We start from the raw sequence: 125,460 nt of genomic DNA, 5'->3' as shown, positions 1-125,460 counted from the left end.
GCCCTGCCTCCCACAGCCCAGAGCTGCCTGCCCTTCCTGGGGGTTCCCCCTCTCCCACCAGCTGCTCATGTCCATCCCCCGGGCACAGGAGGGGGGCCAGGACCGCAGCCCATCCCCACCTGGCCCCACCAGCTGCCCCAGCAGCTGGGCTCTGGCCTCTCCCCCTTGGCTACGCTTCACTCTGCCCCGGGCCCACGGCTGCAGGAATGTCATTCCCGTGGGCACAAGGGGCCTTTGTGTGAGCAGAGACGGGGAGTGGGGGCCCAGCCTAGTATCTCAAGCTGGGGCTGGGGAGAGCCACAGCTGAGGGCTCGTGGGTGGGCAGCAGCTGACTCTGACATGGCCCCACAGCTCCCACCCAGGCACGGCAGTGTCCCTACTACTGCAAAGGATGTCAGGGAGGAAAGCCCTCTCCTCATCCTCCTTGTCCCTCCAGCACCAGTAGCATCCTGCGGTCACTGCCAGCCCAGGAAGCAGTCCCAACATCAGTATAGAGCTGGCATCACACTAATAAGCCTTGGCACCCATGCCAAAGGATGCTAGAGGCTCAGCCACTCCACGAGGGGAGCGGGAGGGCTGGGACTTGGGGCAAGGGCCAGGAGCACCAGCCAGTAGCTGCTGCATTCGGCCTTTTTCAACAGCTGCCGTCTCAGTGCCAGCAGCAGGGAATGTGCATGGGCTGGGGCTTTCCAGGGCCTGGCCACAGTGCATTAAACAGCCTATTTATAGCACTTGTGTCCCTCCTCAGCCGGAATGGCCCGTGTTCCTCCTGCATGGGGCTGGGTGCTTGGGTGCCACCAGTGTCCCCACCACCAGCACCCTCTAAGATCCCTGCCAGAAGGGTGAGGTTTCCTATAACAAAAGACTCTTGGCCTTCCTGACTCTCATCTTCCTCCCCTACCATTTCTGAGAGCTTCCAGTGCTGTCCAGAACAAGATTTGCAGCAGATCTCACACATCTTGTGAAGAGGTACCCAAGGGTCATGCCCTTCCTCCCAGGATCCCTGCTAAATCCTTTGGAGATTTTATCACACAACAGCCTGTTTAAGCATCGGCTCTGTCCCCTGTGCCTCCCTCTGAGATGGCATGAGGGCCTTGCCCTCCCACGGAGCAGAGATGCTGTTCTGGGAGCAGGCTGAGTGCTGGCAGGTCACTCATGGGGTGGCTTGTGCTGGCTTTGCCTGTTGTGTGACAGGCAACAGGACTGCTCGGAAGACATTCCTTCCAGACAGGCAGCAGCAGCCAAGAGGAGTTGTACCAGGAGGTAGCACAGCCATCTCCTACCCAGATGCTGGCATGTCCCACACCCACGACCCTCCAGCTGTGCCTCCTCTGATGTGGCCTCCCAATGGTCCATCGTCTCCCAGAGGAAATGGAGGTGCCGGCTTGCTCCAAGCCCAGGAGCTGCCCAGAGGATGTGTGGGCTGTGAGCTCACCCCTGCTCAGCAGCAAGAAGGAAGGGGCTGGGCTTTGGACAAGCTGAATTCCCAGGGCTTTGGGATGGCAGGGAAGAGAAGACAAGAGGACAGCTCTGCACAGTCCTGCCACCACCCTGAGGATAGGCCCCTGTGTGAGCTGCTTCCAGCCCTTTTCCCTCACCAGCATTGCTCCATCCACAGGCTTACCAGAAGCCCACACTATCTTTGTGCTGCCCAAGGGCATCTCTTTCTCCTTGTTAGCCAATGTCCAGTTGCTAACTGATCATCTGAGAGGAGTAAGTACTATGGAGGGGTATAGAGTCCCTGTTTAGGCTCAGGAAGTGGATTTCAGCCCTTCCCATCAATTAATAGGCAATATGTGGTTATGCAATTGATACAATAAAGAAAACAGATGCCTGAAAGGAAGTGGTCTTGACACATACCCAGCAAAACACAAGCCAACCATCTGGTGAGGAATTTTGAGTCCCCTGGTGGAGAGGGATGAAACATAGACAAGTAAAAAGTGTTGAGAGACAGAGCAGTGACTGCAGGACCAGAAAGTCCTCCATGGATCAGAGAAGCTACAGCAAGGCTCTACGTACCTTGGCCTAGGAAATGCACTAAATCTTGCGTTTCGAATTAGATACTGGTGCAATTTTGTTTTCTTTCAAGGTTGCATTCTCTTCCCAGCTCTGTGCATGACTGGACAGAGGAGCAAGTTTACATCCCTTCATCTCCCTGGGCTGTACTTTTGCCCAGTTGTGAACAGAGGCTAAAGACCTTGATGTTCCAGATGGGGAAAGTGAGTCGGGAAAATCTCTGCCTTTTTGGCAAGAGACAAAAATCTGCCTTTTCTATGAGTCCCAAGAGCTTGGTAATAAAGCCCTGTCCCACCTTCTTCCCAGTGCTGGGATGTTGCAAGCATCTGGCTCTCAAAGCAGGGTGAGAGCCTCCTGTGCTCCCTCCCCGGGAAGAAACAGGTTTCTGCAGAGGCCACACACTAGAGGCCCCTTTGTTCCCAAAGAATTTTCCATCCCTGCCCGTGTGTATCTCAACATTACACTCAGATACAATGTAACACTCAGATGCAATGCTCCCAGGAATGTGCTGCCGCATCTCTTCACCTGGTCAGCACATCCCTTTCCCCGTGGGGTTGGAGGACAGGATTCCTCCAGTAGCGACAGCAGGATGATCAGTTCTCCCAGCTCAAGGCAGGGCTTTTCCTAGGAAAAGGCTCCCTGGTGAATAAGATGTCCACTCTCCTCCATTACTGTCATCACTAACACTGACCTGGGATGCTGCAATTTTCACCCCAGTGGTCCTCAGCCTGCTCAGAGGTAGGATGCTCCAAGTGCCCTCTGCACAAGGTGAGGATATTCCCAGTGGAGCTGTACTGCTGGGGAAATTGATGCACCAAGCAAGGCTTATCCAGCATCGGCTGCAGCACAGTGAGCCCAGGAGTCTCAAGAGCAGGCCAAGCACTGCACCCACTGCCTCCCTGATCAAAGGGGAGACACTCCCTCCTGGGGAAATGTAAACCCTGGCATAGCTGCAGCAAAGCTTTGGCTCCTGCTTCCTTGGTCTGAGCTCTTCCCGCTCCCCGTAGGGCGGCCAGCACGGGGCTGGCGGCAGCGCACACTGAGCCCCACGGCCTCTGACCACAGCAGACCAGAAGCCCGGGAGCCTCCAGGAGGCCAGTCCCAAGGGGCTGACGTCAACCCCGGTCCTTGAAGCTCTGGGGCCGTCGGGGAGCTGTTTCTGGTTTCAGCACATGGTGTCCCCGTGCTGAGGCACAGCCGGCCTGCTTTCCTCATTCATGGCTGGCTCCCTGGGAGGAATCCGTGGGGCTGGGAAAGGTCACCCTGGCTGAACTAACCACCCTTGGATGGGACTCACTGGGCAAGGGACAGCTTACAGCAGGCAGGCAGGGAAATGGAGCAGTAGCTTTTGGTCCCTCGTGTCTGTTCATTCTCCTAAATTCTTCTTGAGTGAGAGCCAAGAGTAGGGCCTTGGCAGGGTTTTGGAAGGGAACAAGGGGAGGAAATGAAGACAGACAGCCACCAGGAACAAACAAAGGTTCAGCACAGGAGGGAAGCGGAAGGGCACAGATGTGACCATGGACCTTCCTGCCTGCACTCTCACTCTGGCTAGCTTGCTCTCCCCTGGCTGCTTGCCCCAAGCTAACTTGGCTTGGGAACCCTGGAACAGAGCTGGGAAGTGCAGGACACTGCTTACCATCCTGCTCTTGAGCCACTCATGCAGCCAAATCAAAGCTCTTTCTTAAGGGAGTACCCAACTGCTCCTCAGTGTATGATGCCTTGGGCTATCCCTTGCCCACTCTCCTTGTTGGCTCACCTGGTCTGCATTCCTGGCTCTTATGGGAGCAGGGTGACAATTGCTGGCGCTGGCAGGGAATGACAGGCAAGCATATTTCGGACTCAGCTGCCTCCTCAGGGGCTGTGGCAAAGCGTTGTAGTGAAACAGAACCCCACCCTGCCAGCCCACATTTCTGTGGTGGGCAGATGTTGATCCAGCCTTGCCCCCCTTCTCTCCCCTGCACTGACACCCCGACAAATGGGGCCTCGGCTGCGAAGCAGTATCACTTACAGGGAGTGTGTGTCGGGCCTGGGAGGAGGGGGCATTTAAATGAACAGCTGGGGGTTTTTGTTGTCCCTTTCCCTGGAGTTGTTCCTGTCGTTTGGGCTGGTGGCAGGTCCACGCTGGGGAAGCTGAGCAGTCCAGGCTGCTCCGGGAGAAAGGGCTGAGTGGTGTCCCAGAGCAGGAAGGATCCCAAGGAGGGTAAGAGTGACCAGGGCAAGAGGTGGGAAGGAGCCCCCTCCAGTGCATCTCCCTCGAGCCTGCCCCAAGCAGCCCCCCGCTCTCAGGGGGGTGAGGACCCCTCCAACATCCCGCTCAGCTCGGACGTTCCAAAACGTGAGGAGCCGCCGAGCACCCCGCTCCTGCAGGTCAGCCGGGGTGTGACGCCGTGCTCGCAGGCTCGGGGGCAGCATGCCCGCCCCGCCGCTGGCCGCCCCGCTGCTGCGCGCCCTGCTCGCCCGCCTGCTGCCGCTGGCCCGCCGGCGCCTGCTGCCGCCGCTCCGCCGCCTGGGGCGCCGGCTGCGCTCCCGGGAGAGCCGCCAGGCCCTGCTCACCTGCCTGCTCTGCCTCCTCAACCTGCGCAAGAAGGCGGACGACTGAAGCCGGCCGGCCACGGGCAGGGACGGGACGGGACGGACCCGGCAAGGCAGAACAGGGCGCGGCGACTCCTCCTGCCTGCCCGGCCCGCCGCGGGAGGAGGGACCGGGCAGGGGAGGGGACGCGCCCCGGCGGGGGCGGAGGGCCCGCCCAGGCAGCCGAGGCCGGACGGCCGCCCGCGTCTCGCCGCTCCGGCCATGGTTGCTGGGCCGCCCCCCGCCCCGCTGCCTCCCGCCGCGGGGCCGCCCCGCCGCTGAGCGCCCCCGCCCGCCCCGGGGAAGGAGCCGGCGCTGCCCGGGCGATCTCCATCACCCGCTCTCCCGGGCGGCGGGGGCCCCGCACCGCCGCCTCAGCCCACGGTGCCCGGGCCGGGACCGCCACTGCCCGCAACGGGCAGCGGGGAGGGCGAGGATGTCGGGCAGCACGGCGAGGAAGGTGCAGCCCTTCACCATCAGCACCAGGCTCTCGCTGCCCAAATGTGCCGCGGACTTTCCCGGAGACGCCTGCCCCGGCATCGCCCTCGCCTCCGCGCTGGACAGCCACCGCGGCCTCCGTCGCAGCATCAACGAGCGCATCTCCCTCTACCTGGCCCACGCCCGGGCCGGCCCCGCCGCCCCCGCGGGGCAGCCCCGCAGCCCCAGCCCCGGTGAGGACGGGGGCACCGACGAGGACCGGCTGAACCGCAACTCCCTAGCCCGTTCCATTAAGAAGATCACGTTGTCCAACTGGTACGGGGACGCTGGCACGGGAGAGACAGGGGGACCCGGGAACCCTGCCCGCGCCGGCGGCGAGAGGAACCACAACAACAACAACAGCAGGACAGGGAAAGCTCAGTTCAAGGTAAGCGATCCCGGTACCCCGTGCCCTGCTCTCTCCCCGTCTTCCGTGCCGTTCCCCATTCCTCGCTGCCAAGGGATGGGTAGGTCCTGGGGAGGCTGCGCCCATCCCTGTTGCCTTGTCCCCGTGCCGTCCAGGCAACACTCGCTGCAGGGCTCCTGTGGTAGTTGTTCTTCCTCCCATGTGCCCCCCCGCACGTCTCTGTACCACCGGGCTGGAGGGCAGGAAGTCTTGGCGGGTGAGCGGAGATGAGCTTTCCCCGGGGCTAAGATGAGCCAGAAAAGCCCTGCCCCAGAGCCTGGCTATGGAGGGCTCAGCTTTCGGGGTGCCTGTGATGGTGCCGTTGTGTGCGGGGAGCTGGGAACTCACCTCCTCGTTCACCAGAGGGGAAACGGAGGCTGGGAGAAGGGAAGTGACTCATGAAGGGCCACACAGCCAGGCAAAGCTGGGACAAGGCTAGGAGCAGGACCCAGGGCTCTCGGCATCCCCCCCTTCCCCCCCCCCCACCCTGCCAAGTCTGAGCGCTAGCAGGCGCAGAGGTACGAATTCAACAGTGCCAGAGCCCGGGAGACCCCCTGTGGGGGTGGGATGGGGCGGAAGGCATCTCGGAGACGTCGCAGTTTCTGGCAAGAGCAGGCAGGAACTCCTTGGGATTTAACCCTGACCTGCAACAGCTGGTTTCCCGGCAGGATAGTGCTAGGGAGAACCGCACAGTCCACTGCCAAAACCCTCATCTTCATTGCCAATAAAGGCCAGGCACAGCCTCGCAAGAGGTGCCGCTTCCTCCGGCACGCAAGCAGCTCCTCCGCTGGGCGGCCGGAGTCTGCGCAGCCCAAAGGGCATCGGCATGAGGGCTCCCCTCTTTCATATAAGGTAGGGACACGTGCTGGGCACGGTGGTGTGCGACTCTCAGGAGGCTGCCAGGATCGGCCCCTCCTCCCTGTCCAGCATGAGCGTGTGGAGCTGAAAGAGGTGGGCAGGCTGCAAGATGGAGCTTTGGGAGGGAAAGAGGGAGCTGGGGGGCCAGGGAAAACACGTGGGATGGCATCTGGAGGAGAGAAGGGACACTGTGTCCCACACAGAGCACGGTACTACTTTCCCAAGCATGCCCCGCAGTCCTTGGATTTGCCCTTCGCTCCTGCCCCGCAGGAATGAGGGCTCCTCCGGGATGAGCACAGTGCTGCCTAGGAGGGTCTGGCCCCGCTCTTCTTGTTCGTGGGAAGTCACTGGCGCCTATTCTATGGGAATGCGGCAAGCATATGTGCCGTGTTAATTTTGCTTCTAGCGGGGGAAAGAAGTGTTTGCAGGGGCGGCAGCTGAGGCTGCTGCACTCGTTTCACATGTGGCTTTGCTCATGTCATGAAGCTTGGGGTCCTGCTGGGGGGCGTTTAGCACAGCACCTCATGGATGCCACAGCAGGCACAACTCCTTCTCCCAGACTTCGCTTGCTGAGGGAGTTTGTTGTTTTGCCGGGTCGAGGACCCAGCTCTAGCCAGAGGGACTGAGGAGGGGGGGCAGTCCCGGTGGAGCAGCTCTGCGGGAAGGATGAAGTCATCGTTGTGCTGGCAGCCCTGTTTTCCTGCGGCTGACGGATCGTGAGACAGGGACTTTAAATAAAGCTCCCGTGTCACCTGCAGGCTTGTCTCCCACGGCTGAGCCCTGGGGGCTGGCGTGAGACATTACTGCATAGAACTTTTTAGGGTCTTATGCCTCACAAGCACATCGCATTTAGCTCCCTATCATTCCCTAAATATGCATCCAAACCTCTCAGCCCCGTGGTCAGGCAAAGGGTTGCCTTCCCCTTCTAAAAGCATCCTGCTGAGTTCTCACTGTGCCTGCTGGGCTGTGATTCAGCCTTGTACCCTGCCTGTTCTTCCTGCTTGGGATGGGATGCTGTGGCATGTGGCAATGGTCTGACCTCTGCAGCCACCAGCCAGGCTTTGCAAGCCCCTGGAAAGGTCCAGTGGTGCTGTTCTCCAAGGGGCTGTTGGGCTGTTTGTAGGGCTCTGAGCCTTTTTGGTGGCAGCAGCTCTTGTGCTGGGGGCTGCCATTCATGTCAGGACTCTTCTGCAGTCCTGCAGAGATGGTGGGAAGCCATGTTCTGTGGAGGGAGGGAGTTCTGACTTGTCTAGGTTCATTTCCCTTGGACAGTGTCCTCAGTTTGGAGTGGCCTGAGCAGAGGTAGGCTGGCTCTGGCTGATCCAGCACCCCATTTGCGGTGGTCTAGGAGGAGGAGTTGTCAGGGCAGCACACATTGTCCACCACCCTGTTTCTGTTGCCCTGTGCCTGCTTAGATGGCTGTTACAGAGACAGCAAGGTGGCCCCAGAAAGGGAGTGGAATGAGGTCCCTAAATCAGGCTGTTATATCCAACAGCCCAAGAAAAGATCCATCTGTAGAGGATGAGGCTTAATGCCCTTGGGCATGATCCAAACAATCCCACGCACCTCTCCTCCTGGGGCTGTGCTGCATCAAGGATAAGGTAATGTGGAGTTCATCCTGGACATCCTCTCTGTGCCTGGCCGCAGTTCCTGGACTTCCTTCCTCCTGCCTCTCCTGCTTCCACCCTCACCCCTGACCTTTGGAAGCCCTTCTCTGCAAGCCAGCTGCCCCCTTAACTTGTCTCCCAGCTAGGCTGAGATCAGGGATCAGCAGCTGAGAAGATTCAGGTTGATGATGTTGGAGTTAATGTCATCCTGTGCCTCCCTGCCTCTGCCCTACTGTCCTGGAGGAGGGAAAGGAAGCCTCACTCTGGGCATCCTTAGATGACCAGGGACCAGTGGTGATCACTAAATGGGTTTCTGCTGGCTTTGGAGTCAATTCAAGGAGAGAAAAGGGTATGGGGGGTACTGGGAGCTAAAATGGAGAAGGTATTGAGCAAAGCTGGTGTAGGAGCTCTTGCCACTTGCTGAGCATGTGGTGGGAGCTGTGGATGCTGTTCGGAGGAGTCTAGCCTCGGTGCGTAAGGGGGGATGGCAAGAGCCCAGCCAAGCAGTGTCTGGGTGCTGCCACAGCCACCTCCATCCCTCAGCAGGGAGAGGTGAGTGAATGCTCCTCTGTCTCTTTGGCTGCTGGGACAGTTGAGCACTACCAGGCTCACAGCTGTGCCTTCCTGCCTCTAGGTCTTCCTCAGGAAGGATGTGGATGCAGAGGACAAGCAGCAGGAGCCTGGGAGTGTTCAGGCCAGTGTGCTCTGCTCTCCGGTGGACAGATGTTCTCCCTTCTATGTGGTATGTCCCCCTGCCCTCAGCATTAGGTGGGCCTGATGTGCAGCTTGGAGCTGAGCAATGAGGCTGCTCGCAGCCTCAGGTGTGGATGGAGCCTTGCCTCTTTCAGAGAGTGTGGGAACAAGCTGGGCATGATGGGGCAAGGGATCAGCCCCCTGCGCAGCACCCAGAGGTTTTATTGATTCCAAGGGAGCCAGATTATGGGCTCCTCCAGCCCTGGCTGAGTCAAGAGACTAAAGATCACAGAGTCACAGGAGGGCCTGAGAATCTGTGTTGCTATTAAAAAAAAAAAAAAGAAAAGACAGAGGATTTCTGTAGTTCTTGTGGTTAAGTAGAACAGGCACTGGAAAGTGAGTCCCATGCTGTCAGCAGGGCAGCACATGCCAGAGTGCTTAGAGAGCCTGAAATAGTTGCCTGCACCCCACTGCTCCACAGGCTCCTGGAAAATTGTTCCCTGGTGGGCTCAGGGGCAGCTAGGACTCTGTGGGTAGCTCACACCCAGTTCTCTCTAGGAGGAAGGGGTGTCCCAGGCTGGCCCCAGAGCAATTTCTGCCTGCTGAGAGGAGGCAGCAAGCCCTGCACCTTTGGGTTCCTCCTGAAAATACTCAGTTTCCTGTTTGCCACCAGTTAGTATGCAGTTAGATCCCCATCCCTGGGCAGAAGGGTGGGAAGTAACTGCCCGGGTGATGGTGCTGTCCCCTGGGCTGCATGCAGCTGGGCCCAGGGCTGAGTTTGGAGAAAGGCCAGCACTTTCATTGGCTGGCCTTTGCTGTCACCCCTGGCAGAGCTGGAACCCTGACAGAGGGTTTTGTCAGCGTCTACTGCCCACAAGGCTGAGTCCCAAGGGAGATGCTGCACTCTCCACTCCCTCCAACCACTCACTGGGGATGGGGGTCTTGGGTGCCACCAAAAGAGTGGTGGGGCTTACCAGGAACCTGCCCCATGGCCCCTCCATCCCATCCCCTGGCAGTGTCCCCCTGGGTGACACCAAATGGATGCTACAGACGTGAATGCTCCTCACAGGGATGCACATCCTCAGGCTGGAGGGGCAGCAAGCCCTCTATCCATCTCCAGTGTGGGTGCTGGGACCGGCCCAGGTGCTGGGTGCCCTCCCAACAGCCTGGAACGACCCAGGGAGTGACCCACTTGAGGGACAAGCCAGCAACCCCCTGCTGGCATTGCAAAAGTCACCAGTGTGGCCTTGGTAGAGGGAAGTGGTACCTCGGTGTGCTGGAGGAGAGCCCCAAATACATCAGTGAAGGAGTGGAATCAAGAATAAGGCATGCTGACCTACTTCATTTGGGTTTCTGAAATGCTCCTGGGAGGTGATGGGGAGGGCTCCCTGGGGCACCACACTGACACCCCCACCCCACCTCTGCTCCCCCCAGCTGGCAGGATCCCCAGTGTCATCACCCCAGAAAGAGAGCCCTAAGGGCAAGGAGTCTGCTGCAGCACCAAGATGCAGCGGGAGAAGCGGCGTGGGAGCAGGCCCTCTCCTCGACCTGAGTCCTCTGATAGCCCAGTTCAACCGGGAGATGCTGCAGGTAGGGGCAGCTGGGGCACTCACCCGAGGGGCTGCACAGGAAGTGGGCTGGAGGGCCACCAGCGGCGGCCTTTCATGGGAGCTGTGGGGTGGGGTGCGCAGCAGGGAGGGTTGAACTCCCAGCCCAGCAAAGCCATGGTTGTGGCATGAGATCATGTTTGGCTGCCTCTCCCTGGCTGTCAGCCCCAGGGAGAGGGGGTCAGCCCACACCAGGGCCCTGCTTCCTCTCCATGTGCGCATGCTCCTCCCATCCCCCACCCTCCTCCTCCTCCTCTCAGACCCTGTCCCTCCCCAGCAGCATGGGAACCGAGATGGTGGGAGGGCTGCTTCCATGTCATGGTGGGAAGAATGCGTGGATGTTTGCACTGGGAAGCAGGGTGCAGCGAGGAGAGATGCTTTGTGCAGGGATGTGCTGTGCCGACTGGCCTGCTTGGGCAGGCCCAGCTTCTCCTGCTGGGCTGAGGCAGATGCTGGAAAGGAGTGAGGTGCTGCACACCTGCACACCCCCGTTGCCACAGATGCTGTTCTGAGTGCCTGTGCTGGCCACCTGCTGATTCCCGGAGCAAATGGGTTGTCAGCTGAACGGGTGCGCTCCAGTCCCTGTCACAGCTCCGGGAACGTTTGGGCTTGGGTCCCCAAAGCCTTGAGATGCTCTGGTGGAGGCGCCCAGCCATGTGGCTCTTTGTATGTTGCAGGCAGAGGGCTGGGTGCGAGGCAAGCTGCGAGACCTGAAGGATGGCTGTGACCTCCAGGACTGGGAGGAGGTGGCTCAGACCTTGCAGCGGGACATGAAGGATTTCGAGAACACGCTGATAAAGCTCAATCAGGTGAGGCCAGGTATGGCATGGAGTGGCATGGCTCCCGTTACCCACAGCACCTGTGTCCCTGGGTTCTCTGCAGCAGAGGGTCCCTGGGAACCCCTGGTGCTGAGTGGGTCCCTTGGCCCCACAGATGGGCGAGCAGCTGATGTGGAGGGCAAGCCCCAGTGCTGAGGCAGTGCGGAGGCAGCTGCTGGCCCTGCAGGACCAGTGGCAGCTCCTGAAGCAGACGGCTGCCAGCCAGAGCAAAGCCCTGGGGGGGCTGCGGAGTCTGCAGGACTTTAACAGGAAAGCCGAGCAGCTGGAGGCGTGGATCAAGCACAAGGTTTGGGGGGTGGGAAGCATGGTCTGGGGAAGGGGACAGCCTGCCTGTCTCCCCATCTTCTCACACCCTTGCCTCGCCCAGGAGGAGAAGCCCTCTCTGGCAGCCCTCCTGCAGGAAAGCCCGGACAAGATCCAGCTCACCCGTCGCATCCTTGACTTGAAGCAGGTGAGAGGCTGCTGGGGGGCTGCTGGCGTGTCAGGGACACCAACCACCTTGAGGCTGGGGCATGGCATAGGTCCCTGAGGAAGGATGCTGATGTCTTTCCTCTCTGCTTGGGCCAGGAGGAGCAGCAGTTCCAGAATCTTCATAAGGAGCTGAACAGCCTGGCCCAGAAGCTGGAGAAACAAGGCAGAAGTGAGAGCAGAAACATCTCAGCCCGGCGCAAGCACCTCAATAAAACGTGAGTGGAGGACACATGGGCTGAGCAGGGCTGAGCTGGGCACCAGGACCTGACTGACTGGGAAGCAGGACCCTCCAGACTTCCTGGCCTAGCTCTGCACAGCTCCCCAAACAGGCACAGACTGCCATTCACCTTTCCCCTTCCACCTGCTCAGGTGGCTGCGGCTGCAGGGGACCCTGAAGGAGCACCACGAGGCTCTGCAGCTGGCCTTGGAGGTGGCCTCCTTCCTCCAGCAGGCAGATATCCTGCTCGAGGCCATCCATGCAAAGGTATTTGCACTGGAGCCAGGTTCACCATGGTATGCGGGGCTGTTGCATGGCCTGAATGAAACTTGGTGGGCAGCACCTTGCTCTTGTCCCCTGCATGGGGACAAGGTCTCCTGTGGTCCTGGAACTCTCAGCCTGGGGTTTGGGGAGAGAACCAGGGCGTGGAGAAAGAGAGCCAGGTTGGCAAGTGCAGCTTTGCACTGTTTCATTCTGCTGGAGCTGGGAGCAGGGCCTTATCCTCTTCCCACTGCTGACCGTGGCCTCTTCTTACAGCAGAGCAGCATCTGCAGTGCAGGGAAGCCTGGGGAGGGCAAGCCATGCCAGGATCGGGATGTCAGGGACATAGCCAGCCAGGTGATGGTGAGTGCAAGGCTCTTCCTTGTCCTCTGAGCCCTGGGGAGCATCCTGACAGAGGGGGAATGTGTGCCTTCCCAGGTCAGCTCTGCTGCCTGCAGGGCTGTGGGCTCTGTGGGCACCCCACAGCTGCGTGGGTGGCTGAGGCTGTGTGATGGACAGGGTAGTCTCCCCGGGGGCAGCAGAGGACTGGGATCAGCACTTGATGCCTCTTCTGCCCCCACAGGGCTGGTGATGCGTTATCATCACACAGTCGCCCCATGGCCATGGTGGTTTGTCCCTCATCAACCCTGTTTCCATCATGTCCCAGTTGCTCTCTCTTCTCCAGATGCTGGATGTGACTGTGTCCCAGCTCCTAAACCTGCAGCCCAGCCTGGCAGCCCGAGTCACCTCAAAGCACCGAGATGTAAAGGAGAGCTGGGCGCAGCTCCAGCAGGCACTGAGGTAGGGCATAGCTGGGCAGGAGCACCAGGGTCCCAGCCCTGACTTCCCAGCACTGGAGCCAGAAGCTTGGGAAAGACCTGGCTTAGCCCCTAGCAGGCTGTCTCTGGGGCACCAGCTCCACTCAAGGTCTCTCTTCATCCTCTGCTCCCTGGGCCTCCCTTGCCTTCCTTTCCCAGGGCAGAGAAGGCTCCAGCACGGGCAAGCAGTTCCCCAGGGGGCAAAGCTGCAGCTCCAAATGTTGAGCCTCGAAGAGATGATAGCAGTCATGGGGCTGTGGGGAAAGAAGCAGCCCCCAAATGGACAAGAGGACTCGGGAGCGTGGTAAGCACTGTCTTCCTCGAGGTGTCTTCAGCTCCTCTGCTTCGAGAAGACAAGGGAAAGGAGTTCAGGTGTTGGGCAAAGTCCAAGCCGAACACTCCTGGATCTGGTCCCGCCAGTTATGGGAGGTGATAAGTGCCAGGCCCGGGACAAAGCAGTGTATGCTTTGTGCTGGCCGAGGAGGAATGAGAACCTTTGTGCTGCAGGTACCAAAAGATGTGCTGGAGAAGATGGCAGAGCACAAGAAAGGAGAGGAGAGCAGCCCTGGCTCCCCAGCAGTGGGACAGCCCCCTCATGGAGGGGACAACAAAAGGTACTGGCTTGTGGAGGTAGCTGTGGGAGCGGGACAGTCAGAGGGGACAGGGATGGGGTTCCCCTGTGCAAGGGGGGAACCTTGCAGTCCTGACTGTCCCTTTCCTCTCTCTGCTGGAGGAGGAGAGAGGCAGAGGCTGAGTGGGGGATGCAGCAGCTGGAGGCCCAAGTGCAGGACGTCTGCCAGGTGATGAATGCGGTAATGTCTCCCCAGGAGTCCCCTTTGCTCCCTGCCCATCCAAGAGGAGACAGTGTTGGGGAAGGACTCACTTCCCTGACCCCCTCCTGCTGCTTGTGGGCATGTGTGCTTGTGCACACACCCCTGGTCTGGGCACTAACCCAGCATGTCTCCTGCTCCTCAGCAGACTCTGTCCCCACACAAGGAGAGTGTGAGTATGGGAGTCCCCCCATGTCCAGTGGCGAGCCTGGAGGCAGCACGGATGCAGAAAGAGCCCCTGGCCCCCAGCTCCAGTGCCAGGGCTGTGCTCCTGGTGAGCCTGCTTGGATGTGAGGTGGGGGATAGGACTCCAGGTGGGGCCCATCCTAACTGCCCTCCCTGCCTCCCAGGAGGGGCCAGCACAAGGAAGGCCTCCCGGGAGCCCTCAGGTGGAGGCCTTGCTGCGGGAACTGGGGCAGTTGTGGGAGGACCTGCAGAGGAAGCACCAGGAGAACGGTGTAGTGCTGCAAGAGATCGATAAGGTATGTGGAGGCAGGGCTGGGGTGGGCACAGGGCGTGCTCCAATGGCAGCAGCTTGCTGGGGATCACCAAGCGAAGCTGCCACCTGTGGGGCCTGGAGCTGCAACACTGGCACCGACATCTCTGGCTGGCCTTGCAGCTTGCACCCTTCTCCAACTGTGCTGCCAGTGCTGCCGGTGCCCCAGGTACCCACAGTGCGATGGCAGCATGGCTTCTGCCTCCTCTGGGTGGCTCAGAGCCAGGCTGATGGGTTCTCTGCTCTCCCTGAAGGCACTGAGGCTGGTGGGGGAGCTGGACCAGGCTGAGCGGTGGCTGCAAGCTGTGGCTGGATCGCTTGTGGAACCAGCCGCCATGAGAAGCCCAGTGGAGCTGCGCCAGGACCTGGAAGAGATGGGCCAGCTGGAGAAGCAGCTCCTGCTGTGCGGCCTCAAGCTGCAGGCACTGCGGGAGGAAGCAGCAGGCGAGTCGCCCACTGAGCACGAGGGAGCAAGGAAGATGCAGAGGAAAGTGGAGATGGTGGAGGACAAGTGAGTCCTGCGGGAAGGTGCCTCTTCTCTGGTCCCCAGGCTGGGTGGGGAGGAGGATGCTGTCCCTGAGGAGGTGCAGAGGCTGCCAGTACCTCTGATGGGCACCTCTCCCCACAGGTTGGCACACGTGCAGGCAGCCCTGCAGCGCCGGGCAGCAGATCTGCGGGACTCCTTGGTGCTGTCTGAGTTCCTGCAGGACCTGCAAGAAGAGGAAGCACGGAGCCAGCAGGGATCTGCAGCGGTGAGCAGCGCGGCCGGGCATCCCTTGGGATCACACAGCACCTGGGACTGGACCGAGGCTTGATCTGCAGTTGGCAAGGGGACCCTATTGGGTGCTCGCCTCCAGCCCAGCTGCCTGGGGTGTCACTCCCCATCTCTCTTACATCTGGTGTTTCTGCTGGCTTCAGCCAGGGAGCGGGCGTTGCGGCTCGCAGGGGTCTTTTCCCCTGCACTCAGCCCAGGCTGAGCAGCCTCCAAGCAGTGAGGACATGAGCCACCCCTTGGGAGAGCTGCAGGAGGCCGTGGAAATGCTGAATGATGCAGCGAAGGAGCGAGAGCGGGTCATGGAGGTGGCAGCGGAGACAGAGAGCCTGGAGCGTCTGGTAGGGGATGGAGGCAGGGGGCCTGGGGACGCAGCTGGGTGGTTCACCTACAGCTGGACATGCCAGCTAGTTGGGACAGGGCATGCACCTTGGCCATTCCCAGTGGGACACAGGGGCATTGGGATTCATGGGGACCAGTCTGTGAGAGGCTGGTGTCCTTGTCTCTCCTGTGGCTGGCACCTGCCCATTGCAGGTGCATGGCAGGGTGTCCCCAGGCTGGGGTGGGCTGGGGCTGTGTGGCAGGTGGTAGCACAGGGAGTTCCACCCTGGGGCTAATCTTCCTCTATGTCCCCTCCTGCCCATCCAGGTAGCAGAGGTATCCCCACAGCTGGAGGCCCTTCAGTGCAGAGCCAAGGCGCTGTCTCAAGACATTGCCCTAGCAGAGAATGGCTTCACCACAGTGAAGAGTGAGAAGGACCTCCAAGGGCTGCAGGGCTTGCTGAGCTGCCAGCAGGAAATGGAGGTGAGTCAGGGGAGCACAGCCAGGGAGGTGTCCCGACTGGCTGGGGCTGTCCCAGTGAGGCACTGGCCCCCCTCTGGGGGCCCAGGTGTTGTAAGCCTTGGCACACTGTGGCAGGCTGGGATGGAATTTTCCAGCAGAGCTGAGACCTGCCTGCTCTGCTCCCCTCTGATAGCATGGGCCAGGCAAGGGAACAGAGCTTGCATCAGCTCCCCTGTGCCACCACCCGGCTGCCAGCACCTCACTCATCTTCCCACTGGTGGGAAAGCGACTCATGCACGCAGGGCAGGGAAGCCAGGCAGTTCTGTGCTCTTCCCGTGCTCCCCATCAAGGCTAGCTCTGCCCGCTCTCTGCAGCCCATGTCCCAGCATCCTCCCCTCTGTCCCTTCGTGCCAGAATGCAGGGGAGCACAGCCTGGGTTCAGAGGGGTTGGATGCATCTCGAACCTTTCCTGCCTTCTGATCTTTAGCATGCAGTGTCGCAGACCCTGCAAGGGCAGCTGCAGGAGCTGGAGAGGGCGGCTGCCCGCTTGCAAGAGCTGTGCCCCACTCAGCAATGCCCCGTCAGCCAGGAGCTGCAGGAGACTCTGTGGGCCTGGGCAGGGCTGCGAGAGCTGCTGCAGGAGACCCGGCTCCGTGTGCAGCAGGCCAGCCGGCTGCGGCACTTCTTCAAGGATTATTTAGCCATGATGTAAGTGGCAGTGAGCTGTTGGGGTTGCTTGTGTGGTGGTTGAGGGGGAGCTGGTGAGAGCATGGCATTGGCAAGTATGTGGGCAGTGCTGGAGCTGCAACCAGGCGTGACCATGGGGAGACTGGAATGCAGGGTTGCACCACAGCTCTCTGTTGTGAGGCAGCCCCACAGCATCTTGTCCTGACCCAACAGCCTTGCTACAACCCCACTGAGCTGCTTCCAGCTATCCCTGAGCATGGGAATGGCTTCCCTGGGGCCTCCAGGGCTGAAGAAGGGTTGGGTCGTTCCTCAACCTGTCTTTCACGTGCTCACAGCTCCTGGACGGAGGACACACGAGCTCAGATTTTCTCTGAAAGCCCAAGCAGCTCCAGTGTCCCGGAGACTCCGTGTGAGGAACTGGAGAGGAGAATTGAAGAGAAGCTCAAGGAGTTTGAGGCACTAGCAGCAGCAGGGCAGCAGCTGGTGTCTGAGGAGCACTACCTGAGTGCAACAGTAAGGACAGGGAAAATAGGGTCGGGGGGAAATTCTCAGCACTCCCTGAAGTCCTCTGGGGATAGACCATGAAAGAAAGAGCAAAGGGTGGGTGCAGAGCCCCAGTAAGTGGGATAGGGACAGCTATGCCTCCCTGGGTCTGCTCAGGGCAGGAAGAAGTTTCACCCAGCAGTGGATCCTGACATCTGAGCTGCTGTGACTGTGACTGTATCCCACTCCCAAAAACCTCCTAACTTCTCTGTAGTGAGATATCCTGGTAGGGCCAGTGTCCCTGGGCCAGGGGTCCTTGCAGGCTGCCCAGCATCTCTCCTCCCCTCAGATAAAGGAGCGCTTGGAAGAGCTGCAGAGCATGCTGGGCTGGGTGCTGGTGCGCTGGCGAGCACAGAGGTATCAGCAGGATCTGGGGAGCAGACAGGAGGACAGGAGGGACCCAGAGAGCCCCTTGAGCATGTCCCCCACTGGTCAGGTGAGTACCCAGCCCTGTTGAGACTGTTGGGGAGAATGACCAGCCTTGAGGCTGAGGGTAGCAGATGCACTGGGTGGAGTGGGTGGTGCAGAAGTAGGGGAGGGATGTGTGCCAATACCTCTGGGAGTCTCTGGGGTTCAGGCAGGGCAAAGGGAAGGCTGTCCTGAGAAAATACCTGGCTCCAGCAGCCCTTCCTTCATGTTCCCTCTCTTGCCTTGCTCCCCAGGAGCAGCATGCTTCATGTGCTCCACCCCATCTGGAAAGCATCCACAGTCCAGCGAAGTTCATGCCTTGCTCTCTCCTCGAGCCTGTGCAAAGATTAGAGCCAAAGCTTCCAGGGAAAACAGCCATCTCCCCACCAGCATCAGGCCTCTCAGATGCCCCACCAGGAGTGGAGCAGAGCTGGGGGGAGCCCAGCAGCAAAACACCCCACGGTGCAGAACCCCCCAAGGAGGCTGCCACCTGGGATCCTGCCGAGACCTCCACGCTGCTGCTGCCACCGCGGGGCCCCTGTGGTCTTGGGGGGACAGTCAACCTCATCCTCAGCATTGGCAAGAAGGGCGAGAAGAAGAAGGCACAGCCGCTGGCCAGCAGCGAGCGGCCGGGGGAGGAGGCACTGCCGACGGTACGTGGGGGACGGTAGGTGGCTCTGGCAGAGCCACGGGCAAGCAGCCACACAGCCAGGGCCGCTCTCTGGAGCTGTGCCCCATGCAGACTGGGGGGCTGTGGGGTAACTCCCAAGCTGAGACCCCTCTAGGCTGTTTCTGAGTGAGCTGCTGGGACTGTGTCAGTCTGAGAGGGCCTTTGGCCGTGCTGATGCTGAGTGATGCCTTAGGGCTGAGGCTGGCTTGCGCCACCCACTTTGCCTGCGCTCTCCTGCTGCAGCTCCTTGCCCACTCTGTCCTCAACTCTCTGTGTGTCTCTCTCTCTGCCCTTGCTCAGCTCCCCGCCACTAAACCCTCAGGCTGTAAAACCTTTTGGAAGCGTTGCCAGGGGCTTTTAGGAAACACTTGGGGTAGTTTAAAGCGAAAAAGAAAGCCACCTCGCCAGCTGGTGGAAGAGGTAATGTTCCGGGGAAGGCTGCATGCTGGGCAGTGTGGCTGCATGGTGTGAACCTGCCTGCCACCAACTCTCCTGTCCATGCCACTGTTCTCTGTTGGCACTGGTCCAATGGGAGAGAGAAAACCCTTCTGGTGCTGTGGGGTCCAGAGTGTGGGTGCTGGGACAGGTGAGGAGGGGGCCTCAGGTAGGGCTTGCTGCAGTTTGGCCCTCCGTTTAAGTAGTTTCGGTAGCCATGGGAGGTATGGCTAGCTGGTGGCCAGTGGGAGAGCCTCCCTGCTCCATTGCTGGGGGACAGCAGCAGTTCCTTGTGTAGCCAGCTGAAGGGGCAAGGGTGGCTGGGGCTGTGTGAGGTGCATGTTTCGAGGGGGCGTGGGTCTCACTCCAGGTTGCTTGGCTTGTAACCCTGGGGCTGGGAGTCTGGTGATTTGTTGGGGCTTGCATCCCTTTGTTGCTCCAGAGCCTGTGCAAAAAGGTCTGTGTGTGAGGAGCCCCAGGGGCAGCCGGGCTCAGAAGCCCAAGGGAGAGGGCAGGAGGACAGAGAGGCCAGAGGGCACTGAAGCAGGGTGAGGGGCTGCTGGGCTGCCAGGAGGGTTTTGGTAAAGGGCACCATCCAGCCAAATGGATGCAGGGGGACACTGCTTCAGCTCCTGCAGACTCTTGCAGCTGTGGAAGCCCAGGAGAGGGTCTGTGAGGAAGGGACAGGGAAGAGTCTGCACTCAACCCCTGCCCTTGCATTCATTGCTTTACTGCCTGGAGCATGCAGGGCTGGCAGGGGATGGACAGCAGTGACTGCTGTCTCAGTAGCCACCCAAAAGTGATGGCTTGGAGGTCAGCAGGGCCAGGGAAGAGCTGTATGGCAGAGTCACCCCCAGCTGTACCACACCTGGGGGACTCCATCATGGGCAGATTCCCTTGTCTGCCTCCACCCTGCCTGCACCATGGTGGGAGCAGCTCTCGGGGGACTGAGGTGAAGCCATGTTGCTCCCAGCACTGCACGTGCTGCTGGTGAGCATTTTTGTCTGCCTGCCCCTGCTGCTCCCTGCTTTCCCAGATGCAACATGGAAAGGGGGCAGTTGGAACAGGGTGGTGGAAGCTCCAGCGATGGGGATCACCCCTCTCTCCTTCTCTGTTTCCTCAGGTGCATGTGGAGGCCAGGAAAACCTGCACCGCAAAGCGGCCACCCGCTGTTGTCCGCCACCCTCCAGCAGCCAGCGGTGGGATGCCGGCTGTCTCCCACACCCTGCCTAAGGCCAGGGCTGGCTGTCTCTTCAACAGCCTGCAGCGGCGGGAGCAGGCCAGGGCAGAGCAGGCCCGGCTGCTGACTCTCCAGGGCATCATGGGTGACAGCTCCCTGCGGCCCACACCTGAGGAATGCCATGGCCCCAGCAACACATGGCCTCAGAAGTATGGTCGCAGGAAGGAGGGGCCAGGGACAGCTGCTGCTGGACCCCAGCTTGGGGAGCTGCTCCTCTATGTCAGGAACCCACTGGTGCAGGACATCGATGCTGAGTGTGGGGCAGCCCCCCAGAACCCCTGCCTGCCTAACCCAAAAATCACATGCCCCCGTCTTTCCCTGGGCTCTGTGCTCAGCCTGGAGCTGCCACGGGACGCAGTGGTCCTGGGGTGCCACCGAGGGGCCGTGGCACAGCAGCAGGAGGCAGAGGGGCAGGAGCAGAGGCAGGATCAAGGGGTGAGGCTGTGGAAGCCCACAGGCACACATGGAGTTGAATGGCAGCAAAATGGGCACAGTCCCCAGGGGCCCAGCAAGAGGCTGGGGACGTCCCCCAAGAGTGAGAAAGGAACGTGGTTTGAGGAGGTGAGCTTCAACCCCAGCTACAGCCAGCAAAGGGCACACTGTGCTGGGAAGGAGCATTGGAACCCGCAGTGCCCCAGCAGCACCAGTAAAGACCTCCTGGACTCGAGACCAAGCCGGCCGTCCCGTGTCGGTATGGGGGATGAGCTGTCCACCCGCTTTGGCCACAGTGACAGCCCCAGTGCCACTGGCAGGGCCAGGCATCACAAAGCCGCTTGGCTAGAGCTTGGATCATCCCCTGCCAGCATCCCAGGCAGGGCTGGAGCCATCCCTGGCCCTGCCTGTGCACAGCAGCCAGCCAGCAGCAGCCAGCCCAGAGGGTCCCCAGCTTCCCCTGCTGCCCTGACCCAGCTCTCTGTCTTTGAGTGGGCACTGGGGTCTTCAGAGCCCCAGAGCCCTGCACTGGGCACTAAGGAAGTCTGCCACCCTGCCCACAGGCAGTTTGAGGAAGAGGAGGAGGAGCTGCAGGCCATCTGGGATGGGGCCCACGAGCGACAGGCACAAAGCCCACCAGGAGGCAGCTGTGCCAGCCACCGGACGAGCAGCAGGGCAGGCAGCTTGCCCAGCCCCAGCACCACTGCTGGTGGGCCCCTCATCCTCTCATCAGCCAACAACGTGCTAGTGGCCAAATTCACCCTTCCCACCACTGCCCAGCTGCTCCACAGCCCGTCGGGAGAGAAGAGCCCCAGAGTGGAGCGCAGTGGCAGTGGCAGCCCCAGCAGGCTCAGGGTTTCCCCCCACATGGAGGAACTGGTGTCTGCAGCCCCCTTGGATGCCTCCAGCACCTGGAATCAGCGGAGTCACGGGCAAGAGGGGAGAGAGAGCAGCAAGGTGAGATCCACAGGCCAGGGACTCTCCCTCAGGGTCAGGTAGGGGGCTGGGGAACACCCGAGGCAGCAGCTGGGTTATTCACTCCAGCAAACATAACCTGTATTTGGGGACTCCCCAACTCCTGTGGCCCCTTTTCTTCAGCTGGTGGGGAAGGGCTAGGTGGGGTATTCGGGGTCCCTGCAGCACACACATTCCCTGCCAACCCATAGCCTTAGCAAGGCAGCACTTCACCTCTGAAGCTGACACACATCCCAGCCCCTGCCCAGGTGAGGAAGTTGTTCCTGATTGTCATCCCACTCCCACTTTGGCATCACACACCAGGGATGGGTCAGATAGACCCCATGTGCATGATGGAGGCTGAGCTGGCACTGCCAGCCCCAGAGAAGTTCTTGCTCACCCTCTGTGCCCTTGCAGGTCCTTCCTGGTAAAATGGAGTTTCAGATGATGGAGGGCACGCTGGAAAGGAAGCACGTATTGCAGGCAGGAGGGAGAAAGGTACAGACATGGCTGTGGGGCTCCTTTGGGACAGGGGTGCTGGGACATGGCGGAGGATGGAGGGAAGCCAGGGATGTTCCTGGAACTACCACGGCAGTGCTGCTGGCCATTCTGGAAGGGCAGAGCCTCAGAGGGGCTGAGTTGCATTTTGAGTGGCATGAGACCATCTGTCTTCTTACAAACCTGTTGGCATCACAGCTGTCCCCTGCTTGTATCCCACAGGCCAGCTGCCGGGCCTGGGGCCTCTTCCACGCCGTGCTGATGAGGCAGACACTATGCTTCTACCAGGACCGCAGGGACAGCCTCAAGGTGCGGTGGGGGAGACTGGGGGACATGGGAGGGGGCTGGCAGCAGCGTGATGGCTCTGGGCCCCATGGCCAGGAAGGCAGAGCTGTCCAACCCCACTGTTGCTCTTGCTTTCCCTTATGCTGCAGAGCTCCGTGGTGGCCCTTCCCCTGCACCTCTCCGGGGCGGTCTGCACCCCAGATGCCGAGTACACCAAGAAGACCAACTGCTTCAGGCTTCAGTGAGTTCCCAGTCCAGGGCAGTAGCCACAGCCCTCCCCAGTGTGGGCAGACATGTACCAACACCCCCAGGCAGGACCAGCTCAGTCCAGTGCTTAGATGAGGATTTCCTTCCTTCTTTCTCATCTGCTCTTCTTTTCTGGTCTGGTGGGGGCTGTGGCATCTGCACTCCACATCACTGCTGACCTGTTTTCTCCTCCTCTCCCTGCAGGCTGCAGGATGGTTCTGAATACCTCCTGAGGGCCCCCACCCAGCCCCTCATGAATGAATGGGTCTCAAAGCTGCAGCAAAACTCAGGTGAGCAGCCCTTGCTGGCAGAGCAGGGACCCAGCTCTATGTGGTTACCATGTTTGTTCAGCCCCTGCTGAGTCCTTTGATACAGAGGGGGGTCAGAAGAGAAGCAGCACAACATTGCCCTCTGATTTATGCATCCTCCTAGCCTGCCTTGGGAACAGTAGTTCTCTGCCAGGCAGGATTTGGAGGCTTTGTTTTCACACCACATACACAGCTATAAATCAGGAATAGCACAACTGACGTCAGTGGTGCCTCAGCAGCAAAAAGCCCGTGTCAGGAAAATTATAATTGTGCCTTGGTCTTCCTCCATATCCTCTGGGCCTAGAAATGCCTTGCTTGCCCTTGAGGCAAGGACACCTGTGATACTGAGGTCTTCCTGCTGCTGTATCCATACCTGAGGAGTTCAAGCTCTGTTCTGAGATCCTAGGCTGGTTGTCAGGACCAAGAGCAGGCACTAGAGCAGGAGGTTGGAGGATGCAGCCATGCAGCATGGGCACTGGGATCAGGGACTGGGTCTATGCAACAGTCCTGTATGGGACATCCAGCAGGATGTTTGCTGTGCCCCCAGGTTTCCCTGAAGTGGATTACTTCCAGGCGGCAGCACAGCATGTCGAGGGCACTGCTGGTACTGGCAGGTGAGTAGCCAGGAGCTGGCCAGCTGGGTCTTGTTATGACTCTCTCCCACATTTGCCAGTGTGTGCTGCTCCAGCAGGACATTGGTGGCCAGTCTGGTTAGCAAAATCTCTGCTACTTTCAGTTTCAGCAAGGTCTCCAGCCCTGGGAGCTCCCACCTCCAGGGACATCACCAGGTGACGACCACCAAGAGCCAGGAGGTTGTGGTGTTACCCTGCACAAGCACACTACTGCCGCGGCCTCTGGGCAGCCAGGATGGCCAGGTCGATGGGACTGTGGAAGCAGCAGGTGACTTTTCTGTCTGGTTGGGTTGCCACTGTCCCCCAGCTTCTGTTCCTAGCCCAAAGAGGTACATGGCAGACAGCTGGGGGGGGCTGAAGGCTGTCAGTCAGCCTTGAACTTGGTGGTATCTGGGCTAGGAGTCTCAGGGCTTGGGGAAAGGAACATTTACTTCACTTCCTGGGTTACTGAGATAGTCATACATTTCCCTCTTCTCTTTGGGGCTGACACAGGGATGTCCTGTGGTGGCCTTGCCTTGTGACATGTGTCCATTCTGCTTCAGAGAATGCTCAGGGGACTGGGCACAAGGAGCAGCAGTGGTCACCCAGGGGGTCCCCCGGGCTGTGGGACAACATCTGCCCAGAAGACGACTATGGGCTCGTGGCCAACAAGAGGAGGTCCTACTCCTTCACCTCAGGTACAGTGCTGATTTTGCTGTCATCGCCAGGAGGTGGCACCACTGCCTCTGTCCCCACAGACAGCCGAGGACAGATGCGATGCTGCTCCAGCACGCACCTGGTCCTACATACCTGTGCCCTTGGCTGCAGCCCCCATTTGGGGAGGGCCCTAGAGGGTTGCCAGTGCCTGCTGGCACCCTACCCCTACCACTGACTGCTCCTTCTTGCAGCCACCTACCAGAAGATCACCCCGCTGGCCGTGCCCAAGGAGCCCGTGGAGGCTGGGAGCAGCTACTCTGTCACACTGTACATAGGGGAGCAGGTGACAGCCATGCCCCGGGCACGCTGCCACTCCTTTGTGGCCCGAACAGGGAGCCCCCGGGACACACTTGGGGAGAAGACCACCAGCCCACCTCGCACCAAGAACAAATCTGTCTTCAAGAAGTTCTTTGGGAAGAAAGAGTGAGCCCCAGACAAAGGGGGAAAATGCCCTAACCTGCCTCTTATCCTCCTCTCGGGCCATTCTGGCATAGTCTCTACTCCCAGCACCAGTTCACAGCTCGCTGCCTCCCCAGGGGCAAAAGGCTGTGCCAAATGGCTTTAGCCGGCCCCGGGGCTGCCCTGTGCCCCAGCCACTGCAGCCCCCAGCCTCAGCCTGGTGCTGAGCACCCCTCCTTCCCAGTGCTCTCCCTGGGTGCTGCTGGCTCCCCAGGCATCCTGATGACACACAGCACAAGCAGAGGGGGGTGAATGATGGTTTTTATTAAAAAATAAATAGATGTTTAGTCTGGGAGCCTTTTTGTCCAGCAGCACCCGTTGGCACAGGAGGAAAGGAGCTCTCTGCAAGGTGGTCCTTGCTAAGGAGTCAGGGAGCTTCAGATGAGGAGGGGCCTGCAGTGAGGTTCAGTCCTGCTTGGGGGGAAGCCTGAGCCGTTTGGTGCTTCTCACGAGGATGCTTTGTCCTGTGCTTCCTCTCTGCCTGCACTCAGCCCAGCTAATCCCACAGGCTATCAGGGCCCCCTTTCCCTGCCCTGGGAGCTCAGCAGGGCTGTCGCTACCTACAGAGTAAATACTCCTGCCTGCACAATGTTGCCAGGCCTGCCCAGCCGTGCTCTCTCACAGGATGGCTGCCAGCCTGGGTCACAGCAGGTGAACACTGCATGACATGGACAGGGCCAGGGCTGTGTGGCTAGACCCCCATTGCTGCAGCCCAGATATTTTTGCAGTAACTTCACCAGACCATGCCAGTTTCAACTGCCCCAGTTGCTGCCTGTACTGGGAAGGGGAGAAAGCAGCTAGTCCAACCTGCCCTGAGCCTGTACCAACCCAAGAGGGAGAAGGGGAAGTTTCTAGGGTCGTGGGTAGCAGAGCCTCTCCCTGTTGGGCTGTGAGGCTCAGCTGTGCGCACCACTCGCCTCCTCAAACACAGTGTGGGGCTTAAAATAGAAGCACTGGCTGCAGCCCAGCTCTGCAGTAAGGGCTGGGAGAGCAGAAATGCTCCCGCCACCCCGTCTCCCTCCTGCAGCGTTCCTGGGGCTGGGGACGGGCAGTGAGGTGGAGGTAGGCACACGAGGGTCACCAGCAGAGGGACTTTCTCCACGTTCCCAACAAGGGGTGGAGGAAATGCCGGTGCGAGGTGCTGCTGTGTGGGCGGGGGTGTGCTTTCTGAGCTTCCCCTGTGTTTTACCACCGTCCACTTGGCTCCATAACTCTTGGCTCTGACACCTGTTTTTCTCCAGCACCAAAGCTCAGCTGCCTCCACTTCCTTAATGGGAAGAGACGAGCAGGATGGTAGGGCTGGGAGGGGAGATGCCCTGGGCAGGGGCCAGGCCTATCCAGGCCAGCAAGGAAGCCAAGGCACAGCATTCCAGCCCCGGCAGCACATACCAAGAGAGCAGCTGGTGGGCTGGTGCCAGTTCATTCCTGAGCATCTGCGGGGCCCGGCAGAGGGGCAGTGGGTGCAGGGTGCTTTACTAAGGGCCCCCCTGCTGGCCCCAGAGGTCGATGCTGACCCATGGTGGGGTGGGAGCTCAACAAGAGTCCCACCATGGCCCAAGTCCTGCATAGCAGCATGGGGTGACATGTGCCTCTAGAGAAATACCCCATTCCAGGGACGATGCTGGCACCTGCAGCACCATTTTCAGTACCCCCCTTGTACGGGCTTCATTGTACCCCCGAGGCAACTGCCCACCCACAGCCTTCCCCTCTCCTCCCCTGTGCTGGCACCTGGCCCCACAGCAACCCGCTGACAAATCCCGCCTTTAGTTCCTATGGCAGAAGCCAATTTCCCCCCCCCACTAATCTGCCCGTGCATGCAGCCTCCACCTGCTGAGCCAGCGGAAGCCGTGCTCAGCCAGCCCCAGCCAGCGCCAGGGCTCTGAAACCCACTCCGGCTGCAGAGCCTGGAGGGTGGCAAAGCCTTTGCACCCTGGTCCTCCTGCCGTGGGAAATCCCAACCCTGATTGGCACCAGGCAGTGAGGAGTCTGCAGGCAGCATCATCTGGCATCAGGAGAGCTGAGCTATCCAGGTAAGGGCCGGGTGCAGGCAGGGAGGTGACCAGAGTAAGCACTGTCCCTGATGTGCCTTGTTCTGCCGGCTACCAAGGAGAGGGTCTAGTTCCAACCCCCTTCACTGAGCCAAGGTCTTGTCCTCCATTTCGGCTGCTCGGCAGTCCTGCTGCAAGGTCACCCTGCAGCCGGAGCCTGTGCTGAGCTCTGGAGCCATCGCACACTGAGGGACCCCAGCCAGGGTCCGGAGCTTTCTAGTCCCCAGCTGCAAGGAGGGTTCGGAGCCTGACCCCGGCGCAGAGGGGAGTGAAACGGGGGAGCAGCAGTGGAGGGGCTGGCTGCGGCACCCTGCCCTCCTTGCCTAGGCAAAAGGACAGCGCGGCTATGCCCCCCTCCCGGGGCAGTAGGGCCAGCTGTCTGTTCCAGGAAGAGGGGAGACACTGGGCAAAAGCCAGAGCACCGGGCATTCCTGTGCCGGAGCTGCGGTAGCGGGGCTACCCCAGCAGCATCCCGCTCGCAGGTGCGGCCGATGCAGCTGAGGGGGCCGGATCAAAGCGGGGTGCAGGGGTGGGGGCACCGGGCTGCAGTCCGGCGGGCCCGGAGCCGAGGGCTGTCCCAGCCCGCCCGCGCGGTGCCCTTGGCGCGGCGGGAAGCGCTAGGACCCGGCGTGCCGCGGCCGGCAGCGCTGGCACCGGGCGGTGCGGGACGGGACCGTGCCCTGCGGGCGGCGGCGCCGCGGGAAGGAGCCGGCAGCTCCCGGGGAAACGTGTAAGCGACGTGGTGGTGCCCCGGCTGCCTCGGGTGCGGGTGGGCGCTGGGGCGGAGCGGGACCCCCGGCAGCAGCGGCGGCAGCGCTCGGGGAAGCCCTGGCAGGCGTCCCGCGGCCGTGCGCGGCGGCCGGGGCTGCGGAGATGGCCGGGGCTGCGGAGGTGGCCGGCTGTCCGACCGGGGCTCCGACCCTGCCGGTGCTGGGTGCTGCTGCCTTCCCTTCCCCTCCCTCTACAGGACCCCCGCGGGGCCGGTCAGGGAGGCTGTCCCGGGAACGCAGTACCACGGGGCAAGAAACGCCTCCCCTCTCGCCATCCCCCGATACAGCCAGCTGGGGACGGTGTTTGGTTACCCTGCCCGTGGAGATGTCACCCGACCACTGGCACGGCCGCCGCTTACTGGCCCCGTCATCTTCCTGTGTCAGTCCCACCCCTCTCTGAGTGCTGGCTCCCTCCCTGCCCCGCAAGTCACATGTTCCTGTACGGCCCCAGGGCCTCCTGCACCACAGGGAACACCTTCAGGGAGCCCTCCACGTTCTTGGGGTTCTTGGGGCTGTGCCACCGCTCACCTCCCTGCCAGAGCTTCTTCTACAGCCCAAATCGCCTCTTGCAAGCCCTTTGCCCCAGTAGTAGCTGGGCACTCTCCCATGACCCTTTCTATTTGTAGATTGACCGCTGGAAGCTTGCCCTCCCCCCTTGCACCATTCCCCATGCAGGTCCTTTCTCCCCAAGCACCATTCCCTGGCTGCCCTCGGTGTGATTTGGCCCAGCGCAGAGGTCCTGGCTGCGTTGTGAGTCCAAGGCATGACCCAAGGCTTGTTTGCAGGAGCCTGACCTTGTGTGCAGGCGGAAGAGAGGTGAAGGTACAGGCAGAGCAGGGTTCGTAGCATGGCCCTTGACCCAAATGAGTGGTGCCTCTCAAGGTCAGGGCACTGCCCTGCTGCCCCAGAAAAGGTCTTAATGCAAGAGGTGAGAAAACAGGGTCCCCACTGCTGCTTTTTGTCCTTATACCTCCAGTGCCCTGATGCTGTCCTGGGAGGGAGTGGGTGCTGTAGGGGCTGGAATGGATCAGAAAATGTAGGGAGTGAGGGAAGTTGGCACAGTTGGGTGGTAGGAGATAGTGAAACTTATCTGTCATGATCCTCAGGCTTGTGCAGGGAAGGTGATGGAGGATGTGGTGGAGGAGCACCAGCTGTGCTCCACCAGCTGTTTTGTCCACAGACATATAAGAAATCCTGCCATTCACTGCCAGGAATGGTTGGAGCATCCCTGAAGGCAAGCTGGATTGCACTGGGACCAGCAGGATGGGCGGTACGGGCAGCAGTGGTAGAGAAGCCTGTCCAGAATCAGAGACAGCAGCCCTGCCCTGAGCTACTGACAGCGACAAGACCCTCCAGGGATCTCCAGAAAGTTAGGCTTTTGTGGAGCTTTTTTCCTTCTTGAGAAGCCTGGTTTTTTTCAGGGAACCCAGCACCTCCATGACTGCAAGTGCAAAGCAGGGCCAGCAGCAGCACTGCTGGGGACTGCATAGCAGCTCAGCTCTGCTGAGATCTTCCCAGCTCTGCCATACCATGATACTGCACTAGCAAAAGCCAGGTGAGACTTTCCCACCTGCTTGCATCCTCTGGAGATGGCAGATCCTGTGTGGAGAGTGGAGAAGACAGGGGGTTGGTGATGTCTGCAGCTCCTCCCCAGAAGAGGGATCTTTGTGGGAAGCCAGCCACCAGTGTTGTAAGGGCTGACTTTTGTCACCTGGCTTACCAGAAAAGAGATTTACTGGGTCTGGGTAGCGGTGTTAGAAGAGCAGGCTGTTTCCCCGGAGACTGAGTCTCTATCAGCTGAGTGTGCATGTATAGAGTAAGCCTGAGGCCATAAGTCCAGGGGAGGGTAGTGCCAGGAGGCCCTCTTGTCCCTGGGGCACTGGGTCAGTGGCACAAGAGTGCTTCTGGATGCCTCACAGCCCAGGATGAAGGGGAGAGGCACGCAAGCTGCCTTTTGGGAAGTAACCTATGCTGAGGAGGTGCACTTCATGCCTTTTCCCATCCCATCCTTGTGGAACTTGGGGTTCTCAGGGGACCAGCCAGGACTCCTTCTGTGGCCTGCAGCTGAGCAGCAAGCACAGCCCCACAGGATAGTTATCATGTTCAGGGTGACTGTCACAGTGTTGTGTCCTCATGTGATCCATCCTGACCCTGAGATCTGATTCCTATCCCTGCCCTTCTGCACAGTGTGTTACCTACAGGCAAACTCTGTTTCTTTAAACCACCTTCAAACAAAAAGCCCTTGCTTCTGCCCTGGACTTCCCTGCTTACTCCCAGATTTTCCAGCTCCCGCTCATCCCCAGTCCCCCCACAGATTAGCACAGCACACACAACAAGCCCACTCTTCGGGGTGCCTTGCCCCACTTTGTGCACTTGGCTCCCAGTGCCATTTATTCCCCCAACTCCCTGCTGCAGCTGACTGCCTCCTCATCCTCATGGTGACCCCAGTGCTCGGGCCCGTGCCTACCCTACCCTAAACCCCCCGCCCGAGGGGTGGCTTGGCATACCTCCCCACCCTGGAATGCCGGACCCTTTCCCACCAGCCACCAGCTCCCCGCTGCTGGGAGAACGCCCCAGCTACGCTCCCCGCACGCTGCTCCCCCGCCGTCGCCGCCGCATTCCGCGGGGCCGCTTAAGCCCGCGCCCGGCTAATTCCTTCCCCGTGGGCTCCCCGTGCTCCCGCTCCCGCCGGGAGAGGGCCCGCGCCCCGCGCCGCCGCCAGGGGGCAGCCGCGGCCCGCCCGCCGATGAGTTTGCGGGTGCTCAGCGCCGGGCCGGCCCCAGGGCCCCACAGAGCCCCGCAGAGCCCCCCAGGGCCCCGCGGGGTCGGGCAGCTCTGCAGAGGGGTGGGAAGGGGTCAGGGGACAGTGCCTCCCCCCCCGGCGACAGGCCAACTCTGCCGCGCTCCCCCCGCGGCATGGGCGCGGGACGCTGCAGGCTCCCAGCCACGTACTCCAGCCCATCGTGTGAGGGGTGCAGGACCCCCCCGAGGGTTTCCTCCTCCCTGGTCCGTGTTACAGCATCCTCTGCCCGCGGGTGGACACTCAGCTTTGCAGAAGGGCTGAGGAAAGGGGGGAGGGCAGTCCCAGCGGTACCCTGGCAGCTGGGCTGCTGGTCATGGGTTTGGCCTGCCCTTCTTTTGATGTCCCATGGTTGTGCTCCACTGGGTGGCCTGGGGGCCTCGTTTCAGCTTGGGAACCTGCGGAAGCATGACTGGCAAGGAGAAGAAATGATGAACGGCTGGTACTGTTGGAAGCTGTGGGAAAGGGCCCTCCTGGAGACCTCCCTGGGGGATGTTTAGGAGCATTCAGCCACAGCTCCGCTGTTGATTCGCCCAAAGGGGAAAGCATGACTGGATGGACTTAGTTTCCAGACAGGATTTAGTCAGCTTTGCCAGACATTTGCACAGAGCGGAATTCCTCCACACCAGCCAGCAAATGTCGGGCCAGGCACAGACCAGGGCTGGCACGGCTGTGAGAACTCCTGGACCTGTGTTTGGAGCTCTCATCTCTGCAGGTGGCCATGTGCCATGGTCCCCGTGGTGACCACAGAGACTGCCCGGGAGCAGGCTGGCTGGGAGAGCAGGTGGGCACCTTGGCCCTGCCCTGCCATGCAGGATGGGCAGACTCTGGCTGCAGCAGCACTCCCTGAGTGCCGGAGCATGGCTCTGCCTGCTGCCACCAAGGTGCCTCGGGAAGGCTGATGGGGAGCCATTGCTTCAGGCTATCCTCCAGAGCTGGGATTCACCCATCCTCCAGAAAGCCGCCTTCTGCCTTTTAGATGGTTCTTGGAGTCGCTGGGCACCTTGCTACACTGGGGTGTGGATGGACTTTGTCGAGGGGGGAACAGGACCACACGGCAGCTGCCACCCCTCTTCCTCTTGCCACGTTCCCTGGCTCCCAACAGTCCACAGCTCCCCCGCGGTGTTTTACGAGTGTGGCTGAGTGCCAGCCAGCTCCTTCCTTAATGGCTGTGCTCCATCGTGGGAGACTGGTGCTGCCAGCTAAGGAGCAGGATGTGCCCCCGGCACTGCTTCAATGGCCCAGATGACCTTCACTATAGTGTGGCTCCCTCTGCCAGCACCAGCTCCATCCTCTGCCAAGGAGACCTGGTGTGACACCCTGACCGGGTGCTTGGAGTGGTCTATGCCCCGGGGCTACCATTTCTGAACGCCACAGGATGTTCCTGCCTGTCGATGAGCCAGGGGTTAACCCTGTCTCCTCTGGTACAAATGGGGCCTGAACTGTGTATCTTAAGTTTATCCAGGCCTCAGCTTGGGCTCTGGCAGGCGGAGACTGCCTGCTGTGAGATAACATTTCACCCTTGGCCGGTGGCGGCACAGCTGTCACTCAGTAACTAGCACCCAGCAGCTCAGCTGGTAATTGGTGCCATTAGTCAGTATTTACTCCCCTAATGCTTGTAGGAGAAAGTACATGGGCAGCTGGAGCTTGGGAGAGGGTAGCAGCAGTGCAGGGAGGGAGGCAGAGGGTTGGGGATGGATTGCCAGGGAAGGATTGTGCGAAGGAAGATGGCGAGGATGGGAGACCCTCAGCAGTGGCTTGGGCAGAGGGGCTTGCATCCCCCCAGCCTGACAGCAGGGAGATGCCCTGTGTCCCAAAGATGCTGCTGTTCCATTGGGGCAGGCTGCCCCCACCTCCAGCAGCCTGAGAGGGGGCTGGAGTTTTACTGGACCCCACTGTCCGTGCCAGGTCCCAGGAGCCCTGTGGGCACCACGGGTCCCTTGCTGAACTGGGACCAATCAGCGGACAATGGGATTTGTTTCTGCTTGCCCAGCTGGAAAACACCCATGGCCTTGCCACTGGGCTGGGAGGCCCTTCCTTGTTGTGTCTCCAGACCATTTGCTCACCAGGGCTGTGAGTGCTTTAGGAGTAGTGGTATCACCACATTGCATCTCAGTGCTACCAGCAAAGGGGGATGCTTAGCACGGGGAGATGGTGAGGCTGATTGGGAGCAGGAGCCTCCCTCTGCCCTGCCTTTCCTTGGAGGGTTTCACCAAGGGCTGTTCTGCTGCTGGCAGTGAGCTCCTGCTGCCCTCAGCCCGCTAGTGAAGAAGTCACAGGCAGCTGCCTGACTTTATCCCTGCAGGCCGGATCGTGCAAGGAAGCAGAGGGACGACAGGATGCTGGAGGTCTGTGTGGCTCCCTGCAAGCGGTGATGTACCAGCTGGATCTCTGTGCCACAGGCAGAGTTCAGGAGAGTATTGCAGCCCACTCCTTACCCACCTCATCCCAGCAAGGCTCAGGCCATCAGGTGAGCATGACCTCTGCCTTAACCACCTCATCCCAAAATGCAGGGCACCAAGAGCCCAGGGGTTACCATCAGGAGTCCTGCAAGCAATGACTGGAGATCTCCCGCCCCAAAAGGGTCTGCCAGCAGCTCTTCAGCCAGGACCCTGCTCCAGGGTCAGCTGGGACCAGCAAGGGAAGAGGAAAACTAAAATGATCGGTCCCCGAGCCACTTGCTGATCTCAGCAGCAGGCTGAGATGCTTTGTTGACTAACAAAGCATCCATGATCATTGTAGTCTCACTATAACTGGATTCCTGGGAGCCTGCAGTGGGTTTTTTGCCCCTGTTGGCTAATAGATTAATAACCTGCTGGCACTTGACAGAGGTTCGGCACCTTCTATGTTTCCCTCCATGTGACTGATTAAAATGCCCCTTTCCCCCCTTTCCCGATAGGGCTGTCTCCTCACACATGCAGGCAATTGGATACAGCTGCTAATCTGCTTGCCACTCCACTCCTGCCTGCCTGCCTGCTCTGCCTTTCAGACATACTGGCTCTCTGTTTCTCTGCTCTGTGGCACTGAGGGCCAGTGCAGAGGCTCTTTGAGCTGACCTGCCCATGCCTTCCTCTGGAATGGGGCAGGCAGCATCCAATGGAGGGAAACACTGTCACTGTGGGTCGTGCTTGCAAAGGGAAGGGTGGCTTTGCAATGGAAAGGAGAGCTGGATGGCATGCAGCCCCCTGGCCTCAGCCCTGCTGCAGGCTGATGGCTTTGCCATGCCTCAGTTTCCCCTGTCCCTAGCACAGGCACATTACAGGGAAAGGGAAATCTCATTGCAGAGGAGGGCTGGTGGGTTAATTAATGTATGGTTGCAAAGTGCTTGGAAATCTCCAAGGAAAACGGTCGACGTGGGTGCCAAGTGTAAAGGATTCTGAAAACATTAAGTGCCTGCAAATGCTGCCTAGCTCCTCAGGCCCTAAAACTCAGATATTGCCCAAGAGGCACCAAAAATATTCCTTCAACTCATGTGATGCATTATCCACTGCTCGGAATAAATCTCCCTTTTTGCTCTTGCTTTCCAAACCAGCTGTTTATTTGTTTTCCCCTTTTGGATTTCATAGCTTTAGTTAAAGCAGGGAATTGCTACAAGGGAGGAAGGAAAAAAAAACCCCAGCTTTTGTGAAAGGTTGGCAGCAAGCATCACTGAAGGGAGAGCGCTTCGCCTGTTTGTTCTGCCTGTTACAAACTAGCTGTGAGCAGAGCGTACAAATTGGGCTCCAGGTGACGGCGTTGCAGTGCCCGCAGTGCACGTTTGAGTTTTCAGAAAGAAAACTCAAAGGGCTGGGCAGCTTCAGCCCCACCAGCATGCTCTAGGAAGCATGTCCATGGGACTCCCAGCCTTATGTAAGGGAGAGGCTTTGCTGGCTGCCTTCCTCCCTTGCCTTCTCCCTTTGCTCTGGGGAGCGCAGCAATCTGCCAACAGCAGCAGCGTGTTTTGGCACTGTGCTGCTGCTTTGGGGATGGAGAGGGTGGGAACGCAGCAAGCCCCCGGGCCACACTTGAGGCTGCCTTTTCTCCTTGCCCAAATTACACTGGGGAAAAACATCTAGATCTGTGGGTCATGCAGTGGTGGGCCCAGTACCAGTGCTGGGCAAAGCACAGCTGTTTCCAGTTTGGAGCAGAGACTGTTTTCGTAGCTGTTTGCTTTTTTTAGGAGGTTTGCTATTGTACACGCAGAGGTGAAGATGATAACATGAGAGTCACTTGGGAGCAGAGGGTTCTTCAAACACAACACCTTTGCCAAGATGAAGCAAGGCAGCTTGGCCCTGCAGCAAGTGCTCATGTTTGTGGGGCAATAAATGAGTTGTTATTGGCTGTGCAATTTGTTACCTTCCCATACACCGCAGAGGGGGTGTCACCCCTCTGAAACTGCATGCTGCCATTGACATTACACAACCCAAGGACTTGCATCACTCTTGGGAGCAGCCGTGCTCGCTGAGGGGCTGAAGTGCCTCTACGGAGAAGAGAACATTGAGTGAAATGTCTCCTGTCCTGCACCAGCCAGGGCTGGATTTTAAAGGACACTCACTCTCTCCCAGACTTAGCCGTCTTCACCCCATGGTGTCTTGCTCACTCCAGGTCTTCTACCTGCACAAGAGAAGACATCATTAGGCCCTGTCCTGCAAGTTGGTGATGGGTTGGTGCACAGGTCTGTGCAGGGAAGCAGCCAGCAGCCTGTGCTGTACTTAGGAGCTGGAAGCTGCCTTTCTCCGTGCCTCCCCTCGGGCCTGTCTGCTGGCCTCCTGTCTGCCTGCGGTCACCGGTGGCTGGGACACTGTTCAGCGCTAATGGATTTCAAACCCCCCCTCGCCAATGAGAGACGTCTCTGTTGAGAGATGTTGATTCCCCTGCTTGGGGGAGTGGCTGTGCAGACAGGACCAGAGCTGCAAATTAGAGAACATTTAATCCTGTACTTTGGTGATGGTAAGTGCTACGCGCCCTGCTGCTGAAAGCCTGGGGTGAGGCAGTGGTTACACCCACCCTGTCCTGAAGGAGAGACTTCCTGGAATATCCACTCAAAGGTAAATTTTGTGGTGTTTCTCCTCCCGATGGGATCTGAGGTTATAATGATGCTGAGAGCCTTGTTCTGGCTTCTGGAAGCACAGTGTCAGTTTGGCTGGGCAACGCCAGTCTGGACCCTGTGCTCAAGTTCTTGGGGGAGTTGGTTCTCACAGCTTTTAGTCAGTGCTAAAGTTGGAGCTTATATAGAGAAAAATAAAATTGTAGAGATGCTCATGCTGCTTAGCAGCAAGTGTGGACATCACAAGGAGAAACACGGCACCCAAGCTGCTGTGGTATCCATGTTCCAGAGACTACCAAGGGGACTTGTGGGGCTCTGTGGGTGACAGCATGGCACATCTCAAAGCTAGAGAGGAGGTGACAGGAGACATCCCAAGCAGGCGACCTTGCTTTTCTGTTTTGTTCAGATTTAGCAGAGAAGAGAGGAGATAGGAGAGGAGAGAAAAGATGAGGTGAGGCAAGGCGGGGAGAAGAGAGGTCTTGTCTGTGTTGTAGCTTAACCAGAAGACCTTCCAGATCAGAATGGCTTAGGGAAAGGGGCCTGAGGAAAGGCAGGCCCAAGGCTTGGATCTGTCATTGCCTGGGAGATGCAGCCTGGGAGCTTTAATTGGACATGAGAGCTTTTAAATTTAATTTGATCTGATATGGATCTTAAATTTAAGAGAAGAGCCTCCTGTCTTACTATCTGGCAGCATTGTCTGCCGCTCCCTTCATGTTGTTAGTGTACCCTCGTATCTGACCCCAGAAGCCCATAACCATGACAAGTATCTCTGACCAGCGCAGAGGGAGAGATCCAGCTGTGGAGGCTGCTACTGAGCAGATCAGTGAAGAGGTCTCTTCCTCAGGGTGACACTCTGCAAGTGTCATCGTTGCAGATCAGAAAGCACTGGTAGTTGTCTCAGCCCTGTAACCACTGCCTTTTTCTTGGGCTTTGAGGACTTTTTGCTTATGTGGCAATGTTTTGTAGGTCTGTCTTAAAATACAAGCTTGGTGCTTGGATTCTGCAGGAAGATGTGTGTTAGAGATCATCTTGCTGAGAGAGCGTGAGAATGAGAATCTGCCAGAGCTTTCGGGGGTGTTTAACTTCTGGTTTTAATTTCTAACCCAAACTGATCACCATCTGCAGAGAATTTTCTGAGGCTGTTTATTAATGGAACAAATGTTTTAATGGTCAAAGCTGCTGCGGGGACTTCCTGGTGCCACTGCCTGTGTCCGCACAGCACAGTGAATGGAGAGAGCCAGGAGTGCCCTGTTTTCCTTTAAACACTCAGCTACATAAAAAAAAACCCCAAACTTGTGTGACTGTTTAACTGCATTGATATGAGGTTAAAAACAGGTGCACTCCCCTTTACTGGGGGACAAAGTACCTGAGGATTCCTCCACGTTTGCAGTTCAGCTGAGCAACAGGCTTTTATCATAGTGGAGTAGATATTTATTCTGGAAAGATAGGAGCCTGGAGGCGGCAGCCTGAAAAAACTCATCTTAGAGTTTGTTCCTGCCCTTTGGATACTGCATACACACGGTACTTATATCCTCTGAATATAGGGGGATTGCTAAGGTTCACAGGGCTCTGCACATTGCCTGCCATCCTGGGTAGCACCACCACAAATACACAGAGCAAAAAGCTGCCTTTAATCCTCTCTGTGGCTTATAGAATCATAAACGGTTTGGGTTGGAAGATCATTGAGTTCCAATCCCCCTGCCATGGGCAGGGATGACACCCACTAGATCACTAACTCCAGACAGTTATTTATATATGTGTATACACATGCGTATGTATATATACGCTTGTGTATGTATATGTGTACTATATACACATCCGTATATGTATAAATAAGGATATATATTACACCCTTAGGTGGTGACTGCCAGCAGAGAGTGTTTTTGTCTGGATTAGAACGCAGCATGTGGGACAAGTGAGGAACGTAGCAAACTTAGGGGCCAGTTCACACTCCATTCAGAGCCATACTTTAATGCATAGCTCCCGTTACAGCTATAATATTTACTAACGCATGGAGATTAACGCAAACCCGGCGCTGGGTGCGGCTCCGGAGTTAGAGAGGGCTTGCTCTGCTCTCTCTTTCCAAGAAGCAGGCGGCCCGCGGCCGGGGGTTTTCCCGCCAGATGCGGGGCGTGGAGCTGCAGTCGGCGTAAAAATAGGGGCGGGCAGGGGAAGGGACAGCAGCAGAACGCGGGGCGGCGCGGACAGCGCGGCGCAGGTGGGTTCCCCCGAGGTGCGCACGGCTGCCCGCGGAGGGGTCGCGGCTCTGCTCACCCTTTCTCTCCCGGGGGCGAGGGGGAGCGGGGAAGGGGCGGGAAGCGGGGAAACCCGCCGCCTCTCCCACGCGGGAACCGCGTGGCACTGAAGGCGGCAGGAGGGGAAGGAGGAGTTTAGAGAGCGGGACGGAGGCGGCGGGTTCATCCGCACCGGCGAGAGAAGGAGCCGGAGCCGGCAGGCAGCGGTGGGCGCCTGCGTTCCAGGTATTGGCTCAAAGTCGCCGAGCTTTTGGCCACCCCGGCTCCCTCCGAGGCTCCACGAGGCGTTTCAGAGCTGCCGGGTGCGTGGGCAGCCCTCGGAGGAAGCCGGGGGATGCCCCAAGCTCAGAACCCGGCGCCACAGCGTGGGGAGAGGCGGCGTGCGAGTCGCGGGTTGGGGGGGGCCGGAGGGGTGTAAGATGCACAGATACTGCTTTTTTTTTGGGGGGGGGGGGGGGGGGGGAATTCTTCCTTGCTACCTTGCACGGCAACTACAAATCCCCTTTCACAGTTACTGCCGGGGGGAGAGCATGTGGTTTTGGGGATACGAAGTGGAGCGGCCAGCACGTGGCTCTGGGGATGCAGAGCGCACCGATGCTCTGATACTTGGGATGCAGGACTTCACCGAGGGGTTTGTGCAGCTCTCCTGCGGCCGCAGAGGTGCACATCCTTGCCGAGCAGTGGCGCGTGTGCACGGCAGGCAGTGTCTGCCACCGTGCCTCAGCCGACGGGTGTTGTGGGGAGCCGCTGGCAGGTGCGTGGGCAGGGTGTCGTGTGCTGCTGTGCGAGAAGTGGGGCAGAGCCCCCTCGGCTGACAGAAAAACTGCTGGGTCAGGGTTGCTCCAGGTCCTGCTCAAGAAAATGCTCTCAGTTGGCTGTGGGATGCTGTGGAAGATTTCAATGAGTGTTTCTTTCCATTCCTGAGCAAACCGTCAGTGTTAAGGGAGAGCCTGGTCCAAGCAGAAGCACCAAGAGCTCCTGTAGAGCCCTTTTGTGCTGTCCTCCTCACCCCTGTAGTTAAATCTAAGCCTCACACCCCTGCTAGATGCTAATACTGCCAGACCAATACAGTCCCTCCCTGTACTCACCAGCACTCCCATCTGCCTCTTGGGAATGGGCTGTGGAACTGCAGACTGTGTGGGAAGGCAACAGCGGCTAAGCCCCGGAGCTGTGGGATCGCAGACAAGTAAAGCCTGTATCCTTGATCCACAGGGCTAGGGGCTACAGGAGGAATTTGTGCAGCTGTTGGCCACAGCTGGATGCACTTCCCGGCGGCTCTGAAACAGAAAGCAGCCCAACAGCCCCTCAGTTCCCTGTTGTGAGCAGACACAGTTGAGGGACTTCTGTGAGTGCCGACATGGGAAATCCCACTCTCCTTCTGCACTGCATCCCAGCTTGGTGGCATTGTTTCCACTCACCAGCCCCTGGAAGGTGCTGGATGGCCTCAGGCTCCCTCGAGCCTACCTCCTCTGCAAAGCTATCTCAGGATGTGGCTGTGCAGGGATGCTTTTCCCTTGGGTTCACTGGTTGTCTTTGTGCAGCTCATAGGCCATTGATAGTGTCAGTCCGGTACTGACACCACATGTATGCCCTCCAAAGCACTCCTGCTCCTGCCATTGCTTTTTGCTCCTGGAAAAGACAGGTAGGCTTGCTCTTGGCTCACCAAAAAGGTTTTCACAGAGCAAAGGCACCTTCTTTTCAGCACCAAGGGCTGTAACATCAGACCCAGAAGATGCTTTGCAGGATGACTCTTCCCTCCACAACTAGCACAGACACGAGGTGGAGGCTTACACTGTATCAGATACCTGGAGTGAGGAGGTTGAAGAAATTCACTTCAGCTTGAATCAGTAGATGTAGCACCAGCACACAGGACAATATGGCACCTGCATCCTGCAGTTGTCCCTTTTCTCCAGTCCTTGCCAAGCTGCATAATTAACTACTGGCATCAATTCCCAGCATGGCATCCCTGCTCTCATTATCTTGGGCTGGGAGGTGTTAATGAGCCTCTTCCTCTTTAAAGATGAGCCATGGGCTTTGTTGTTGCCCTGGCCTGACCTGTCTTATTCCTTGTTGTGGTATGGGGGTAAGCCAGGGTGTGGATGACAAGGTGCCCATTCACCCACTCCCATGCTGCACCTTCCTCACTCTGCCCAGCTTCATTCCCAGCTCTCCTGGCAGAGGCAGGGCTTAGGGAGCAGCCCATTGGGATGGAGGGAGCCCAGGACCACCTGTGTGCCCTGTCCAAGTGGGAAGGCACCAGCCACTGGCTTTGGGAAGCCAGCAAACAGCTTCTGGTGGTTTTGACGGGACACATGTAGATCTTGGTTGTTTTTGTTCAGTGTAATGTCCAGGCCCTTGGCAAGTGCTACGGAAGCTGCAGCACCTGCTCTCATCCACAGAATTCCATTCTCTAGTGGTCCTTGCCAGCTCCGTGCTGACCCCACAATGTAAACCTCGCTTACCTCCCTGTGCCTTCCTGAGCCTTCCCAACACCAAGCTCTGTCCTTAGACACCTGCCAGCCCAGCATTGTGCTGCTTGGGACTGCAGGACTGCCAGCTCCCAGAGTCTCATCTCTGTGCTAACTCTTACTCAGCTGCCAACAAGCTGAGGCCCAGAGCACTATGTGGAGTGAGCTACAAGCATTTTCAGCCGGGCAGAAGTCAGGGTTTTACCAGCCACACAGCTGTTTTGATTTGATTAAGCAGTGCTATAAGAAGCTGTAATTGCTTCTTAGGTTAAGAGTGTGCAAGATGTGGGATGGGGAACAACTGTGCAGAGTAGGAGCAGACCCTGGGTGGGTCTGGTTACATCAGGATGCGTGGTCTGGAGGGTCTCAGTGCCCCAGCTGAGGCTGCAGCACAGTACTGCACCCCATTTTCCCACTCCAGATTCTGCAGACCTAGCTGGGGGGCTGTATATGGACTCTGGGGTCCCCGTGTTGGAGAAGAGCTGTGATGCTGCATGAGGACTGCTTCTGAGGATTGCTGTTCCCATGAGACAAGGGAAGCTGTTGTGTAAGAATAACACTGATAGTCCTTTGTAATTTCATTGCTGATGGAGGTGATATGAAAAACATCACTGTTGTGACCTTTTGGTCCTGCTCTGGCTTGGAGCAGGCTTTTTCCTGGTCTTGCCAATCCCCAAGAAAGGGGAGGCTCAAAGCTCTGTGTGTGTGGCTTTCATGCACTAACTGTGACACAAATTGGTGAGCCTGGCGTTCTGGGTGCAGTGCTCAAGGCTCTCTTTCAGCCTCTTGGTTAAGCCATCGGTGAGCACAGTCAGGTTTCATCTCCAAGAGACCGACTTTCCTTGGGGCCAAAAGGGAGCAGAGACCTATTGCCTGCCTGGCAGCTCGTACAGAAGCTGTCAGCAGGAAATCAGGCAGATTTCCGCAGGGCCTTCTTGCTGCTTCCCACCACACGACTGCCAGTGAGACTTGTTTTAGTTCATTTGCTTTAGAACTAGTCTGATAGGAAGGCACCTCGCTGTGAAATTTCCAGCTGGAAATTCATGGAGTGAGCAGACCAGGAAGCTGCAGAGGGAGGAGGCAGGCAGGGGCTGGAGGTGAAGAGCAGGGCTGGGAGAGATGTGGCTGAGTGGGCAGCAGCAGTGGGACTGGAGGGTCGTGCCATCGGCCTCCCATGTGCTGAGCAGCTTGCTCTGGCCACGTACTGAGGCTCAGTCACGGCAGCAGGACTGTGTCATCAGCTGTGCTGTGCCAAGGGCAAGCCATCAACCTGAATGTGTATCTGCGTCCCCAAACTGACACTGAAGTGGCTCCAGCCTTCTGCAAGGCTGCTGGGGAGAGGGTTGTCCTGCCTGGGTTGCCCTGCTTGGCTTCTCTGCTGCCCAAGCTGTGGCTTCAAACATGGTCCTCATCCCTGCTTGGTTCATTTTTCCTTGCACATCCAACCACTGACACTGTGCAGGGACACTGAGCCAGTTTACACCTGCAGCTGAGGGCCTGCTCACCTGGCTCAAGCCCATGAGGGCTTTGGAGTTTTGCTAGAGTTTTTGTTCATGGTCATAGTAAACCCTCATGAGAAGAACTCCCCTGTTTTAAGCTTGCGGATAACCCCTGGAGAACAGCCAGGGTGGCAGGAGGGACTGGTGACAGATCTGGCTTCTCAGTCCTGCCCAAGGCTCAGGGTTGAAGGAGATGCTAGCCTTATCTGCCTTGCCTGCTCTGCATGTGACAAGCCTTGTTATTTCCTGGCCTCAGGACCAAGTTGGAGGCAATTCCATATTTTATCCTCCTTCAGTGCTGTACGCTCAGCTCCCTGATGGTATTTGCTCTGGACTGGACTTCTGCCCCCACAGGGAGCCCAGTGCCACAGGACGCACACAGTGCTTTCATCCCATTAAGGTTTGTAGGTGTTGTGCTGTGGCTGAGGATGGCAGGGTTGGGTGGGTCTTCGTGGCATCCTGGCAAGAGCGGGAGTGTTATCCATTAACCACAGGAGGAGACAGACCAACGGCAACACAGCCAAGCTATTATGAAGTGATCCACCCTACCCTGCAGCTTCTCCTTCCCGTCTTCACACCCACTCCTTGTGGCCACACAAGGCTGGCGTGTCTGTGTAGTGAACCACATCAGGACATCGATCTGCCAGTGTGTTCCTGGACAGGGCTGTTACCCCGGAGGCAGCGGGAACGGGGTGCCCACATGATGCAGAATCCATGCCTTGCGGGGGATGAGGGAGGTGCTGAAGAGCACTGCGCTCTCCTTGCCTGCGCTCTGCAGCTGGGCTGCCTCCAAAAGGGGAGCCTTTGACCAGAAACAAAACAGCATCAGTAAATAGCCTGGCAATCGATACTCAACACACAAGTTATCTGCTACCAGCTGTCCCTCCCTTCCTTCGCTGTGGCTGTGAGGGGGATGCACTGTGTCAGAGGGGATTGCTTCAGCAGGGCTCAGCCCCTGGGCTCCCCATCCCTTGGCATCACTGTGGGAGTGCATCAGCGTCCACCCAGGCAAGCCCTGATGGACACCTTGCCAGATGGCCAGTCCACCTCAGTGAGGCTGCTGTAACCTTGGGTCTCCCAGCAGGGTGTCTAGAGCTGCCTTCATCTCCTCTGCTCCCCACATTAATCTGGGGAGGCTGAGAGGCTGGTGGAGCCTGCAAGCCAATGCTAGCGGCTGCAAAGTGCCATTTCCACATGAGCAGAGCACTTGGTGGCTCTCATCCAGAGTTTTCCATGCTTCCCTGGGATATCCTGAGGATACTTAGGGTCCCAGACAGGCTGCGATATCATGGCTGTGGCACACTGGGCGGTGGCTGTTTGCACGGATGTAGCAGCACAGGCTGGGATTTGGAAGGGATGTGACTTCTCTTTCCCAACTTGTGGCTGGGCTTATTATTATTGGTTGTGTGGGAGATTCTGTTTTGATGGGATTTGGGCAGACACAGCTGTCCCCACCTCCTGTTTTCTCTCCCTGCCTGATCCTACTTGCATAAAGATTTCCCTGTTTTGCTGCTGTTTAGCCAAGGCCAGTGCCAAGGGTGGGAGGTTTGGGCTCTGACTTATTTGCTCCGAAGGAGGTGTCTGCCTCGAGTCTTGCTTTGGCTCCTCATGTGAGACCTTAGTCCTGCCAGGCTGTTTGGGGAAGCTGACTTATTCAGGGAAGAGGGTGCCAGAGATGGTGCTTCTGCCCTGGGTGTTTGCTCCAACTCCTTTGCTTGCACCACATCTCTGACAGCATGCTGTCTCCTTGGCTTTCCACTCCTTGGTCCACGGATTGTGGGTTACCCACACAGCTCTTCTGTGTCTGCCACAGAGCAGGGATATGGCAAACCCAGCTTTCAGCAGGCAGCATCTTCCCTGCTGGGAAATGTGCAGGTGTATGTGGCTCCTCGAGTCCCTTCAGCTTCTGGGACTTGTGGGGACCCCTTTACCCCACTCTTTGGAGATGGCTGCAGCTTTGGAAGTGAGTGATTTGGCACAAGCAGACCCAGACAGGACATCCATCCCTTCCCCTTCCTTTTGTTTCTGGGGATTGTGGGGTGCCCCTTGGCTGGGACAAAGTGGGTTTTTGAGGTGAGGGGGGATAGACACTCTCTGTCTCTTGGACCAGAGCCACTGTGAAATAGCTGCATTTAGCATCTGAAGCCAGTTTGGGATTTGCAAGATGCTGTGGCTGTCCGGGCAGTGAGCAGGATCTTGGCAGGATGGGTGGCTGGCAGACAGACTGCACGGGACCCCGACAAGTCCCAAAACCTGCTTCTGTGCTCACCATCCCCTTTCTCAGCAGGGCTGCAGACATTTAATGCCAAAAGCGGCGGTCAGCCAGGGCCCCTATTCTGAGCTGGCCTACAAGTGAAAGGCCCCTTTGGTCTGTGGGGACCCAAGATAGCCCATGTATTTCTGTCCTGGCCACTGGGCACGGCTGACATGCAGAGGACAGAGCCAACCTCGACTCGCCACAGGCCAGTGGTAGTTGGCTCCTGCATGTCTGTCCCAGCTTCTGCCAAGGGGGCTGCTGCTCAGTGGGGAGGAATTGCCTCTCCAAATTTTGGAAGCTGGGGAGATGGTGACACCAAGGGAAGATTGTGTTGTTCTGGCTCTGATTTCATTTCTGTGTCCTCCACTAAATTGGAAACAGCTGTGCAGCCCAGACCAGCATCCAAAAAACTGCTGAGGGGGAGCAAAATGATCTTTGCACCCCAAACAGGGCTGGCAGCCTGCTGTAGGCCTTCTGCTGGGCTGTCCAGGTGTGACGGCAAGGCTCACTTTGTCCTGCCCTGGGGATGCTCTCCCACCTGCTCGGGGGACAACAGTTCAGCAGCTCCCACTGGGTTTGGGCAGCTCTTGCCTGCTGAGGGTCCTGCCAGCTCTGCACCTTTGAATCTGGCTCCATCAAGGAAGAAGCCAGAGCTGGAAGGACAGCCTCTCTCCTGGGAGGTGGAGGTGCCGTGGGGTGCAGGAGGTGGCCAGGTGGCAGGGGGTTGCTGCAGGCAGGTGCTCTCACTGCTGGTTGGCTGCCAGCTTTTCCTGCTCTTCTAGAAGCATCCCCATTTTGGGGACAAGTGAGTGAGGGCTCAGGCTCTCCTTGGGGAAAGGAGTTCTTGTAAAGTGCAGGATGGCATTTGGGGTGGGAGAGTGGTTGAGCTGAGCCCTCCAAGCCCCTTCTGCCTTGCCCCTCACTGCAGGACTGTCTTGAGGACCTCTCAAATAGAATGTAAGCTGTCCCCATCCTTCTCTGGACCTTCAATGCAGGTTTCTCCATGCTCAGCTCCTTTATGTTGTTCCTGGCCTGACTCCTTCTGGGGTCTGCCAGCTCTGAGCTCAGTCCTGGAGCCAGGAATATGAAGCAATGAAGGGGGAATCATCTCCACTCTACATCCCAGCACCCTGGGGGCTGCTGGGGGCAGGTGGCCTCCTGCAGTCCTGCTCTTCCTCTCTGGTGCTGCTCCCCAAGCAGTGACCTTGGAGTAACCATGTGTTATTGGCTGATATGACCCTACCAAGCCCAGGAGAAGGCAGGCTATGGAAAAATTCATCTTACCCCTCTTTCATTCCTTGGCTGTGGGATTCTATCCCCTGGGTTTCCTCCCACGCATTCAGTGAGTCCTTATCTTCAGACTTGTCTGGCTAAGAGCTGTTTTGCTCTGGTCCTGTTTTGCTGTAAGCTCCTCTTTGCTCCCCTCAGCTGCAGACATGAGGGGGAAGTGGGACATGGTCCTGTAGGCTCAGCCCACCCCTCTCGCGTGCTTCAGCTGCTGCCTAAGGTGTGGCCAACCAAGATACCATCAGTGCAGACAGACAGGGATTCCTCTTGAGCAAGCCTGAACACAGAGAGGGCAAAAGCTGCTAATGCAAAAGAGGTGCATCTGACAGCCACATCCTAAGGGGTCTTACCTAAGCGCTGTCCCAGCCCACCAGGGAGCATCCCTCTTCCCACCCGTGTGGAAATAAGCCTGTGGGATAGCCAGGCTGCAGGCAGGCAAGAGCCATAGCTGTGCTTTGTGTTGTGCATGGTTGGGATTGCCTTTGTCCTCTGTGCATGGCTGTCCTGGCATGTGCTGGCCTGTGCCACTACTGCATCAAGACCCAGGCTCCTCTGTGCAAGGAGGACCTGCTTCCAGCTCGGGGCTGCCTCTGGCTGCTCCTTGTGCTCCCAGCTGAATTTTACATTAATGATGTCCGGTTGTTCTCCCCAGGTGTCCTGTAAGGTTTTCTCCACTTGGAAGCGGAAACGTGGTTTCCTCCCATTGTGCTTCTTCCTGCTGCAGCCCCCAGATCGATTCCAGGGAAGCACCCCTTCCCGAAGCACTTCCCCTCCCCGTGGCCCCCAGGCAGCACCTCCACTGGCCATGCTGGCACCCCGGGGCTTGGACCAGCCCTGCAGACATGGGCTGTGAGGGTCTGCTGAGGATGCCAGGCAAGGATGAAGGTTTGGGGTGAGGCACCCCCAGGCTCTCCCCAAACCCATGATGGTCCCTCAGGAAGCCATGGTCAGGTGTTGTGAGCTTGGTATGAGCTGTGAATGCCCACAGTGGGTCACCCTCTGCCCCTTGCCACCTTCTTGCAGTTCCTGGAGGTGCTGAAAGCTGCCTGGAAGCACCAGCCAAGTCCTGGAGATAGTTTCTGCCTGGGCTTGGAGGCTTCTGCAGCTGCACTGAGTGAAGCCCTGAGCAAATCCCTCCCTCTGCCCTTGGGAGAAAGGGTGTTTTAGTAAATTTCCAACAAATGGAGTTTGAAGCTAGCCCTGGAAAAACATGTCTCCTTCCACAGCCTCCCAAGAAGCAGGTCAGGGTTTTGGCTTGTAGGGGATGGTCCTTTCCCTGGGCAGAGCAGCCTAAGTGGGTGCCATCAGAGAAACTAGCTTCTTGGAAGAATCCCGTCTCTGCAAACAATCTCCTGAGATCAGCTTATCTCTCTTCCTCTGACGCCTGCTCATAAATGACGTTCCCCCCCTCCCCAGCTCCTGCCCTCCCCCAGGCGCTTGTATCTCCTCCTGCATCCCCAAACCACCAGCCCTGGAGCAGGCAACGGCTCCAATATTTGTGGGGCTTTTCCTACCTCTCCCAAGGCTGCGTTGTCCCTGCATCGTCCTGTGGCCTGAAGTGACAAGGAGCAAGGGGCTGGGACCACCCTACCTTTCTGGTAAGCTTGTTGTGACATTACAATGTCCCCCTGCAGAGTCTGATGGGATGCTGGGTGGGAGCACCCATCTCTGCTCCTGGGGGGTTGTATGGGTGCCTGGAGGGGTTTTCTCTGGCCAGGGACCAGACTGCACCTGACCTTGGGCACTCATCACATGCTGAGGAGAGAGGTGTTTGGGTTCTTCATGGGGCTGCCATCGGTGGCATTTGACCAGTAATAGTCAGGGCTGGGAACCCACGCAGCTGCCCCGCTGGAGAGGTGGATGTCCAGGGCTTCCTGGGACTCAGTAATATCACCTAGGGTAGTTTTAAGACTGGCTCTGCCTTCTACCTGATGGGAAACCTTCAGCGACAGTGCTTGAGTCCCGACAGGCCCTGGGGAATTTGCTGCCCAACTGGATCACTTTACCTGCCAGGGGCAAGGGCCCCCAGGGAGCCTCTCAGGGCTCCTTGAACTCTCCAGATAAGGGACTTCGCAGCTGGTTGGTCTACGCAGTTCAAAACACAGCAGGGCTGAATGCTCCCCCTGCACCACCCGGCATCCGAGATAACAGCAAGTGCTGGGAGCGGCGTCAGTGTCCACAGCTGCTGCTCTGCGAGGAGTTTGTGGTGTCTGCTAGTGCAGCAAGCCTGGAGGCAGAGGGGGTCTAGAGATGCCTCTCCTTTTGTCCTTGGAGGAGTGGAGGGATCGAGGTGAAGCAGGTCAGAAACATTGCCCAGGGACCCTCATTCTGTGGGGTGAGGGTGTTGCACAGAGCACCTTGTAAGAGGTTTTTTCCTGCTGGCCGAGCCCAAGCAAAGCAGTGGACTTTGTCTGCAGACAGCAAGTCAAGGGAGAAGGCAGAAATACCTGCTCCCTCCTGCTCCCCTGCTAAGCTCTCTCCTCAGGATGCAGGCATGGAGTAGGGCTGGGAGAGCAGATGGCATCACAAGGCTGTTTACTGAGAAGCAGAAAGGAGAAGAAGAATATCAACTTGCTGATGGAAACCACTCACAAAGCACTCCAGGACTAGGAAAGCTGCTACAGGACGTTGGACAGATGAGGAATCAGAGAAAGAGAGACCATAGCAGAAAAGACAGATGAAGCTTTTGCCCCTCTGTGAGCTCCACAAGAGCCTGAGCAGTTTCTTCCACCTTCCTTTGGGGAGCTCCTCAGAGCATCTGCAGAGGCAAGGTTAGAAAGCAAAGGTAAACAGCAACAAGTGTCTTGGGCTGGGCAATGTTTCCCAGAAGGAAAGGGAGGATGAAGTGGCTCGCTGTGACTGTGTGGCCTCTAGTCATTCATTCACAACTGCCCCAGCCCCCAGGGACTGGGAGGAGGGAAAGATGACGTTCTTTTCTAAGAAGGGCGGAAGGAACTTCAGGGAAAAGCCGACTGCTGAATCTGCTGCGTGTCCTGGGTGTCTGTGCAGGGACAGGGCCTGTGGGCAGGTGGGGAGGCTCCTGTCGAGGGGCCCCCAGGACTGGAGCAGCACGTCCTAGGGAGTCTGGGCTCAGAGTGCCCACACTGCTTCCAAAAAAAAAAAACCTCCAGTCAGCTTTCAGCCCAGTTTTTAAGGGAACTTGCTGGTCAAGAGGGAAAGTCCTTACTTGGCTCCATAATTAGTATGAAAACAGGAAGGAGGATGTAGGAGTCAGCAGTCAGTTTTTGCAGTGAAAAGATATCTTTGCATTGGTCACATGCTTTTTCAACACATTCATGAGTGACCTGGAAAAGGGAATGAGCAAGGAGATGATAGGGCTTTGCTGAGGTGATTGGATTACTCAGGTTCATGGTGACAAGTGCCAGCTAGGAGGAGTACTGACAACCATTACAACACCAGGCAACTGAAATTCAGTTTAGATAAATATCAAGTGATAGACAAGGGGGGAAGGGAAAAAGCCCCAGATCTGCAAACAAGATTATGCACTGAGCCAGCCATGATCTGGCCACTCACAGCAAGGCCTGGGGCTATTTCAGATAGCTCAGTGTGCATAAAAACACATACTGCATCATCTTTCCCAGTTAAAAAGCAGAAACAAAGCAGGAAAGCCTTGTGCCACTCTTCAAATCGGTGTCTCACCCCCCCACAGTCCCTGTGTGCCCCCAGCATCAGCACCTCTGGAAGGATCGAGAGGAGCCAGGGAAGGTTTGGAGAAAAGCAACAAGGAGGACTGAAGGCATGGAGCCATGCCTGAATGACTAAGTGAGCTAGAATTTCTCGGTTTGGAAAATGTGCTGTTGGGTGGATACAATCCAGGTCTGTAAAGCAGCCACTCCAATGTTCATCCACCCTTTGATGTCGAAGGCAAGGGAGCCCTGGTGAGGCCCTGCATGTGGGGAGAGCTGCTGCCGTCTCTCAGAAGCTCCTGAGTTGAAGGGGTAAGCAGGATTTCACAGAAGTGAAACCCACCATGGCTACAAAACACATGAACATCGTGTCCCTTTCAGCTCAGAGGCTGGGGGAACAGTCAGGCAGTTAGTCCGTACCCGTGCCACATTTACTCTTTCCTAGCATCTGCTTTTGCCCTCTGGTGGAGACCAGCTTGGAGCCAGACCAGCCTCTGCTTTGACTCAAGGCACCTTCCTACCCTTGTTTTGGGAGGGCTTGTGTTTCTCTCAGCACTGCAGTGGTGGCACACAACTCATCTGTCTTGTGAAATACAAGCGTGTGTCCTCGCAGCCAGTGACTGATGGTGGAGGTGGGCAGGACGCTGCCCAGGGCGCTGATTCCCCGCACCCCGGCACAAGGTAGGAGGATCCGCAAGCAGCATGGTCAGAGTTCAGGCACGCATATGAAATCTCATGAAACGGGCAGTCTCATGAGTGCTTCCTATCTTCCAGCTGAGTCATGGCCACCAAGGTTTCGTGTGACTTGCATACCTGTGCTGGGCTTGTTCCATGCCTGCAGATAAACCTTGAGGGGCCCCTGGATCAGCCTTCCTGACAGGAGAACTTCGGTGTTGCCCAGTGGGCAAGCAGATGTAGGGCATGGGGTGAAAGGCTGGTGAGGCAACTGGTCCTGTCCCATCTTGGCCATGCTTGGAGGAAGTACTGACATTATCCCTGCAAAGTGATCCCCTGACAAGTAGTGTCAGGAGGACACAAGGTGCTTGTCATTGAGTCTGCTGGCAACCCCTTGGCTATGGACTGCCAGGACACTTCTACACTTGGTGTGCTGTAAACGGCTTCTCTTTAGAGCTGGTGATTCTGGGTATAATTCCATGGTGCCATAGCATGCCTACATGGCACCAGGGAATTGCTCAAGTGGGAAGCTAAGCATGCACTGCACTCGCCCTTGGCTAAGGCAGCAGAAGCAGGGGAAAAGGAGATGTGGGGAAAGGGAGAGGTAGGGAAGCGTCCAAAGCCAGGTGACAAATGGCTGCCTGCAGGTGTGGCTGTCCTGCAGTGCGGGTTTTTCTGCAGAGGTTAGGCAGCTTTGGTGACAACTGGCCCTGCCGTCAGCTCCCAGGGCTTGGCTGGCAGTGGGGCTGCACGTGGCCACTGAGGGTGTCACTTAGCATCTGTCACAGTCTTTGTGTGGCATGAAAGGACAATTAAAATTGTGCCATCTCTTGTTTGAACCTGCTCAAAGGTTCTAGCCTATGGTTTGTTAAGCCCACTCTTTGTGATCTTGCTTCTTCTGTGGGGGTAAGACAGACTACTCTATGCCCAGGAAGAAAAGGCCAAGGCCCCACATCACTCCTCCTTTTCCCTGTCCCCCAGGATGTGCAGCCACCACCAGCAGAGGCTGGTGGCTGGGCTAAACACTGGCAGACTCCTGCGGGAGGCAGTTGGGGCTGTGCCGGCTGGAAGAGGGGCATCTGTTCCCATGTCCCATCGGGTAGGGCACCTCCCCCCAAGAGGGAGCAGGGTTGCCACCTGTTGTTGGTGTTGATTCCTGTGACCTTTTCTGTTTGTTGTAGGGCTCTTTATAACAGCAGCTGGAAGTGTTTCCCACTGTAATGACTGCTGCCCTTGGCAGGCACTGTCTCTTTGTGGAAAAAATTAGGAGGCATTTAGCGAAGTGAGACAGAAAACAAACAGAGCAGGCAGGAGACTGCGGCCGGGCAGTGCCTGCCAAGAAGGCCGGGCTCCTGACGCAGGGATGTGGGCACTCTCCAGACGGAAGCAGGAGGCGGTGGGAAAGCAGCATGGCGGAGCGCCCTGCCCCAGCACCCCCAGAGTCCTACTCCCGACCCCCCCTGCCTCCTCCCCAACACCCCCGGCTCCTGCCATCCCCTCCACGGCACTCTTGCCTTCCTCCCTTCCCTGGATGCTTGGGCAGCAGGACCTGGGCTGTGTGCCAGCTGTGGTACCCGATACCTCTTCTCCTCCTCCTCCGCGGGTGCCGCTAGACCCACAGGGCTCCAGCCCCCGTGACTTGAGCCAGGGCCCGGCACTCACCCCCAAGAGCGGGGGTGTGGACGCAGGGGGACACACTGCCTTCAAATACTGTGAACACAGGGCTCACCCTGGCTCTGTCCTCTCCCCTCAGGTATGTCTGTGGGGTCAGTCCCTGCCCCTATTTCTTGGGACAGCGATATGACCTGGAGGGGGCTGGAAGGGGGATCAGGGGCTTGGCTGGCAAGGGGAAGCATGTTGAGGGCTTGCTGGGGACCCACGGGGGAAGCTGAGATTTTCTTGCCTATTTTGGGTTGAGATCTGTTTGCTTGGAGACAAGCAATGCCCTGGTGGGGTTTCTGTGTGCAAGGGGATGGCAGTTGTGTTTGCGGACCCCTCTGCTAATCCCGGGTCAGGATGTCTCCTCCCCGCCGAGGCACCGGCAGCCTGCCAGGAGGGGATTTTGGGATGTTTTGTCTGGAAGCCCAGATGGCTCAGAAGGCAAAGGCAGGAGCTGTCGTGGCCCCGAGCTCTCTGTGTGGGAAGGCAGGGGAGCGGTGCTGCAGATGGCTCCGACATAAACAGGGTGGCACCTGCCGGGTTGGCAGAGCCCTCGAGCCTTTGCAGGCATACTTTTGTCCTGCTCTGTCTTTCCCAAGCAGCCCAAGGGGCTTCCAAAATCCCTCTCCACATCCTGCCGCCTATGTTTCGGTTCCGTCACAGCTCAGGCTCCCCAGCCTGCAGGATCCTACCGGGGGAGGAGGCGAGCTGTGCCCAGAACCCCACGGGCAGCTGCGCCAGGGACGGGCTGCGCTGCCTTTAATGCATGCCGGGGCTGGAAGGGACTACAGATCCCAGCATGCTGCTGCCTGTCTCCTCCTCCTCCGCCCTACCTGGCAGGGCGCGGGCAGGGATGCTGCAGGCGGCATTGCAGCGGGCGTCCGCGGGGCATGTCCCAGGGGGGCCGGGGACACGGCGCCGGCAGCCCCGCTGCAGGTGAAGCCCTGCGAGAAGTGCCGGAGCTCCCCATGCTGCGCCGCCCGGACTGGAAAAGGACAAGGCAGGCCTGCGGTTCCTCCGGGCGGCTAATCCCCCTCTGCCTCGGGAAGAGGGGGTGACCGGGGAGGGAAGGTCCCTTCTCGGGGCTCCGGGGGCCGCATCTCTGGGGCTCTCAGAGCGGTGCAGCGCCTGGGCAGGTGGTGACGGGGAAAAAGGAGCGGTGGGCGCCCGGGAGGGGACAGCAGTGCCAGGGACGCCCTTGGCTTTTCAAGGTGACCCAGGAGAGGGCTGTGAGAGCCGCAGGGAAGTGGAATTGAAAACGGGGGATTTGCTGGTTCTGGCCGGAGAGGCTGCTGAATTAAATGTGTCTTTTGTGCCACCGAGCCCCGGGCGTTGGAGGGAGCTGGGGTGGGCAGGGGGGGCAGACACAGCCCACTGCGCACATGCTTCACTCACAGCCCCAGGATTGGGGACAGAGAGCTGCAGGCTCACAAATCCCTTAAGAGCCTGCTGCAGGCAGCTGGGCAGCCAGCATGAGCAGTCTGGGTACCTCGGGAAAGCAGTTTCCTTTCGAAGGGAAGGCTTCGTGTGCCCAGCCAGCAGAATAAGTGTGTGACTGTGTTTTCTGCGTTGGTGTTTGACTCTCAGTACTGTGGAGCACTTAGCTGGCAGCATGGGTTGGGGTTAAAACCAGTGCTGCCCCTGCCTGGCTTGTGTCTCTCACTTTCTCATAAAATCTTCTGTTTGCTTTCCAGACGGAGAGCAGCCACAAGACTTGCTGGGACCTGTGCTGACTCTTGCCACACAAGATGACAGCAAGAGATGGGCCCCAAGATAGGTAATGACGGTTTCTGATGTAGCTATCACATCCAGGATACCAGGAGGTGAGGGAGGACAGGGGGACCCAGCATCTGGGGGTCCCTCTCTCCTGCATGCTTACTGGGCTACCAAGCTGTCCCTTCTTTCTCAGCTTTTCCATAGCAAATGGGCTGAAAACAGTCTCCTGTAAGCATGCCTGGGGAGCCTAACTCCCTCCCATATCTCCTGATGGATGCTGTGTATCTGGCTGCCACATGCCAATGAGCAGTCTCTCCCTGCCTTTGTACCTTCCTGGGGAGGGCCTCCCACAGCCCCTCTGCAGTGCCACATCTATGGCAGCCCAGGCTAGTAAGGGCTGTGGGGCTGGGGCAGGGCAATAAATATTGTCTGGTGCTTCCCACCACAGGGTTAGAAGCAATACCTCTCCCTGACACTGCCCAGCTTCCTCTCTAAAGCACTCTGTCCCGTTCACAGGTACAAGGCTGTCTGGCTGATTTTCTTCATCCTTGGCCTGGGAACTCTGCTGCCATGGAATTTCTTCATGACTGCCAGGGAGGTGAGGGCTTCCCTCCTGCTGTTGTCCATGACACTCATTGTCTCCTGTCATGTCTAGGGACCATGGTGTGGATGTGGAAGCATGGCACAACATGCAGAGGACCACAAGCATGTGTGATCTGGGTGTGATGAGTGGCACTGAGGCAGCAGGAGGGATGGCCATGGGTCTGGACAAAGAATAAGGATGGCCTGGGAAGGGCTCTCAGAATCTCAGCCCCACCAGGCTCCTTCCTTTGCAGTATTTCATCAGCCGCCTTGTGGACCCGGAGGAGACAAGCCACGTCAGGAACCAGACCGGTGAGGCCACCGTCACACCCTCCTACCTGCAGTCTGTGTTTGACAACTTCATGACTCTCTGCGCCATGGTGCCCCTCCTTATCTTCACCTGCCTCAACTCCTTCATCCACCAGCGGTGAGCCCTGCTCTGTCCTTGCCCCTGCCAGCCCCCATAGGTCCACCCAGCCCTGGCCTCTTCTCCTGCCCCAGCACTGAGCCAAGCTACAGCCCATTTGGTCAAGTCTAAGACAAAACACTGGTCTCCTGTCTCAGGGTTTGGCTGGGATTCCCACAGTTAGAGCTTGGTCTCAGCCCCACAGGTTTTTGGGGGGGCTTGGGTTATCCTCACTGAGACCCTCTTTTGTAGGATTCCCCAGCAGATCCGCATCTCGGGCAGCCTGGTGGCCATTGGGCTGGTGTTTTTAGTCACCGCAATCATGGTGAAAGTCCCCATGGAGCCTCTTCCCTTCTTCGTCTTTACCATGATCAGCATTATCTTCATCAACTGTGAGTGAAGCAGTGGGGGAAGGAAAGGGACACAGCCCCATGGCTAGGGCTGATCCCTCTGGGAGAAAAGCATGGACCTCACTGTGGGAGAGCCAGGGAGGAGGGAGACTTGCCTTGCCTTGCCTTGCAGGGCGAGGGCCTTGGCTCCCTGCACAGGTGCAGTCCGTCCTTGTCTCTGGTTTCTCATGTCTGCTCATCTTTCCTGTTTGCAGCCTTTGGCGCCATTCTGCAGGGCAGCCTGTTTGGGCTGGCAGGGCTCCTGCCTGCCAGCTACACAGCCCCCATCATGAGCGGGCAGGGTCTGGCAGGCACCTTCGCTGCTTTGGCGATGATCTTCAGTATTGCCAGTGAGTAATCCCTGCCTCGCAGGTGACAGGGCCTTCCCAGAGCACTGCTGTCACAGGATCTGCTGGGGTCATGCTGTGAGGGAGATGGCAGCAGGGCCTTGCTCCTCTCAGCCCTCATCATCTTCCTTTCCTCTCCCTTCCTGTGCTCTCAGTTGGTGCCCAGCAACCCGACAGCTTCATCGGTTACTTCACCACAGCCTGTGTGACAATCGTGCTGGCAATCATCTCCTACGTAGTTCTGCCTCACATGGTGAGACTGTTGTCCTGGTGGGGAAGCGCCTGGGGACATGGGACCTTTGCACATCCCAGCAGCCCAGGCCCACTAGCAGCCCAGCCTTGGCTCCTACCAGCCTCCAACTCTTGTGTCAGGGCAGGCTCTCCTGTGTCCCAAGGGAGCACTCTGGGATACTTCCCACCACAGATACCCCAGAATACTTGGGGTATCTGAGTCCCTTGGTGAGCAGGAAACCATCAATATTGGACATAACTGGAAGGAATACTTTGCCCATATTGCCCATATCTGCTGTTGTCACATAGCCCCTGGCAGCCTTCTTTCTGCACGCATGAATGAGTCCTCCATGCTGTCTCTCTGCAGGATTTCTTCCGATACTACTCCATGAAGGACAAGACAGAGTACCGCGTGTACAATGCAGAGCTGGAGACCAAGAGAGACCTGATTAAGAAAGGTGAGGGGCTGAGAGAAGGAAGAGAAAAGGGAAAGAGAAAAAGCTTAAAGAAAGAATGAGATGGAAGGACTGAATTAGATCCCAGCTTTGTGGGGTCTGCAATGCCCTACTTGTGTCTCTCCCTGCAGACGAGAATGGGATGGAGCAGAATAACTCAAAGATCATCCCTATCCACAACCCTGATGAGCAGCCCTCTGTCATTGCTATTTTTAAGAAGGTCTGTGAGTTGCCAGCGTCCTGCCCTTCCTTTCGGGATGGGCACAGGTGTAGGAGAGCATGGGGAGAGAAGACCAGCCCTGCACTGGTCTCTTGCCCTGTGTTTGGTACCAGCATTTTTCTTTCATCTGCCTAGCTCTGGGTCATGGCCCTGTCCGTCTGCTTCGTCTTCACTGTCACCATCAGCGTCTTTCCTGCCATCACAGCTAAGGTGTCCACTGTCCTTGGAGAGGGAAACAAATGGGGTAAGTGTGCCAGGGATGGGGGTGAGGTAGGGAAAAACTGAGAACAAGGTAAAAAGAAAGTGGGGCTTGAAGGTATGTGTGGTGGGGTAACCCTGCCTGGATGCCAGGTGCCCACCAAAGCCACTCCAGCACTCCCCTCCAGAACTGGACAGGGGAGAGAAAATAGGACAAAAGGCTTTTGGGTGGAGATAAGGACAGCAAGAAATCACTCACCAATTACTGTCACAGGCAAAACAGACTCAACTTGGGGAAAATTAATTTAATTTATTACCAATCAAATCAGTAGCATAATGAGAAATAAAAACTAAATCTTAAAACACCTTCCATCCACCCCTCCCTTCTTTCCAGGCTTAAGTTTATTCATGACTTCTTTATCTCCTCCCTCTGCAGCAGTGCAGGGGGACAGGGAATGAGGGTTGCAGTCAGTTCATCACACTTTGCTCTGCTGCTGCTTCCTTCTCAGGGGGAGGACACCTCCTACTCTTCCCCTCCTCCAGCATGGGAGGCAGTCCTCCATGAAGTCCAATGTGAGTGCTTCCCACAGGCTGCAGTTCTTCATGAACTGCTTCAGCCTGGGTCCCTTCCATGGGGTGCAGTCCTTTAGGAACAGACTGTTTCAGCATGGGTCCCCTGCAGGGTCACAAGTCCTACCAGCAAACCTGCTTCAGAGTGGGGTCTTGCACAGGCAGCAGGTGGATATCTGCTCACTGTGGACTTCCTTGGGCTGCATGGGGAAAGCCTGCCTCGCCATGGTCTTCACCACAGGCTGCAGGGGAATTTTTGCTCTGACATCTGGAGCACTTTTTCCCCCTCCTTTTCCACTGGCCTTGGTGTCTGCAGAGCTGTTTCTGTCACATATTCTCACTTCTCTCTCTGGCTGCAACTGCACATGTTGAGATTTTTTTTCCCCTTCTTATTGTGTTACCCATATCACCCTACCGCTGTCACTGATGGCCTTGGCCAGTGGTGGGTCTGTCTTGGAGCCATCTGGCATTGGCTCTGTCAGACTTGGGGGAGCTTCTAGCAGCTTCTCAGAAGCCGCCCCTGTAGCTCACCCCCCTACCAAAACCTTGCCACACAAACCAAATACAGAATGCCTGAAGTGAAGAAGGAACCACTGTGCATGACGATTTGGATGCGAACACCAGCCTGGCTGGGAGACCATTCCAGGCCTTAGTGGGAAACTGCTAGGACCTAGGCCTGAAAGTCAGTCTCTGTGCAATGGGTATGAGGGGTTGGGGCACACTAAGCTCATCACTGACCTCCCCCTTCTGCAGGTCTCTACTTCATTCCTGTCTCCTGCTTCCTGCTCTTTAATGTCTTTGACTGGACGGGACGGAGTCTCACTGCCCTCTTCATGTGGGTAAGCATGGGGCAGGGAGCAAATGCCCAGGCAGTGTCCATCCCTAGGTCCCTCAGCCATGGCTCTCAGTGATGCTGCCATCCATGGCTTGGAGCAGGAAGGAGGTGCAGAGCTAACTCCTGCTTTAAGTTCTAAGTGGAGATTGATGGGTTAGAGTCAAGAACCACAGTGTTGTTCTGTCCTCCCACCCCTCTTTCAACATGGCTTGGATGAAGCTGCCTCCTCCATTTCAGCCTCTCTGTAAACAAACCTTCACTCCAGCTATGCAAACGACGAGACAGGATGGCGACAGGGAAAGAGGGTGAAAGACAGGGCAGCCCAAAATAAAACCTCTGGCCTCAGCACAGGACACAGCTGCTTCAAAGACCCTTGTCCTGAGAGCAGGGCAGGGCCATGCCATGTGGGCTACAAAACTGTCCCCTGCCACATCCCCTTGCTCTGATCTCCCCAGAATGGGCAAGGAAGGGGGCTGTCCTGTCTGGGTCTCTTCCTGCCCCTTCACCCACCCTCCAAGTGCTGTTTCCCCCTGTATTGTTCAGGCTGTTTGTTTAGAGAAGCTCCTCAGGACCACGTGCCATATGGGGTCTGCCTGGGCCTGACTTCCGCATGGCCTGGAGCTGCTTCTCCCCTGGCTATCACTGCTTGTTGCCTTTGGTCTTGGCCGTGAGCCGCCTTGCCTGGTGTCCAGGCCACAGCCTCCATGGTGGGAAGACCCAGCAGGAGACATTTCCAAAACAAGGCTGTGTGGAAAGTCTGACTGCATGTGGTTTGGGCCACATTTCCCTGGTTGGGGCCCTGCTCGCTCTTTTTCTCCTCAAGCAGGAGAGGCAACTGCTCTCTCCAGTTTGCCCCATAGACATGGCAGCTGGCCTAACCTCAGCTTCCTCCTGTGTTCATGGAGTTTCCTGTGGCCACGCCAGCCCAGCAGCTCCCAAAGCAGCTGTGGGTCTCACCTCAGACCAGTGAGCCCTGTCATCTACGAACCTGGCACCTCACTGAGGGGACCCCAGAAAGAACGAGGCTCGTTCCAGGGGCTGCCTTGGTCCCAGCTGCAGGGACAACACAGGGGGTGGTACCTCCTTCTTTGTCCCTCAGGACTGTTGCCTCAGTCGCTCAGGAACTCTGGTAGGATCCAAGGAGACTGTAATTTGGTCCGTGCCTTTCCCAGCACATTCCAAAACAACCCCAGCATAATCCCTTTCCCAGATTGCTGGATCTTGCCCTGCTTGGCTGCGGGATGGTGCAGGACGCTGAAAAGCTGGCTAAAGCCCATTTTGCAGGCGGTGAGGTGCCACAGGGGATTTACCTCAGCCACCCTTGTCCTGCACGCTGGCTCACTGCATGAGCGTGCACAAAGCTCTCTTGCCTGCCTGCCTGTTGCCAGCAAGGGCTTAACAGTTGCCCACAAGCCTAGTTCAGTATTTTGGCTCTAGTGCTGCTTCAAGTCACCTGCAACAGGGCTTTCAGACCTAGGAAAACCTACAGCAGGTGGTGATGCTGAGATTTGTTGTGGCAGAGAAAGTCTCTCAGCAGCTTTGCCATCTTTGTGGCTCCTCCACAGCCCTGGCGCAGTAGGGACAGCCTCTGTAGAGCCCCTGCCATGGGATGGGGAATGTCCAGTTCTCAGCTGCTCAGCGATCTGTGTTTTTCTCCCAGCCCGGGAAGGACAGCTGCCTCCTGCCAGTGATGGTGGTCCTCCGTGTCATCTTTGTCCCTCTGTTCATGCTGTGCAACATGCAACCCCGTTACTACCTGCCCGTTGTGTTCTCTCATGACGCCTGGTACATCATCTTCATGATCTTCTTCTCCATCTCCAATGGCTACCTGGCCAGCCTGTGCATGTGCTTCGGGCCAAAGTGAGTGTGAGCTGCGGACAAGGGAAGGGTTGGTTACTCCCCCAGATGCCAGCCCTGGCATGACTCCTGGAGTCTGCCTCTGCCCAGCTTTGGCATCTGGAGAAGAGGCCACAGGCACAGAAGGGAATTGTCACTACCCTCAGTGTCCCATCTCCTAGGCTTGTGCCTCCATATCCTCGGGATGAGGAAGCTATTTGGGCTCTCCATTTTCCCCACCTGCCACGCAGGGGAATGGGCTGGATATAGCGGGGATCTGGAGGGGAGCAAAGCGTGGCACAGCGCCCACAGCAGGGTGAGCGGCCTTGCCCAGCACAGGCAGCACGAGGAGTCCCACAGGGGTCAGAGGGGGATGTCCCTAGTGCTGGCAGCTTCAGGGTGGCCAGCCTGATGCACTTTATGAGCCCACAGCGTGGAGACTTGGAGTTCTTGTGGCTCTGGGAGCCAAGGTGGATTTCTTCTTGCCGTTCCTCTGCTGCAGACGAGCCTCCTAGCTCCACCAAACAGCAGGGCACAGGACATGCATCCTCAGGATGGATCTCTGACACCTGTTTCTCCCCTAGGAAAGTGCTTGTGCACGAAGCAGAGACAGCTGGAGCTGTCATGGCGTTTTTCCTGTCACTGGGTTTGGCCCTAGGAGCTGCCATCTCCTTTCTGGTCCGAATTCTCATCTAGCAGAGGCACACAGAGGGTGCAGGGACACCAAGAGATGGCTCCGCATCCTTCACTGAGGCCCTGGACACCTCAGCACTGTGGGGAAATAACAGCTCACACCTGTCCCTGCCAGATCACACTGCCACAGCAGACATTACACCCAGGGACGGTTCCACTCCTGCAGGGTTGGCCTGGTTCCTGCCATGCTCGGCTGTGTGATGCCTTCAGGCCTACGTGCCTTCTCCTTCCCTGTGTTGTGTGTGTTGCAAGACCCCCCGGGATCTCAGAGAGGTCCAGCTGCTTCCCATGCTGCATAATTTCCCCGGCTCAAGGCCAAAAGCCATTTTCAGCCTCTTTCTCTCTGACAGAGTGAAAGGCTGGTAACCAGTGTTAGTCCTTCTCTTGCCCTTGTCTCCAAAGCACCTAGGAGATTCTCTCCTCTCCTTCTAGGGGGCCTGGAAATACCCCACACCCCTCCTCCTGCTGGTAAGACTTGTAAATGGGGAGGAGAGCCCCAGCCAGCCTTGCCATCCCTGCTCTCTGCTAGACGCACATCCCCCTGCCCAGTGGTATCCCAAGAGTGTAGACATCTGTGTCCCAGCCACAGAAAGAGCCAATGCTGTGGCTAGGCTGAGGGAGGAGGAGGTCTCCACACCCCACCTTCTCCCTCTCTCCTTGCCTCTGTTCCCTTTTTTGTTCTGGTGATTCTGCCATTGTTTTTTTTTCAGCCTCCTGGTTGTGTGACAGGAGGTTCCACTGTGGGCTACAAGAGGAGAGGCAGCAACTCCCTTCCCAACAAAGCTGCTGTCCCTGTCCACCTGTGCTGCAAGGGAGGCCTCACCTCTCCCTTGGCTTTCCTGTCCCTTGTCATGTAAATGTGTCTATACAGTTGCCATTTTCTATAAAAAGACCAAAATGCTCCTTTGGGTATGTGTTTTTGTCTCCATCGCCACAGGGTAGAGGGGCTGTGGAGGGACAAGGGTTGAAGTGAGAAGGCACTGGCTTTTCCTTGGCATGTGGTGGTCCCCTGTAACCAGCATCAGATGTGGAAATGGTGTGGGCATGCCCTGCACAGTCGGGCCCAGCTGTGAGGACACAGCCAGTGTGGGAAGGGGACTGTAGAACCATAAAATCAGAATGGATCAGGTTGGAAGGGGCCTTGAAGATCATCCAGCTCCAAACCCCCTGCCATGGCCCGCGACAACTTCCACTACACCAGGTTACTCGGAGCCCCATCCTGCCTGGCCTTGAACACTTTGAGGTGTGGGGCATACACAGCTTCTCTGGGCAACCTATTCCAGTGCCTCACCACCCTCACAGTAATAAATAATAAATATCTAAACCTTCCCTCTGTTTGAAACCATTCCCCCTTGTCCTACATACGTTTTGTCCCTGTCCATCTTTCTTGTAGGTCCCCTTCAGGTACTGGAAGGCCACAATTAGGTTACACCAAAGCCTTCTCCAGGCTGAACAATACCAATTCTTTACTTGTAGGAGAGGTGCTCCATCCCTCTGATCATGTTGGTGTTCCTCCTCTGGACTATCTCCAGCAGGTCCAAGTCCTTCCTCTGCTGGGGACCCCGGAGCTGGATGCAGCACTGCAGTGGGGTCTCACCAGAGCACAGCAGAGGGACAGAAAACCGTCCCTTACCCTGCTGGCCACACTGCTTTGGATGCAGCCCAGGACACGATTGTCTTTCTGAGCTGTGAGTGCTCATGGTGAACTCATAGCCAGTCTCTCATCCATCAGCACCCCGGGGATGCTGCCCTCGACGTACACGAGGGAACCACCGACACCTCTGATAAAGAGCAGATGCACCTTCACATTTTGTGGTGCAGTGACCTGCAGCACAGCACCTGGGAGCTTTCCTTGTGCCTGGGAACAGCCGGAGTGCCCCCTCCTGCTCTTGGGGTGAACTACACCTGTCTGCCAGTGGGAATCCCCCTCCCTCTGTCCCACATCATTCACAGCCATCACCTCCTTGCACCACTAGGCATCAAAACCCATGTGGGGGCTCGGGTCCCCTCATCGCAATTCAGCTTCCTTTGCTGGTCAGGACTTTTGTACCCACAGCCTCAACACAAGAATCACAGAATGGGTCAGGTTGGAAGGGACCACAGTGGCTCACCTGGTCCAACCTCGCTGCTCATGCAGAGCCATCCTAGAGCACATGGCACAGGATTGTGTCCAAACAGTTCTCGAGTATCTCCACTGAGGGAGACTCCACAGCCTCTCTGTTGTGGCAATCTGTTCCAGTGCTGGGTCACCCACACAGTAAAGAAGCTCTTCCTCGTGTTCAGGTGGAACTTTCTGTGCATCAGTTTCTGCCCATTGCCTCCTGTCCTATTGCTGGGCACCACCGAGCAGAGCCTGGAAACATCCTCTTGGCACCTCCCTTGAGATACTCATAGACATTGATGAGCTCCCCTCTCAGTCATCTCGAGGCTGAATAAGCCCAGCTCCCTCAGCCTTTCCTCTTAAGAGAGTTGCTCCAGTCCCTTAGTAATATTGTTACCCTCCTGGACCGGCTCCAGGGGCTTCCATGTCTCTCCTGTACTGAGGGGCTCAGAACTGGACAGAGTACTCCAGATACTGGAACGGTAAGGCTTAAGATTGATTTATCTTATTATTTCCCTTGGACAATGAAAAGACAACATCTCCAAACACGGCTTTACAACGGGGCCCCGGGCCTACCCTACACTCGGGCCCGGACACCTTCTGTCCCCGCCCCCTCTCTGCTGTGCTGCGGTTACACGCAGCCCCAGGCCGGCACACCTACGCGGCTCCCGGCCTCGGGGGGAGCTGCAGGAGGAAGCTGGGGAGTGCGGATTCCCGGTTCCCTGCCCCAGCCATGGAGCCGAAGAGGCGCCACCGTAACCCCTGTGGAATACTCTGGAAGTGCTTTTTCTGCCCGTAGCTGTATTCCTCCGCGACGGGGCACGGAAAAGAGTTCCCCGCCGGGGCTCTTCACCGCCCCTCGCCGTGGCGCTCAGAGGTCCCGGTCCTGCGACCCTCCGAGCGTCGCGGCGAAGAGCGGCGGGGAGCCCCAGCTGGTGACCGCACAGCAGCTGCATGAAGCCGAGCATTCATTGCACGCCCGCCCCCGCCATGGCCGCCGCTAAACGGCAATACCGATGCCTCCCATACACCCTCCATCTGTGGTTCGCTGACCAAGACCCCTTTAAGGCGGAAGGATACAATTAGCCTCCCCGCTCCGTGCCTATAAAAGCCGGCCGGGGAAGAGTGTAGCTCTTTTGCCGGTCCCTCACGCCCGAGACGGTAGGGGCAGAATGCGGGATGGGGCTGGGCCCGGGGTGGGCCTGGGCCTGATGCTCCTACCGCCCCCTCCCTGGTGCTCGTGCCCTGAAAATGCGCTAAAAATAGGCCTGTGTTTGCCTTGTAGATGCCCGAGAAAGTGCAGCACGAGGAGGAGGATGCGGAGACCTTCGCCTTCCAGGCGGAGATCGCCCAGCTCATGTCGCTCATTATCAACACTTTCTATTCCAATAAGGAGATCTTCCTGCGGGAGCTCATCTCTAACGCCTCCGACGTGAGCCCGGGCCGGGAGTGGGCTCCTTCCTGTGCCGAGGGGCTCGGGGTCGGGCTGGTGCCCTGCCGGGGGTGCCCGGGGAGAGGCCGATTCCTGGCTCTCCGGGAAGGCTTCTGCAGGGGAGGGACGGAGGCGGCTGTCGAGTAGGGAGGCCATGTCGAGCATCCCTCTCTCTCCTAGGCCCTGGATAAGATCCGCTATGAGAGCCTGACCGACCCCTCAAAGCTGGACAGTGGGAAAGACCTGAAGATTGACATCATCCCCAGCCCCCGGGACCGCACACTAACCCTGGTGGACACTGGCATAGGGATGACAAAAGCAGACCTCATCAACAATCTGGGCACCATTGCCAAATCCGGGACCAAAGCCTTCATGGAAGCTCTGCAGGTGGGTTGCTTTTGGCTGTGTGGGTTCCTTGGGGCCTGAGTCACAGGCTGGCACTGAACATACTACTACTAATAATAATAAATAAATAATTAAAAGGCCCCACTGCCTTGTTTGCTGTGGGAACTGTTTGCCTACCCAAGTGTGCTTCCCCTACCTTTCCAGCAGCAGGGAGGAGCTGAGGGTAGAGCTGGTTGCCTGTTGGCACTTGCATGTTCTTCTCCATGTGCTTGACCCAGTTCTTTGCTGCTGTGAATCAGTCACAGACATTTTCTATCTCCACGCTGGTCTTAGCAGTTGCTCTCTGCTTTCACAGGCTGGCGCAGACATCTCCATGATCGGGCAGTTCGGTGTGGGTTTCTATTCTGCCTATCTGGTGGCTGAGAAGGTGGTTGTCATTACCAAGCACAATGATGATGAGCAGTATGCTTGGGAGTCATCAGCTGGGGGCTCATTCACTGTCCGAACTGACCATGGTGCGTACTGTACAAAAAACCAAGCATGTTTTCCGGAGGCACCCCTTTTGCTGGTGCTCCCTAGAGCCGTGCTGCATTGTCAGTCACACTGGTTAATGCTGGGTATCCTCTAATGTTTAGGTTCAAGGAGCTGGCCCTGCGTGCTGTCTGCCCTGGAACACTGATGTTTCTCTCTCCACACTGCAGGTGAGCCCATTGGACGTGGCACCAAAGTGATCCTGTACTTGAAGGAGGACCAGACTGAGTACTTGGAGGAGCGTCGTGTGAAAGAGGTGGTGAAGAAGCACTCCCAGTTCATTGGCTACCCCATCACGCTCTATGTATGTAAGGATAGGACTGTGGGGACCAACTGGAAAGCTGGAGGCAGGGGTGGGTGGTGCTGGGAACACAAGCACAGAAAAGGCCCGGTGTACAATCCCTTCTGGTCTATTCTATAGTTCCTGCGTGTTGGGTACTGAGCAGTGGTGCTCTCGCTTCTGTGGCCAAAGGATTTGAGGCTGGGGGCTTACTGGAGGTTGAGGAGGTGGGTAGCCAGCCACACTAAAGGCCTTTGGTCTCCGCAGCTGAGGATCATCTTAAACCAGCCATGGAAAAAGGAGGGTTTCTTGCTGCTTGTCTCTTCTCAGACACAGCTTTTGGTTGCATGATGAGGGGCTTTTGAGGACTGCTACCAAGAGAAGCTTTGATTCCAGATGATGCATTTGTTTGGCCTTGGAGGACACCATTTTTCTCACCTGGAGCAAAAGGATTCTTTGTAACTTTGGGTTAAACCTGACTATTGCTTGTTTCTTTCTCCACAGCTGGAGAAGGAGCGTGAGAAAGAGATCAGTGATGATGAGGCAGAGGAGGAGAAAGATGAGAAGGAGGAAGAGTCAGTGTCCAAAGATGAAGAGAAACCCAAAATTGAGGATGTGGGCTCTGATGAGGAGGAGGAAGGAAGCAAAGGCAAGAAGAAAAAGACGAAGAAAATCAAGGAGAAATATATTGACCAGGAGGAGCTGAACAAGACCAAACCAATTTGGACCCGCAACCCTGATGACATCACCCAGGAGGAGTATGGCGAGTTCTACAAGAGCCTCACCAATGACTGGGAGGACCACTTAGCTGTCAAGGTGGGTGCTGGGCTACCCTGCCTTCCAGGCAGAGGCAGAGGGCCCCTTTCCAGCTCTTATCTAGAGTCACCACATGGTTTTGCCTCTGTGGGACTGAACACTCTCGGGCCACTCGGTGATGGAGCAGCCTGCACTGTGGCTCCCATGCAGGTGGAAGGATTGGCAGTGCCAGTCCATAAGCAAGACAGGAGGGTGTGGGATCTCACAGAAGCAGTGGCTTCTCTGTCCGAGCCTGCTGGATGCCAGAGAACCTTGGCACATAGGGGATAGTGGGCCTGAGCAGGAGGAAATACAGGCTGCTTGGGTGCTAGAGATGCTGCTGTGCCCCCTTGCCAGCCCCAGTGCTGAGGAATGGCCTTTCAGCGTCCCTACAGTGGGAACTGGGGAAGGGGGTAGAAGTGAAGCACCCCAGCAGCTGTTGTATTTTCCCATCTCCACAGCACTTCTCCGTGGAAGGGCAGCTGGAGTTCAGGGCTCTGCTTTTCATCCCGCGCCGTGCCCCTTTTGACCTCTTTGAGAACAAGAAGAAGAAGAACAACATTAAGCTGTATGTGAGGCGTGTCTTCATCATGGACAGCTGTGACGAGCTCATCCCTGAATACCTGAGTAAGAGCCCCCTGCCTCAGCCTCCCAGCGCAGAGCTGGCATCCCCACAGCCTGTGGTACCACTTCCAGTACAAAGGGACTGGATGAGGCACTAGCTGGTGTGGTGCATAGCAGTCAGTGTTTTAGCTTTTTTCTTGCTGTGTATAAGCTCAGAATCCTTAACCTGACGCCCGTTTTCGTCCCCCCTACTCAGATTTCATCCGGGGTGTTGTGGACTCAGAGGACCTGCCTCTGAACATTTCTCGTGAGATGCTCCAGCAGAGCAAGATCCTCAAAGTGATCCGCAAAAACATTGTGAAGAAATGCTTGGAGCTCTTCTCTGAGCTGGCAGAGGACAAAGAGAACTACAAGAAATTTTACGAGGCTTTTTCCAAGAATCTGAAGGTGAGCTGGGCACCCTACACCTGGAGGAGGGAAGGGCCCATGATCCATCTGCCTGAGGAGCAATCTTGTTCCTATGCTGTGTTTCCTCTGCATGGATGTTAGGATAAAGGGAGTGGGTCTTACGAATGCCTCTGAGTGTCTTTGCGGGCAGCTGTCCCCTCTGGCTGCCCTAGGCCAAAATGATCAGGAGGTGGGCAGATGGCTGTGCCTTAGGGGTGGCCACGTGCATCCAAGTCCTATCCTGAAGACTTCATGCATCTCTTCTGCCCCCAGCTGGGCATCCATGAGGACTCCACCAACCGAAAACGCCTCTCGGAGCTGCTGCGGTACCACACGTCCCAGTCAGGCGATGAGGTGACTTCGCTTTCAGAGTACGTGTCCCGTATGAAGGAGAACCAGAAGAGTATCTACTATATCACAGGTGAGCCACAGCTTCTCTCAGCCCTAGCAAAGTAGAGGCAGGTAACCTGTGTACAAACCCTAATTTAAAACTTCCTGCTGCCTTCAGCAGGCCATCCCTGCTGAATTACAGCTCATTCCTGGGGGCTGGGGAAAGGCCACCAGGCCTAGAACCGTGGCTGCTGCCAGTTTTATGTTAGGGGTCCCAGGCAACTGGTGCTGTTTGTCCTGCTGTAACCAGCTCTTACATCTTGGTGATGTTTCATTTCTACCCTCCACAAACACAGGGGAGAGTAAGGAGCAGGTTGCTAACTCGGCCTTTGTGGAGCGTGTGCGGAAGCGTGGCTTTGAGGTGGTATACATGACAGAGCCCATTGATGAGTATTGCGTGCAGCAGCTCAAGGAGTTTGATGGCAAGACCCTGGTATCAGTCACCAAAGAGGGGCTGGAGCTGCCTGAGGACGAGGAGGAGAAAAAGAAGATGGAGGAGAGCAAGGCCAAGTTTGAGAACCTCTGCAAACTTATGAAGGAGATCCTGGACAAGAAGGTGGAGAAGGTGAGATGGGCAGGGAGCTTAGCCCTGGGCTGGAGGGAGGAGGGCTGGGCCCTCCGTGCTGCAGGTGAGGGCCCCCGCTCAATGCATGCCTCTCATCTCCTGCAGAGGAGCCGCTAAAGGAGACTGGAGGTCCCAGCATGCACCATCTTGCTCTAAGCAGCCAGGCTGCAGGCGAGGGGCACTGACCCAAATACGTGCATTAATGGGAGAGGGTAAGTGTGGGAAACATGCAGTGGGTGCTCTAAGTGCTGGCTGAGCTGCCCAGATTAGTCTGTGCAGCAGTCCTGGAGCTGCTTGGAGCATCTCTGCTTGCTTCAGGGTGTCCCCAGGTGAACCAGGGGCAAAGACTTGGGCTGTAGTGTGCTGTGGCTGGGCCCAGTCCAGGGCTTATGGGAGCCTTGCTCAGCTAACCCTTGGCTGTGTTGGTAGGTCACCGTTTCAAACCGGTTGGTCTCGTCTCCCTGCTGCATCGTCACCAGCACCTACGGTTGGACAGCCAACATGGAGCGCATCATGAAGGCTCAGGCACTGCGGGACAACTCTACCATGGGCTATATGATGGCCAAGAAGCACCTGGAGATCAACCCTGACCACCCAATTGTGGAAACCCTTCGCCAGAAGGCTGATGCTGACAAGAATGACAAAGCTGTTAAAGATCTGGTGGTGCTACTCTTTGAGACTGCTCTGCTGTCCTCTGGCTTCTCCTTGGAAGATCCCCAGACCCACTCCAACCGCATCTACAGGATGATCAAACTTGGGCTTGGTGAGTATCTGCAACCTCTCAAGCTTGGAGCAGGCCTGAAAGCCAGGTTAACTGGTCAGGCTAATGTCTTGGGGCAGGGCGAGGCCAGTAAGTGAGCTATGCTGGTGTGATGTGCCAAAGTGGCTCTGTACATAAGGTGGCCAGGAGAAAGTGTAAACCTGGAACAAGGTATTTCAGGAGGGCTCTGGGTGGACTGCCCCATCTTCCACAACACCAGGAGCCACCACCAGGATGCTCAGATGACAAGCTGAGGCTTTTTATTCCTTCAGAGTAAGTGTGAAATGTCTGTCATGAGTGATGTGACCCATCTGCTGAAACAGCTTGTGCTTGCGCACAGCCTTTTCCTCCAAATTCACTATTTAGCTACAAATATAAGTCAGAAGGTGCTGTGGCTTGGCACAACTAAGTTAGTAACTCTGTGTTGTCTAGTCTCAGTAGGAGTAGGGTCTTCTACTAGTCAAATTGCAGGTAAGGGGGCTGTATGATGGTGCAATTTTCTGTTCAGGGTACACTGAAACAGCAACCTGTAGTGTTGGAAACTGATGAGCTCTAGAGTCTTGCAACTGATTTAGTTGTGACTTGACAAGATTTACTGCATTTTTTTCCTAGAGAAATATTCATGGCTTAAACCACGTTCTCCTGGCTTAAACTCCAGGGTTTTGTGATGCTGGGTGACAAGTCTTTTGTAGTTAATCTCTACTGGCTAAGGAGTGCGCTCTAATGGCACAGGTAGTATCCATATACTAGTGTAGATGTTACTGGGAAGATGCTACTGATACAGGATTAATGCTGGAGTTGACAATAACTTGTAACAATGTTGACTTGCATTCTATGAAGTTTTCAGCCTGGAGGAAAGGAGACTGAGGGGTGACCTCACTGCAGCATACAGCTTCCTCACAAGGGGAAGCAGAGGGGCCTGCATTGCTATCTTCTCTCTGGTGACCAGTGACAGGACCTGAGGGAATGTCATGAAACTGTGTCAGGAGAGGTTTAGGTTGGATATTAGGAAAAGGTTTCTTACCCAGAGAGTGGCTGGCCAAGAAACAGACTCCCCAGAGGAATGGTCACAGCACCAAGCCTGCCAGCATTCAGTAAGTGTTTGGACAACACTCTGAGGCACAGGGTGTGATTCTTTGGAGCTGTCATGTGTAGAGCCAGGAGCTGGGCTTCAGCAATCCTTGTGGGTCCCTTCCAAATCAGAATATTCTATGATTCTGTGAACTACTGGATGCTAATAGCCCAATTCTTCAGGCTGGGGGCAGGAGCCAGGTTTATTCAGGGAGAGGCTGAACATCTGGGATCAGGTGTCATTTGGGGGCCTTACCTCTTCCTTTCCTCCCCTCTCCCAGGCATTGATGAAGATGAGATAACTGCAGAGGAGCCCAGTGCAGCTGTCCCTGAGGAAATTCCCCCTCTGGAGGGAGATGAAGATGCGTCCCGCATGGAAGAGGTAGACTAAAGGAGGAAGGCTCTTCCTTCACCTGCCAGACCTCTGTATCACGTCTGCTTAGAAGATGGTCTGCTCCCACCAGCTGCTACTGACTCCTTGGTGGTGTCTATTATTTTGGCTCTGTTTGGTTGGGGTTGTTTTTGGCAGGGTGCAGGAGGGCATGATTCCCTGTTTGTTAGTAGTGATTCAGGTAGCCTGAGGCCTGTCTGTTCTGTGTCTTTCTGCTTGTGTAGGAACAGCTGATGGGGAGTGGAGGTGTGAGGAGGCATCAGGCTTCTCCTCTCCCCCTCATGGAGTGTCCCATGTTACCAGTAGGCATCAAACACTGTCCTTATTCCATTGGGGTGGGAGAGCCCTTCCTCTGAGCTGCTGCCTCCTTGAAGCCCCAGGATAGCATAATGTATTTTGGCTGGGTTTTGTTTAATTATTTTTCTGGTTTTTTGTTCTACTGGAATTAAAGAATTGATGATTTACATGGCGGGGTCCCTTGTGTTTCATGCCTACTCTAATGAGGAAAGTGTCTCAGCCTGTGCCTGAGGGCATTGGACTGTTGGTCTCTCCTGTGCCCTGACTGCTTTTCTGAGCCCTGCCTTAGGTGATCTTTACCTCTTCCACGGCAAGATGAAGTGGGTGGAAGGAACACATGACCTGCTGTGCAGGTGGGGTGATCTCCAGTGAGCAGTAGTTCTCCACCTGGAGTGCTGTGTGCCCCACAGCCTGGGAGCAAACTTCCACTCTGCATGGGTCAGCTGGGTGAGCTGTGCCAGGGCCTGGTTTGATCTGAGCACCTCTGGGGCAGGACTGTGGCAGGAGCCATCTGCCTGTTCATGGCAGCGTGGAGCAGGGTGTGGAGTGACAGCTCAGGACTGTAGTCAAGCTGTCTCTCTTCAGCTGTTGGCCAAAGACTCAGCTCCTTTCCTCCCACCCTCCAGCCTGCCCTTTCTGGCCTTCTGCAGCCATTGGGTGGTTGGCAGTATCTGGCTGCTTTCCATCTGTGTCCCAGATGACAAGCCTGGGACATCACCTCTGATTGAGCTGCCCCTTGCACTGAGCTCACACCCTGTGAGGTTTGTCAGCCCTGGCCACAATGGCTCTTGGGGTTTGTCAGGGAAAAGTGACACCGAGTTCTCTTGCTGCCTGCATGCCAGCTGCCACAGGCACAAAGTAGAATGGGCTTTAGCCAGTATCCATCTTCCAACAAGGAGGCAGAGCCTGCTGGAATCCCTTGCTGCACACCAAAACACTGACTGTGCTCCCAGTGTGGCAGCTGTGTGGGTGCAGCCTGCGAAGGCAGTGCTGGAGCTGAGCAAGCAAATGGTTTAAAAGTAGGATTTCTCTCTGGATAGGAAGGTGTTGCTAAATGCTGAATTAATAAAAATTAACTTTTAATGTTTGGGATTTTCTTCTTCCACTAATGTTTTTTTAAAATCTACATTTAAATTAGAAAGGTTATCCCATTGTATCCTATTCCTAACCTGGCAATGTGGGTTTTTGTTGTTTCAGGTTTTTTTTAATCAAAGGAAATCTCATTCCATTTTCAGTCTGTCAGCAGATGGTGGCTGCAGACATTTGGGCCAATTTGTAGGGCAGGATGAAAAGCTGTGAGGTTGCACAGGCACTTCCAAAAGCTCAGAGCTAGAAAAGGAGCACAGTAAAACTGCTGGAGAGCCAAGTGCTCTGAAGCCTGGGCTGTGCTCAGCACCAGCTGTGGTATGCCTGCAGGCTCAACTAAGTCACTACTGTCCTTATTCTCCTCCTCTGTTTCTCTTGTGACCCTCACCTGAGTCTCCCCTTTCCCTAGCCCTCTTAGGCCCCAGTCCTGTCTCTGACCCCAGACTCACCCTAGCCTACACCATTTTTCACCAGGCCTCCCACATGTACCAGTAGGATGGACCATCCACACCTCCAGCCTCTCCTGGCCCTGCCTGCTGCAGCTACACCCCACAAAGTGCTACAGCACTGGTGGCCCTGGCTGCCAGGTGCTCAGCAGGCCTCTGCATCACCTCTCTGTAGCAACACCCACTGGGCCTTCCTTAAGCTGCACCACGCAGGGAACCCAGGAGCCAAACTAGGCTCGGGCTCATGGCTCCTCCACCTGCCCACCAGCATAAGCAGCATTCCAAACCTGGCTGTGCCTCCCCAGTTGTGTGTGCAAGAATCTCCTGTCAGGCTTTGCAGCTCTGAATGCAACCCTGGTTGAGACCAGCCTTGGCAAACACAGAGAGTCACCTGTGTATGGAAAGACAACTTTCCTGTCCCAGAGAGATTAGGGACACAGAAAGAGTTCAAAGTCTCTCCCCTCCTTCCAGGTACATGGAAAAAACCCCAACCAGCCAAAAAACCCCCACATTTACGCCCATGGCACTGTATGCAGCATATTTTTAATTTAATAAAATAAAAAGAGAAAAAAAGTTGCCTTGCAAAAGTACCAAAACCTGCTGGTTTGTCAGTCAGGTTGTGTTGAAGAGAAAAGGATTGACGAATAAAACCCAGGCTTCTGGCGAAGAACAGCTTTCACTGCTCCATCCCCTGCTGTCTGTGGAGCAGGAACAAGGCACCGCAAGCGGGCTCTGCCTCATGTCCCAACCCTCCAGGCATAGACTCTGGCCAGCCCCTGGGAAAACCAGGGCCAGTGCCTCCAGATGGCAGGAAAAAGAGGGGTTGTTTGTGCTTGTCTGAATGGCAACTGCAAAGCCCAGAAACCATGGCACTGAGGGACCCCGAGGTGGTGCTGGGGCTTCTGGGCAGCGCAGCCTTTGGCCTGTAACAGCAGCAGATGAAACCAAAAAGCAACCTCGAAGGACTTGGCAAGCCTTGGGAACTGTACTGGCCAGCTCAGGTGCTGCATAAAAATCAGCCTGGGCTGAGGGGAGCAAAGAAAAGTGTCTTGGAGCAGGGGTGAAGAATTGATAAAACCAAACTGGGAGGTACTGGCTTTCACTGCGGTGCCCTCCCAGAGCAGATCCCAGGCCTGGGGTAGGATAGGCTGGGAGTCCTTCCCTTAGCTGTGCCTGTACTACCCAGAGCCCCTCCTGGAATGGAGGAAGAGCACTCCCCACCCTTCGATGGGCTCAGCTTGGGACATGCCTCATTAAGAGGTGTTTCAAAAAGAAACCTAGTGTTTTGCTTGCCCTTTCCTCCTGCCAAGCTCTGTAGTACTAACAGAAACGGAGGAGCATTAGCCAGAGGCAAGACAGTACCAGGGAAGAGTTCCCTTGTCCATCAGTGACTTTGGGGAGAAGCCACAAGACAGAGGTGGGGCAGGAATACCAGCAGCCCCATGCTGGTGTGCCCCCAGGCCTGTGCCTTGGCTTAAGTCTTTGACCTATTAAGGCAAATGGAAAGGTTTGGAGCTGCATCAGCCCAGAGCATTTCCTGGGCTTGTTCCAGCCCCTTTCCCAGGAAAAGCAGGTGGAAAACTGAGTCACTGGTCTTGCCCATCCATACCCCACTCTTCTCCTCAGTGGGTTTTGAGAAATCAAGCAAACACTGTTGAGTGGAGGCAGGACAGCTGGCATGGCTTAAATGCCATGGCCTCAGCTTCCTTAGACCTTTTGTACAGGGGTCTCGCCTGGCGGGAGCTTCTTGCTGCGCTTCTTCATGCGGCTGCGGGCGTAGACACGGAGAAAGAGGGCCATGAAGACAACAGCTATGCCCAGCCCACCCACAACAGTGACAGTGTGCCCGTAGATGAGGCAGGAGAGGAGGATGGCAAAGGCCTGTCGGAGTGTCATGATGATGGTGAAGACAGCTGCCCCGAACTGGTTGATGGTGTAGAAGATGAAGAGCTGGCCGCAGGCAGAGCACACGGAGAGCAGCATGGCGTGGGCGGTGAACTCTGAGTGGCGGGCCATGAAGCGCAGCGACTCCAGCAAGGCACCCTGCTCCAAGAGCGAGCCCACGGTGAAAAGGCAGGAGAAGACATTGACGCCAAACATCATCTGCACAGGAGACATCTTGTAGGTGAAGAGAGCGTCCTGCCAGTTGGAGGTGAAGCTGTCGAAGATTATGTAGCCAGCCAGGAGCACTATGCCAGAGAAAGTGGTGACGGTGGACACCGTCCTGTTAGGAGCGCTGGAGAGCAGGAACATGCTGACCCCCACGGAGATGAGGGCGGCAGTCAGGTACTCCCAGTACTCGTAACTCTTACGTGACACCAGTTTGCCCATCATCATCACTGGGATCACTTTGGAGGCCTTGGCCAGCACTTGGGTGGGGAAGCTGATGTATTTGAGTGCCTCATACTGACACCAGCTGCTGAGGATGTTGGAGAGGGAGGCAAAGGAGTACTTGTACATAGGAGCCCCATGGCGTGGCTGCTTGGTCAGGGCGCAGTACAGACCAGCCACTGTGAAGGCCAGGATGCGGTTCATGAACACTAGGAACTGGGAGTCCTTGAACTTCTCACCAGGGTCTGTTTCAGTGGCACCATATGTTCTTGTCATCACACGCTCCTGGAGGACACCCCATGTGAGGTAGGAGGCCTGTAAAGCAGCAGGAATGCAGGGAGAGTCAGGACCCACAACAGCAGCTGCCAGCAACAACAGGAAGAACTGACCCCAGGAGATCCTTCCTTTCCCCAGTGTTGCATCATTCTCTGCATGGCAATGCTTCCCTGAGACACTGGGAGATGCGACCACCCCCCACTCCACCCATCTGAGGGAACCCGCTGTCCCATGTGGTTACAACCAGGAACATCCTGTTCCAAACAAAACCTGCTCAGTGTACAGGGGAGAAAAGTCCACAATGCAAACATCCTGGGGAGAGCGAGCAGTTACTCTTTGAGCTACTTCAAGCCTGTGGAACCAGACTGACAGAATCAGGGAATGTTACTGATACACAGCTGTGGTTTTGTGCCAGCTCCCTGCGGCAGGTCCTGGCAGTTTTCCCAGTGGCCTCTGCATTGGTTTTCACTTCCAACTCCCCAGCCTTAGATTTTACATCCAAATCAATTCTAGTTTCAAACCCAGCAGACAAAATTGTCCACGAGGGATGATCACTGTCCTGGTTTCCATCACCACTACTTTTGGTGCAGCAACACCAAGCCCCTCACAGAAGTAACACAGACTTCCTATCACTACACATCTCCCAAGAAACTAAGACACAGGGAGATGGAAGAATTTGGTGGCCCACAGCAAGTCTGAATGGGCTGGGGGAGTAGGCCAGAGAGTGAGTCTTTTCCTGGCTGCAGGACACCTAGGTTTTGCCATCTCAGTGCCCAGATTGCTATTTTTTGTCCTCATAGACCCAAAAAGCTGCCCTTCCTAATGATGCTCAGGGTGTAGCTGAGACTTAGGGAATCTAAGATTTTAAATTCCCGTTTATCTGTAGCTGAATTCAATATTTTCTCTCCAGTACTCCAATTCATCAAGGCAGAACGCATCAGCCCCAGACAGTGACCCAAGGGAGAGCTTGGGAGATAACAGGGCTCAAACTATCTGCTGATCTGACATCAGGGCCAGAACAAAAGCAACTTTAACAATCTGCTGAATCACAGAATTTTCAGAGTTTTCCCTATCCATGGCTTTAGAGGACTGTGATCAGACAGACAGGACGCTCCAACCCAAATGACAAAAGCTACATGGACCTCTGCAGCCCTTAGAGGCGTGCTATCCTGGCTGAGAGACTGTCCCAGCCTCCAACCCTGCCTTGATCAAGGACAGCACTGCATCCTTGGTTTTCAAGGAACTGACAGTCACTAACCCACTGGCCACCTCCTCCTTCCAGAATGGGACAGCCACACATGCACAGGACCCCTACCTGTAGGCCAGCAGCACAGAAGAGCAGCTTGAAGACCTGTCGGGCTGTGGAGGACTCCGTGGGCTCTGCTCGGGGTGGCAGGGAGCCATCGTCCTGGTGTACAGACTTCACCTCAGAGCCAAACACGCATGATTTGATGACAGGGAAGCAAATGCCTCGGCCTCAACAGGGTAAGAGAAGATGGAGACACAATTAGCCAAAGCCTGGGCACCACAAGCTGCACCAGCCAGAGAGGTGAGGCCTCCCTCCTCACTAGCCTCCAGATCTGCTGGCGTGGGGGCCTCAGAAAAATTTGTTTCAGGATAGCACCTAGACAGCATGGGGACACGGCTCTGTGATTGGCTCAAACCTGACAAAGCAGGATGGGGAAACAACCTGAGTGGGGTAGACTGAGGTGGGGGCAGAGAGCTCCAAGGGATGCAGGATGTAGAAGGGAAGCTCCTGCTCCTACCTGTCTCCAAGTAGTTCCTTCTCTTGAAGTACTGGATGAGGAGGAATCCTGGCACCACAATACTCGCATAGCCAGCAGCATTAACAAAGAAACGGAAGAGCCAGAAGTCCCCCCACGAGTCCTGCAGGGCAGGGGTGATCTCTTCACCAGTAGCCATTGCAGGGAGGGAAGCCAGCATGAAGGGAAGGCAAAATCTGCGGAGAGAGGAAGAGGCAGGTGGTAGGCTATTGGTACATGGACAGCTGCACTCCACATGCCTGTAACACCCACCACCCAGCCTGCTCCTCACCACCTGTAATACTGCCACCCAGACCCTACCGCAGCCACAACTGTGATGCTGGCAGCACATGGAGTAGGAAAACTCCTCTGGGGCTGAAGAGCACAGGCCAGACATCTACGTTTGCTTCTGTTAAAGGTGGTTGCTCTGGAACATGTGGACTTAGAACCTTGGATTCCCAGGATAAGAGAGAACACTGCGGTAAACATCTGGTTTTGACTACACTCTTACTCCAAATGCAAGGAGCACCTCACACCTCACCTTTGCAAGTTAAACTTTAGCACAGCTTTTGGGTGGAAAAGGAAAAGGTCACTGAATGGAAAAACTGACTCCTACCTAGAAGCTCATGTTTCTAGCCTGTGGCCATGAGCAGCCTTCCTCTGGAAGCAAACAGTTCAGAGCTTTCCCCTCCAGCTACACCAGGTGAGTGGAAGAGAGGCGGGGATTTGAGCTGCCAGCCTCCCCCACCTCCCCATGCAGCCTTGGAAGTGTGCCAAGGCATTCCCCACAGCTCAGAGGAAATTACCAGGGTTCACCCGCTTGGCAAAACACAGCCAGAAAGCAAGGCTGGAAAGGAACAGGAAAGCAGCTGTCTGGTTGGGATTTTACCAGGACTATCCAGTGAGGTATAACTGATATTCTTCAGCTATAGCTGTAGGAAGTGATATATCCAGCTTTAAAACAGCTTTAATAGTCAGTCCTTGAAGGAGTTCTTCCCTTCACTGTCCTCTCCCTCACAGAGGCAAACATGCAGTATTCAAGGGCACCAGGTACTCAACAGAATGAGCAACCAGGCAAGAACTTCCTACACCCAAGGCCACCTGCATCCTTCCCTCACACAGCAACCTGCAGCTTCCTGCATCAGGGCAGAAGGCTTCCCTGATCCATGCTACATCCTTGCCCCAGTTTCCTCAGTGGAGAAAGCCTCCCAGTTGCCTTGGGGGCCAGGTGAGGGTGCTGAGGGCTGGCTACATAAACACACACCAGAAAAGCTCCTGTGACTGAAAGGGATAGAGATGTTAATTCCTCCTCCCCTAGAAACATTTAGGGGTGTACCTGGCCCTAATATTGTACAGCTGTGACCTCTAGTAGCCCTCACATGAAACTCAGAGATTTACAAACTTAAGGGCTTTAAAGGCAAGAAAGTCCCCTGCCATTTCACGAGCATGCACTCCCACCAACCTCTTGTCCCCTTGGAAAAGACCTCAGGGACTTTTCTCATCCTCAGCTGTTGTGGCCAGGCCCTTGGAATTCAATAACCTGACCAAAGCTGAGGCTGTGTTTCACCCAGAAATCTCCCTTCTGTGACTTAAAGTACACAGAAATTCCCAGCCCAGGGAGAAGTGCAAATGGCTAGGGATGGGTTTCTTTGCCTGCTTGCTATTCCTCTCTCTCCCCCACCCTCCCCCCCCTTCACCAGAAAAGACAGTTTGACACCTCCACTCCATCCCTCCTGCTGCAGGGGCATCATCACAGGCTGTACAGGTGCTGTGGGATGCAAAAACAGGGCTCGGGGCTGGCACCTGCGGCTGAAGTTGCCCGTGTGCTCCTGGGTTTGCCTGTATTAAGTAACCCTGGCTGATGGTGGGGTGCAGAAACGCCACTCACTTTTGCAGAAGTCAGATATAAACGACAGGGTCTGTTGCCACATTTGCAACTTGACAGGGACTGCAAGCTCCGTTCAGCACGACTGCGCCTGCTGTTACCCCGCCAGCTCCTGCAGCGCTGCCATGGGAGGAGAATCAGCTCTGCTCTCCCACAGCGACCGTGAAGAGGAGGCTATAGAGGGACAATGGTTCTCTATGCCTGCGCTAGCAATTCCCAGGCCCCGAGAGCTGACTCAGTGCAGCAGGCCCTGCCCTCTCTGCCGAGGCTGGGAAGGAACAGGGACGCCAGTGTTACAGGTAGAAAGGGGGGCGGCTGAGCAGGCGACGTGCTGAGGCATGAAAGGACCCTTAGTCTGGGGCCTGCGGAATAACCCACGAGCTGCTCCCCTGGGCACTGCAAGGGCAGCTCTCAAACGCACCGCTTCAGAGCCGGGCTGGCACCCAGCCCTCTGCCTGGGATGCACCATTTAGGTCCCGGGTCTGAAAAAGGTCTCTGCCTACAGCCCTGATACTCCAGAGCGCCCCTCCAGCGCCTGCAAGGGCTGAGGTCAAACGCAAGCTTGGAGCTGACAAGTCCATGCTAATACCTCGGGATCTCGTGTCTGCTCCCCGTCCCTGCACGCAGCCGGCTCGCAGGGGGTGCCTGCCATTGTCCCCCCAGGGCCGACCGCCGCCTGTGCCCAGGGGCCACGAGCAGAGGCACCGGGCTCCGCTCCCCGCCGGACGTGGGGCACCCTCCGCGGCGGGCACGGCCCGGGGCTCCCGGCCGGGGAGAGCCCTACGCCTGCCGCTCCGGGGCTTCTCTGCCCGAGGCTCCGGCGGCCCGCGGGAGACGCAGCGCCCGGCCGGGTGCGGGGCGAGCGTGGCCCCGGCGCCGCCTCCCTGCCCGGCGGCCACGTTCGCAGCGAGCGGGCCGGCAGCGCGGCGGCGGCCCTCGTCCGCCCTCGCCGAGCGGGGCAGCTGCCGCCCGCGGCCCGGCCCGCCCTCCGCGTCCGCCCCGGCCTCGCTACCCACCTGCGGCCTGGCCCCGGCCCGGCCCGGTCTCGGCCGGCTCCCCTCGGCTCCGCTCCCGGCCGCGGCAGCGGCGGCGCAACCCCCGCCCAGCGGGGGCGCTCGGCGCCCCACAGCGCCCCTGCCGCTCCGGAGGGACCGCGGCGGGCGGGGAGGGGAGGGGGCCGAGATCAAAGGAACACAGAATCAATCAGGTTGGAAGAGACCTGAGATCATCGAGCCCAGCCTGTGACCGAACACCACCGTCTCAACTAGACCGTGGCACTGAGTGCCACGCGACCAGTCTTTCCTTAAACACCTCCAGGGACGGTGACTCCACCAGCTTCCTGGCGTATTCCAATGTCTAATCACCCTTTCTGTGGAGAAATTCCTCCTACCATCCAACCTAAAGCCCCTGGCACAGCTTGGGGTTATACCCTCTTGTCCTGTCGCTGGGTGCCTGGGAGAAGAGGCCGATCCCCACCTGGCTGCAGCCTCCTTTGAGGCAGGTGTAGACAGTGACAAGGTCTGCCCTGAGCCTCCCCTATCTCCAGACTAAACAGCCCCAGCTCCCTCAGCCACTCCTCACACAACTTGCGCTCCAGACCCTGCACCAGCTCCACTGCCCTTCTCCAGACATGCTCCAGCACCCCTTTTGGAGTGAGGGGCCCAGAACTGGACACAGGACTCGATGTGAGGCCTCACAAGTGCAGAGGGACAATGACATCCCTAGTCCTGATGGCCATGCTATTCTTGATTCAAACTAGAAGCCCTCAAAGCTGAGCCCTGACATCCCCCCATCCCTGTCCCCTGGCTCAGGGCAGCCCACTCTGAGCTGCCAGCCCTGCACTGGGCATAGACACAGCTGCTCCCTGGGGCAGGTGCTGCTCGAAGGGTTCAGGGCAGGATGGCACCTACTCCAGCCCCAGTCCCAAATCCCCTATCCCAGCGCCAGGCATGGCTGCAGGGCCAGCTGGAGCTAGCACGTAGCCACCCAGTAACGTTTTACAAACATCTTTTTATAACAAATACTTTTATTTTTAAATAACAGAACAAACAAAAAAGTGCAGATCACATGTTTCTGCCCTTCCCTTTGCTCCCAGCTACAGCCCTGGCTGCACCATCCCATACCACCCTGCAGCATCTGTCATTCCTTCTTTGGGCAGCCTGGAAATGTCTCCTGTCCCTTGTGAAGGTGTCCTTGAAATAGCCCCATGGGTTTGCAGCAGGGTTGAGGCCCTGCCAGAAGGTGAGTGGCAAAGATTCAGAAGAAACAGAGCAATCCAGCCCAGGACTGCTGAGGAAACCAGGCAAGGTCCAGAGAGGCCTGGGGGGTCCCTTATGGTGCTTTCCTGGCAGCATTCCCTTACAAGAACGGAGGAAGAAGACAAAAGCTCACTCCAGAGCATCCTGGTCAACTGCACCATCCAGTATTTGTCCCAAACAATAGCAGCTGCTATGAGGCAACAAGTGGGGAAGTTCCCTGGCTGAGATGGGGTAAGGCAGCTCTGTGCATCCATTCCCACAGCACCTTTGGCTGATTTCCTAATGCATCACATGTGCTCCACTGGCTGGAGAAGTGGCAGGGAAGGGTGGTGAGCTGAACAACAGAAGGGATGGGAAGATAATGCTGCCACCTCCTCCTCCCCTTTCAGCCTGGGAGAATCTAAAACCCAGGGAAGATCTGTGGCCTAAGTTTTTTAGCCCCCTTCCAAGCCAGGAGATGGGGCAGGATCTTTCTGTCCTCTGTGCAAGAGGAAACGACAGCACACTAAAGCAGCAAGGTGTCAGGCACAATGGCAGAAGCAGGGATCCACAACCACGTCTTCAGCATCTCCTATGCCCTTTTTTCAGCCCTGAAGCCAGATACTCGGCAAGACAGTATGGGAATAGGGCACCAGGCTGGGATCCCCCAGCCTTAGCCCTGAGCAGTAGAAAGGCTCTGCAAGTGGGGAAATCCCTGTGCTCCCACTCACCTTCTGCGGTGTGAAGGGCCCAAGGGAGCGGGCAGACTGGGGAAACCCCTGTAGCCCTCACGTCCCCAAGCCCCCGCGGTGATGTGCAGCCTCCTGCTGCTGTGGGTGGGTTAGATCACATGAGACCTCTGGTGCCCACAGCAACAACAAACATTTATTAGAGTGTTGACTCTCCTCACCCCACACTTAATTCTGATGGGGTGCCAGAGGATGCTCTCTCCGGCCTACAGTGTGAAATGAGTCCTCTCCTGCTCCTTCCCTGTGTATGCTGGAGATCCCCACAAGTCAGACCCATGTCAGGGAGGGGAAATTCAGTCCTGCTGCAGTGCACAGATACTAAAAGAAAAGCCTCCCCTGTGTAGTGCTCATAATGCCACCTTCTTCCATCTGGGAAGGCAGCCTGAGGCAAACAAAACTTTTCCAAAGAGGGGAGGGGCAGTGGGGTAAGTCTCCCAAAGTGTCTCTGCTCCCACTGAACTGCAGGCAGGCGAGATCCTAGTGGGCAGCAGCACAGAGGAAGGAGGCAGCCCGACAGGCCAAAGGAGTCCACCTGCTCATTCAGAGCACACAACAGGCTTCCCTGAGATCTTCAGGTCATCGAAGGGCAGCAAGGCGAGGAGCTGCAAAGACCAAGAGTATGGACATGTAAGCATCCAGGGCTGAGTCTCCACCGAGCTGGGGTAAGGGCCCGAACCTTCCCCCCACCCAATCCTGCAGCCTCCCACCTCCCCAGGGAAGTGCCAAGAAACCCCGTCTGGGCTTTTCCTAGGGCTTGAGGCAAAAGGCAGTTACCCACACCCCACACAGCCAGTGCCTACAACCTACAGGGAAGGATAGGAACAGCTAGAAACTCTTCCGGGGAGGTCCCCTCTAATCATCCAACTCCTGCACCCCCTGACACGCTTGCAGAGCCACAGGCCTCCCCCCACAGAGACTCACATCGTCGTTGCCATCAGCCAGGTCCTGAGCTGTCTCGTTCTCCATGTTCCTCAACAGGGTGTCAGCCCCAGAGTGTGAGAGGATGGCGGCGATGGCAGCATCCTTGCGGCCCACGGCCAGGTGGAGCGGAGTGCACCCGTTGTACATCTGGGCATCCACGTACGCCCCATTGAGCAGCAGGAACTGCACAGCCCTGCGGTTGTGGCACTCCACAGCCAGGTGCAATGGGGTCTTCCCGCTCGTGCCCTCCTGCAACCCAAAGGTCACAAGGGTGTTGGTGGGGGGGGTCCTCTCAGCTGGGCCCTGCAACACCCACCCACACCCCTTCGACTGGGTGCAGAGGGCAGCCCCCACCCTGACTGCTGTCACAGCACCCAACAACCTCTCAAGGACCTTTACTCTTTGCTCCCTCAAAATTCAGTGCCCCCAAGCCTCACAGCAGTGTCTTCCCCAGGGCTGAAGGGAGTGCCCAAGGGAGAGACCCACCATCCCAGCCTTTATAAAACATCACACCATGCCCAGTCTTACCCGAACATCGATGTTGGCACCACTCTCCAGAAGCAGAGACATCATTGGGATGTTCCCTTTCAAGGTACTGATGTGCAGACAGGCCAAGCCTGTGATGGGGAGGCAGAAGAGAGAGCCACAGTCAGCTCAGACCACCCTGGGGCACACCAATCCCAGCCCCATTCCCCTTCTGTGTGCTCCTGGATCCCTGCATACATATCTCATGATCTCTGCCCTAATCTGGCCACCAGCTCTGCCACTGGGCTGCCCTCAGGTCTCACCTTGCCAGTTCTGGAGCTGCAGGTCCTGGTGGTGCCTATGGGGCTGAGTCGTGCCATCTGCTGTGGCTGTGCCCTCCAGCAGCTGCTGGGCACACTGCAGGTGCTGCTGCTCACAGGCCAAGTGCAGCGGGGTGTTGCCATTGCGGTCCTGCAGCCCAGGGTTCACTCCCTTCTGGATCAGTGCCTGGATCACACTGGGCTGCTCCAGGTACACAGCGAGGTGGAGGGGGGTCTGGAGAGAAATTAGGAAAGGGGAGAATGTCCCATGGGACACCAGATGTGATGAGCACCATCAGTGTCCAGGAGCTAGCCTGGCAGCATGGGCTGACTGCCACCCAGGAGACCCCCATCCCTGTCCTGGGGTTACATGTGGCTGACACTGGTGGGGTCATATGGCTTGCTGTTCCCCTGCACCTCAGCTCAGGGATCACCCATGGAGACAGATCTCATTCTCCCAAGTTATCTACCCTGCCACACTCCAGCCATGCCTCTTTCACGTCTGTCTGCAATGTCCTGGGGCCTTGCAAAGGAACCCTTCACCCCACGGTGCTGGGAGCTATCACACTTCTCCCTCAGGGTATCTCCACCTCCCTTCTTCCCCCCCCTGCAAAGAGGCTGCTCACATGGGACCTTCACCACGCTCTGGGGGAAGCAGGTGTGGGGTCCTGGGGAAAGGGCAGATGGATTGGGCATCTATCCAGGAAATAGCTGCAGCATTTCTCTTCCTCCCATCTTCTGCCTATCACAACAGCATACCTGGAAAAGATCATTTTGGATCTCCAGCACCTCCCTGGGTAGCTGAGCGATGCAGCAGAGTGCTACAGCTGGGACACAGTGGATAATGGCCAGATGAACCAACCTGCAGAGGGGATAATGGTGACAGGAAAGAAAAAAAAGAAAAGTAAGTCCTGAGTGCCATGCTCAGAAGCAGAGATCCTTTCCTGCTGCATGAAGGAATAATCTCCCTGCCTCCTCCAGTCTCCTTCCCTCCAGCTTGGAGCTCCTCCATCCTGCCCTCTCCCTGGGGAAGCTCAGCAGAAGGCCAAGGCAGGAACACGGTCTGAGGCTCCACAGGGCAGTCCTTTACTCTGATCCCCATGGGGAACAGACCCTCCTGTCCCTGCTAAGCAACACAGGGTCCTCCCTCAGACCTCACAGCATGTGTAGGGTTTCAATCTGCCACTGTCCAAAGCCAGACCTCCAACTGGTATAGGTCCAAAGAGCCTGGGATGTGTTTTCCAGAGTCCAAGCACTGGGTTTGGTGGCTGCGGAGGGAGGTCTGGGCTCTGGCAGCTGCCTGGGGAATTCCAGTTCCCTGCTGCCAGCTGCACACTGTACTTCTGCTTTCCCCTCCACAAAGGCAAAGAGTCAAAGCTGCACAGGAGCCCAGGGCTGGTCCAAGATCACCTGCATGGCACAGTCCCAATGCCAGCTGACCTGCTGGTCCACTTTGATTTCCTCTTCTCTCCCCCACATCCTTCCCTTTTAGCACTGTCACAGCAGGGCTGCATGCAGCCCGTCAGCACAGAGGGACACCAGAGATGCAGCTGTCAGAGCTTGGTGGCCAGCAGGGAGCTCTGGTCCTCAGGACTGTGGTCCTCACAGCCGTGGGGTGGCCAGGCACCCCAGAGTCCCCCAGCCCAAGGACAGGTTTTATTTCCAGACAGCCCCAGCACAGTCAGAAGACGAGCGAGACCACAACAGAGGCAGAGCCAAGAGGGAATTTATAGTTCCCCCAGCCAACCTCCTGTCTCCCAGGCCCCTTGCACTGAAGGGCTATCCTCCCACCATAGGGCAGCACCCTCAGGCCAAACCTGGCCACTGTGGTCAGCAGCAAGGAGCAGGCAGCAGCTCCCACTCTGCACAGCATGGCAGGCATGAGCTGAGCCTCCTGCTCCCTCCTCACCACTGCACTGGGGACCTTGGGTGGCCTCTCTCTCTGGAAGGAATCAGCTCCAAACTGAAGGCTGGGCTCTGTCACCCATGCTGCTTTGATGGAGACTGACAGGGCCAAGATATGCAGGGTGAGAGCTCTGCCAGCCCTGACAAGACACTCTCCAGACAGCTTTGGGATGCCACCTGTGATGTGGGGGATAGAGAGCATCCCTCCACAGGCTGGAGGGGCAACACCTGGCCCTAAAGCTTTGCAGACAAGAAGTGGGGCTGGGACTGCCTTTTTGCCAGTTGCACATGAGTGTGCTGAGAAGCTCAGAGGCCAGACCCAAAAATGTCCTTTATTGACCTCCTCCCAAGTGCTGCTTGAAGATCAAGCCAGCATCTGGGACCCCAGGCATCTTCAGTTGAAACCTGATTTTGAAGGCAAAACAAGGCCAGCTCCTCTCCACCCTGCTGCCAAGGTACAGGCTGTGCCCAACAGGAGACGCTTTGTCCCCAGGGAAGCCCCAGTCAGGGGAATTCCCCACTGGAAGGGGAGGCCACCCATATTTGCTTGCCTCTACACAGCCACGGGGTGCCCCCTCACTGCCAGCACTCCCAGGGCAGGGGAGGGGGCTGCAAGCAGGGGCCATGCAGCCCCATGGGCAGAGTCTGGCCACCCTCAGTGGTCCATGGGGCAGAGGCACAGCCAAGGTGCCCAGCCCAGGAACAAGGCAAACAGCTGCAAGAATGCCCCTCCCCTCATCAGGCCTTTGCTGACCCTAGCCTGGGTATGATCCGAGCAGGGATATTCCCTGCTGCGTTTTGCATCAGGCCCCAGTCCCTGTGGCAGCACCTCTGCTGAGGTGGCCTTTGCACACTTGCAGGGACAGCCCCTGTTTCTCCAAACCTGCTCCCAGGCACCACGTGCAGGAAGAGGCTGCAGGATCTGCCTTTTTCAGGTACAGCAGAGTTAAGACTGCTCAAATAGGGGACTTTCCACAGCAATTCAGCTTGAACTTTAAACCGCCGGTGCTTTCGCTTTCCAGAGCCACACTGGGCTCCCAGGGGAGAGAGCAGGGCTCAGGGTTGTGTTCCATGGCAGACAGCCCTCGTGCCCCAGGAATCCCCCGGGCCCCTCTGTTACTACCCACACCACACTGCACTGTCATGTGGGGACGAGTGGGGCAGTCACCCCGGGGAGGTGGAAACCCCCGAGCAGCCCTCTGCCACTGCCAGGACCTCACTTTTCCTGGCTGGGCTGCCTTTGCAGCTCAACAAGACAGTGGAGCCGCTCGGGGCTGAGCTAGTTTGAGCATCCACGCTGCAGAGGCAACGAGGGTGACCATCATCCCCCTGGCCAGAGTGCAGGCTTTCACCTTGCAGCTGGGATGTGCCTGCTTTGAAGCATTGCTTTCCCCCCCCCTTCCTTCTCCACCCGGTGCAGCCTCCTCCTGGGCTTTCATTTCTGCATTCGTTCCTGCCTTTCCTCATTGCCAACCCTCAACTTCCTGAAATGGCTGCAGGAACCTGAGCTACTTGGGGGAATCATGACAAGGCCAGCAGGCTGGGAGGAGCTCACCATGAGCACACGTGCACTGAGGCATTCTGTGCCACGGGCACTGCTGCCAACTGGGAACTGGGATTCTCTCCTAGCCCAGGAAACCTCTTACACCCAGGAGACATGAGGTGCAGGCATCGTGCCAGTCTCCACTTTTTTCCACCAAGGCTATGAGCATACCTCTCTCTGTGCCACGGCAGCCACGTGGCCCAGCTGCTGATGGGCTGCTACATGCTGGCACATGATGTGCCAGAGCCAGGGCATGGCGATGGAGAGACACCTGCTCGCTGCCAGGCACTGCTCCTTGCCCAGCCACAGCAGTGTGCCCTTGCCAGAACGAGCCCTCCACCCTGCCATCAGATCCTTGCCCATCCCGGGCTCTCTGCACATCTCTCCTCTGCTTTCCTCTACTTGCCTGCTCCCTCCCTCCTCAGGCTCTTGCCTGCAATGCTCCTGGCTGCAGCCACAGGGGTGGGTGTTCAGCAGGAACTGTCAGAAAGGGCAAAGGGGAATTTTGGAGAGGGCAAGGGATGGAGGAGCTGTGGGCAGAGGAAATGTGGCAGGAGTACAGACTGCTGGGTTCATTCTCAGCTTTTCCACTTGCTCACCAGCTCTGTCCTGGCGTAAGGGGATTCAATGCTCTGAATCACAAAGGCACAGGACATCCCTGGCACAAAGTGATCTACCCATCATCATGGAGATAACCCTGGAGCAGAGAGGTTGGGGCTATCCCTGGGGATGTCCCTGGGACTGAACATGCCATGCCCAAAGTGGTCCTAGCTTAAGCACAGTAGAGCATCCATTTCCACAGTGATACCTAGCTCTGACACACAAGCAGAACTGATGAAGCCCCACCAGTTCTCTGGCTATCCTTTTTCACCTCTGTAGAAAAGGACCATGCAGATCCCCCCATCTGTAGAGGAAGACACCTTGTCCTCAAAGCAGCCTCTCCCTGCACCATCTCATCTCAGAAGCACCTAAATCAGGGGATCCAGCATTCAACTGAATTTGCTTTGACAAGTTTTTCTCCCTCTCTAGACAAGGTCCCTGTCTGCAGCAGGAAGAGCTCATTCCCAGCTCCTTGTTTTGGCTGAGTGGAACTGTAGGAAATCATGCAAACAATTCACACAAGAGAAACTTGTTCATGGGAGGAAATGGCCCCAGCAGCAATAGAAAGGAGAGCAAAGGAGGAGGAGAACAGGGGAATTCCACGCTTACCCTGCTCTCCTCTTCCAGCCCTGTAACCTGCGCTGCTAACCGCTTCCTCAGCCATCAGCATGAACCTCTGCCAGCGGGCTCAGCAAGCACAGCTCAATCCTGCCCTGCAGCCCTGAACCAGCCCAGCCTGGCTCCCTTCCTTCCTCCCCACATAGCAATGCAATGCTGCCCTGCTCCATAAAGCTGTTCCAGCTGCCTTCTGTCAGCTCCAAGGGAGCAGCGGATCCCAGCTGCCTCATCCCACGTTCTGTGTTCCTGCCCTGCAGGTTTCTTCGCCCCTTCCCTGGGAAGGGCACAGCTTGAATTTGAGTGGAGGGGGGGTTGGGATGGGACTGGAGGGAGGTTGCAGCTAGAGGGATGCAAAGTCCTTTCAGCCATGCTGGGTTCAACATTCCTGATCTCCAGTCTGGGCAGCAGCTGCTTCCCAGCCTGCTGCTCCTGGGGCCCAAGTGAGGGGTGAGAACCGACAGGTGAGCAGAGGAGACAGTCCCACCTTTCCTGGGGTGCTCTGCAGAGGGTCTGGTCTGAGTGCTTGAGGATGAGGAGTGCTGGAGGCTGACTGGCAGGAAAGGCACTGCAGGAGGGCTGTGGGTGCCTCGTTTTTCAGTGAGGTGGGGACAAGAAGGTGCCCTGACCCTGGTCTCACACCCTCTAGACTGCACCCATACATTTGAGAATTTTGCTCCATTTCTGAGCAGATGGTGGGTCTGGGATTGCAGAAGCACTAAACATCAGATGCATGTGGGCTGTTCCCTGCAAAACAAGGGGCCTGTCCCGTACTACCATCTATGCACAGATGGGCCAAGCCAGAAAACAGGTCAGCCCACCCTAGCAGGGGCCAGTCACCGTCAGAGAAGCATGATGAACAATTTCAATAAAAGCAGCAAACATCCCAAGAAGTCTATTGACTGTGGTTAATCCATTTCAAACAGAACAAACTCATACCTCACTCCTTGGGAGGCAAATGCATTCTACAGTTTCTGTACACAAAGAGATATCTTGAGGTCAGAAGAGCCTCTAACAACAGGGAAGTGCCTGGACTTTGCCAGAGCCTGTACAACACATCCTAGCAATCATTTACAACCCCACAGGTATTCTCACTGTCCCAGGATTTTCTTTTAAAGAGGCACAAGCCGTGGGTCTAAGATACCTCAGGGGCTCCCTTCAGCCGCGTATGTGCCCCAGTCAGAGGGGCTTCCCAACGCTGTGACACAGAGAGCATCCCACGCAGCTCACTGAGAGGCATGCAGTAACCACTCTGACAGCTCAGATCCCACAACCTCTTCCTACACAGGCATGTCTGACTCCTCATTTATTCACATTATACTAAAAAAACCCAAACCAATAAAAAATGAAAATTTCTGTGTTAAATTAGCTGAGCCCAACCCTTTCCCAGCAGCAGTTGAGCCTGCCTGCAGAGTGCAAGGACCTGAAGCCCTCCCCACCTTGGCTGATCTGTTACAGCCAGGCTTCTGCATCTCAGGACATGGAAATTTCCAGCCATTTTTTCCCTTCCTCTGTGCGGAAGTTCCCTGTGTTTCTCCCCAGGCCCGAGGCAAACCTAGGCAGGCGGAAAGTTTGAAGAAACTTCCTCCAGGCCAGGCTGAAGTCATCCAAACAAGGAAAAAAACCTCTCGCATGCACGATCTCAGAAGGCTGCCAGGACTTACCCACTTTACACCAAGGCTGTGTGTACGTGACCCCTGCAGCAGCCAGCAATTCCTGGCTGGAATTGGCATCCCAAAGTAACTTGTGCAGAGCTGCCTGGCCTTGCTTGGAGGGACACCAAGCTCTCTCTTCTTTACCAAACTCCTGAGCACGCACGGAGGAAAAGCTGAGAGTTCAGGGACAGGGAGCTGGACACGGGAAAATCTCTTCTTCCTCTTGGCAGACCCATGTTAGGACTCACTTTCTCTAAGGCCCCACAACTGGCAGCATGCTAGGGAGTAACTTGAGATGGACTTGAATCCTGGCAATCAAGCAAGGAGGTTTCTGAAGACCCTTTGGTAAAACCAGGAGCATCCCCACTTCCCATTAACTACGGGCATCCCACTGCTGGGCAGCTGGCAACAGCCCAGCCCAGAAAAGCAGGGGGACTCCCAGCCTGACCAGCAACAAGGTGTGCTCTCTGCATCAGACTTCTTTAATCCTTCTCCTAAAAGTGAGTCTCTCCAGTACTCTGCTTCTTTTTCCTTCCTTCCCTTTCTTTTATCTTCACTGTCACACTCTGAGCACTCCCCCAGGCACACAGGGCACAGGGGGTCAGCAACACCCCTGTACAGCAGGGACAGCAGTGAGAAAACAGCCACACTGGAGCAGACAGCCTGAATGGGGACAACCTCTATTCCCCTGCTCAGGGAAGATCTCCAGGCCAGGACTACATGACTTGGGAGGGTTATGACTGACACACGCCAGTGAATGGTTAGAAGTGGCTCTTGGCCCCTTCAGGATGAGCCTTTGTGCTCAGCAACAACCCATGCAGGCAAGGGAGGCCCCTTCACTGCTATCATGTGGCGCAGAGTTCAGAACATCAGCCCCCATGGGGCCCTGATTTTACTCGATTAACTGTCCCCAAGCACTTGTTAAGGCATTTCAGCCCACGAGTCACTGGCACGTGATTTCTTATCAGCAGACGGGCACTACTTGTCTCTGGTGGAAGGAGGAAGTCAGGCTTCCTCTGCTCCCCTCCCTCCCTGAAACACGCACCCAACCAAAACCACACAGTCCCATTTTCCATCTGAAGGAGGCCTAGGTCTCCCTCCTGTGATTAAGCTGGGGTCCCCCGACCTTTACTGCTGCAGAGGTGCTGCACTGCTTTGCATACGGGGCCCCATGCAGAAGACAGTCACTCTCCAGCAGAGGCATAGCCCCCAGCCTCTCCATCACTGCGGCATCAGGTACCAATGGTAGAAAGTGGTGTGTGGCCCAAGGACCGGCACGAGCAGAAAGGAAAACATATTTTTAAGATAGATGATATAGTCCTAGAGAGAGGAAACTCTGCTTTAACTTCACACACTAATGAATCAACTCTGCCTCTCCAGAGTTGGCAGAGGCTGATATCAGCCCAAGGAAATGGGAAGGTTTTCTCTTGTGCTGGAACAAAACAGGTGATCCCTTCACACCCCATTTCACCTTGAAGGAGTTGGTCCCACCCCCATCCTTTTCCCAGGATGCTGGAATTGTGCATCTGCCAGATGAGGCTGGGAGGGATGGGGTTTCCTCAGTGAATCTTAACAAAGATTGAGGTGGTCTGGAGCACAACAATAAATCTGCCTGTAGTCTGCTCAGAGGTAGCCAGGCCTACAGCTGGAAAGCCCCTCTCTTCACTTCCACGCAGAGCAGTCCCATCAGGACCCACGTCAGCAGAAAAGGAGCTTGTTTACATGGAAGAGACAGATATTTGGAGTCTTGGGTCACATAGAAAAGACAGATGCTTGGAGGAGACCATTTGAGCTTGAGTGCACAGGGTTTGTTCTCTACCTGCCCACACAATAAACGGGGTACAGATCACTGCTCAGGGTGCAGCCGCTATCTTCCGCTTGCCACTCCACTCCTCATGCTTGACATCTCCTGCCCTCACAGCTGAGCCACTCTCTCAGGGACTAATGCACCAGTGCCCAATTACTGCAGCTCTGACTTCCCTGAGGCAGAGGGGCTGCCAGTGGCACTAGGGAGCCATGGAGAGGGTGACATTTGGGCAAATAATTCTTGGAAGACAGCACCCACGCATTTCACTGGCCATCACACCCCCATCTTCCCTGCTAGCCAACTTCCTTCCTGCCAAAGTGAGACTCCTTCTAACTTGGAGCACAGGGAGAGACAGTTTTAGCCCCATTGCTTCATCCTGCCTGCTTTGACGCACCTCTCCTGCGGAGGCAGGCAGGGAGGTATCCAAGGAGGATCCTGCTGACACTCCAGCTGTCCAAGCACCTCTGCCTCCACCTCCTGTTCTTACCCCACGAGTACCAGGCTGACAAACACAGGCACACCTTGAGATGGCACAGGTGGGTGAGCCTGAGGGAGCTATCGACAGTGAAGATTTTTGTCAGATGTAGAGCCAAGACTTTTGCCAGCTCCCTTTGTGCAAGCCCAGTGCTCCTCTCAGCTCAGTAGCAGCCAGGGCATCTGAGCAAACAGGAACTACTTGGTCAAAACCCCTGTACTTTTTGTATGTTCAAAATTACAATTACAGGAAAGCGTAGTTGCCCAAGTCTTCTGAAATATAATGATAGCATGATTTTAACTCTCTGCCTGGAGCTGTTTTGTGGCACACATTCAAAAAAGGCACACAAGGAAACGTGCTGCTGACAGAGATGAAAAGAAGAAAAGAAGATGGGTTTGTCTGGCTGATGAAAGGGATGTAGTCTGTGGCCCTGTGATCCCATCTCTCTTGGGACCTTCTGTCACTGGATGAGCAATTGCACCATACACTTTAGCATTACTATCAGCCCTGACTTGTTTTCACATACAAAACCAGTGGCAGTTCAATGAGTCGATGGGTGCTCACAGTCCCCACTTGCATCAACCTGAGCGGTGGATGTTCAGCACTTCTAAATATAAATGCCACCTACCTCTGCCGCAGGGTCAGGAGGAGAGACAAGAATAGCGGAGGCACAAATCCACAGCCTCACCACTCTAACCACAAGAATAGTTTCTTTTCCCAGCAGTGGGAGTAGATCCCAGGAAAGCTGTCGCCTGTGTGGACACGGCAAACCCAGAGCTGTACAACCAGCAGACCTATCACTCCCTCCCTCACTCTTTACAGATTTCCTCTTCTGAACTGCACTGTGAGTGAGAGAAAACAGAAGAGCAAAGGCAACCGTTTGGGGAGCTCTCTGAGAGCCTCTCCTGCCTACAGTAACCAAGGCACCACTGATTAATGTTTTCCTAGCTAATGAGATGTTTGCATAAGGTCTCTCCAAGCAAGTCTGACAGGCAAAGGGCTTCAACCACCAAACAAGACAGCCTCAAGCACTAAAAGCATCTCCAAGCAGCTGCATCTATGGGGCTCACTAATAAAGCAGTAAGCAAGGAGCCCTGGGCACACCATGACAGACAAGCCAGCAGGGAAATATTACTTCCACAGCTCTGATTAAAAGATGCCTGGCTCCCTCCATGGACACCTTGGCTGCAGCATTACAGGCTAGGAAAAGTGGTGAAGCTCCTCCATTCTGAGGAGCGGCAGAATCAGCCTGTAGATAGGACAGGACTAGAAAGCCTGTCTGGGGAGTGTGGGAGGCTGGGTTTAGTCTAACTTTGCTTGCCATGAGCCTTCCAGCCAATCCTCAGAACAGATCCCACAGTCAGCATTAATGAACTAATTAGCAGATGCACAGACTCCTTCCTAACAGGGAAGTAAACACTCAGGCTGTCTCCCAGCTCATCTTCAGCTTCAGTCCAGATGTGTTCTGCCAGGCAAGGACAGAGCCTTCTTGCTATTCCCGCTACTGAAGACATTTGCTTGCTCATGTCAGTGCTTCTTAGTTTCTCTTCCTCTTGCACCATTACTCAGTATTAAACTCCAGCCTGGGTTTGGGGGAAAGCTTTGCCCTCAGCTGTGAGAACGCTTCGCACATGCTCTGCGTGTACACTCATGATGAAAACCTTCCATTGAGGGAATGTACAACAGGAAAAAACGCTGTGATTAGCTGAAGGTAATTACCAGAAGCCAAACCAAATAACTCTGGCATGATGCCTCTACCCTTGAGAGGGCATTTCAGATGTGGGAAGCCCCCCCTCCTTAAGAGAAACACTTGTCTCCGTCACAGAACCTCAGGAGGGCAGCCCCACATCGGGGTGTGCGTCACAACTGTGCCAAACACTGCAGCTCTGCAGGCAAGTTGGCAAAGCAAGGCGATTCCCACCTGAGAACAAATAGTTCTTGGGTTGCTCGGTTGAGCAGCATCTAACACAGCCATTGCAAGGCCTTGCCCTGAATAGCCAATCTTGTTTCAGGACTTGCTTATGTGCCATCTCACACAGCCAAGCCTCCCCCATGGTGGAGGAAACATTGCATTCTCTGAGGAAGAGACAGTGGGGAGGGGGGGCTTGATTTGCTCCCCCCTTTCTTCTAGTTGCTAGCAGCCCCCATGGCAAGCAGATGCTGGCTTCCTATGGTGGGTCCATTGGGTGCCATGTAGCCTGGGGTGCATCTCTTCCTGCTCACTCTGCTGGACCTGGCTCAGATACCCCTCAGCCGGGCGAGGAGAGTCATCCACCCAAACCTACACCAGGATGCCAAGCATCCACGCACACCAAGGCAAGGCGGGAGGTTCTTAGGACAGGGGCCCGGGGACTCCTTCACAGCCCAGCTGAACGGATGCCCCTCGGGAGAGGGCTGGGGACCACTACAGCCTGGCTCATCTCTAAGCACCGGCTCCCGGCCGCTGGCCGGCCGCACGGGGAGCGGCCCGGGGCTGGGGGGCCGCGCTCGCAGCTCCCCGGGGGTCACTCACGTGTCTCCGTCCTCCGAAATGTAGGAGAGGGCCTGCAGCTGCTGCCGGCTGAGTCCCTCGGGCCGAGGCGGCGGCTCCTCGGGGCGGCCCCCCGGAGCCCCCGGCAGCCCGGGCAGCGCCTCAGGCAGGGCGCCGGAGCCGTAGCTGGAATCCAGGCGCTCCTCGGCGGCGGCGGCCTCGGCGAGGGTCTCCTCGAGGGCCTCGGGGCGGCCCTCGGGCGCGGCGGGGGTCTCCCTGCCGCCCGGCAGCGAGCGCAGCGACTCGATGCCCGAGTCGCACTGCCCGTCCTCGCCCTCCCAGCCCGCCGCTTCCTTGCGGCACTCGCCGCCCGCCGCCCGCGACATGGCTCAGCGCCCGCCGTCCGCCTGCCCCGGCCCGGGTCCCGCTCCCGGCCCCGCTGCCGGGGGGCTCATGGCCGGAAAGCCACAGCGCAGCACCGGTGCAGTCTTAAGGCGCCGCGGCTCCGGCTCCTCCTCCGGCCCCTGCCCGCACTGACTCAGCCGCGGCCGGCCCGCCTGCCCGGGATTCCCCCGCCGCCGCCCCGCCCCGGCACTACCAGGGGCTGCCTCTCCCCGCCCTCTTTGGCTGGGGGAGCGCAGAAGCACCGAGAGGGAGGTAGATTACGGTGGCCACGGCAGCGTGGGCGTGTGCAGGGGAGGGAAGCAGCCACACTGCACTTCCCTGCGCCGGGCAGCGCATGGCAGTACGTCCTGAGCCTGCCTCCTCCCCTGTCCTGTTGGTTTGGGTTCTTTAAATAGCACGCAGGTTTGCCAGGGGAGGGAGGGACCTTGTCAAGCCAGGCGGTGTGTGGGTGAGGATGCTGTTGCGTGTGCAGGTGCTGACTGAAGCCACAGGCTCTGTGGGAAACAATATGGTGGCTGTCACTTGTGGCAGAGGTGCAAACAAGACGTCTGCTTTTCCCATGTGCACACATCAAACTGTTCCACCCGCTGAGACACCTTCTCATCTGTTCTGCCTTTACAAGAAAAGCCAGGAGGTAGTTGGCTGTACAAGCCTCTTGGTCCAGCCGCTTCCCATCACCTTTCTGTGTTGCGAATAGAAATCCTTTCGAAGCCTAGAGTGGCTGCCAGGGCTCACACAAGAGCAGCCAAGACATAGAGATCAAAGCTGAAAATAGAAGGTCAAATGAAGGCCCAGTTCACTGCCTGTGAATGATTGACCAGACTGCATTTCAGTGCTCTCCTCCCAGTGCCAAAACTCCAGTGGTGTTTGTTCCTCATGGATCTGCATAGATATCATGTAATTACTTGCCAGTGTCCCAAGCAATGGGCTTTCCTCAAAAGACAACCTAGATAGCTCTGAACACACCTGACACTTTAAAATCAGTTTCACTTTTTGCTTGAGATGTCTTTTTGTCTCTGCAGGGTCCCCATTCTTCCAGTTCATCTGAGCAGGAGGGGAGCAATCTCCTGCAAGGAAGCTTACCTGGGAAGAGCTTGGTGATGGATACTGGATGGGCTCGCAGAAACCACATGCAGAGCGATAAATGTATCCTTATCCCACACTGCAGCTGTCACTTTGGGTGTGTAGGAAGAAAGCTTTTGGGGTGTGAGGGCAGCAGCAGGGAGGCAGGTAAGTCTCTTTTGGCATCAATGACTTCCAGTCACAGGTTTTCCTCCCACGCTCAGGATCTGTTTCAGTGTCTCCAGTTGTGTCTCTGGCACCGTGTAGCTGCAAGATTACAATTACTAAGGGAAAGGAGCGTCTCCCACATCTGTCAGCTCTGTCCAGTGCAGTCTGGGGATCTCGGCCATGTATCCATGTCACTCCCTCTCACATCCTGGTGGTGGCTGCATCCCAGCTCCACCTGTAGCTGTTGTTCCTGATCCCCACACAGAATTTCTATTCTTTCAGCTTTCCATACCCAACTGCTACTAGGTTACCCATCAATTGCCTTCCTAAATGCCTTTTTCCATTTTCTCTGGTGACATACTAGCTGCAGCTCCATCACGGAATGGTTCCTTGTACACTTTCCTATGGATAAAATGGTCAAATCAGCACAAATCTATGCAGTGATACACAAAGATTTCATTTTTCTGTGAAGGAGTTGCAGCTTACCTTTCCATCAAGCAACAGTCACACCTTGATTTTATTGTGATGTACTCTTCCAGTTGGGGAATAGGCGTGGATCCTGATTCCAGGACTAGCACATGTCCAGGAACAGTTCAGCCAAAGCACAGAACCTGGAGTAGTAAGCCCTGGACCAGCTCTGCAAAGAGGCAATTCAAGATCTACCCACCGGACTTTACAGTCCGGTCCATTGCAAGCTGTCTACGCCTCTGGCTATCAAGTAGCCCCTGGAAGTGGCCTTCCTCTGCTGCTGATGTGAAATTAGCTGGAGCTTGTGATCTTGCAGCTTCCTTAAGGTGAGCCTTGAACACTTTTGAGCTGGCTAGTGCTCTCCCAGGGCTGTGTTGCCGTGGTCGGCTGCAGCTGAGCAGGGAAGACCAGGCACTCGCCATTAACATCAGCTATGCCCCCAGGCATCCATGGCTAGCCACTCTCTGCTCTGACCTTTCAACTACACCCACTAACACCCAGCTCAGGCACCATCTCATGCCATCCCTCTTCCGACTGGCTGTGCTTCTATTAACCTTTCAGACAATTTCACTGGAAAATCTGAAAGAGGAACTTGGCCACTTTGCCCCATTATTTGCCTTCTATTACTCATTCTGCAAGGCTTGGGCTCCCTTTCATGCTGTCTTCCTAATAGAAAACTTTTCTGCCTGGCTGCACAAGTTTTGGACTTCCATTATTTTCAGAGGCTTTAAATACAGAGAGATATACACATGCATAAATACCTATATATATTATATTGAAGGCAGTGGTAGAGGGATTAAAAATAATTAAATGTAATATAAGGCAAGTCTTGATCTGATTTGGTTTTGAGGGTTTTTAAAACGAAGCTCTGATTCTGGGCTCTCTCCAGTCCCCTTTAATATGTGTCACTTAAAATGGTTAAAACTGCTGGGAAAATCCAAACACGAAGGGATCTATTCCCACTAGAGGTCAGTGTCAACACACGCTGCTCAAGGCACCAGCGCTCTCCCTCCACGCTGTGATGCCATGAGCATCAGGACGGAGCTTGGACATGGGAAGGAGTCCCTAGGCTACCGGGACCCCCGGGTATTGTCCCTGATAATGTCCTGTCCCCAAGCACAGCCCTCTGATTTACTAAACGAAACGAAGGCCTGGCCCGGCACCAGCATCTTCTCTGTTTTTTGAGCTGTTAACTGGGTAAAATAAGTGAAGTGCAGCTAAGAGATATGGAGAAAGGGAGATTATACCCAGTCTGTGTCTGGTCTGAGGAAAAATAATGGCCCTTCAACTACCAGCTGTGGTTCTGTAATTTTTAAGCAACATGGGTTACCTGACATTGTGATAAGCAGTTACTGCCGCAATAATTCACAGCAGGCAACGTGACTGGTGCTACCTTCCCCCCATGCAGACTGTCCACTGCACAGCTTTGGTCCCACATGAGCACTGAGCTGCCCCATTCCCTGGGGATGCAGCCCTTTTCCCTCATCCCCAGAATCAGAAATGCTGAGTCCATAAGAAAGGTGCTAGATCCCCATTTGAGGAAGCTCTCTCTGCATTCTCCCCACCAGAGACGTTGCTGGGCACCCCAAGCAACAACCTGGACCTCTGTCTGGGGCTCCAGCTCCAGCTCAGAGAGCTCAGCCCTGTGAGGTGGGCATTCAAGGGAAGCAGAAGCCCTGGAAGAGCAATGAAAGTTGCAGGAAAGACAACAGACTCTCTGCTCTGATTGTGGTTCCATATATCTGACAGCAAATCCATTCTGTAGTGCACCAAACTGGGTCACTTCACTTTCTGCCCCAATAGAGGAAAGGAGGAACATGACTTTTCAAGATTCAGTGCCCAGAAGCAAGGCCAAGCTTTCCAACAGAGCAATGCAAAGGAGGTCCTCCTCAGGTACCCATTCTCTGGGGTAGTCAGCCCAGAAAGCGCTGGCTGCTGTCTCCTGGTAAGTCTGGCTGAAGTCACAGGGTCACTTTGAATCTCTCCAGGGATGCTGCTCTGGGCATCTGTTTGCTTTTTCAATAAGGGATTATTTCCAGCCAGAATTTTTCTCCTTGCAGTCTGTGTTGGATGCCTCTCATCCTTCCGTTGTGCACTCCTGTTATGTATGGGAGCCATCATGCCAGTGTGGTGACACAACCCAGAGCAGATCAGGTTTGTCTGCATGTGGTAGGTGGTTGGCAAGTTGCCCAGCTAACGCCCTTCCTGAGAAGATTCCCACTGTTGCTCAGAGTCCCACAGTGAACAGGGAAGTTTCTACCTCCTCTGTTGTTCACTGTGTGTATGTGTGTGTACGATGTGTAGGAAGTTGGGCAAGAGGATTGGTTAATCCCTTGAACGGGGATCACACCTAACTCACTCTGCTCTCGGCCACAGCATTCGCTTCCATAAACAGAAAATGTTTGGTACAAAGATGCACTAAAAATCCTCGAATTTATAAAGTGAATGAACAAACCCCCCAGATATTTTAACAAAACTTCATTCTAAATTATATCCCTCTTGTGTAATTCCTGTCAGCCTGATGGCTGCAGCAGCAATGTTCTGTGCTTGCATCTGGGCAACTGCATGGCTGAGAGGCCTTGCTATGTATTTATGTGTGTGTGTGTGTGTGCGTTCAGAGCTCTCCCTAAGGAGATGGCAGATGTGGTTATGAATGGGGAGGGGGTGGCAGATGGTCTTGGGAGAACTGATAATAAACCCATGCTTAAATAGATGGTGAAACTGTGCCCTAGGTGAGAAATCTTGTCACCTGGGGCTCTCTTTACAGCTAGTGAAGAGACAGACTCAATTCCAGAGGGTGGCTCTGATAACCTCTGTCTGGCCACATCACTATAATGAAGAACGCTCCTCCCTCCCCATGGAATAGCTGTGGAAGACAGTGCTCCATCGCCGGGCTATCATTTATTCATGACTCTCTAAGTACAGTTCATCTGGCAGAGACTATCCAAGACAAAACAAAAACCTCAACCGACCCAAGCATCCCTCAGCTCACCTTGCCAGGGAGCACAGGACAGATGCTGCCAGTGCTGCATCCTGGGCTTCAGCATTGCCGCACTGGACCCGATGGCTGGTAGGAGGGAGGATGGGTTAACTCTCATTTTTGAGTTGATTCTGCTTGAGTTGCTTTCCCTGTCACCTCAGCCCCTCAGCACAGCCCTGCACCCCCACTAGCCCAGTCCCTGTCTCCTATCAGTGTTCCGAGTGGTTAGGTATTACTCATGCAAGCTCGGCTCTGCTCTCAGGAGAGTTAAACCTCCCAGCTGCCAGACTGAATTAGAGCTTGTGTCTCTCCACACTTGCATCAGAGTGAGTTGGGAACAGGTCTGGTGGAGCCACATTACTGAAAGCAAGTGAGGAGCCCAGGCAGGGGCTGGGAGAGAGGAGTGAGTGGGGCGGCAGGGAGGGAGGTAGGGATGAGTGAGCTGTTTGAAATATTCAGGTCCTGAGCAGGTGCAGGTGGCTATCCATTTGGACAGAGCAGCTCTGAGTCCTCAGAAAAGTGATTACTAAGTCTGTGTTGCCCAGGTGATGGGGCACACAGAAAGTAGGATTGCAGCCATTCCCCAGGACCTTGGCCAGACTGACAGACCTGGCCTATACAATGATGCCTAAGCATTCAGGGGGTTTTAGCCCCTTCCCTAGAACAGCGACTTCCCTGCCAGCCAGGTCCATGGGGAGAGCTTGATGGGACAGGATGATTCTCCAGGTCAGGGTATGTCAGCTCCAACCCTTCAGTATGGGGAAGGCAAACTGCAACAGAAACCTATTTTCTGCTTTTAGGGAGGTGACTCCTGGGACCATAACTAGAGACAGACTAAGTTCTCTGAGCCATTGGTTTCTGTGGTTTATTCCTTTCTGGGGGTGATGGGCCAAAAATTTAAGTGAGAACAAAACATTTGCCAAGGGAAGATTTGGTTCAGTTTCCAGGCACTTGGGGCAGTTGCCACTGCTCTGGAGTTATATCCGACAAATGTCCTGAGGACTGTCAAACAGCATCTGGGCAGTGCTGAATCCGCTTTTCATTTCTAGGGGGGATGTGAGGGAGGGCCCTGGGTATCCTGCTGGGCTACTGCAGAGAGGAAAGTGATTTAACCTGACCCAGAAACCTCTGTGGAGCCTCACAGATAGCTGTGATGATGACAAAATAGACTCTCATGGGGCTGGATGGAAAACAAACAAACTGTATGCAAGTAGCCTGTTGGAAAAGAAAGGATCAGAGCGGGGATCAAAGACTTTTCAATGACAGCAATTCTATTCTGTGAAATGTGCCCCAGAGCAGCAGCTACAAACCCACCTACTTTGTGAGGTTTAAGATTTTGGGTGTTTGGGGACCACAGTCGTGATGTGTACCCCGTTAGTGATGCTAAACAGAAACGAGCTCCCAGTCACAAATTCATGACCCCTGGGGGTTTCCTTCCCACAATAAAAAAGGCACACCTGGATCTCCTCCCAGCAGACGTGAAGTCTGAGTGTAGCAGATGAAAACATAACTAATGGCACGTATTTCCTTGAGGACAAAGCTTGCAGAGGTAGATGGCACCCAGACAGTCAGCACCACTGACCAGTCAACACTGGCAAAGGGATGCTGTTTAACTGGAGCAAGAGGCGCGTTCCTTCACCCACGCTCCCCTTGTTGCATTAATAAGGAATAATTTAATTGGAGTGACACATTCTGGAAGGCTCAGGCAGCCAGCACAAAGTATCCTTGAAATTTTTAAATTGAATAGGCATTAATTTCTGAGCGTAGAAAATCCTGCATCCTAACGCAAGGGGATTCTCCGCAACACATCTTTTAAAGAGACAAAAAGCAGCACACCGCTAGGAATCATTGATTGCTTTAGAACAAAAGACTGAGTTTTGATCACACTTGGTCTACTGGAAAAAATAAAGCTAAACACAATGATATATGTATCTATATGATGCTGCAAAATCCATTTTTATATTTAGGCTACAAATACCAGCACAAGGATAGGTTATCTGTGGCCATCTGGTTTAAAATGCAGCCTCCGTCAACATTTTTCTAGAAATTAAATGCAAATTTGCTGCATGGGTGAGAACTAAAAACATATTTAAGCAAGAACTAAAAGGCTATTTTCTGTAACTACCAGAGACAGAAGAGTGAGATCTTTTGCAGTTTGATGCATTATGGAAAGTGAACGAATCCTGCTAATATGATGTCATGCTTTATGCCTGCTTGGAACAGATATGAATGTCTCTGCAGGGTGGCAGATACAGGGTTTCTGGAGAACAAACCTATTGATATCCTGGTAAGGGCACCACCTCTACTTCTGTTGTTGTGTCTTCTTTAAAAGCCTCCCTGCTTCCTTCAACCATTTTGTCACATCAGAAAGGCCTCCATCCCAGAAATGTCCCGCTCTCCAACATGATTTTCCAGTAGAGCATCCTGAAACCTACAGGAATAACTGGAGGGAAATCTCACATATTTTTGTCTCTTGCTGCCAAGAGAAGGAGGGTTGAGTGGATTGGGCAGTGTGTTGTAGTTACAACTGCTGGGTTCTCCCTCTGATGATGACACAGAACACAATCTTGGATGCTGGCCATCTTGCTTTAGTTTCTGAAAGGCCTAAGCATCACGTAGTCTTATTTCTCCCATTCCTGGGAATCCTGTGCCCTTTGTAACACATTTTCAGCCATGCCTTTGGGTTACGACCCAAGGGTCGAAGTCTGCCACATACCTGTTTTCCCCAGAAAGTGGCTGAGAACTTATACAACTTCAATTCAGACAAAGCAGAGCACATGACCTCTTTTGTGCCACCTCATCTCAAAAATAGCATAGCTGGTGATGTGTTTGGCAGTGTTGTCTCCAAGATATGCTGCCAGGACCAGTATCAAAGATGCCTGACACAAAAAACTCTTCCTCTGGTTCACCAGTAGCCACCAACTCCACCAGTGGAGGATAAATTGCATTGTGGGTAGCTCCATAGGGATGGCAGCAGTCTGCTTTCCCAAGGGTTAATCCCAGTGGATAAAAAGCCCAAAATGGGCACACCAAAGGAAGCTCCTTGAGTCCGTGGGTGTGCTGTGAAACTCCTTGCCACAGAATGCATGAAGCATCTACAAGTCCAAAATAAAAAAAAATTCAAAAGTGAATGAACAAATTCCTTGGATAAAGACACCATGGGCTATTATATGCAGAGACATAAACTTGTATCACCTTTCCCCCCCCTTCACCCTTCTGCTTTGCTCTTTTTGTGTGATATTCACATATTTGAGGTAAAACCAGTGCTGTTCCTGGAGGGTGATCATCCCTCAGGCGCCTTTTGGTCTAGCTGAGGTCACATCCTATAAAAAGCAGAAATGCATATAGGAATGCAAATCATTTACAACTGTCTATTAGTGTGCATGGAATAGCAGGCAGAGCTGCTACAGGAATTCTGGCAGCTCTGGGCTTGTGCCTCTTTGCCTTGCTCTGCCATGACACACATGCATCGGTGAGCTCTCCTTGGAGGCATGGGATCCATCACTTGAGGATGGGTCTGAAACCCTCAAGAGCCAAAGTCTGCCGGGATAATTGGATAGGGGGTGTCTGAGCGGTAGGCAGCGAAATTCCAAGCAGGCTGCTCCTGCTTGCTGCTGTTCCCATGGAAACAGGGGAAAGGCGAGAGGAAACACATCCCCAGACTCTTTTGAAGATGAGCTCCTTCAGCAGCACCCCCGGCCATCACATCTATTCCCACAAGAAGCAGGGGTTGGCAATTCCCCTCGGATGCATCTCCTTGAGTGAGACCATCAGGCCTACACACTGTTTCTTCCTCATCCCAGGCAACAGTGAGCAAGGGCATGCCAATCATCCCATCGCCAAGGCTGAGCCTCAGAACTCAGGATAAGTGAAGCAGTTTCCAGCAAATTCTGCTGCTTATGTTTCTCTCCAGTTTGGATCTAGGGAAGCACCTGCAGAGACACCTGATTTCCTGACTGTCAAGGGAGCTGGGCCGTACCTGCAATATCTGGACCTCAACAAATATGGACCCTTCCCAAACTTTGTGTGTGTCCCTCCAGTGAGTTTAGATTGAGGGTCTGAAGAGACTTTTCCACTCATCCCTGTAACCAAGCGTTAGCTCTGTAGGTGAAATACGCTGCAGCTGGCTCTGCAATAGCTAGCTGAGAACCTTTGAGTCCGGTGGAGACCATAGCAGGGAAGATCCTGCCAGCCTAAGGTTTTCCCTGAGTGCCAGCATCAGCACTGACGGTCACCACTACCCCACTTCCCCCGACCAGCTGGGGTGCCCGCAGATTAGAAAAGCGGGACACATGCAAAGTGCTCCTGGTTCTCCGGCTTCATCCCGAGGGAAGGAAAACCCACGGGACGCCTCGCCTCTCCATCAGCTGTCCGGCTGGGACTGAAGCCAGCCCGACGACCCCTCGGCGCGGCTGGGAGCAGGAGCTTTCCCCGACAGCGCCGGGCGGCAGCTCCGCTCCCGGTGGGGCTCGGGAGGGGCGGCTACACCGGGCTCCCTCCCTCCCTGCCTGCCTCCCTTTCTGCTGCCGGCCGGCGCTTCAAGGTCACCCGCCGCTCCGCTCGGCCGGCCGCGGATCCCGCCGTGCCTCCATCATCCCCATCCCCATCCCCGCGCCGTTCCCCCCGCCTCCGCCGCGGCCCTCCCACCGCGGCTCTGCCCGCCCTCCGCCGCGTGTAGCGGCGCTGCGCTGCGGCGGGGCCGGGGCCGGGGCCGGCGGGCGGCCAGCGCTGCCGCCGAGCCGCGGCTGGGGGCGATGCCGCCGCGCCGCCCGCCCGCCGCGCCGCCCCGCCGCCCGCCCGGCGACCGGCGAGGCAGCGCCCGGCGGCGGGCGGGATAATGCGGCTGCCCAGCCCGCAGGCACCGCCAGCGGGGCGCCCCCGCCGCCATGTCCCCCCCGGCCTCGGCGGCCGCCGCCAGCGAGGGAGGCAGCAGCACGCCGGTGCCTCCGGAGGAGGAGGCGGAGGGGGCCCGAGAGGAGGTGAGGAGAGCGGCCGCACCCCCGCCCGGGGCTGCCCCCTACCACCCTCCCTCCCCGCCCGCTTTGCATGGCGCGTTCATTGACCGCCCCGCCGCGGGCCGGGCCGGGCTTTGCCCGCACAGGTACGGACCCGCTCGCTGAGAGCCCCTCTCGCCCCCCTCCGGCCCCGGGGATGCGGTGCGGGCCGGCGGGGCGGGGCGGGGGGGAGCTTTGGGGGGCGAGGATACCCTCCCGCCGGTCTCCGCAGCCGATGGGCTGCCCCGGCGCTTCTCCATCGCTCGGCCGTCACTTGGGCATCGCCGCGGAGCCTCCGGGGCTGGAAGGGAAGCAGCAGCCAGCGCCGTCCGGAGCGGGGGCCGGGGCCGGAGTGGCCGGGATGGAGGAGGAAGGGAGAAAATCACAAACGGGAAGCGCGGGGCACCGTTTGGGCTTACTGCCATGGGCAGAGCCTGTTATGCCTGGGAGAAGTGGACGTGGAGACCCCCTCCTTGCTGTGTGCTGGCTTCTGGGGGCATCCGGGATGTGGCACAGCTGCCTGGGGCACTGTGAGGGAAGACTCGGTGGGCAGCAGGGTAGAGGGCTTGGGGACATGGCAAAGTCAAGGGCTGTTGCTGGTGGCTGCTCCCAGCTGGAGGTTGTCTAGGGAAAGTGGAAGGTGCAGGCTGGGGCAGGCCAGGTACAGCATAGCCTGGCCTCCAGGTGTGCTGCAGTCTCCCTCACCAGATGACTTTTCTGGAGTCCAGGCAGTAGATGCCATACAGGGTCACGAGTGGGGTGTCCTGTGCCTCGGGAGCAGCACCGGGAGGCAGGTGTGCCAGCCCTTTTGTCTGCCTCTACAGCTCCTGCTTACAGCTTGGGCTTCCCAAGAAGAGAGCAACTGCACTGACTAGTGAGACTCACCTTATGCCATGGGGCTGCTGACCAATGGAGAGCAGCTAGGCAGTGTAGGAAGGGCAGCGTTCTCCTGGTGTGGTGGGCTGTCCTGTCTGGTGAGACCACAGCTCAAAGGGCAGCTTGGGGGGTACTCAGAAGCTGGTGCATCACTTCCCCTTCTGCTGTTGAGGAGCTGCAGTTTGTGTGTGCTGCATAATCCTGGTATTCTCTGCCTCCTTGGCTTGGGCAGAACATGCATACCCATGCACAGTTATTCTATATATACAGATTTATATTTAGATATAAATAATTGCATGAGAGGAATGCTGAAGTTCAAGGACTGTGAAGCTGTACAAATACTGTATACTCTGCTCTGTGTCTGTTCCTCTCTTCCTGCTTCCTTTCAACAACTGCTGATGACCTGAGCCCAGCTCTTCAAACAGATCCTGATGAGGATAGCTAAACTGTGAGGTGCTTTTTTAGCACAAGGATATGCTTGTGCCATGCTGTGATGGGGTCTCTTACTGCTGCTGCTCTGGCAGTGCTGGTGCTACTTTGAAGACAGCACGGACTTTTCAGGGTGCTAGAGCAAGAGCCAGTTTGGGTGAAAGAAGTGTAGCAGGGATAGCACCCAGATGAGTTTCCCTCACCTACAGTGCCCCATGGCTTGCAGGGATTATGAGATTGTCCAGGCTTCGGTTGGTCCGCGGTGGCTGCCCACTATGGTGTCAGTGTAATACTCCATGGGAGCAGGCAGAAAGGCTGTAGTCCATGACCTGCTCTGTTGAGGCTAAGGGCATCCTTCCTGTGGCCAGAAGCTATTGCAGACTTGCATGTAGGAGCTGGTGGAGGAGAGGGAAGCTGCAGCCTCTCCTGACAGTGCCATGCTTGCTGGCATCTCATCTGATGCAATGAGGAGAGATTTTAGTGGCGAGCTCGGATTCATGGACTGACTAGTGCAATCCTCTTGTCTTCAGAACTATCAGGAGGGGAGAATGTTCCTCCTCCCCTCTAGTTCCTATGTAATGCCATACAGGCTGTGCAATGTCCTCATTTCCATCAGAACCAGCTGCTGGTGCCAGCACTGCTGAATGTCCCTGCAGTGTGGCTGAATCCCACATGTCAGGGTCCATTGGCCAGGGTGAGTGGGAAGCCAGAAGAGATGTCCGGAAAATGGGAAATGTGCTCTGTCCTGTTTGAAGGTGCCTCATCTTGATATCTCAGGTTGCTGTGTCTAGGAGCCAGGAAGCCAGGCAGGGCTTCAGGTGCTCCTCAGCTTGTCCCAGCAAGGCAAGTAGCAAGAGCTACTAGCCAGAGCTGACTGAGCCCTTGTTCCCTCTTGGCATCACACGCCTACACCTACATTTAGTGGTGGTGAACTGAATTTTACTCATCAATTCGTACTTGGAGGGTAGGAAATGTCAAGGGACAAGGTCTTCAGCCTGGAAACAAGCAAAAATATGTCCTTGTCCTGCTGCTCAGGTGGGATCTGATAGAAGGAAGCAGTCCTCCTCCAAGTTGCTGTGTAAAATGGAGACCTTGGTACCACTGCAGGAGCTGACTGCTGGCAGGATTCCCTGGCTTGTAGATGCTCAGCCTTCCTCTGTCCTCTGCAGTTGGCAACACTGCCAGCCTGGGACTGAGCCACTTCTTTCTTCTAGGCAGGTAGTTCCTGAACTGGGGCTGTAGGCATGGGGTATGTGATGTGGGTATTTGCTGGCACTATCCTGGCCAGAAGTTGCCAGTGTTTGTCCAGAGCCTTGGAAGACAGTGGTAATTCCTAGAAATGACTGGATCCTCCCTACCTCCCTTATTCTGGGGATTTGAGGTCAAAGGGATCAGGGCTTACTCATTTCTTGTATGATGTAAGTGAATCCTAGGGAAGAGCCATGGAAACTGATGCTCAGGAGTCCCTCTGGAGTCCCCTGCAAGCTGCTGCCACCACCTGGCACTCGGGAGCTACCTGGGCCTTCGGGCTGCTGCTCTGGGGCTTTTTTGGTTGTTTTTTTCAGCCCTCTAGAGGGGCTGTCTCTGGGACACCTAACCCTCTGAACCCTAGGCCATCTCGGGAAATGAAGGATTAGCATTCTGGGGATGAATCGGAGATTTCATGGAGGTCTCTGCAGGAAGAGGCGGGTGAGAGGCATGGGAGGTGATAGCATGGAAACACACGTTAAAAAAGGGGACAGTGGATGGGACCTGGGCCAGGCTGATGATACAGAGAGGAGCTTGAAGAACTTGAAGGGTTTCAGTATTCAAAGTTGCAGGGTCAAGGTTGCAGGGGTGATTAAGGGATTTTGACCCATGAGCTTGACCACTGGTGTGCTGGGCATGTTGGTCCCCTTGAGGCTGTTTTTTAAGAAGAGGATCCCCCATATCTCAAAGGAGTATAGCACAAGCAGTCATGGGGGTCCCCTCTTCTACCGCCTCTGCCCTGTGCATTGAGAGTGTCTCCTTTTGCTTCACAGCTGGTTGTGAGTCGTCCCCTCCATCCCCTCCATCCCTCTCCATGCATCCCAAGCAGCAACTGCAGGTGTGAGCCTCCATCTCCATTCTCCTCAGGGGCAATGTCAGAGGCCAGTGCCAGGCAGGAGGGAGGGGAGGCCCTAGCAGCAGCCTACTTGCCTTTCCCGAGATGTGTCACAGTTAGCGCCTGCTAAGGGTTGCCCCGTGCGTTCTGTGTGGTGAACTGAAGCACAGAGAAGGGAGCCTACTGGGATCCCACGACGGGTTCAGCCAAGCTATGGCCAGCTTTACCCCCTAGCACTGCAGGGATGTTTCAGTGCACCTGCAGCAGCAGATTTGCTTACCACTCTCCACTGCTGAAGCCTGAGCAGTGAGGGAGGCTCCGGTGATGGAGGGAAACCCTGTTTGCAGTGAAGTAGGACAAGTCTTTTGCCTCATTCCATCAGACTGCAGCAATGGCAAATGACGATGGCATTTATATCAGTGCCTGCTCTCCTCCTAGTGACACTGTTCTGAGACAGATTTCTCTTTCCCCAGCTTTTTCATCTGCTTGTTTGCTATGCTGGACTTATCCGAGGCTGGTTAAGAGCTCAAGGAGACAACCTTATTCAGCTGCTTCTGCGGGGGAATCTGTGGAGCTGGTTGTTTGCTCCTGTGAGCCCTATGCAGCCTGGGAGAGGAGCAGGGATGCTGCAGTTCCTATTGGGATTAGACTCTGCATCTGGCTCCTCCTCCGTCTCTGCTGTGGTTATATCCCGTCATTGGCACTTGATCAGCTTTTGGAAACCCCACCAGTGTCACTGAGGTGTATGTGTTTCACCTCAAAAGCCTAGGACAAAACCAGGTTGTAAACAGTTTACAGCAGGGGTTAGTGTGACCCTGTAAAAGCACCGCAGTATCTAAGTACTGCGTAGTCCTAGGAGGAGACTAATGCGTGGACTAGAGCCCTGCTAACACAGTTCCTGGAACCAAGCCTGGGCTGCATCGTGCTCCCTGCCCTGGGTGGGTAACCGCAGTGGGGCTTGCCTACATCTCTGCAAGGTGACAGCCAGCATCGCCCTTCTCCTGCAACACAGGCAGTGCAGAATGTGAAGGGCTGGGGAGTGACTGTGAGGTGGAATCTGCTTTTCTGAGACAGACGTGTCCAAAGACTTGTCATTCCGGTGCCCCTTCCTCAGCTGGAAAATGAATGAGCTGGATGCTTTGCTTTATTCCTTGTGCTCTGTTTGCAGAGCTGCCTCCTGAACAAGGTGCTGTTTCTCAGCATTTACACCCCACAGACACCCTGGGTTTGGTGTGCACCACTCCAAGGCCCCTGTTCAGACCCTCCCCACGCTCCTCCTTTGGCTGAGCAGCTCCTTTAGATCCTCACAGTCAGAGCTGCCGCTGCCAGGGAAAGCCTGCAACGCAGAAGGCAGCAGTGAGAGAGGAAACCTTTAGCTGCCTGGGTAGTGGTACAGTATTCCAGCATGGGAGAGCTGTGCTGCAACCAAGCAAAGACAGAGGGATCTGAGCTCGCTCCTGTAACTGCAGCATTGACCTCAGGAGGGAGAGCACAGCTCAGGTGGCTGGCTCTGTCTCCTGAAAGGCCCCCTCTTTTTCTCCTCACTCCTTTTTCTCTTAGCTGGGGTTCCCTTCTTGCCCCATGACTGTGAGGCTGCTGCAGTGGTCAGTTGCACTGGGAAGACTGGGCTGCACATGTGTTCATTCCAGCACTGCCAGCAGAGCCACCCTGCACCTCTCTGAGTTGCCTGCAGACCAGCACGACCCCGTGTGCCAGCCCTGGGCTCTGTCTGTCTCCAGCTCTTGCTCTCAGCTGGTGGCTTCAAAGAGGGGAGCTCAGCTGATGCTTGGGACTGCCAGTGGGATGTACCACCGTTCCCCTTGCCAGCAGTGGTTTCTCTGGATGTGCCACCTGCTTTTCTCATCACAGGCTGGCTGTTGGGTTGGGCAGGCAGGGGAGCTCCATGCTTCTAGGAGAGAAACCTGTGCTAGAGATTTGGGCTGGATCCAGCTCTGCTGAGTGCAGTGACAGAAGTCCCACTGGCAGGCTTTGACAAGGACAGGGAGGAAAGATTGGTCTGTGGGGCTCTAGAGCACCAAGCCAGGAATGAGGGGCTCTTTAAGAGAGCAAGATGCATTTCTTAAAGGAAAGAAGAGGCCCAGATCTGTCTCTAGACCTGCTGGTGGCCTTGTGATCTCTGGTTCTTGCTTTAATTTTCCTTTTCATGCCAGAGTGAAAGTGCCCCTCCCACTTTCTAACAGTGTGAGCCCATTCAGTTGTTTGGGATTCCTGGATGAGAGACCTCTCCAGCCCAGCGCGCTCAGGAGTGGAGAATAATGGAGCCAGGCTTGGACTGCAGCACCTTGAGTGGTGTCATTACAGCTGGTGTTGGCCCCTGCCACGGTGGAGGTGATCTCAGGAGCTGCTGCTGCCTGCAGGTGCAGAGGGAGAGCAAAGCTCAAAGCCTCTGAGTGAGTTTTGTGGCATCTGTGCAAGGCTGGGGTTCTTGACTCCCTCTCTCAGGTTGCACCTTTGGAGATTGCTGGATGAAATCTTTTGTGTAAGAAAGCAAATAGTTTCTTTGCTTCTTCTTTCTTTGGGTGAGATAATGTTATGTCTCACAGACAAAGCTGGGTCAATACTTGAGACTCAGAGTGTTGCAGAGAGACAGAGGTTTCCTTAACCAAGTTTTTTCGTGGATTTGTGTGAAACTCTGCACTGTTCCTATGGTAAAGGCACCAGTGCAATCCCTTTAAAAAGTCCTGTTGCTGAAGTTTTGCTTTTTCTTCACCATGAAAGACCTGAGAGCAGTTTTTTCAGAAGTGTGGGCTGTCACAGCTGAATCCCAGTGAAAGCAGGGATATTTGCCAGCAGCTGTGAGTGGCCTCTTGCCCTCCTTGCTGCTGCAGATTGGTATGATGCTTCTCTCTTCCAGCCTGAACACTTTTTAGGATGTTACTCCATATTTGCTTTCTCTCCTACCAGAGGTGACTGCATTTCAATCATGGAAAAGTACTTTCTCATTGGTGTGGTTTATGAAGCACTTGAGAAGCACTTCAGAGCTCCTTAGGCTGCCAAGTGTTGTAGTGGGAATTGTCATTACCAAACACAGACGTTCCCAGCTGCAGAAGGTCTGTTTCTCCATCTTACAGGCACCCCAGGCAGCTTGTGCTGCCCTGGTGGGAGAAATTGGAATGTTGCTGTTGGTCATTACTGGGAAGCAGGGGAGAGACTCGTGCAGTGGGATGAGCTGTGGTGAGGGGTTTAGGTGGGATGACATCAGTTAGAGCTGGAGCCTCTGACATTGCCCCTGAGGAGAATGGAAATGGGGGCTCACACCTGCGGTTGCTGCTTGGGATGCATGGGGAGGGATGGAGGGGACGACTCACAACCAGCTGTGAAGCAAAAGGAGACACTCTCAATGCACAGGGCAGAGGCAGTAGAAGAGGGGACCCCCGTCACCCTGTGCTGGTGGGGTGGGTGCAAAAGCTGAGGAATGTGGAGGAGATCACCCAGGCTCTTATCTTGTGCTCCATGACCTCTCCCTGGGAAGTGGCGATGGTAGGGGTTACTCCCTGTTGAAGAAGGGGGATGCCCAGGGTGTGGCTGACAGGGCTGTCCTCTGCCACTCTCCCCCATGTCCAGCTGGGCTCTTTCTGTCTCCCAGGGAGGGGCAGAGCACCACAAAGGGAAGTGGGGGTGACAGTTGCCTGCACTGCATGACTGTCATCCTGTGAGAGATCTGGGCCTCTGCCCTGCCCGCCGAGGCCGGGAGCCCCACGGCATCTGCTGTTTGTTTGCAGAGCTATAGGTGCTACCTCAGCACCCTGCTGCCTGCTCCCCTTCCCCTGCCGCTGCAGCCTACTGACTCCTCTCTTGTTTTCTTTCTCCTTCTCCCTGGTTCCCCGGAGCAGCAGCGGCCGGTGAAGCAGTCTCTCAGCAAGTCCCTGTGCCGAGAGTCCCACTGGAAATGCCTGCTGCTGTCCCTCCTCATGTATGGCTGCATGGGAGCCATGACCTGGTGCCACGTCACCAAGGTGACCCGGCTGACCTTTGACAGTGCTTACAAGGGCAAGTCCATGATGTACCACGACAGCCCCTGTTCCAACGGCTACGTCTACATCCCCTTGGCTTTCCTGGTGATGCTCTATGTGGTGTACCTGGTGGAGTGCTGGCACTGCTACACACGCAACGAGCTGCAGTACAAGGTAGACGTGGAGAGCGTGCACGAGCGTGTGCAGCGGATGCAGCAGGCAACCCCCTGCATCTGGTGGAAGGCCATCAGCTACCACTACGTGCGCAGAACCCGGCAGGTTACCCGCTACCGCAACGGGGACGCCTACACCACCACCCAAGTGTACCACGAGAGGGTCAACACCCACGTGGCAGAGGCTGAGTTTGATTATTCCAACTGTGGAGTTAAGGACATCTCCAAGGACCTCATTGACCTGGAGAGCTACCCAGCCACACGGCTCCGCTTCACCAAGTGTTTCAGTTTTGCCAATGTGGAGTCTGAGAACTCCTATCTGACCCAGCGGGCCCGCTTCTTCACGGAAAACGAGGGCCTAGACGACTACATGGAGGCCAGGGAGGGGATGCACCTCAAAAATGTGGACTTCAAAGAATACATGGTGGCCTTTTCCGACCCAGACAACCTGCCTTGGTACGTATCTCACTACGTCTTCTGGGTGGCAGCTCTGCTGACCCTATCCTGGCCCCTGCGGGTGCTAAATGAGTACCGCACTTCCTATGTCCATTACCACGTGGAAAAACTCTTTGGGTTCGATTACGTGGCAGTGACACCGGCCGAGGAGCGCTCCTTCTGCCGGAGGATGCCCCGTGTCAACACGGTGGACAGCACCGAGCTGGAGTGGCACATACGATCCAACCAGCAGCTGGTGCCCAGCTACTCGGAAGCAGTCCTGATGGACTTGGTGGGGCTCTCCAGCTGCACCAGCTACTCTGCTTGCCGCTACGGGGGCTACCGGCAGAACTGCGAGCGGTGCCACAGGACTATAAGCAGCTCCTCCATCTTCTCCCGCAGTGCTCTGAGCATCTGCAATGGCAGTCCCAGGATTCCCTTCAGCAGCAGCCGCTTCTCCCTGGGCCGCCTGTACGGTTCGCGCCGCAGCTGCCTCTGGCAGAGCCGGAGTGGCAGCCTGAATGAGCAGAGCTGCCCCACCGAGCAGACACGCCTCTCCAGCCAGGTGACTGTGGAGGAGGAAGATCCCCCTCCTTATCAGGATGCCCTCTACTTCCCCGTCCTCATTGTACACCGCAATGAAGGCTGCCTGAACCACGACCACCGTCACCTCCATCGCAATGGGTCCTGCGTGGAGACCTCACTGTGAAAGCAGAAGGCGGTGAGATCTCATTGTCCATTGCCTGGCCTGAGCCAGCGCAGGATTTGGGGAGCGGAGCACAGGGGGGTAGCCTAGGAGGACATCAGGATGGAGTGGACATGGCATCCTGCTCCAGCAGTCAGCAAAAGCTTCTCCCGCTGTGGCTCTGACCTCCCAGAGGGCTGGATGCTGATGCTCCCCCTGACACGGCACAGAACTCTAGACCACATGCAAAAAAAAAAAAAAATTTCAACCAAACCGACCGCAGAACCGTAATTCATGGTATCAAGACCCAAAGGGGGGAATAAAATGACAGGCCTGATGCACAGAGGGGGTGGCTTTGGCTCCCAGCCCTGGCTCCAGGCTGGCTCGTGCTCCAAGGAACCAGCAGCCACCAAAAAGCACCCTGCTGCACCTCTGCCCACCCTGCTTCCCACACTGGAGCAAGACCCCTCACAGAGGGGAGGAGAACGGGTCCCTGGGAGCAGGGTGTCGCTGCCTGTGACGGAAGGTCAGGGGTACCCAGGCGTATGGAGCTGAGCGGCAGGTTAGAGCAAAGGCTGAAAGCCACAAATCCAGCTCTTCCCCTTCCCCCCTGACCATTCCCCACCCTCCCCACTTTTTTTTTTAGACCATGCTCCGACTGTTACTTTGTTCTCACTGCTGGGAATGGCATTGCCTCCAGAGGATCCCAGGCTCAGCTCCTTAGGAAGCTTCGGCGTGCCAGCTGTGAGTCAGCATCCCCTTGGTAAAGGGTTTTCTGTTTGGGAATGCAGCACCGGGGAAGGGATGAATGTGCAAATCCAGATGGAGCAAAGAGCAAAGATCTGCAGTGCTACTGGTGTGTTTGCTGGAGAAGGGCTCAGCTGGAAAGAGGAAATGGGAGGCCCCTGGTGAGCTGGGGAAGGGGAAGAGGATGGCACTGGGACAGACATCGTGGTATCAGGTGGCACATCAAGTGGCTGGGGACCCTTCCTGGCTTTGAAGTGAGTGCTAATTGGTTCAGCCAAGCATCAAGGAAGTCTCTGGTAGGTTCAGCTGCAGTTCACCTATTGATAATGGAGCAGCAGGTTGGTGCATGTCTGCAGGAGTGAATTTTGCATGAGATCCAGCTGGGCCTGTGGCTGGGGTCTCTGAGCTGTAGGCTCCTGGAAGCCTCATTTTGGCAGAGAGTTCTGAGGGGATAGGAGGGACAAATGCAAAAGCATGCTGGAGCATTGGGAACCTGGGCTTGGGAAAGGAGGAGCAGCACAAGGATTCCCTTTCTGTGGGACCCCGCTATTGGTGCAGGACCTGTGCAGGAGGCATCTGCCAAGAGGGCTGCTCTGTAGAACAGAGGCCAGGGATACATTAGAGGAGAACCTGATTAAAACTCAACATTTTGCATGACAGAGGTTTTTGCAGGGAGGTGTCAGGCTGTGAGAAGTGAGGTGACTTCTGTGTAGCTCATTAGCTACTGGATTCTTCTGCCTTGCTCTTGTCAGGGCAGGTTGCTCTGAGCTTTGTGCTGTCCCTTCCACCCTGATGGAAAGGATCTCAGTGACATTGGGCAAAGAGCCCTTGTGTCACTGAAGCTGCATCAGTGTCTGCAGCATGCAGACACCTAGCTTTTCCTCCTTCAGCAACACATCCCCAGGTCTCGTGTCCTTGTTCTCAGAAAAGCTGTCTCCTTTCCAGTCAGCTCTTTGGGGGAGTGCATGCCAAATCGGGCAGCGATTTCTCCAGACAGCACTACTCCTCAGCCTCACCCCGCTTCCCTCATCAGCTGGGGCGAACAACAGCTAAGAGCAGCAGGTCTTGGGTGACAAGGGCAAGTCCATTGGCACCTGGGCATTTGAGCTTGGTGTCTGCCTCCCCATCTGTCGCAGAAGGGCAAACAGTGAGGCACTGTATTTTGTCCAGCCGTCTTCCTCCTGCCAGCTATTAATGAGGAGTCTGTCTCTCTCATCGTGCTGCTGTACTGCTTTGCCTCCCAGGTCCTGAGGAGGCTGCAAATGCACCCGTGTACCACACTGGTCCTTTTCTGAAAGTCATCTCTTGCTGGCAAGCCTGGAGTGGTCAGCACCTGTGGACGTTGTAGGGCTCCACTTGTCTTTTCCCCAGAGCAGTCTGTTCTGCTCTTCATGCCCTGCGTATCCTGGTTAGTGTCTCTTGCCCTCCGAGTCACCTTGTCCTCCTGGATCTCAGGTGCTGAACTACAAACAGCGGTGGTTTGAAGTTCCTTAAAATCTCACTGTGTTTATGATTCTGTCTTAGCATCTGCCCGTACTTTCACTACCAGAGCTAGATGCTGGCTTAAAGAAGAGGGTCCCTTGGAGGACAGAGAAGCATAAGGTCTCCGGTGTGGGCACATCCCTCTCTGCGTTTTGTTCTCATTATTTTTGGCACAGATTCAGACTGGGCGAAAGCAGCCCTGGGATTTCCTTGCTTAGTAATGACATTTGGCTTGCTGTGCACTCATGCTTCTCTCTCCAAGGGCCTAATGTAAGCCAAGGCCAATGCTCAGTGTTCTCGTGACTCTGGGGAGATAATGGCGTGTGCCTGTATGTCCCAGTGAATTGAGACAGTGGAGCTGCAACGGGTCATTAGTGAGGAATGAGATCCCCACATGTCCTTCCTGATGTGTTCTCTTTGAAGTCTCCTGCACATTGCTTAAATTTGGCTGTAATGGCTCATCTTTCTATCTTCAGCCTCCAAGGTGCCATGGACAGATGGATTTATCTAAGTTTTGGCAGGCCTTTTAGTTCCCTGGGGCAGACAGTCTTCACAATAGGGACAGATTAGCAGGGTCTCTGTGCCCCCCCCCCGGCTTTTAGCACCTGCAGCACAGTTTCAGGCACTGTGTCCTTGGCTCTTTCTGGGACTTTCCATGGGAATGCCTTGCCTTGTTCCTCTGGCCCCATTTTTACCTATGAAATCTTATTCTGGAGGTGGTCTATCCAGGTGGATCTTTGAGGCACAGCTGCTGTTCTGACCTGCAGGATCCATACAGTCCTCCTGTTGCTGAACACCTTCCCCATGTACATGGTGCCAGCTGCAGCCAGGTCCCAGCTGTGGTCCCAGCTGTAGTCCCAGCTGTAGTCCCAGTGCTGCTGTCTGTGGCTGTTCCAGACCCACAGTACCCTGAGAAGTGGGACCTCTCTAGCCAGTGTTCCCCACTGCATGCCAGGTTTCTCAGAGATCCCCTCCCTCATATTCTTGGCCCTGCTACCCCAATGCACCTGGTAGAGCTGGCCCCCTGGTCTATCCAATTCCATTCTCTCAAGGGGGAAGACATTTGTGCCCTGCATCAGGCTCAGGAAAGGGGGATGGTGCACTTGGACATGGTAGGGGAGCAGGACTGGGCAACAGGGACAGGAGCTGCCTGGTGGCTTGACACAGAAGTGGTGGAGCTGAAGAGGAGAGACTGAAACTAGGGTTCATCCTGGCATGTCTAGTCAGGCAGGAAAGTTCAGAGCAGAAAACTGGGCTCTCCCTTCTGTCTCCTGGCATGGGACACTGCTGGCAAAGAGGGTTTCCTCCTAAGGGTTGGTGAGAGACCGTAGTGCCCTGGGCCAAGGGCAGCTGCTATAATTCTCCCTATGGCTCAGGCTATGAGCACAGATACCCAGAGATGGCCTGTCCCTGTTCTGGCGCACAGCCTCTCCATGGTGGAGTGGTCCCATCTCCTGGCACATACACATCACCCAGCACTGGTCAGGTGTCTGCTCTTCCTGAGACTTGTGTCTGCTCTCTGCTGTACCCGTGTTGGTGCTGATGATTCCTTTGGCAGGTCATTCGATGGCCCAATCTGCTCCTCTCAGGATAGCCTTCTCCCTTATATGTAACCTGAGTTCTCCCTGCTGTATCTTAATCCCATTACCTCTCCTCCTTTGACTGGTGAGTCTAATTTGCTCTGTTCTTTTTTCTCATGGCCTTCCTGACACAAGCAGGCCTATTATCTGTAGCCTTCTCTTCACCAATCCCAGAGTCTTGATCTCACTCACCAGATCCTGGCTTGAGTGGTGATGCAGAAGTTTTCACTGTGTAGCGAGTATGTCACTCCTGCTCTGAGCCTGGCCCAGGCAAGGGGAGAGGACCAAAGGTGCAAGCAATGCCTTGGTCTGTCAGGGTGGCTGTGTCCTCATTTCTGGTGCAAAAGATCTCTCAAAGTGAGTGGAGTATACAGAGCTGCTGGCCTCTTACACAAGGAAAGCAGGGCAGCACACATCACCCTCTGGGAAGGTCAAAGCTGGATGCTTGTCAGTATGATGGGGGCAATAACTGGGAGGATCTCTGCAGTCAGATGGCTTTGTTTTTTTCCATACATCATTCAAACGTTGCAGCTTTCCATGGGCTGAGAGTTAGGCTCAGCACTGCACTCAGCAGCAGGCTTTCCTCACATACCAGAAGGGAGGCAGGAATGCTACCAGCTCCTCTTTGTGGCCCTTCACGGTGCTAATGCAACCCAGAAGAGGGCTGAGTCCTTACTGCTGCAAGGCTGGACAATGAGTGTGGGCTATTTGGTGTTTCCAGTTGCTGTCGGTATACTTGTCAGGTACTTAAAAGCTCTCCAGCTTTTCTGAACTAGAGAAAAAGAGAGAGAGAGAAAGAGAGAGAGGAGTGTGTGAGAAGCTCTGGATTAGGTGATCATCAAGACACATCACCACCCATTTATCTATCTTTCAGCACCGTGGAAGCTTCCCAGATAGTGACTAGCACTGCCAATGACACCAACCAGCCAAGTGGTACTTCTTTGAGCCCACTGTGTGTCATGTCTCACTCCACACCAAGGAGGGAGGTTTCAGAGAGGCCTGTCAGGGTGAGGAGCTGTAGGGGCATTTGTTAGGGTGGGGAGAGGAGATCTGAGCCTATGGCCAAGGCCAGGCCTTCCAGGCAAATACACAGTATTAGGGCTGGGAAAGCTGCTGTTCATCTGTTGTCAAGCAAGTGCACCCCCCTTCCTTTCTATTCCCTATAAAATGCACATTAGGGATCCAGCTGGTCTCTGCCCTCTTTGTTGTCCATTCACTCAAGAGGCTGCAGAGATGTTTAATAACTGATGCAGGTAAAGGTTTATTAAGTGGAAGTTTAAGAAAGTTATGTAGCATCCAATGCCAGTAAAAGAGCACCTGCTGATTAGCAGGTGGGACGAATAATGCCTTTTAAGGTCTCCTTCCAGCCTTTCCAACCACAGCTTCAGTACTGCTGTCTAATGTCACCAGGGTGCTGCCTTTAGCAGCGTACAGATTGCTGCAATGTGCTCCTACTCTGCTGCAGTCGCTGTAGGGACTGGGTCTGAAATGCTATACCACCACCAAGATGTTGTGTTGCCAAAGAGTTGTAAGTCTCAAGATGGGATGTGTCCTTCTGATCATGTTTCATTTATATTCAGTGGTTAGAATAAAGTCTGTAGCAATGTGATCTGGATCCAGGTAATGTCAGAAATGAGACATAGTTTAAGTGATAGCTCTGTCTGGTGCTGCTGCCTCCTGTGATGCACTTGGGCCTACACTCTCCACTGAACCAGGTATGCATGGGACCAAAGGCTGGTTCATAGGACCTGGGACTCCAGTGGGGACTTGGCTGAGCCTGCCTAGGGTTGTTTTCCCTGTGGGCATTCTGGAAAAAGTGGAAAGAGGGCATAGTCGCACTTCAGGTAGAAATTAATGGGCTATGTTCATTGCTAGTGTAATTTTACTGAAGCCAGTGGTACTATACTAATGTGAGGTTGGCTTAGCAGCTCCTCCGAGGGGTCTGTCCTTGAGTCCAGAAAAATTGATCTGTCACAGTGTTGCTTTGATGCATAGAGTTTGTGTTGGGACTTAGCCAACACGAATGAATGTTGAATATCTGTAGTTTCTACAAGCAGTGGGTTGAATTGTTCTGCTCTACTGCCTCCATCACAGCTGCTCCACCAAGGGGAACGTTATGCCTATGGATGTGATCTCATCAGCTCCCTCAAAAGCAAGCTAACAAGCAAATTGACCTCCACAGCACCTCCACAGCACTGGGAAAGGAGCCTTCTCCCACAGGACCGTAGCCTTTCCATCTCTGAGGGAAAAGAGGTCCCAAGGACAGAACTGAACCTGCAAGACCCATGGCCTCATGGCTTGCCCTTCCTCCTTCCCTCCTTACCTCATGTCTGTCTTGGGGGAGGGACAGTTTCCCTGTGGAGTTCAACAAGCTCCTCTTCCTGCGGCTGGTAAACAGGCTCTACTAAAAGGTATATCATCCACCTATGCAACTCTTCCAGAAGCTGCCAGATTTTCAGGAGCCCATTACAATGTGCAGCATGGCCATCCAGCACTGAGAATAAGCACAGTGGCTGCTGGAAAGCTAAGTGGGTTTTATTCCTCCCCCGTTCCCCAGGAAGACTCTTTTTGTTGGGCCATTTTGTTCGTTCATTTGTTTGGTTTTTATAAACTTCATTTGGGGGAAATGAAGCTTGTGAGAAATTGGTGCCCATCCTGAACCCTCCCCAGTCCTTCGAACTTTGTGAATGGATGGATCACCTACTGTGATTATAATTTAGTGGATTTTGTAGAACAAAATAACTTCACATACAGACACATGAGGTTCTTTCACTCTCCATCAGCACAAGCTGCTTCTGCGATCTTAGCTACTCACATTAGTGAAAGAAAAAGCCTAGCTAGAATGTGGTGAGGTGATGTAGTACTTTGTATCAGTCCCATGGTCCCAACGTCCATTAGCAGCGCCGTCAGCTGCCGTGACGTGAATTCAGACTTTGGATGGCAGCCCATGAACCAGTCAGGGTGAAAGTTTGGGAAATCCCAAGCCTGAGTCTATGCACATTTCCAGAAGCAGATGCAGAGGGAGGATCAGCTGAAAGCAGGCATCACCTCCTGCTCAGCCCTGGCAGAAGCTGGTGGGCTCTGTTTGTGCTGCACCTGCCCCAGGAAGAGCCTGTCCCCAGGGGCCGAGCACAGGGGAGTGAGAGTAGCAGTGTGTCTGATGGAGCAGCACTGCTCAGCTGACTAGGCAAACAGTGGTGACAACTAGACCCCAAAATAACAGGATTTCACTTTGGAAATGCCAACAGCTTTTTCAAACTGAAATGCAACTAGAAGGCCTTAACAGCTGCGAGACATTGCTCTTCCTTGCTTGAAAAAAAAAAAGGATTTTTGGTGATAATGTGGGTTATCTGGGTTATCCATCTCTGTTAGTAATGTGCTGTGCTGGTAGAGAAGGAATGCTCAAGGCAGATCAGGATGGTGGCCCTGTGGCTTTGCAGTGGGGTAGGTTGGTCAGAAACAGAGGCCGGAGTTTTAAGATCTTTCTCTGCCCCTGGAGGTGTGACATGGCCATCCACCCGCATGTGGCAGGGTGGGGTTCTGCGTGCTCCTGCACAGCTGGGATCTGTGGCCCTGCAGAGGGGTGATATGTTTGTGGCTTTGGTGTGGTGACACCCACCCAGCCTTGGGGCAAGGGCTTTTCAGGGTGACAGAGCATTGCTTGTTCCTTGTGAGAGGAAACTCCCGACCTGGTTTCTGTGAAGAGATGGTGTGAAGTGTCACATTTGCTGCAGCGAGTGGCAGGGAGCAGGGATAGAAGCATGGAGCAAGCTATGTTTGAGAGCAAGCTGATCCATTGCTGGCTGCCTGAAACTGGAGAGCTGCCGGATCTGCTCCCTGGACAATGCTTTCCAGCTCTTCTCACTCTCCCCAAACCCGATGTGCAAAGTATCATTCCTCTGAGCTAGCCAAAGCACTCCCCTTGCCTGAACTCCTCTGAGGCTGTGCATTCACATCATTTTGGTCCCCTCCCTGCTGGGTGCCATGGGCCAGCCATGAAATGCCAGCAAATGCATGATGACCACAGGCATGCTGGTGGCCAGACCTCAGCATACCCTGCCTGTTCACAGCCTTCCAGCAGTGCTCCCTGCCCTGGCATGCCCACCGCTTGCTTGGTGCAGAGCAACCACAGCGCATCCTGGCTTCACTTTGGCATCACTTTTGCTTTCCCAGAGAATTTCACGGCACTTGTCTGAAGTGAGAAAACAGAAGGTCTTGATGTTTTGGTGGTCCTGGACTCCAGACCAGGGAGGAGAGGAGAGACAGGTCAGCTATTGTGGCAGTGCAGGACAGGGGACAGCATTGTGGTGAAAGCAGCATGTCTGCTGGAGAGCTCTCCAGACACGGGCTCTGTGCTTCTCTGCTGGGGCTGAGGGCAGCTGACAGAGGGCAGAATAGCATGTGAATGCTTGGCAAGACACGGGAAGAAGAGGGCTGGTTGAGAACAGCTGTAAAAGGCTTTGCAAAGGCAGTGGTTTTTACAGGAGACGGAAGGCAAAATGGGGCAGGAGGATGCGGTGCTGGAGCAACGGTGCTGCAAGGAGAGAGGGTGGGGAGGAAATGGAGCAGGGCATTTGATGGAGAAGCTCAGGAACAGAGTGGGCTTTCAAAGCAATCCGTGCAGGCTCTGGCTGAGGAGACGGGCAGGAGGTATTCCTAAGCTGAAGTGCCCAGGCCATGTCTCGCTGCACTGTTGGAGCAGCAATGTCGCCTTCAAGCCCAGCGCTGACAGCTCGAGCACGTGTCACCAACCACGATGGTAATGCAGCCACAAGGTGTAAATGTCACTAATGAATAAATTGCCGTGTGCCTTGGAGAGGCTAATCCATCACAGCCAGAGACAGGGCTCTGACAAGCCTGGCTATTTCAGGCATACCCTGTAGGGAGGAGGAGCGCTTCATTTCTGAGCTGTCCCCTCCACCTAGGGAAGCCGATGCAGGGCTTGGCTCTGCGCCACTTCCCGTCTTCCCAGCCACATGAGCTCAGGCTTCATTCCTCTTCACTGCAACTGAAGAAGAATGAAAGGATCTAGGTTAGCCAAAAGTGCCCTGTCAGCAGGGTGGTACATGGGGCTAGCTGGTGACTGAGTTTGGAGGGAATCTGCTGCACACCGGGCACAGGTGCTGTAGGGCTGATGAATACAGCGCTGGGTCCCCAGCGATCGGGAGAGCTTGTGTCACTTGTCTGGGTGTGTTTCAGGCCAGGAGTGGTTGGCACTGTGTTTTAGAGGCGTGCTGTTTCCTCCTCACCCCACTATGCTGTCCCAGAGGCAGTGCACAGGACCCCCATTTTCCCCAGTGCTGTGGAACCCCATCCACCAGCACCTTGGCTGACTGTGCAGAGGACCAGCAGGTTCCAAACAGGCAGGGACAGCTCAGCCTGGACAAATCCAGCTCCATGGGAGCAAAGGGAGGCTGAACACAGCAACCATTTCTGTGCACAGCCTGTGCTCATCGTTGTGGCAGCCCGCTCCTCCTCCCCCAGTCGGTGCTCGAAATCAACCTGCCATCCTGTTTGTGACATATGCCAGTGTGACACCTTGCAAATCGATGCCTGTGTCTCTGTGAGCAGAAACCGCCAGGCTTGGGAAGCTGGCCACTGTCTCCTGCTGCCGTGTGCGCTCTGCTCAGAGCAGCAGAAGCCGGCCTCACCATCTGCTGCAGGAGGGAGCCAGCCGGGTGCCCCTGCTCCAGCCCAGTGGGACACCCACCAGCACAGCCCGAGTGCAAGCCCTCGTGTCATTCCCCCTTCTTTACCTTCCGGCCACCCCGTCTCTCATGGTCTCTCTGGCACAGACCCATGGGTGGGGGGATGCTCCCAGCTTGACTGGGGTCCCTCTTCTGAGTGCTGCTCATGCTGCGTTGGTGGGTGGTGGCATTGCCCAAGCTCATTATCTCCTCTAGATGGAGGCCCACAAATGACCCCCCCCTCCTCAAAGCCTGCCAGTGCCCCTTGGAGATAAAGCTCATGGGAGAGCTGAGGGATCCATTCTGGCCCTGTACTCAGCACAGAGTTACCAGTTGCCCACCCTGTGGTAACTGGACCTGGAGCTGACAAGTGATGCACCAACAGCAGGAATGTTCACACTCCAACAATCTGTTGTTGCTGTCTGGCCAGAGTGTGTGGTGTTTGAAATGGTTTCAACCCTTGCAGACTGGCAGATAGTTGACTGTTGCTCTTGGGTGTGAGCAAGTGGTGCAGGCTGCTTGGTTTGGACTTTGCTTTTTGGCCAAGAGATTGATGGGAGAGAGGGCAAAGAGTTCTCCAGGCAACAGCTATCTGTCCAGGCATTCCTGTGTGTGGCAGCCCAGGAGTGGGTTTGAAGGGTGCTTAAGTGGTGTTAATAGTCTCAGCTGTTTGCAGGAAAACGAGCAGTGAATATCCTGGAAAGCAAGTCAGCAGTTTATCTGGTGATGACATGTTTTCCCAAGCTGTTTTCTTTCCTTCCCTTGTCCTGACTGGCTTTGGTGGCCAATTCCTCCTCGTGTGTCTGCTAGCATGGCTGCAGGATCTCATTGCTCCCCTCCAAGCATGAGCTTTCATTGCACAACTGGCTGACCAGCTGCAGCCCTGTCCTTGGAGCTACAGGCAGGCTTGCCTAGGACCAGGCCACCCCCATTAAACCCCCACCCTCGCTGCTGGAGCTGTTGCTTCATCAGCCTGATGCTGATCTGGGTCGTTTCTGCTGTTTCTGAACATGAGTTCTCATCTCATTGAGGTGTGTCATCCAGTGAAAATATTTTGTAAATGCAAATAAAAATAAATTAAGTATATTCAATACCTCCGTCTCGAGGATGGGAAACAAGTAGTGGGAGATGCCCAGGTAGGGAGGTTTCACAGCTGCTGCTGCTGGTTAGGAATTCTTCTGGACGTAGCCCCTGGAGCATCCATCAATAGTTGGGAAGGGAGCTACACAAACCTGTGAGGGCTTGGGGCTGAGCCCTGTCAGCACCCCTTGTGTGGCCCTTGCTGTCAGGGCAGCCTCGCACTCCATCCTTTCTGATCTATATGGGCGTGACACAGTGCAGGTAAAGGTCCTGTTGGCCAGGGGCCGGTGGCACCGTCGGTGTCTGTATCCATCAGGCAGGGCAAGGCAGAAGCGGGTACGTGGTGAATAAATTCTTTTGTGAACACTGGGAAACAGTTTTTACTTTTCAACTCTGTCAATATGATCTAGCTCTGTCTGTCTCTCTATATATGTACAAACAGTATATCACAATGTTGCCTTTTTTGTTGGAAATATCAAAGTACAAAGATTGTAAACCAAATCGGTGTAATAAAAGTTTCAGATGATTCACTGAGGTGGTTGCCAGCAGTGGGTCTGTGAGCACTGGTGTTGGGCCGGGCTGGGAGGCATGGGAAGCTCCTGCACTGCTCAGAGAGCAGGAGGGGATGGCAGTCAACCCACTTGCTTAATTCCCTGATATCTCCTGAGCAGGGTGGTCAAAGGACCGACTCAGTCAAGCATGTGCCTTGTCCCATCCTCAGGTGACCACAGCCTGTAGAGCAAAAGGAAGCTGCTCCGTTTTGCTCCAAGCCCAAGGAAGCTGCACTGTTTCAAACTTGTGAGCTATGTGGGCCAGCAGTCCTGGAAGGACCCCTCTAGCTTGAAGTTATGCAGAACAGAGATTGTTTTGGACAGGTTTGCACAGAAGAGCACTACTAGGTAAGGTAAGCATCTGGTTGTAAGGAATTCACCTGTTGCAAAGCAGGCTAGCACTGATCAAAAGCAGAGCAACCCAAAGCAGGAAACCATGGTGGTGAGACCTCTTGATTTATTGAATTTATTTCTATTTACTGTTCACCACCCATATCAGACTCCAGACAGATTTTACTATAAATACAAATAGATTATTGAGCAGAGCAATAGCCAGAAAAAGCTGCTGAGGAACTAGAAACAACATTCCCTCAATCCTCTGTGCCTCTCACATCCTCCTCAGCAAAACCTTAAAGTTAGGTCTGGACTAGACCATTTAGGTGGCAGAGACTTCATCTTAGCTGCTTTAAAGGTGGAACAATATTCAGTTGCCTGAAGTAAGCTTGCTGCTGGAGCATATAAAAGCATCACAGGAGGTGAGATTTAGGGCGCAGTGAGAGAGAGGGCTTAAGGGGCAGATTGCTCTGTGGTGCCACTACAGTGTCTTGAGATCTAATGTCTGTCTCCAATTAAGTCTCAGGTTGGATGATGGGGGTCTGGGGAAGGCTGCTGTGGCAGCCACAAGTTAAGTGTTTCTCAGAAAAACAAATAAAACCAAGACCCTGAAGTAAAGTATTTCCAAGACTGCACACCCAAAGTTCATTGCTCCCTGGAGCATTTTATTCAGAGGGGTTCAGCAGTGGGGTGCTGCAGAGATCCCAGCCTCGCTGCTTCCCGATTGGCCCACACAATTTGGTGAATGAGGAAACCAGTCTCCTGTTCCACCTCTGTGTGGCGGAGATCAAGCTTGGTCAAAGTCTTGTTGTTTGCCAGCCCTTCAAGCAGCTGCTTCCCACCATCCTGCAAAAGGATGAGAGGGGATGGTTAAAGGAGGACATCCAAAAAAGAAGTGTATTGCTCCTTTTCCCTCCTCCCCAGGGCAACTTCTGCTGCTGTCAGTTGGAAGTGCATGAGATGGTGCCAAAAGGGATAAAGGCCTTCACCCACGTCCAAAATGTTGCTCACAGAAGTGCAGAGGAGGAGTGTAACCTTATGTAGCTCTCTGTGATATGACACATGCTAATGACTCCCTCTGGGTATGATGTCAGGAGTTCTCAGGCTCAGGCTGGTTAATAGCACGTCTGGCAATGATAACCTGAGAGGAGTCTGCTCCCCCAGCTTACTGCTGGCTGGGGACAAATGGATTAGAGGGCTGCTCCTCATCTTGGCAGTGGTGAGAGGCCCAGTACTGGCAGTTTTCTGCCTGGATGCCATTTCCCAGGCTGGGTTGGCTTTCCTGAGGGGAATATCTCATGTAACTTAAGACTAGCCTGCATGGGACAGAAGATGTGATGTAGCCTTAGGGAGGCAACTCGCTCTGAGACATTCCGCCCTCCTTCCATGAAGCACTGTATTTAGGGATGTGACAATTTGAACTTTTTCCCGCTGTTGCTGTTCTCTTTCAGGTACCAAATACATCTCCTGCCCCATCTCCTCCATCCAGATGGTCCCCTCATCCCAACACCCTGCCTCTTAGCCCTTTTGCCAAAAAGGGCAGAGCAAAAAGGACTGGGAAGAGGTCTCTTTTTAATGGGGTATGGAGGTCAGAATTGAATGCATCTCTAGCAAAACCCCCAATTTTCCCGAAGATAATACTACCAGCCAGCTTTTGGGCTGCCATGAAACTTCACAAATGGGTAACAGGAGAGCTCATCAGAAGGAAGATGCTAAACACAGAGATTATTATTTACTAAACAAAAGTCCTTCTATCCTTTCCAACCTTTGCCCCCTTGTATCATTAGACTCAAATGGTTTTCCACATCCCGGACCATAAAACTCAGAACTCACAAAAGGTTTTCTGCCATCAAATCCTTTTAAAACCCTTGTCAAACACATTGATGCCAATCTTCCTGCCAGCAGGGACAGCTGGTCTTGCTGTCTCTTTATTTGACAGTGAGAATAATTGAGGCAGCGCAGAAAGTTTAAAAGCCAGCATGATTGCTTTTGGCTGTCTAGTTTCAGATTTCTAAAGCTCTTTTTAATCAGCAGAAGAGAAGCGGTCTGGTTTGTGGGCATGTTGCATACTGCAGCTCTTAGGGATGTAGTAAGATCTGTGGATGCTCTTCTGTCTAGAAAATGTAAGCCTGTGTTTTAGGAGCCACTTACAAGCACACAGACACGACACCCCTGACCCACCGCACCACTCCAGGGCCGCAGGGTGAGTTAGAGAAGCTCAACAACCAAGCCAATTTTCTAACAGTCTCCTCTGAGCGTGTGATGGACAGGAGAAATTCTGGGAAGGGTGACACTATCTGTGTGCTGCTGAGTGACAGATGGCACAGCAGATCCAAAGCACAGAGGATATGCGTGAGACCCTTATCTCATGCCGCCTATCATTAACTACGCTCATGTGTGCGAAGCGTCTGTGATTCTTTCCCAGACATGCTTCCTGGTTTTCAGTTTCCTGGGGGGAAAACCCCTCTCTGCCCAAAAGCCCAAAGCCTCAAAGACAGATTCAGCCCTATGAACAGAGCTAGATGTAACAAGTGAGGTAAATGCATGTTCACGCACAGAAGATGTCCTTCTCCTTCCTCACATCTGCTAGTCTCTTCCCTGCTCACAACTGATTGTTATCCTAGCAAGAATGCAAAGTGAGGGATGCATTTGCCTCTGTGGCTTTG

At 55.7% G+C, this 125,460-nt stretch overlaps 7 protein-coding genes across 19 annotated transcripts in view; 4 read left to right on the top strand and 3 right to left on the bottom strand.

Annotated features, from left to right (window-relative positions):
- Window positions 1–4,766: 4,766 nt before the first annotated feature.
- Window positions 4,767–24,496, top strand: LOC309586009 (uncharacterized protein). 7 transcript variants are annotated; one of them, XM_082302523.1, is made up of 32 exons: window positions 4,767–5,452; window positions 8,570–8,677; window positions 10,063–10,218; window positions 10,913–11,044; window positions 11,169–11,360; window positions 11,442–11,525; window positions 11,642–11,760; window positions 11,915–12,029; window positions 12,303–12,386; window positions 12,709–12,824; window positions 13,001–13,145; window positions 13,349–13,455; window positions 13,575–13,653; window positions 13,817–13,945; window positions 14,022–14,153; window positions 14,422–14,678; window positions 14,796–14,919; window positions 15,086–15,280; window positions 15,588–15,743; window positions 16,210–16,430; window positions 16,745–16,922; window positions 17,242–17,388; window positions 17,615–18,013; window positions 19,589–21,094; window positions 21,509–21,589; window positions 21,812–21,898; window positions 22,024–22,115; window positions 22,325–22,410; window positions 22,976–23,042; window positions 23,165–23,328; window positions 23,603–23,737; window positions 23,948–24,496. In XM_082302523.1, the coding sequence occupies exons 1-32, from the start codon at window positions 5,024–5,026 to the stop codon at window positions 24,181–24,183; spliced, it is 6,258 nt and encodes a 2,085-aa protein (XP_082158649.1). In that variant the 5' UTR covers window positions 4,767–5,023; the 3' UTR covers window positions 24,184–24,496. The 7 variants fall into 7 exon arrangements, with proteins under 7 accessions (XP_082158649.1, XP_082158653.1, XP_082158651.1 ...); XM_082302527.1 differs by having other exon boundaries at window positions 12,300–12,386; window positions 13,578–13,641; window positions 13,820–13,945; XM_082302525.1 differs by having other exon boundaries at window positions 12,300–12,386; window positions 13,578–13,653; window positions 13,820–13,945.
- Window positions 24,497–26,069: 1,573 nt separating this feature from the next.
- SLC29A1 (solute carrier family 29 member 1 (Augustine blood group)) lies at window positions 26,070–59,985 on the top strand. 6 transcript variants are annotated; one of them, XM_082302803.1, is made up of 14 exons: window positions 26,070–26,245; window positions 32,139–32,303; window positions 52,301–52,383; window positions 52,839–52,920; window positions 53,159–53,331; window positions 53,563–53,702; window positions 53,915–54,049; window positions 54,202–54,299; window positions 54,645–54,735; window positions 54,864–54,952; window positions 55,088–55,196; window positions 56,474–56,559; window positions 58,216–58,415; window positions 58,976–59,985. In XM_082302803.1, exons 3-14 carry the CDS (start codon window positions 52,355–52,357, stop codon window positions 59,085–59,087), a joined length of 1,344 nt encoding a protein of 447 aa, XP_082158929.1. In that variant the 5' UTR covers window positions 26,070–26,245; window positions 32,139–32,303; window positions 52,301–52,354; the 3' UTR covers window positions 59,088–59,985. The 6 variants fall into 6 exon arrangements, with proteins under 6 accessions (XP_082158929.1, XP_082158930.1, XP_082158933.1 ...); XM_082302804.1 differs by lacking the exon at window positions 26,070–26,245 and adding an exon at window positions 26,878–26,993; XM_082302807.1 differs by lacking the exons at window positions 26,070–26,245; window positions 32,139–32,303 and adding an exon at window positions 34,841–34,860.
- A 2,291-nt stretch (window positions 59,986–62,276) lies between these two features.
- On the top strand, window positions 62,277–69,220 carry HSP90AB1 (heat shock protein 90 alpha family class B member 1). Of its 2 annotated transcripts, none has more exons than XR_014226242.1 (12): window positions 62,277–62,346; window positions 62,471–62,617; window positions 62,798–63,004; window positions 63,318–63,477; window positions 63,664–63,797; window positions 64,278–64,589; window positions 65,030–65,195; window positions 65,389–65,579; window positions 65,853–66,000; window positions 66,266–66,534; window positions 66,640–66,746; window positions 66,964–67,069. XR_014226242.1 is itself a non-coding variant. In XM_082276837.1 (12 exons), the coding sequence occupies exons 2-12, from the start codon at window positions 62,471–62,473 to the stop codon at window positions 68,754–68,756; spliced, it is 2,178 nt and encodes a 725-aa protein (XP_082132963.1). In that variant the 5' UTR covers window positions 62,277–62,346; the 3' UTR covers window positions 68,757–69,220. The 2 variants fall into 2 exon arrangements, 1 of the variants encoding a protein (XP_082132963.1); XM_082276837.1 differs by lacking the exon at window positions 66,640–66,746 and adding an exon at window positions 68,647–69,220 and having other exon boundaries at window positions 66,964–67,297.
- A 1,888-nt stretch (window positions 69,221–71,108) lies between these two features.
- SLC35B2 (solute carrier family 35 member B2) lies at window positions 71,109–77,954 on the bottom strand. The gene is made up of 4 exons (XM_082302508.1): window positions 77,857–77,954; window positions 74,959–75,152; window positions 74,508–74,668; window positions 71,109–73,231 (listed from the first exon to the last, which is right to left on the bottom strand). The coding sequence occupies exons 2-4, from the start codon at window positions 75,134–75,136 to the stop codon at window positions 72,293–72,295; spliced, it is 1,278 nt and encodes a 425-aa protein (XP_082158634.1). The 5' UTR covers window positions 75,137–75,152; window positions 77,857–77,954; the 3' UTR covers window positions 71,109–72,292.
- A 979-nt stretch (window positions 77,955–78,933) lies between these two features.
- NFKBIE (NFKB inhibitor epsilon) lies at window positions 78,934–93,118 on the bottom strand. The gene is made up of 6 exons (XM_082302510.1): window positions 92,645–93,118; window positions 82,292–82,394; window positions 81,536–81,767; window positions 81,276–81,364; window positions 80,748–80,996; window positions 78,934–80,428 (listed from the first exon to the last, which is right to left on the bottom strand). Exons 1-6 carry the CDS (start codon window positions 92,986–92,988, stop codon window positions 80,363–80,365), a joined length of 1,083 nt encoding a protein of 360 aa, XP_082158636.1. The 5' UTR covers window positions 92,989–93,118; the 3' UTR covers window positions 78,934–80,362.
- A 9,453-nt stretch (window positions 93,119–102,571) lies between these two features.
- Window positions 102,572–111,358, top strand: TMEM151B (transmembrane protein 151B; the record flags this gene model as incomplete). Its single annotated transcript, XM_082299585.1, has 2 exons — window positions 102,572–102,664; window positions 109,922–111,358. 2 exons carry the CDS (start codon window positions 102,572–102,574, stop codon window positions 111,356–111,358), a joined length of 1,530 nt encoding a protein of 509 aa, XP_082155711.1.
- Window positions 111,359–123,463: 12,105 nt separating this feature from the next.
- The window catches only part of DRC5 (dynein regulatory complex subunit 5), a gene marked incomplete at its 3' end in the record, with an annotated part of 24,454 nt that continues 22,457 nt past the window's right edge, over window positions 123,464–125,460 (bottom strand). The window contains exon 5 of the mRNA XM_082303103.1: window positions 123,464–123,640. Within this exon, the coding sequence (XP_082159229.1) occupies window positions 123,464–123,640 (177 nt within the window). The remainder of the gene's footprint in view (window positions 123,641–125,460) is intronic.

The sequence above is a fragment of the Coloeus monedula genome, assembly GCF_965178545.1.
Source record: "Coloeus monedula genome assembly, chromosome: 2".
NCBI classification, from domain to species: Eukaryota; Metazoa; Chordata; class Aves; order Passeriformes; family Corvidae; genus Coloeus; species Coloeus monedula.
This window is presented reverse-complemented; position numbering and strand designations above follow the sequence as displayed.

Bases quoted from the DNA above. Each gene is read 5' to 3' on its own strand.
- SLC35B2 (XM_082302508.1), bottom strand. From the start codon at position 75,136: ATGCTGGCTTCCCTCCCTGCAATGGCTACTGGTGAAGAGATCACCCCT. The intron at 74,669-74,958 runs GTAGGAGCAGGA...TACCCTGTTGAG, and splicing joins AAGGAACTACTTGGAGACAG to GCCGAGGCATTTGCTTCCCT. The intron at 73,232-74,507 runs GTAGGGGTCCTG...GCTGCTTTACAG, and splicing joins TCTGTGCTGCTGGCCTACAG to GCCTCCTACCTCACATGGGG.
- HSP90AB1 (XM_082276837.1), top strand. From the start codon at position 62,471: ATGCCCGAGAAAGTGCAGCACGAGGAGGAGGATGCGGAGACCTTCGCC. The intron at 62,618-62,797 runs GTGAGCCCGGGC...TCTCTCTCCTAG, and splicing joins TCATCTCTAACGCCTCCGAC to GCCCTGGATAAGATCCGCTA. The intron at 63,005-63,317 runs GTGGGTTGCTTT...CTGCTTTCACAG, and splicing joins CCTTCATGGAAGCTCTGCAG to GCTGGCGCAGACATCTCCAT.
- LOC309586009 (XM_082302521.1), top strand. From the start codon at position 5,024: ATGTCGGGCAGCACGGCGAGGAAGGTGCAGCCCTTCACCATCAGCACC. The intron at 11,526-11,641 runs GTGAGAGGCTGC...TGCTTGGGCCAG, and splicing joins GCATCCTTGACTTGAAGCAG to GAGGAGCAGCAGTTCCAGAA. The intron at 14,154-14,421 runs GTATGTGGAGGC...CTCTCCCTGAAG, and splicing joins TGCTGCAAGAGATCGATAAG to GCACTGAGGCTGGTGGGGGA.
- NFKBIE (XM_082302510.1), bottom strand. From the start codon at position 92,988: ATGTCGCGGGCGGCGGGCGGCGAGTGCCGCAAGGAAGCGGCGGGCTGG. The intron at 82,395-92,644 runs GTGAGTGACCCC...TCCCCTCTGCAG, and splicing joins ATTTCGGAGGACGGAGACAC to GTTGGTTCATCTGGCCATTA. The intron at 81,365-81,535 runs GTGAGACCTGAG...TCCCCATCACAG, and splicing joins GCAGCTCCAGAACTGGCAAG to GCTTGGCCTGTCTGCACATC.
- SLC29A1 (XM_082302803.1), top strand. From the start codon at position 52,355: ATGACAGCAAGAGATGGGCCCCAAGATAG. The intron at 53,703-53,914 runs GTGAGTGAAGCA...TCCTGTTTGCAG, and splicing joins CAGCATTATCTTCATCAACT to CCTTTGGCGCCATTCTGCAG. The intron at 58,416-58,975 runs GTGAGTGTGAGC...TTTCTCCCCTAG, and splicing joins TGCATGTGCTTCGGGCCAAA to GAAAGTGCTTGTGCACGAAG.